Here is a 144179-nt window from a genome sequence, read left to right as displayed (position 1 = left end):
CGAACGGTTCTCCAAACTTCAGAACTTCACCTCTTCCTCCCGTGATCAGAGTGGGCGGTACAGCGGTCTGAAGAGGTATGCCGGCATATGCTTCTAAGGCTCTCTCGAAAATGAATACATTAATGGCATTTGACTCTTATCCAGATTGGATTAAACTAAGCGGGAGACAATCCTCCCCTGGAGCAATGCAGGGTTAAGGGCCTTGCTCCAGGGCCCAACGGCTGTGCGGATCTTATTGTGGCTACACCGGGAATCAAACCACCAACCTTGCGGGTCCCGGTCATTTACTTTAACCACTACGCTACAGGCCGCATACACTCTCGCCATCTGCATTATGTAGGGCCGCATGTAGCCACTCAAGTCAAAAGGCATACACTCCTGTGCCTTCACAGTGACTTGCACACATTTGCACAAATGCTCTGCTCATATACACATGCATAATTTAGATGAAAGCTTTTCTTTTATCTGAAAACATATGCTCCGATGAAGGGGTGTGTCCATACATACCCCTGATGTCCACAGGTTTTTGCGATTAATAGTTTAAAGCTAGCACTGCTTTATTAGTTATTATAAAAGCATGCTACCAGAAATATATAGTACCTATGAATCACTTCTGTAAGTTGTGGCATTTATTGTGTACTCTGCATAGGGCTCAGGAGCCTTTAATATGGGTACTGTTGTTGTATTTCCTCATTCAAGGTTACTGCCAACATATTCCACTGGGCTCGGTCATGTACTTTGCATGTGTGCATACATGTGTATATGAACACTTGTGTGCGACGCATGCACATTCACGGTCTTGCTTGTTTGATTTCTAGACAGGTAGACGTGCCCTTGTTGACCACCAAGCCAACCAAGATAATGGGACCACCCCAGGTAAACCTTTTTATACTCAGACATGCGCGTCAGGTTAGGCGTGCTCCTGCTATTGCCCTAGATCAAGGACTGTGCTTAGACATGAAGTCGGTCCCTGGGGGGGCTGCACTGTGGCTGCCCACTACTCCTAAGTAACTAGGATGGGTGGTAAAATGTAGAGGACGAATTACCCCACAGGCTTCAATAAAGTATCTTATTCTTATGTTTGGGCTTGGATAGTGAGCATCAGGCCATCGCTGCCGTACATGCAGTGCATGAAATGAATGTTGATCTATGGGCTGGGCCACTGCACAGCGTGCACGGTGCAACGTGAACACTCAACTCCGGTCCGGAGGGTGATGCCCTGCACGTTGTGTCGAGTTTTTAAGGGTGAAAGCAAACGTTCGTCTCTCCGTTCCAGCGACCCAGCTTCCGTCCCTCCAGTCCCGATGGGAAACCGCCGCACTTCCTGCGCAGACCCTTCCCAGAGCCTCCGGGACATTTCAGGAGGTTCGGATACTTCAAGAGGCCGCTGATGGTACGATGGCTGCCGCGTGACTCAAAGCCGGGGAACTGCTGTTATGGGGCGTACTGTACCGTGTTGCTTGTGCTGTGTTCACACGTCCCCTCTCCCCCGAATCAGAACAACCTGATGGCACGCCCGCACTTCCAGCAGAAGCCCATGTTCAGGAAGAGCCAGAGCATTATGTCCAAGTACCGGCACCTGCAGGTTCTGCGCCACCGTGGGCCCACGTACCACCACTGTGAGTGTGTCTGAGCTTCAGCGCGTATGCCAAACACACTCTCACCAGCTCACACACCACCACTGTGAGTGTGTCTCTGAGCTTCAGCGCGTATGCCAAACACACTCTCACCAGCTCACACACCACCACTGTGAGTGTGTCTGAGCTTCAGCGCGTATGCCAACCACACTCTCACGTGCTCACACACCACCACTGTGAGTGTGTCTGAGCTTCAGCGCGTATGCCAACCACACTCTCACCTGCTCACACACCACCACTGTGAGTGTGTCTGAGCTTCAGCGCGTATGCCAACCACACTCTCACGTGCTCACACACCACCACTGTGAGTGTGTCTGAGCTTCAGCGCGTATGCCAACCACACTCTCACCTGCTCACACACCACCACTGTGAGTGTGTCTGAGCTTCAGCGCGTATGCCAAACACACTCACCTGCTCACACACCAGCTCACACACCACCACTGTGAGTGTGTCTCTGAGCTTCAGCGCGTATGCCAAACACACTCTCACCAGCTCACACACCACCACTGTGAGTGTGTCTCTGAGCTTCAGCGCGTATGCCAAACACACTCTCACCAGCTCACACACCACCACTGTGAGTGTGTCTGACCTACAGAGCGTATGCCAACCACACTCTCACCAGCTCACACACCACCACTGTGAGTGTGTCTGAGCTTCAGTGCGTATGCCAAACACACTCTCACCAGCTCACACACCAGCTCACACACCAGCTCACACACCACCACTGTGAGTGTGTCTCTGAGCTTCAGCGCGTATGCCAACCACACCCTCACCAGCTCACACACCAGCTCACACACCACCACTGTGAGTGTGTCTGAGCTTCAGCGCGTATGCCAAACACACTCTCACCTGCTCACACACCACCACTGTGAGTGTGTCTGAGCTTCAGCGCGTATGCCAAACACACTCTCACCTGCTCACACACCACCACTGTGAGTGTGTCTGAGCTTCAGCGCGTATGCCAAACACACTCTCACCTGCTCACACACCACCACTGTGTCTCTGAGCTTCAGCGCGTATGCCAAACACACTCTCACCTGCTCACACACCACCACTGTGAGTGTGTCTCTGAGCCCCCCCGTGCTCTATCACGTCTCCAAAACACACCCTAACCAGCTCACAAACCACTCAACACTATTCAACACTTATTCATTCTAAAGTTGCCGTTGAGCAACTGGAGAACTGTGAGCGTCTGTGAGGTCGGTCAGCTGGAGTTGTTTTTGTGTTTATGTGTCTGTGCTCTCTCTCTCCTCCGTGTAGAATCGCAGAGGCAGGAGAGGACGTCTGGCATGGAGCACTCCGGGTCATCCTCTTCCATGGCACATTTTCACAAATGCGGTTTTATTTACACTTGGAGAGACTCCCCTATACTGGACAATGCACCGTGGCCATCGGCAGGCCTTACCCGGCTGCACGCAAAGCTCTGTGGAGCAAGAGAACTTGTCCTGACTTCACCATCTGTATGTAGGATATCTGTTCTGATCTGTTAGTCTAGGAAGATACTGCCTGCTTATTTGCCATTTGTTTGGATGTTAGAGGATAATGTCCTTTTTTTTATCATTTCTTTTAATTACTTCAGTATACAACGTTTTGTTCATGGAAGGCTAGGATAATCTGAATTACAGCAATGTAGCGCTTTTGTGATTTTCCATGTACAGTGGTGTGAGAATGGGGCTAACTAAAATGGTTCTTTTCTATTTATCCATCTTAACTGTGCCCTAGGTGCCAGGATGAATACTTTGTTCTAACCAAGTTATCTTGCCATGCAGGTTTGTGAAGTTTGATAAGAGTTTTTTTGCTCAGGAAAAAAAAGAAAAGGCTTTTGTACATTTGCTTCAGTAACCATGATTTCATTACAGAATCTTTAAAGCGCCTTGACATTCTGCATGTCATGTAACTTCTAGCAATTATATTTTCAAAATGTTGTGTAAAATAGTGTTACTTGTCTTTTCTGTTGCTCTCACTGCATTTCAAACATCTAAAATAATAGTAATTTGAGCTACTGTTGAGCAGAGAAAAATGCTCCCCAGGCACACAAACTGGTATATCCAAGAAAGAAGTCTTATTCTCTGCAGAAAGAGTCGGTACACAACAAGATGGACAAGCATGAACTGAAGCCTGAGAGGGGGTCCTCCCTTTCATAATCAAAACGTCCTGTAGTAAATGACGCCTAATAATATAATCCTACATCTGAGTGATATATGGTGGAAACTTAAACGTATAGTAAAATGCAACAAATCCTTTACTGGGTTATATCTAATCGTACAGCATGCACCCCACACAGGCACACACTGACCTCTTTCCTTCAACATTACATAAACAAGTTCCCAATCAAATAATTATTTGGTCTTCCAGAGTCTCATGTTTCCAGAATCCGAGACAAAGCGTCTACTCTGGCACCACCCCCCCCCACCTTACAAGATGAAGCTGGACAAGGAGATCCTTGACACCTACAATGTGCAGTTAAGAGATTGAAAGAAGAACGCACACACACGGACGGGCACGCACGGACACGTGCGACGTTCTGTCAACTTGTCACTGAGACTGTTGGCTCGGAGAGCGAGCGAGTTACGCAGAGTGGCCCTTTATTGCTGTACCTGTTTCTCAAGAGCCCTGCCTGGAGACTTGAGAAATTAGTGGGGAGGCTCAAGAATTTGGTGGTTCTACATACTTGCCTTCACCTACATTGCTGTGAAAAGCCCCATAATCCGTTGTATGGTACTTTCTTTCCAGCCATGAACTAAAGATCCTAAAATTAGTACTGGTACTACCTCACTCATCTTGTAAATGTAGAGGGAGGTCTGTTAAGTATCTACAGACCTCCCCCTGGACACGGCGACATGGCCCAGGCAGTGAGAGCAGTCGTCTGGCAGTTGGAGGGTTGCCGGTTCAATCCCCTGCCCGGGCTGTGTCGAAGTGTCCCTGAGCAAGACCCCTAACCCCCAAATGCTCCTGACGAGCTGGTTGGCACCTTGCATGGCAGCCAATCGCCATTGGTGTGTGAGTGTGTGTATGAATGGGTGAATGAGGAGCATCAATTCTGCAGTGCTTTGGATAAAGGCGCTATATAAATGCCAACCATTTACCACTTGTGCAGTGATACAATTTCTGTGATTTCGTCTCCGTACTCCAGCACATTGCGTTTGAAATGGAAATGATGAGGTTAAAATGCTGACTGCCGCCTTTCATTTGAGGGTATTGAAGGCATCTTCATTTGGGCGGCGTTTTCCGACGTTAGGTGCGTTTTTTCATACGAAAAAAGTAAGGGAAATTTAGACTGATGTGAAAATGTTTTTGTATGAGGCCCAGTGTCCTGCTGTAGAAATTATGGGCCTCACTCCATGTCCCACTGTCCCAATGAGTCGTATGTAATTTATGATCGTTACACTACATTTATGGCTGGCATTTATATAGCACCTTTATCCAAAGCGCTGTACAATTGATGCTTCTCATTCACCCATTCATACACACACACACACCAACGGCGATTGGCTGCCATGCAAGGTACCAATCAGCTCGTCAGGAGCATTTGGGGGTTAGGTGTTGTAGGGCATTTTACATAAGTGTGCCTCTCTGCAGACCCCCAAAAGGAAACGGACTGTGTTGACCATGTTGACACAGGGTCAGCAAGGTTTGATGAAAAGACAGTGCTCGTCAATACAGGACTATTGCTCCCATCATTGTGCTGCCTCTGCGCAATTCTGACACCTCAGTGGAATGCTCCCAGAACTGATGAGTTGAAATGGCAGTAATGGTGTAGTACACTGGTTGCTGAATAAAGATCGTGTAGGAATAAACCACAGGTAATGCAAGTTACCTGTGAGTCTGCATCCAGTTGTAATACAAAGGTTAACCAGGTTTGTTGGACATACAGAGATGACATCAGCAGGACCATTATTGTTACCTCCGTCTTTATTTGATGATTTGTTGTTTTTCCTGAAAACCCTGGGTATATAGAGGGAAACGTGGAATGGTTCGAGGAGACTCGCTAATACGATCTCCTGCGCACTATTTGCATATAGCCATTCATATTACAACTTGTAATTCTTGTAACACATTGTCAATCTATTTCTGCAATGCACATTGTTTAATAAATTGTATTAATTTGAACCTGCATCCTCTTGGCTCGCACCACTGCACACATAGCAGTTTACAGTCCTAACACACATAGACAACCTAGGATACCTGCACCCCGTGGTCACTCGCCTATACACCAGTACCGTCACAAGATACATACTAAGTGTATCATTGTAGGCTATACATGCCACAGGTACGTCCGCGTCTATACAAATAGATCGCAATCTTATAGAGCCACACTATTGGCGGACATTTGCAGTTCCTATTTTATCCGGGGCGGCACAGGTGAAAGCACAGGAGTGTATGCCTTTTGACTTGAGTGGCTACATGCGGCCCTACATAATGCAGATGGCGAGAGTGTATTCGGCCTGTACTGTAGTGGTTAAGGTACATGACTCGGACCCGCAAGGTTGGTGGTTCTAACCCCGGTGTAGCCACAATAAGATCCGCACAGCCGTTGGGCCCTTGAGCAAGGTCCTTAACCCTGCATTGCTCCAGGGGAGGATTGTCTCCTGCTTAGTCTAATCAACTGTACGTTGCTCTGGATAAGAGCGTCTGCCAAATGGCAATAATGTAATGTAATGTAATTACTGTTAGAGCAGAAAAGCAGTTGAACTTATCTTTTGGAGTCAGATAAATGAGAACGAAATTAAATTAACCCTGTTCCAATAGCATTGGTCAGACTACACGCGTTTCCTTCACCTCTCGGATACTTCCGCCTTTTGGTGTATTCCTACAGTGTCTTGCTCAAGAACACTTCGACACACCCAGGGTGGGATTCAAACCAACAACCCTCCGACTGCCAGACGACTGCTCTTACCACCTGAGCCATTGTCACCCACATTTCTTCCTTTAAAATAGGCCGATGCTTTAAACGGGGCTGAAATTCCAACACAGATCACCTGAAATGGATGTAAATACATTGGAATTAAAGCGGACTGCAAAATAATCTTGTATGCTCCGTTTTATTTCAAATACAATGTGCTGGAGTAGAGCCACAACAACAACAAAAATATTTGGGTCTTAGGTGCCGTCTACACTGACATCATGGAGAGTGTTGTTGATTTGTTCAACAGTTGAAAAGTGGGTTTCCTTCACAATTGAAAGTATTTTTCAGTCTTCTACTACAGTGGTTCGAAATTCTGGAATGCCACAGAGCAGGTTGTCTTCCCAACCCCAAAAATGAAATCCCAAAAATGTAACCAGTTGTACAAGTTTTTCTTAATTGGGTGTTTTTCATGTCTCTTTGTCTCTGTAGAAATGCAGGGTTCCTGCATCTGCTTCAGCACAATGGTGTACCTGTGTGGGCCTGGTGTCATGCCTCCATGCCCGGTCACTCAAACATAACCCAGTGCCCTTGAACAGGGTTATATGCATGGTGAGCTCATTATGGCAACACAACCTCCTGAAATCAGCAGGTGATGCTGCAGTCTTCCACGCCACACTGGAGAACATGACATGGCCCAGATTTCTCCCAGATTTCGAGAAGGATTTCCCCTTTATCCTCATTTGTATGGAATCCCACTCTATGTTATGCTCTTGTATTGGGGAGACCTATTTCTCATTAGTAGAAACTGGCAAACTGCTGGCAGCAGGTGAGTAGCAAGGATGTGCTCTGCATTAAGGGACTCGGCCGTCTTTAATCCAACCTGCTTGGGTGAACTGAAGCCAACTGTTTCCCATAGCCACAGTCCCAACACTCTTAAGTCTTATTAAATTAAATGAATGGCAAAGCTTAAAGCAGTCACATGGGGGTTGGTCATACCTTCTAGGTTTTTATATGCAATTTGCACGATAGGGCATTGGAGAAACACGGTGAAAGTATTAAATATGTCCGTTCTTTAGTTTTAGAGAAGTAAGCATTTTAGTGCGTCACACGAAGATAACCACTCTCCTTATCCCTCCCCTACAACTTGTGACCCATGGTTTCGCGCCGCTGGCCTCCGGGCAAGACAATGGAAGTATTTGAAAGTTAGGTTCACTTTTTAGAGTGCCTTTTAAGGATTATAAGTCTATTTCTGGTCATAGTCATTTAGCATTATCTAGCTAGCTAGTTTGTTTTCATGAGAACGTTCTAGTTGTGCTTTTATCTTCAATTGGCAAGCTAGCTAGCAAAAATTATCATTGAATAAGTCAGCGTCCTTACCTTAGCTATCAATAGTTGATATGCTGCACTAAGTTAAAAAAATCTTCGATCTAAGTGTGAAAATTCAGTCTCCCAAATGATCGCGTATCATGGAGTAACCAATGGTAACAAACAGCAATGTGTGGAAAGTGGGAGTGCGGTCTGTCAATCATAGCTAATTCACAGTTCTCATTACCACGCCCAGACAGCTTGGGCAAACTTCTATAGTGGGAAATTTAGGCTGAGAAAAATAAGTTTGAAAATGCATTTAAATGACTTAATAATAAAACAATTATGCACATTGGTTTTGTTGTTGCCTAAAGACACACTCAACCACCATGCTACCATTAAACTCACATTCGTGATCTGGCGATTGGTCTCAGCCTGTGTTTTGAGTTTGCAGACCACACAACACACCACTGTGATGGGATTAGTCCTGTTTATAGGGAATGTTTTCTAGCTTTTCATTGTATCCTCTGAATCTGTATCTTTGATAAACGTTATTCTTCCGTTAGAGATATTCAGGAACAAAGCGGTTTGGCAAATAATGAGTGCAGATTTCCTTTTTTCTACTTGATATTTTTCTTGAAATTGACGCATCAGAGAAGTAATTTTGTTGCGTGGCTTTTTCATAGAGCACACAAGCCCCTTTAAACATTATACCTTTGAAATTATACAACATTATACATTACACAACTTTATCATCTATCAAAATGGCAGACAGTGCTGATAATTTTTAGGAGCATTGTGTTCTCTTAACCAGTCGGGGGAGTTGGAAAGCTGTGTAAATATTTCTCGGCAGTTAAAGCAGTTAAAGCAGATTCCCTGATGGGAAGGATAGGAGATGCCAAGTCAAAGTGCACATGTGTTTTTTATGGGGTACTGTTTGTAAAACATTGCACATACTGTGTAACCCTGTTCAATTTATTTTGTACATTTAGCATTGCCAAGTGTTAACAAATGCACTGCAATTTTCAAATGTCACTTTAAGCATTTAGAGAGAAAATAATACAAAATCGTCGAAATCGTTTTTGAGTAATGTTATGCATTAAAGCAAGATGGAAAAAAGAAAGAAATATATATATATATATATTTCATATCATATTACGTGTAAATGTTAAATGTACATTTTAAATATACATGGAAATATTATACAAGTAATATTTAGGCATATGTACTTATGTACTTACTTATTTGCATGTATAGATACATTTAGAATTTGTTCTTGCTCAGCTTGGGCAATCTAAAATGAGCCCAACCCAGCCTGACTCCAGGCCAGATCTACAAATTCTGACCCAAATGTCAGAATTCCAGGCAGGGATCTCCGGCTATCTGGAGCTAGGCTAGCTTTAAATGAGCTGGGCTGAAAGGAATGGAATATAAAGCCACCAAGTATATGTATCTACAGTGGGCTCCCAAATTATTGGCACCCCTGACTGGCAATGCACAAAAAAATACTCAAAATCAGAGAAATACTGGACCGAAATCAAAACATTTTTATATACAAAAATAAAGATTCCATAATTATTGGCACCCCTGGTTTAGTACTTGATACATCCACCGCTGGCAAGGATAACAGAATGGAGTCTTTTCCTGTAATCCTTAACAAGGTTAAGGAACACATTTGGAGGGAGTCCTCTATGCAGATCCTTGTGAGATCCTTCAGATTCTTGGTTTGGCGCCCATCAACTACCCTCTTCAGTTCAGTTTGCGGGTTTTTGATTGGATTAGGTCCAGCGCCTGAGATGGCCATTGCAGAACATTGCTTTTGTTGTCATGAAACCATTTGTGTGTGGTTTTTGAGGTATGCTTTGGGTCATTGTCTTGCTGGAAGGCCCACTAACAGCCAGGTCTCAGCCTTGTGGTAGGGGTAAACAGTTTGTCAGCCGAAATTGCCTGATACTTGATGGAATCCATTATACCATTAACCAGTGGCCCTGGACCCCTGGAAATAAAACAGTTCAAAAACATAACTGGACCTCCACCAAATTTCACCGTGGGTATGACGCGCATCTCCTTTTATACTTCTCTGTTTCAATGTCGAACATGCTGATGCTGTATCAAAACATTCAATTTGGTTTCATCTGACCAAATAAGACCAAAATTGAATGTTTTGAAAAAGGCAAGGTGTGTCCAAACTTTTTTCGCATGCATTTGAATACAACCTTTGGGTACATTGATTTAGCTGTCCTTCCTAAAGGAGCACTGTCACACCTGTTTGTTATTTGGATTTAATGCTTAAATTCTGTGTGTTGGCCTTTTTACAATCACTGTCAGTGTAGCAGTTTCCTAATTATGGGGCAAAACTTCTAAGGGCTTCAATCTCACCCAGAAGGTAACGGGCACTGAAACTCCACCCTTGAACAACACAGAGACTGGTGTATGGATGGGCACATGACACTCCAGATAGAGATATCATGTAGCCAAACTTGGCTAGCCTGAGCGATATGGTGGACAGCTCTGACTTCACGGAGTTTGAGGACAAGCTTTTGATTTTGTGATATTTACTCACTCGCTCCTGGACCCCTTGGCTGTGGATTCTTCTTCCAATTAATCCTCCGTTTGCTGTGGAAGAAGTTGGTAAGTACTGCAGGATGTAGCAAGGTTTCAGAGTTATTATTGGCAGTGATGCAAACTCCATATTTGGTTTCTGCCTACAGCCGTTGCCCTGGATCCCATTCGCGGCAGCAGAGGCTCTCAGTAGGCATAGGTTCACAATTCCCACACTGACACAAATGTCTGTTCCCGCATCTCTGCTTTAGTTAGCTTTGGCTGCCTTGTCCTCCGCTGTCTGTCTCTCTCGCTCATGCATTTCTTCCTCTGTAAATTCCAGTTCAAAACTGTATTTCTTCATCAAAATAAAAAAGCTTGTCATCAAACTTGTGGAAGTAAGAGCTCTGCGCCATATCGCTCCAGCTAGCCAAGTTAGGTTACATGACATTTGTAGGCTAACATTACTGTATTGTGGGAGTGTCATGTGATCGCCTGGATGGGTGCACACCCATAAACCAGCCTCAAGTGATTTTAAGAAAGTCAATACACACAGAACTTAAGCATTTAATCAAAATAATCTCAACTGAAACAAGTGTGACAGTGCTCGTTAAGCAGAACATTAAGCAACAGTAGTGTCCTCATTTCAGTTAGCTCTCAGGACATGCCAGAGGTGTATGCTTTCACAGTGTCACATGTCATGTATGGCGGGTGATCACGGGTTGCGCTTATGGCTTAGTCTCTCCATGATTGGTCGTATCTTCTCAGCGCTGAACCGCTCCCACCAACAATTGGTGTGATGTCGCGTCTGAAAAGTAAGTTATGTATTGGTAAGAGGGGACCAAGCCGTACAGGCAGAATAAAGAAGAAAGCTGTGTAAACACTCGACAGATTGTGATGGAGGCAGAAAGCCAGGTGGGAGTCCCACCGTGCCCAACACTGGCACTGACAGACACTCATGTGTGGGCAGGAAGGCCTGCTTTATCAGTGTTATTATGTTCTTTCATCCAAAGAAAATTATATAAAGTCGTATTATATACAAGGGCGGCCTGTAGCATAGTGGTTAAGGTAAAAATGACTGGGACACGCAAGGTCGGTGGTTCTAATCCCGGTGTAGCCACAATAAGGTCCGCACAGCCGTTGGGCCCTTGAGCAAGGCCCTTAACCCTGCATTGCTCCAGGGGAGGATTGTCTCCTGCTTAGTCTAATCAACTGTACATCGCTCTGGATGAGAGCGTCTGCCAAATGCCAATAGTGTAATGTAATGTAAAGTAATGTAACTTGTAAGACACCATGGCTTGCTGCTGTTGCAGGCAGCATGAGAGGGGCAGGATGTTTTACGTGCCATTAAAGGGCAATCAGTGAAATAAATGTGCTTCATAGCAACCACAATCAATATAGTACATCCCTCTGGTTGTTATTGCTATTGAACACCTTTCTGGGTGCAGTTTCCTCATACGCCTGGTGGAGGTAGTATATTGTGCCACGACACATGTCTTATCTGAATATTGGAGGGGTGAGAATAAAAAAGTATTAAAAACAACTCTGAAGTGCAGTTGGGGAAATGGTACAGACATTGAGGCGGCCGTAAAATTCTCTCAGAGATATTGTGTCTTCCTGGGATGCTTCCTGCTGACAGGTGGGTAATGTTATTCATGAAAACGCCGCTGTCTGCTTGAGTGAAAAGGGCCAGAGGCCTCAAGACAACACCAAGAGACAGCATGACAATCACTCTGTCAATCAAAAACGCCAAGCTTCAACTGTTAAAGGCAACATGCTTTGAAGACCATGAAACTCATCACGCCATGCATTACCTGACGGAACAGCTATGATTGATTGTTCACACTGATATGGAAAATGTGACGGTGCACGATCACAACCAATATAATTCCACATGTTCCTTTGGCTATGCCCAAAGCCTTCAAACTCTCCTCTGATGACGTCATTCCCCTGATCAGACCAGTCATACCACCGAGTGTTGGACCTCATTCGCAATGAGGTGAGGCAGGCTAAGCCTCCATTAATGGTCATGAGGTTTTGCTCTTGTAAAGTGTTATGATAATTATGATACATCTCTTCAGCAAAGTCAATTAGTTTTAGGGTAAGTAGTTTTACAAAACTGTAGATTTCACAAATATCCCTTGATGCTCTGATAATATTTCAACTCTATCTCTGAGACAGAAACAGTGCAGAACTTCACAAACTTCACAGACTGAATCGTGCAGTAACAGATAAAAAGGCAGCCCTTTCAGCACATGTAGAATTCCTCTCACCTGACATTCACTTATATATATAATGGTTACAGTAAATCCCTTTTGTAGAAGTGGTTTCTGAGTGGACAGTAACTGTTCACTATGTACGTTGTAAATTTTTACATGTTTTTTGCACAAATGGTATCACAGTCCTGGAGGAGTCTGCGATTACAGGCCTGGAGGAAGAGGAGGGGTTGCACTTTCAGAGTCGGGAGTTTGGGGGGTGGGTGTCAAAAACCCGGGCAGACTCAGGGCTGACAAAAAGCACAGGGACGACCCAAAACGGAGTCAAACCCAGGCAGAAAAACAAAAACCAAAGGATCCCAGAAAAACAGACAAAAACAGGGGAAGCAAGAGGGCAGGAAACCAAAAAACACAGAGAAAAAAACAGAAAGAAAAACAAAACCCAAGCATAAAAACGGTGGCAAAAAAGAAAGAACCGTGAACAAGGACACAAGGGAAGACTCAAGAAACTGGTGAAGATGAGCTAGCCCCAAGAAGCTGAAATGGACAGGTATAAATACAAAACTGCTTGAACAGGCAACAAGAAACGGGTGAGAGGCAAGATAGAAAGACAGGAAGGAAATCCATATAAGGAGTGGGAGGCGGAGACACCAAATGAAGAACTGGTGGGATGAATGAGTGGGAATGCATGGGAAGACAGACAGACAGACTACGGTGGTCACAGAGGGAAAGAGGGAACGAAAACGCTAAGAACTTAGACAAAAACAAGATGCAGAAAAACACAGAACCTGTGCTTTGGCTCATCAGCTTTAATTGCCAGACGACCATGCTCATGACTGATGTTTCTTTAGTGCGACTATCGGACCATTGTGGCCGCAGTGTTCGTTAGTACTTCTGCTCTCAATTTCTTACTGGCCACTCCTTTCTGTCTCCATGCTCTGTGTTAAATTGAACCAATTTAAAAACCGCCGTTAAATTGAACGCCTCCCTGCCGCCTGTCTCACTGAAACTCTTCCCTGTGTGTCTCTTCGCAGAGACTCTGCTGTCATGCTGATTCCCTCCAGGTTACCCACGATGCTTCATTCAAGGAGCTCATGGGATAATTGGAAATAAAGAGCATGCATTTAGTTTTCTAGTGAAAATGACGTGTATATTTTAGGTATTTTAGGCATACTCCTCTCTAAAGTGACTTATGCAACTTACAAGTTATTTTATAGATACAATCCATTTATCATTTATAAAGCTGGATATTTCCTGAAATACAGGTGCAAGTCCAGCTTGCTATGCATTGTGGTACACTGCTAACTACAATGTAGTATTTCTCATATTTTCCACATAAAATGTTAACAATTCAAGCATAACAGCCAGGGCTGGATCTAGGTCTATAAGCATTATAAACCTTCAATACCGCAAACCTTCGACTTCATAGTTACTTACACTTAAAATGTTTTACAATAGCCTCTGAACTTGTCAAACATGTGCAGGGAATCTAGCCTATTGCATTATTAAATTAAATTATTTGTGGTAGACTACTTTCTTTGAAATCAGTTCTATTTTCTGATATGCAAAGATTTCTGGGGAACATGCCTGTGTCAGATTCTGACTGGAAAATGAGGCCCAAGATGATATTATTACAGGAAACTTTTAAATCAAATGACAGGCTTGTTTTTGTGCAAACTGCTAATGTGTATGATGATAATCAAATGTTTTTTTCTGGAGAAATGCACATTCAGTACATTTTCTTATTTTGTCAGGGTGATAATCTGCCAATTACAGGCAAGCAGTGGTAAGGGAATAAACAGGAGCAAGGTTTCTGGTTGTTAATTTATGTGATACTGAACTCGGGGAGGAAAAGTAGAAAAAACAATTATGGATAATAAGGAGAGTGTGGGAGAGGAGTGGGTGGGGGCTGGACTTTTTTTTGTCTCTGCTGTATGGTCACAAATAAACCTTGCCAGTGTCAGCTCCATTGGTTTCCCATCTGCGCATTCAATCAATGCATTACTGAGGCATAACATGGCCTGCACACAGGAGTCTTCTTGAATTAAATACCGTCTGAAGGCAGCATTATGTGTGATTGGGCACCAAGTAGAACCAGTCAGAAAAGGGAGGAGGTGGAGTCATTATTCAACATGCCCGCACAAAATTCCGGATTACCATCAGAGATAGCTGTGCTTAGCACCTGGATGTTCTCCACGTCATGTACGTGCAGGTTGTGACCTTGTAAGAGCAAGGTCGCCCGTGACATAGATGATGTAAGGCAGTATGTTCCTCCAAGTGACAGGGAGGTCTGACGGTAATCCGGAAATTCAAAGAATCGCGGGGCACGTTCATCACTCTTGTTTGATTTCGTTCCCTCTAAACAAGGAAACGTATCCGTCTGCATCCAACGTACCTTTTGCAATGTGAATTGCAAAGGTGTTGGTAGCACAGCAACTGAATCACATGGTGGGCAGCTGCACTGACCCTATAGCGACAGGCAACGGTACCTGTGAAGACCAGGTAGCTGCAGTGCATATATTCTTCAGCGGTACATCATTCTCGTTCGTACATCATTGGTACATCATTCGCAACAACATTCTCTGTCTTCCAGGCACCAGTGAATGACGTGCTCAAGGGGATGTTGAAGAAATTTGCGTTCGTCTTATTTGGACAATATTCTGATTTTTCTCCACCAATCTCACTGAGCACATAGGACGTGTCAGGCAAGTCCCTATGGCTCAGCTTAAGGAACAGCTGTTTGTAAAAAGGATCCTGAGAAGGTTTTGGCGGTCAGGAACTGGCCTACCCCCGAGTCGGTTAAACAAATACAGCACTTTTTAGGTTCCTGTGCCTTTGTCCTCTTCTGCCTCTTCCTCTTCTACCAACTCACATCCTTACTCCTCTTCCTCTTCCTCTTGGATGAGCAGGCACTTCACCCTGTTGGCTTGAGCAGGTTCCTCCATGATCAGAAAGTGTAGTACTGTAATTGTGTTGCACCTTTGCCCTACAGTAATTTGACAGTAATTTGTGACTGTTTAATCTCAGATATGGGAAACTTCCCTTTGTAAGTAAAATCCAAGATTCACCTGACAAGCAGCCTGTAGCATAGTGGTTAAGGTACATGACTGGGACACGCAAGGTCTTGTCCCGGTCATGTACAGTTTGACCAGAGGGAAGATCGCCCCCTCCTGGTCAACTAGCACCACGTCTAGCTGCAACTTAGTATGTGTATATCTCACAAAAATATGCAATATGCTCATCCCCTCAAAATTTGTGATTGGTTGTGACAGGGGTGCCCTTCCCTCTAGGGTGTTTCAGCGAACTTATCCCTGGTTATGGGTATGCACTTCGTTGTACGTCGCTCTGGATAAGAGCGTCTGCCAAATGCCAATAATGTAATGTAATGTTTATGGGTGCACAACAAGGGCCTTTCCGTTTCAGGATTTTGTGCCAACTTCTGGTTTGATCCCCAGTGTAGCCACAATAAGATCCGCAGAGCCGTTGGGCCCTTGAGCAAGACCCTTAACCCTGATTGTCTCCTGTTTAGTCTAATCAACTGTTCGTCGCTCTGGATAAGAGCGTCTGCCAAATGCCTGTATGATGAATATGATGACATACACAAAGTGTAGTTGCGCAGATGTGTTTGAGAGTAAAACTTTCCAAATGCGACATCTTCTACAGCAGTGGTCCCCAAACTCAGTCCTGGGGGCCCCCTGTGTATGCTTGTTTTTGTTCCAGCCACAATTGCAATCTCTGAATTTTAATAAGCAGTTAATTTGGCTTAATTAGGTGCTTCATGTTTTGAAGGATTGTGCAAGCCACATTATGTCAGAATTAGCTATACATGAAGAATGAAGAATATCATTCCCAAGTTCATATTGTGCTTTGTTGCAAACAATTACATACAAATATTTTTAATTTTTTTTGTATTTAGACAAATCAATTTAGGTTATTGTTTTATTTCATTAATAATTAACACCATACCGGTTTGGCCCGTTATAATTTTCTTTGTCTGGATTTTTAAAATTATCTTCCTGATGGTTAGTTTTAGTTTCACCAATTAGGAGCATATTAATTCAACAGGCTTTAATTTGATAATTTAACAATTTACTTACAGTCATTTGCAATACAATAAGCACAAGATCTTGCCTATTTTATTCTTCATGGCATGCATAGCTATATCTGACATAATGTGGATTACATAAGCCCTCTCAACATGAAGCACCCAATTAAGACAAATTAACTGCTTGCTAAAATTGAGATTGCAATTACAGTTCAAATGAAAACCAACATACATAGGGAGGTGGCATGGAGTTTGGAAGCACTGTTCTACAGCATCTCTGCTCTGGGGCATTGGGGTGTATTTGACCAGCAGGGAGATCACCTCCTCCTGGTCCACCTACACAATATACTCATAATAAACCCTCTAATCATCCCTTCAAAATCTGTGATTGGTTGTGACAGGGATGCACAACAAGGGCCGATCCGTTTCAGGATTTTTTTTTTTGCCAACTTCTGGTCTTAATTATTTAATTGACTCAATCAAGTCTTCTCTGACATGTTTATGAGTAAGTCTGTCCTAATAATTTTACTGTGCTCAAATACAGGCTTGAACCAGGGCAATTCAGCAAATAAAAAAGTAGCTGCACAAGTAGCCGTATGCTAGCAGTACACCCGGCTGTACATGGTGGAGTTACAGGGGGAAGCTGTATTTAGCACTTGGACCCGATAAATGCTTTTTTTCCAGCTATATTTACATCTGTTTTGATACAAACATCATGCACTTCCTTTCCAAGCTTTTATTGTTGTATGAAGTGAATCACATTTGCATTATGACTCTCAATTATGTCAGAATAAATGTTTTACTGTGCTGGAAAGCAGATGAAAACTTTGCCATTCGCTGTATTGTTCGATATAGCCAATGTCACAGTTTATGTGAAATACCAAATGAGGTCCCCGGTGAATTAGTAAGTAAATAAGCCAATAAATAAGGACTGTGAAATTATATAGTCCTCTACCATACCATCAGAATTATGAGGTTTGTAGTTATAAAGCACCACCCCTCTCCCTGAGGACCTACTCTATATTCTCCCTGTCTGATTTATTGTGGCATACCAGGATCCAATCTGGATGTCTGCAGGCATGGGGCAGTGATCTGCTTCCCATCTGCCAGGCGTATGAAGTATGGATAAGGGGGATGAGCTTCGCGTCTTAAATCAGAGGCTTGTTGGGCTCGGCTATAATGGAGTGTCCTATAACTGGATGGAATCCATCACCTCTCACCAGTGCCAGAAGCAGAGATGTGTGTTGGGGGATTGGAGGTGGGGTGGGGCCGATGTTTTGCATTTTGTTTTAATTTCTGTGAATGAACTGCCAATCTTATGAATCTCTCTGATGTCCAATTAAGTTCAAACCAGAATCACCCATCAGTACTTAATGGGATATGAATGGAATAAAAATGTGTTTGTCTATTTTTGGGAGGGAACTTGACAATTTTGACCATGACACAGTTGGGTATGACTAATGTTCTGCTTTTGTGCAAAAGTTTCAGCTTGAGTGCCCCTCTTGATTGTAATTTTTGATGTTCTGAACTGTAAGTAAACACCAGCCTGCTGAACATACTGGGGAATAGCTGAGCATGGTTTTCTTAATGAAGCAGAAAAACTAAAGAAGAAAGGAGTTCTATTCATTTTGCAAAGTAATTTCATATTTTTGTTGATTAATATCTGACAATACCACCAACGTAAAAGGTAAGGTGAACAAAGGATAATTTGAATCTAACGAGGAGTCTAAAAATGTAATCATGAAATGCAAAGTATTTGCGATCAAGTAAAATTACACATGACAAATTACGTGCGGTTCTGATATTGATGTAAATACACTCAAATTGATGCTGACAGTCTGCACTTTAACCTCATATTCATTGTTTCTTTAGCCAATCTGCTACAGTGCAGGGCCAAAAGAACAATGGATATGATGCTTTTCACTTGTTGAAGAACTTGTAAATTGTAAATTGTTTTGGATTTAAAGCATCTGCTGAATGACTAAAATGTAAATGTAAACAAAAATGGTGTCACTGTCCTAATATTTACAGACTGCAGTGCAGGGCAACTAATTGCATAAGTAATTGTATATGACCTAATTTTCCGAAAGTACAATTAAACGGCTATGTATCAGATACATAAATCAGTTCACAAGCTTTAATTAGTGGTGATACCTATTAAATAAATAGGTTTTAAATGCCAACCAAATCAATGCTACAGATATTTTTGATACTTGGATTCATGATTCAACTGAAGGCCTACCCAGGACTTTCCCAGCATCCCATGTTGATTGTACTCTTCAAGGGTTCTGATTATCTGTATGTTTACACTAGGACTCGGAACTGTACTGTCCTCTCAGGTCCTCTTAGCACTCATACTTGTGTTTGATTTGCACTTCATTGTACGTCGCTCTGGATAAGAGCGTCTGCTAAATGCCATGTAATGTAATGTATCGCTGCAGATATACTGTATGTCACTGTATGTCACAACATTGCTCCGCCAGCTCATCTGGTCCAATTGTATTCAGATTTGTTGTCAAAGATCATTAGACTTTTAAAATGATGGCAAGTATGCATACATTACCCTTGCTTCCTCTCCAATCCCAACAAAAAAATAAAAATTAGTGGATGCAAGTGGCAAAATCGACTTAACGATTCCAGTCAGCTGGCTGATAAATTTCACAAAAGGCCAAGAGGTTTTAGACTCTGTCACGCTTTGGTGGCACTTCTGTCGAACTTGTGGTTTACTGCACTCACGCCTCTCTGTCCTGCCCACTGCAGTGTGGTAATTTGATTAAGGGAGATGATATTTTTGCTGAGGTGGCCGAGATGAATACTGACCCCGTACTGGCCAGTCACAGTTCTGATGTTGGGACAAAACAGCGGTGGGGATAACATAAAATGGCTGACTTATTTCAGAATTAACCTCAGTGAGAAAAGTACTAATCTGGTGATGGCTGCCCCTGCAAATAGCCATGCAGTGAGTCTGCCCATCACAACGAGTTTTATGTGTGCTAGTTTCGTACGAGTGTGCTATGTCAGATTCAACAACTGTTCATAACTTCAGAAAACTGTCCTGCCGACAAAAAGATTTTAAATCCCACCAGTTCCAGCCCCCAAAATGCCATAATAGGCATCCCATTCGTCCAGAAAAAAAAAAAAAAAATGGCATCTAAAAATAAGAATATTATAGTTAATAATGAGTTCAGAGAGTGAAGTACTGCTTTCTGGGATCGATAAACAAATGCAAATTTTTTTTTTTTAGTGTGTAATTAAGGGACCTGAAAAAACCAAGGAAAAAATGTGTAATAGTGTTAATAGGGTATTCAGCTCACTAAATATATTTTACATGGCTGTACATTTGACACTATCAATCAGGCTCCATGGCCACCTTGAGAAAGACGCGTCCTAACATTACTATTTTGCAGTATGAGTTTAGGCCAAAGACGCATTACATTACATTACATTACATTACATTAATGGCATTTGGCAGACGCTCTTATCCAGAACGACGTACAGTTGAGTAGACTAAGCAGGAGACAATCCTCCCCTGGAGCAATGCAGGGTCAAGGGCCCAATGGCTGTGCAGATCTTATTGTGGCTATACCGGGGATCGAACCACCGACCTTGCGGGTCCCAGTCATGTACCTTTACCTCTACACTACAGGCTGCCACGCATTCCAACATTACTATTTTGCTACTATTTTAGCAGGTTGTGTTTTGCATCTGATATAATTTTGATGTCAATGGAGTGACAGAGGGACTTTTTCCAACGACTGAGGGACTTTTTTCAATGACTGAGGGACTTTTTCCATAAACCGAGGGGCTTTATCCATAGATTTAGGGATGTTTTCCTTCAACCGAGGGCCATTTTCCATACACCCATGGACGTTTTTGTAGACTGACGGATGTTTTCCGTAGACTGACGGATGTTTTCCGTAAACTGACGGATGTTTTCCGTAAACTGACGGATGTTTTCCGTTGACGGAAAGACGTTTTCCATAGATGAAGGACGTTTCCCTTAGCTGACAGACGTTTTCTGTGAACATGACGGATGATTTATATGACCTGACAAACCTTTTACTGGGATGTCGTCTGAGGTCCAGCGTACGCATGACTAACGGAGGACAGGGAAACACCCGATTGGTCAAATGAACACAAAATCAGCTTTCAATTAATATTAATACATTCAAATTATATTATAATTCAAATTCAGTAGGAGAGTCAAATACCACTGTTAAGCAGGATAACGTCAACATGGCCATGCACTGCAAAGTTTATTTTTTATAGAGAATTTATAGCCTATATGTGTGTGCATTCAAACTGAAAACAATTTGTCTAAAGCCATTAGTCTAAAACATGGGCTTGGAAAATGGCGAGCCAAGTGCACATAATTAGTACAACAGGTCGGGACCACTCCTATTTGTCTGGTACCTAAGAAAACAACATATTCTCTGAAATCGCTCACACTAGCATTTTCAGAACAAATATATTCATAAGAGTGGTCCTTGCAAGAGGGCCAATGTCAAATAAAATTAGCACGAAAATGTTATAATATTGAAGTATAAGTCTTTTCCACACGCAGTGCAAGCAGTGTCACCAGATGTCAGACCGGTCTTTGGGTGGGGGTGGGGGTGGCCCTGGCTGCGTGTGGAAATGTTTTTTTCTGTTTAATCTCCATCTGCTGGCATCTGGATACGCGGATATGCACGAGTCCACTAAGGCGACAGATGTACAGATACAGCCAGTTTGGCTATCCTGGATTCAGTCCATTAGCACCCTTTAGCCCATAATAATAAATATAGTTTGGAACACTGGCAAGCCAATGGCCTCACTGTTTATTGTAAATGAAATGTCGCCACTGTTAATAGCTATTCATGGTCGCACTCAAATAAACTCGAATTAAAACTTGACTTTTTTTTGCCTGATTTTCATATCCACTCAAGATAGGAGATAGGAGAATGCCACAAAACAGAGGAAGAGGCAGAAGAGGACGAAGGCACATCGTTGTTTCCGATTGGATGAGGGCCACCATTGTGGACGACGTAATCAACCATGGTCATACAATAGGAGAGGCTGGTTGAAGAGTGCAACCTAAACCGAAAACAAGTGCACACTTGTGCAATTTTGTGCAATTCTTCATGCTATTTCAGTTTTTCAGTATTTCATGTTTGAAGTGCATAAAGAATACATGAACTAAACTGTGATGTATTTGTGGATTTCCAAGTGATTCCAACTGCATTGTTGTGTTTTCTGTTGACTGTATTGCACTGTCACAGTATCAATAAAATTGATTCATAACAAGTAAGATTGTTGTCCATCTCTTGCAAGTGGTCGTTTACACATTACAATGCGAAATAGTGTACTGCAGAACGAAATATGTCTAAGTAGTGTCTAATTTTGACTGTCTTGATTTCAAACAATGAAAATGGCACGTTTCATTTTGATAACACTGACTAACTCATTGAAACTAGTATTTACTTTTGAAACACGAGTTAAAGATTTTGAGTGAGGTATGCGCTTTTGGAGGTGAACAATAATGTTGTGCTCTATGCATAAAATGTTTTGGCAAATGCACCGACAGAAGATTAAAAATGTTGTTGGAGATGGGTCAAAGCGATTGAAAAAAAACCCCAGCAATTTTGAAATTTTGAGTGAAGTGCGCGCTTAGGGAGGTGAACCATAATGTTTTGCTTTACGAATAAATAGTTTTGACAGATGCACCTACTGTTATGAGGACATTAAAAATGTTGCATAAAATGGGCCAAAGCGATTGAGAAAAACTGTAAAGAATTGGGACTATAATCGCCGTGGTGTGAGGTCGGCCAGTTCAGTCTCCTCTGGTGAACTATTGTATTCTCCAGCAATCTGCATAACCAAAGGAAGGGGGCGCGTCGGCTCCTCATCTCTTGCGCTGAGCTACAACCCCCAGGGTCTAACTGATTCTGAAACCAGCCATTAGGGAGAACTTCTGACCTGAAAATTCACTTTTGAGGATTCAGCCATCATTAGGCACATAGGCCTACATAGGCTCTACGCACTCTCAAAAAAGCCGAACACGGAGGCTGCTCCAAAGCAGTGACGTATTCAGCCAAATGACACATTTAGATTTTTACATAGCCTAAAATTTCTGTAATATACGTATTTGGGCGAATATAATTTTATTTCTGTACGGTTCCAACACTGGAATACGTCATTTCTGACTGCCCGTTGTGCGTACAGATTGCGTGCTTTTACTTAACATGTCTTCTTCTTCTTATTAAAAGGGAATTCAACTCCAATCCCGGGAGACACATAGAGAGAAAAATGAAAATACATTACGATATAGGCGCAGCATCAGTCGTTTTCGCTGGGCTGCGTTCTCTTGATGGAGGAGAGAGCGAGTGGAGTCAAGCTTGAGGGAGCGAACAGAGCGAGGGCGAGCGAGGGGCTGGAGCTGAGCGGGGGAATGAGGCGTGTGAGAGAGCGCGGTTGGCAAGCAGTGACAGATTGGCAACGGCACTACAGGACAAGCATGTAGCCTACAGCCGGAGGAAGGGTGTGCAGCAAGAAACAAACGCGTGTAAAAATCAATAGATAGGTTTAGTTTAGTTTGGCCTCTGAGGGAAATGTAAATGAGGTTCCAAAACAAATAAGAATAGACAAGGGGATATAAAGGAAGGAGTGAAAAACTGCCTTGAATGACAAATAATAGAGTTACCGAGGCGCACATAACAGCCAAAGACGAAGGAATGCGCAAGTTCTAGCACAGACTGATTAGGCCCGCCAAAGCGATATATTAGCGTCTCATCTCCTCTTCGGGAACAACATACCACTGAACGGTGTGAAGGATAGCCCAGCTACCAGCACCACAAGGAAAACAAAACAATTTAAAAAGAAGAAAGCTGAAGTTATAAATTATAACAGCAGGATTGGTGGCATTTGAACTGCCCATTTGCCGTTGTTACCCGGTGAAAATAACACAAACTTGCAATGGCTTTGGTAATGGAACCAGTGAGCAAATGGACCACAAGCCAAGTGGTGAACTGGATGAAAGGTAAGGATCGCAGAAATTGCGAGAACAATTGAGTTAATATATTTTGTGTCGCGAATAACACATAGCCTATTATTATAAATTGTAGAAATTGGGAACAGGTGTGTTTTTGGGATGTAGCTTATTTCGCTTTCCGTAGCCTACATCATTCAGTCTATAACGGTAATGATTCCTAATCGAGAACATATATGTATGCAGCTTGATGAAAGCGAGGTTTAGCCTACTATTACTGTATTCGCGCACAGTAAACAGTGGTTTAAGTAGCCGTAGCAAATCTAATGAATCAATTAATTTGTCAAAAATAGCGTAGCCTATACAGGAGACGTCCACGTAACACCTGAACGCATTCAATTGAATATTGAATTGAACGATTATTTCCTCCGCTGCTTTTTGCTCAGTCTAGCTGCACGGAATTGCATTGCCCTCACTCGCAGTATCTTTATACATATGCACATGTGAGCGACTATTTTTACTGACCCTGTTGTCGTTCAAAGAAGCGATCTATTAATAACGTGACCCGCGACACCGTAATTTTATTGTTTATAGCGTAAAACGTGCGATTGTTGAATATCCTCACGTGCGTTATTATGATGCAAACAGTGGAACAATAGCGCTTATGAGACAAGCTCAGGCCAATGCTAATATTTGATGGGCATCGCAACTGCGATGCCAATGGCCGTAAATCGTGTCTTGCACTCATCACGAACAAATATTGTGTCTCAATACTTGTGTGGGCTCCTTATTTTAAGAGCTATTTTACCATTGCGTGTTAAAGGATGAAGCTTTTAAATTTGGTGTCGGATTTAGCTATAGCGTGAATCAGCACTGAAGTGGGTGTTTTGTTTTTCTACTGGATGTGGTTCCAGATTTCGGATAATCCGTGTGCATATGTTCACTTTATATATTTAGATATGCTTCCTTCTCGATTAAACATTATAGCCCACGGGCAGGGGGGTGGGGGTGCAAGATGACTCAGTGTGTGGGTTAAAGCAGGAGTCAGATTCACCTGTGTGTCGAGATCCGTCTTTGGTGACATCTCCAGTGCACCTGAATTGACAAACACAGTTCTGAGAACAGATTGAAAGACAAGACACTTTATGCTTACCGATAGACAAGCACACTTTTTCGAGTACTGATGCATACACACACACACACACACGCACACACTCAAACGCACACACACACACACACACTCACATATACACAGTATGGGCTGAAACACATAGATGACCGTATGTAACATATGGTGTGAAGATGCAGGAAACAAGTGAAGTGCTACCTAAATTACAGGAGCGAGCGAATAAAGTATGTGTATGCTTGCTGTATATGTTTACATCCGTGTCTACATTTTACATGAATGGATTCTCCTCTGTTCTGTGCTATGTTGGGAGATCTATCTACACGCCTTGCTGTTGGGGTCCTGGGTGGCTTGCCTGGCAATGACCTAAATCGGCGCTGACATTCCGAGGAGAGTGAAAAAACTCTCACAGTTGCGTGCCTTGCTGTTGAGATACGGGATCATCAGAACATGCTAATGCACTGTGATGATCAGGAGACGCATTGCTTTGCTGGAGGTGATAAACTAGGCGGGCAGGAAGGTAGCAGGCCTCCGGGAGTAGGCGGGCAGTACTTCCCCTGCCCTTTTGCTTGGTGTATGTGGGTCGTTTGCGCCAACTCCATTGCACCATAGCACCTCTTAGATTTGATTTTTTCTTTGTTTTCTGTGTTGGCAGATAGTGATGCGATGTACAGTAGAACCATTTGAATTTCACTCGGTGTCATGTGGAATTCATATCTAGCGTCAACAAATATGTATCTACTTTTCTTTAGGAGATATTTGGCCCTGGGCATTTTGTAATTCTTCATGCTGTACCGAGGAGCAATTATGAGGGTCATATCTCCAAAAGTGAACATAAGTGTTGTGTCATTCTATATCTAAATGAGAGTCATCTAAGAGCACGTAAATACGTTACTACGAACATTATCTGAGAGATATGACCCATGGAACATTTTATTTGGCCATTTTTGGCACATTTAGAACTATCCGCAAACCAATGTCTGAAATTGCACCTGACTCTGCTTCAGATTTGTTGAATTTACATCCTTAATCAACTTTATGAGAAAGATTTAATTTTGGTACTCAGTGGGTATTGTTTACCTGTAAAGCCCCTATTATCTAAAATGGAGTCCAATGGCAGATACCAATATAAACACTGTGGACTATTCTATTTTTTAAACGAGGTGTTGTAATCTATTACTGCATACATCCTTGATCAATTTCAATAAAATTATCTGTTAATTGGGTCTTATTGTTTTGGTTTTACTCCAAATGCTACTTCACACATATTACAAAATAACCAATTATTCTATGGGTCATCTGACTTGGTCAGTTCAATTAACATTAAAAAAAATATATGATTAGAAATTACATTTGCAAACACATTAATTCAATAAAGGTTTGAGGTCAAAAGATGTACATTAGATGGCAGATCCGAATTTCGGCTTTTATTTCCTGGTATTTTTATCTAGATTTGTTAAACAGCTTCAACATATCCAAGGTAGAGGTGAAATATCTGACTCTGGTTTCCGGGCGGGTCTATATATGCCAAAAATGACTATTCCATGGTTCATATCTCAGCTAATATTATTAGTAATGTGTTTATCTTTACACAATGAGAAAGTTCTCCCAGATGACACTTATTTACAAATAAATTTACATTAAAAGTATTTTTACTTTTGGAGATATTACTCCTGAAATTTGGTCCCTGATGATTTTTTAGGGCCAAATATCTCCAAAACAGTAATCACTTGTGTTATCAAGAGCTTTCTTCCTTATGTTTAGTGCATACTTTTTACTTACTAGCATCTGTGGCTTCCCTGTGATTTTACTGGCTGAATCTTGACGGATTCCCTTTACCTTTGGCATTCAGATTTCCGTACCATGTGACCATATTAAAAGATAAGATACTTTCCACCAAATTCATAAACTTCCATAATGTTGACTTTATTTTCTCAGCTCCAGATTTTTTTTTACAGTGAATGTTTTTGGCTACACATATTGGTTCGAAAGCTGCAGTTGTAGATCCCACTGTAATACGGGTGCAGGGAATCCTGAGGGAGATATTTGCCTGGCCAAATTGGCCAATACCAATACCTCTTTGCTGTACATTCTTTGAGTGTTCCCTGGAGCACAGTGGCCTCAATTAATTGTGAAATGGAAGAAGTTTGGAACCACCGAACGGCCAAACTGAGTAACCGGGCAAGAAGGACCTTGGTCAAGGAGGTGAGATGGGAGAACCTGCCTGAAGGATGACGATCTCAGCAGCACTCCCATCAATTAGGCCTTTATGGTAGATGGAAGCCACTCTCGAGTTTGGAGTTTGGCAAATGGCATTTAAAGGACTCTGAGAGTATGAGGATTCTCTGGTCTGATGAGACAAAAACTTTCTGAAATTGAACTTTACCATTGTTTTGGAATTTGCTGAATGATAAATTATAATAATAAGTAATATAGCTTCATATGATTAGTATTACCGTTGGAGCATGCATTTTCACTTAATTCATGGCATCAGCTGTACGTCAAATATGTTGTGTATGTTGAAGCATAATATTATCCTATGTTATCAGTCATTATCTTACCTTATGCACTATCCAAGTTCATGAGAAGCTATCATGGGCTGACACTGATGACACCCCCTCTCCATCGTTGGCTCTATTTGACACATTAGTATGACCACGAAGAACACAGAACAAAATACGCACAATGATCTGTGGCATTGTGCCTGTCGTCTGTTCTGTGGGAAACTGTCACCGTGCATTTCCGGCGCGACCACGTTAGCGTGATCCGCTAGCGTTTCCCCATGACTGGTTTTGTGGAACAACAAAACGGCAGTGAGATCTGGAGCCCTCTAGTGCAGCATGCAGCCGGTGACGTACACTGTGCAAAGGTGAGCTTCGAGTTCACTGACAGTGCACGGGGGAACAAACCAGGAAGTGAGATTATTTGTTGGTATTTGTCCAGGTACGTTCTTAACATGTGATGAAGTTGCGGAACTGTCCTCCGTATAACACCCACATGTCCGACTGTAAGCACTAACAAACACTGCAGTGCTTAGCTTCATCTAATGTGGTTCTGCCAGAAAAGGCATCTTCTCATTGTCATTACCGTGGTGGTTTCTTTCTACAGTAATCTCTGATTATCTTTTCAATAATCAAAATAATAAATAAAAAAATCACGGAAAAAGCTGGTGTACACTACATGACCAGGTCTTCTACAGAGTAGTGTAGCCGTGAAACAGTAGTCTTTGTGACCCCTTCTATGTGGCTCTCAATAATTGAAGACATTTTAATTTTAAACGTCTGTGGACAATTCGTGCCTCATTCTGAGATGCTGAGCGTTACCAAAAAAAGGAGAAGAAGAAGAAGAAGAAGCAGTAATGACGTACTCGGCCGAGCGATGAGCTGCTCCCCTGGTGATACTACACGCCGTGTGTCAGTCCGTGTCAGTGAAGTGTGAGAGAATCGCTGAAGCCCTTGCAGCCACACTCATTCACCCCCCCCACAAACCTGAGTGCCCACTGTAGCCAGCGCAGTAATGACAGAGAGGAAGAGGAGCAGAATGGTCTCTCTCTCTCTCCCTCTCTATCTCTCTCCCTCTCTCCTCTCTCTGTGCCTCTCTCTCCCTCCCTCTTTCTCCCTCCCCCTCTCTCTTTCTCTATGTGTGTGTCTCTCTCCCTCTCTCTCCCCCTCTCTCCTCTCTCTCTGTGCCTCTCTCTCCCTCCCTCTCTCTCCGTCTCTCTTTCTCTATGTGTCTCTCTCTCCTTCCCTCTCTCTCTCTCTCTCCCTCCCTCTCTCTCTCTCTCATTCTCTCGCTCTCTCTCTCTCTCTCTCTCTCTCTCTCTCCCCCTCTGGGGGGTTTTCAGCAACAATGTGGGCACATACATACTCACGCAGTCTGCCCTGTTTCTTTGTGTGTAGCATCAGTCATATGCTGCTCTGGGTTTTCTGCACTGGCGTGTGTATGTGTGTTTGATCCTGTTCTCCTCTACACTGTGTTTAAAGGAAGGATTTAAACAAACACAATCTCCCACAAAGAGGATTTAATCCTGACGATCTAAAGTGTTCATTTAGATATATCTGTAGTGTTCTCACGAAATGCACTTGAGTTGAGTTGAACATGTGGATTTACCCGATTCAAACTTGCACTCAATGACCATTTTATTAGGTAGACCTGTACACCAGCTGGTTAATGCAAATATTTAATCTGCCAATCATGTGACTGGAAAGAAATGCATAAAAGCACGCAGCCATGGTCAAGAGGTTCAGCTGTTTTTCAGACCAAATGTCAGAATGTGGAAGAAATAACTGTGGTTGGTTTGAGCATCTCAGAAACTGCTGATCTCCTGGGATTTTCAACAGTTTCTAGAATTTGCAGAGAAAACAAAAAACTGCCAGTGAGCAGCCGTTCTGCACGCAAAAACATGTCGTTAATGAGAGAGTTCAGAGGAGAAGGGCCAGACTGGTCTAAGCTGACAGGAAGGTGACAGTAACTCAAATAACCACGCATTACAACAGTGGTGTGCAGAAGAGCATCTCTGAGCTCACAACGCGTCAAACCTCTAAGTTGATAGGCTAAAGCAGCAGAAGAAAAAAGTCTAATAAACATCTATTAACGTGACCACTGAGTGTATATTCAAAACATTAAATCTTATTTGTGAAAGCAGGCATTGTTCCCCTCGACCGGCATCTCTAAAGCAATGCACGTGTGTGCCATGAAAGTGTCCATGTTCAATATACGGTATATACTAAATGGAAGGGGCCGAGGGGCATGAAAATGGATAAAAGACAGAAGGAGAGTGACATGATAGAGATACATAAAGGAGAGATCGGAGAAATGAATGGACGAAGAGGGGAACGAGTTTCCCCGCGGGAGGGCGCAGCTTCTGATTGGCTCCTGTGCCCCTGCTCACATTGTTCTGAGTGAGCGTTAAACGCTACCTCCTCTTCAAGGGCTCGGAGCTAATGGAAGTGGAAATTTATTCCCCCCAAAGCATCTTGTCATGCCTTGAATCTGGTTGATTTAAGAGGTCTTATTAAAATTCCTGGAGTTTTTCCCTCCACAGAAAAAGGACTACGTGGAGGGGCCAGTGGCCAGAGGAGGGAGGGTTGGGTGGGGGCGTTTTCTGGGACTGCCCAAGGTGTGGAAATGCACTGCAGTGCCCAGTTGCTATTTTAATGAAGGACTATTACCTGCACACCATGCAGTTTTTGTGAACTGCTCCACTGTTATGTGTGTTAGGGATATTCTTTTCAAAGTTTACAGGTTCACGATATTCTCACTACATCCAGTGACACTATTGCATGCTTTGCTTTGTATTTGCTGCGCTATTTCTAGATTTTTGTTGAATACATTTCATCCATATCTTAAGTTTATTCAAGCCTGCTCTCTCCATAGCCTACCTTCACATTTCTTCTCTCTTTCTCTCTCTCTCTCTCTCCCTCTCTCCCTCTCTCTCTCTCTCTCTCTGTCTCTCTCTCTCTCTCTCTCTCTCTCTTCCAATCTTTATGCTCCAATGGAGTTCGTGAAAGGGAAAAGGTTTAGGTTTCGGAAAAATAACGGTTGGGCTTGGAGTGACATCATGAGAAAATCCTCTTTTCCATCACCGTTCTCTGAAAGCACAGAGCCCAACGCCACGTAAACATCGCCTGCGAACGCACAGCTCCCTACAGCCTTCTCAAACCGATACTATGTTTAGATCGCATTGGAGAAAGAAAGAAAAAAAACGGCTGTCGTGTCATGTTACAGGGAGAAACAGAGTGTAGGCGGCTGTCTCGATATCAGCCCCCGTGGAGGCGCCACACGCAAGAGGCGAGGAGGGCCGGCTCCTCCCGCCTGTTCTGGGGTTCGATCGGTGAACAGAGAGCCTCGGTCGCGGTTAGCTGACTTACGTCTTTTCCCAGAATGCCCGGGTCACAGGCTCGATCTCATCCACGCCGTGCATAGTGCCAGCTCGCCCGTCCGTCTGTCTGGCGTAAGTCCAGTGCCGCGTGTACGGGGAGTTCATTCTTTTGTGTCGGGGTTACTGTTGGTGGGTGATCGGTCGCCTATGAAATTGTAAATTGAATTTCGGATGTATTAATTCAGCGTGCATCCGTTTCCTCAGAGGCATTCGTTGTGAATTCCACAGAGATTTACACAGTTTACATTCTACACGTACAATATAGATTTTTATACAGCCGGATATTTTTTGCGGAAGCTATTTAGGTTAAGTAACTTGCTAAAGGGTACAAAGCGTTACGCCCCCCCCCCCACTCTCGTTCTGAGAACACGAGCTTTGTTACGGTACGCGACGGGTCACCGGGAGGGTGTGTTTGCTGTGTCCCAATCACAGGCCTCAACCCGGAGGGGTTCAGGTGACAGAGCGGGAGGTACGTGACCTCTGAGACTGTGACCTGTGGAGGGAGCACATTGCTGCCTGGGCCGTTAGCGTGCGTGTGCCTTTGCGCTCCTGGCCATGCCACTTGTCACTTGTCACACGTCACGTGTAGTATGTGTGTGTGTGAATTTAATCCCTGACCTCGGCCCCCCGCACGTAATCGCGCTCGGTCACACGCCACGCCGGATCTCAGTGACGGTCGCCGCGATGGCTCGTCAGCAGCTCGCACGAGCGCAAAGCGCAGTTATCCGACAGGGTCGCGTCAGAGCCGGCGCTGATTCTGCGGGCAGAACTCTCGGGAGGCAATTGAGTTTTTGTTTCTGATCACATACTGCTCAGACTAATAAAATAGATACTCTCCGCTGCCCCGGGTCAAATGTAAGGATTAAATGTGGGAGCTGAGACTCATTACGGAGGCAATGCCTACCCAAGCTGCACATTGCTTTCACATTTATCAAGCAGAAGTCTATTATATAATGCAGTAAGATGTGGCTAACCTAATGATATGGGGTCTGGATGCTGATTTTCTGCTGAGGCTTCAGCTTCTATGACTTGGACTGTGAGAGAAAGTGACGGGGGCGTACGAAAACACAGTTTACAGTGTTCTGTGCTGTCTGACACACATGCACGCACCGTCACGTGCACACACGCGCATAGAATCAGGCCTATAATCGTGCATTGGTGTTTGGGAGTGCTTGCTGCCCAGGTCATCTAGCGAGGTGGTTCCCTTTTTGGGGTGAACATATTCGGGCTTGCCTGTCGCCGGGGTGCTCCTAAGATGCTCGCCCATCGACACACATCCTGAGAAATCCCAGTGGAATATGGCAACAGGTGCCACCGTCCAGTATTGGTGCAAATGTCCAGAGGTATTCCACATATGAAATGCTCCTCCATAGACTGGCTGCATGTGTCACATGCTCCAGATGCCACTGCAGCCCTGCATATCCCTTTTGCTCTTTGGTCAGTGCTGCAGTATGTACTATAGGAGATGAGTATACGCAATCAACAACCCCAGTGAGCCTATGGATGAAATCAGAATGTTTGTAAACAGAGGTCGCTAAGATACTTCTGTGTGGCCACTCAGCCGCGGATCGAACCATACTTCAAAATAGACTGAACCAGTGCTGTGTAGAAACAGTTAGCTAGATAACTGTGCCGAAATCGTGTTGTGTTTTGGACTATAATGCCAAATGTAATCAGGCACACAGTGGATTGGGTTTTTTTCTGATTCTTAAAATGGAGGATAACCCAGATCCGTTTACAGGGTGGTCTCAATTTTGACAGGTGCTTTGACAGCTGACGCAGAGACGCCCAACATAAGTTTCAAAGTGTCAGAACCATGGGGGGGGAGGAACAAAAAATAACTTCTGATTGTGTTGCTCATATTCTTCACAAACGTTTTTAAGAGATAAGATAAGAGAGATAAGTATACAGTATACATATACAGAAACACTGGGATGATAACTTAATAAACATGAAATGCCTAAATGTTGAATCCGACTTTGGCTGTTGTGAAACATTGGTAGCATTGGTAACGTTACGGTTATACAGTTTCCAATAACACTAGCTAGCTAGGTTGCACTTGTTATTCATGTCGATGATGTTTTATTGGCATTGGCATGTTGGCTAACTAATGTTAGCTACAACGTTAGGGGGGTGCTGACAGCTAGCATTACATTAGCTAGCTAGACCACATCATATAAATCATATAAATAAAACAATTTTGTTCACTTTTCACTAATTATTGTTATATTCCTACATTGACTTGGTTAAATGGCACAGAAAACACTGCCTCCTACTCATATTCCTCAACGGCATTAGAGCCCTTATACACCCGGAAGTAGTTCTTTGTTGTTGTGATGTCACAATGATTTAATCTGTACATATCCCACAATGCATATCAGCTGGAGCAGGTGTATACATATGCAAGACAGCAACTGCCCAGGGTCTCCTGCTAATGTGTGATGCAGGAATGGTTACTGTGCAAGTTAGAATGAGACTACATAATGCAGATAAAAACAGTTGTGTGTGTAGTTTTGAGATAATGGTGATTGAGATGGTGACCATTTCTTCCCCAAAATGAAAAACAGGTGTTGTTTTTCTCTCTACATAATCACCTCATCACCACAATTAGCTTGCCAAATGATGTATTTTAAAAGCATTTATTTCTGAGTCGTCGTAATTAATGACAGTTGTCGATCTAATCCAGGCTGCAGAATTTACCTTTTTTTTTTGAAGTACAGCATTAAAGACCAATTTTACATTTTAACATGTCTCCAAAAGTAAAGTGAGGTCTTTAGTCAAAGGACATGACAGTGGGGATTCTTATTAATATATATATATATATATATATATTTTTTTTTTCACAAACTAAATATCTGTTGTGTGAATCTGTACATCAGCTGAAACACCAAGAGCCTGTGATTCTCAACCCCTTTCTCTCCCTCTTCCTCCTCCTCCTCTTTCCCTCCCTCCCTCCCTGACCCTCCTGCGACTCGCATCATCCCTCCGGTCTTCGCACTCTTTCCTTTCTTCCTCCGTTTCTCTGCGAGCTCGGCCCTGCCTCCGAGTGGGCTCTCTGTCCGGCGAAAATTCCTGTAGAAATGTTTCAATATGCTGCCCGTGGGAGGAAGCGGTGTGAGTCAGCCGCGCGGCGCGTCGTGCCGCCAGGCAGCAGGTCCGCAGCACAGGCGAAACTCGAGCGCAGACACAGACACAGACACAGACACAGACACACAGACCCAATGCAGCATCGCCATAAAAACTTAACAGCCCAAATCAGAGACGCGACTGATCAGATGCAGTCCAGCGAAGATGGACTGGACACACCGTCCGTCACAGACATGTAGCGCATTAGAGACGCGAGGAGAACGTTACTGTAACCTGTTCTGAAAATTGGTTTAGTTATTTAAAATATCTTCGATGTACAGCCTTTCTGATAATTGTACTGTAAGTTGTACTCACAGTGCTGTTCTGGTCTTTTTGTATGAAACATGGTAGGTGTTGGGGCGGCCTGTAGCGTAGTGGTTAAGGTACATGACTGGTACAAGGAGGTCGGCGGTTTGATCCCCGGTGTGGCCACAATAAGATCCGCACAGCCGTTGGGCCCTTGAGCAAGGCCCTTAACTCTGCATTGCTCCAGGGGAGGATTATCTCCTGCTTAGTCTAATCAACTGTAAGTCGCTTCGGGAAAAAAATGACAAGTAATGTAATAATGTAATAATGTATCTGCCTGGGTGTGGAGTCCCAAAAGGAGTCCCTGTGACTCAATGGGAGTCTGGAGGCGAAACATTTGTGTTTGGGAGTGTTTGCTGCCCAGGTCTTTTAGCTAGCTGGTTCCCTTTTGGGGGGATGAACGTATTTACATTACATTACATTACTGGCATTTGGCAGACGCTCTTATCCAGAGCGATGTACAGTTGATTAGACTAAGCAGGAGACAATCCACCCCTGGAGCAATGCAGGGTTAAGGGCCTTGCTCAAGGGCCCAACGGCTGTGCGGATTTTATTGTGGCTACACCAGGATTAGAACCACCGACCTTGCGGGTCCCAGTCATTTACCTTAAACACTATGCTACAGGCCTGCCCCTGGGCTCACCTGTTTCTCTTGAGCACATAGGTGGCTTTACTGTCCAAGAGAGACCGTGGAAGAGAGAGAGAGCGAGAGAGAGAACTGGGAGTGAGAAAAGCCTGCTGCGGGGTTGTGAATACGTCTCGCGGATGTGCCTCACGGCCGAGGCGCCGTGTGTTGGCGGTGAGAGGAACGCGCCGGCAGGGAAAAGCCACGCCGCAGGAGGAGAGAGGACCGGAGCGCCGGCAGGAAAGGCCGGGAGAACGCGGAGGAAGAGCGTGGGCGCGTTGGGCAGGTCGATCGCATCGATCATTAACAGAGTCGTCTCTACGATGTATTAATCAAGTCACTCACTGCGGTGGTATCGCTGTTATCTAACGCTGCTCGCCGCTCCTCCGGTGTAAATGTCACGGACTCACAGGGCCAGAGCGGTACTCGGTGCTGACTTCCTCTTTCGGGTACCGTGACCCCTCCGGGTGAACTGACACTGGTGTGGAGTCGTTTACAGGGCCAGGGGCCAGATGTACCGACAGTGGTGTGGAACAGTTTGAATGGCCACATGAGCAGGTATTTGGAGGCAGAGGGGATTCCTGGGTGAGGAATCGGGTATACTGAACAGGCTGTATGTTTCCTCTGAATCATTGTCTGGGGTCGCATGCACACATACTGCTGTTGTTTATTGTCCTAGGCCAAGTGCACACATACTGGTGTGGGATATGTAATGAAAACAGGTTGCGATCAATTATGAGTTAAAAGGAAAGTTACCGCTCACCGCCTCTGTCAATGGTTAGTCAGCCTTTATCTTAAAGAATAAACCATAACATATCTTAAAAGTTAACATTCACACTAATAAATCATGCTGTGATTCATCTGATTTCAATTAATGGAGCATTTTGGAGTCAACTCCCAACTCCTGCTAGGACAACAGTATATCGCCATCTAAGGGAACGCAATGGTTTATTCCCATGCTTTTGTAAGTTATGGCCACGGCATTCTGAGCTTGTAGCCACGCGTTACTAAGTTGTGGCCACAGCGTACTGATCTCATTCCCGTACGTTACTAAGTTGTGGCCACAGCGTGCTGATCTCATTCCTGTACGTTACTAAGTTGTGGCTACAGCGTGCTGATCTCATTCCCGTACGTTACTAAGTTGTGGCCACAGCGTGCTGATCTCATTCCCGTACGTTACTAAGTTGTGGCCACAGCGTGCTGATCTCATTCCCGTACGTTACTAAGTTGTGGCCACAGCGTGCTGATCTCATTCCCGTACGTTACTAAGTTGTGGCCACAGCATGCTGATCTCATTCCCGTACGTTACTAAGTTGTGGCCAAAGCGTGCTGATCTCATTCCTGTACGTTACTAAGTTGTGGCCACAGCGTGCTGATCTCATTCCTGTACGTTACTAAGTTGTGGCCACAGCGTGCTGATCTCATTCCTGTACATTACTAAGTTGTGGCCACAGCGTGCTGATCTCATTCCTGTACGTTACTAAGTTGTGGCCACAGCGTGCTGATCTCATTCCCGTACGTTACTAAGTTGTGGCCACAGCGTGCTGATCTCATTCCTGTACGTTACTAAGTTGTGGCCACAGCATGCTGATCTCATTCCTGTACATTACTAAGTTGTGGCCACAGCGTGCTGATCTCATTCCTGTACGTTACTAAGTTGTGGCTACAGCGTGCTGATCTCATTCCCGTACGTTACTAAGTTGTGGCCACAGCGTGCTGATCTCATTCCTGTACGTTACTAAGTTGTGGCCACAGCGTGCTGATCTCATTCCTGTACGTTACTAAGTTGTGGCCACAGCGTGCTGATCTCATTCCCGTACGTTACTAAGTTGTGGCCACAGCGTGCTGATCTCATTCCCGTACGTTACTAAGTTGTGGCCACAGCGTGCTGATCTCATTCCCGTACGTTACTAAGTTGTGGCCACAGCGTGCTGATCTCATTCCCGTACGTTACTAAGTTGTGGCCACAGCGTGCTGATCTCATTCCTGTACGTTACTAAGTTGTGGCCACAGCGTGCTGATCTCATTCCCGTACGTTACTAAGTCGGCTCCTTCAGCAGCTCTGTCAGGCCAGTGTGATTCGCAGCTTTAGCTGTAGCCTCCGACACCTCCTGTTGTTGATTGTGCTGCAGGCTGTGGTGGGCTTGCTGCTGTCGCGATTTCCGCATCTGGGCTAGCTGCTGAGCCGTCTACGCTAGCGGATAAGTTTCCGTCTTCGGAGACTCGTCTATCCCGAGTCTTGGCACCGAAACGTCACACCACGACACACCCCTGAGACGATAGACGAGCTGGAGACAGGGATATATCGAAAGTCCAGATCGCACCGGCGTTGTGTTACATTTTCACAGGATCGGGGAGGAGCGAGAGAGCAAGAGAGCATGTAGCACATAGCTTGTAAACAAACCGTCTTCTCCCTCACTGGATTGGGGTAAAAATGTGGGGCATAGTGCGGTGTAGTGGTTAAGGTACATGACGGGGACCCGCAAGGTCGGTGGTTCGATCCCCGGTGTGGCCACAATAAGATCTGCACAGCCCTTGAGCAAGGCCCTTAACTCTGCATTGCTCCAGGGGAGGACTGTCTTCCTGCTTAGTCTAATCAACTGTCCGTCAGCCAACATTCCAATAATGTAATGTAATGTAATGTGCACACATACTGGTCTTGGATATAGTATTGGGTCATGTGCACACATACTGTTGTAGAATATAGCCTTGGGTCAGATGCACAGATGTTGCTATTGAACAGTTCCCCGGGTCAGAGCCCAGGCTGACTTCTGTGAAGAGGGGTGTGAGGTTGAGAGGATCAGAATTAGGGGGTGGAGTCAGAGGGAGACTGGGACCTGCGATCTGGGAGAGTGTCTGGATTAAACGGGAGGCAGCCAAGGGTGGAGGATTAACTGGGTCGACCGGGGGGCTTTCACAACCATTTTGCCTCAAGGAGTCACCATGTGGAAGCGCAGCTCTGAAGCCACGCACACACGCTCACACGCACGTGCACCCGCACACACACACACACACACACACACGCACACACACACATGCACACACACACACACACATGCACACACACACACACGCACACACACACACACACACACACACGCACACACACACATGCACACACACACACACGCACACACACACATGCACACACACACACACGCGCTCACACGCACGTGCACCCGCACACACACACACACCCGCACACACACACACACACGCACACACACACACACGCACACACACACATGCACACACACACACACGCACACGCGCTCACACGCACGTGCACCCGCACACACACACACACACACACACGCACACACACACACATGCACACACACACACACGCACACACACACACACACACACACACACGCACACACACACATGCACACACACACACACGCACACACACACACACGCACACACACACATGCACACACACACACACGCACACGCGCTCACACGCACGTGCACCCGCACACGCACACGCACACACACACACACACGCACACACATGCACACATGCACACACACACACACACACACACACAGACACACATGCACATACACACACACACGCACACACACACACGCACGCACACAGACACACATGCACACATGCACCCGCACACGCACACACACACACGCACGCACACAGACACACATGCACACATGCACACACACACACACGCATACAGACACACATGCACATACACACACACACGCACACACACACACGCACGCACACAGACACACATGCACACATGCACACACACACACACACACACACGCACACAGACACACATGCACATACACACACACACGCACACACACACACGCACGCACACAGACACACATGCACACATGCACCCGCACACGCACACACACACACGCACGCACACAGACACACGCACACAGACACACATGCACATACACACACACACGCACACACACACACGCACGCACATACACACACACGCACACACATGCACACACACACACACACCCGCACACACACCCTGAAACACATAGACAAATGTATACACACAAATGCGCACAATGGTGCTGATTTTAAAGATGAATAGTGTTTATCTGGAGAGGGGAGCTGATTGAGAGAGAAAGCCCCACTCCTCCTTCTCACCCACCCAGTTCGGAGATCGTAATCCCTCTTTTATACTTCTGTGTTGGGGGTCCGGTTCGGGGCTGCAGGGGCACAATGCCTATTCCGGGAAGCTGCAGTGTGGGAATTCATGCCTCTTACACAGGTATGCGCTGGTTGCTCAGCTCATCCCCTCTGCATAAAGGGGAGGGCTGTCCCGGCTATCATTTTGCTCAGGAGCAAATGCTTAATTCCAGTGAATTTGTAGGGCATTCCCAAGATATCCTGGCAATATCCCAGGGGCACTAAGTCTGGGGCTTTTTAAAGGCTGGATTTATAACAGCAGGACTAAGTGGTGGTTTGTAATTGGAAAAAGCTCCACTGCATTGCATTATGACAATACTCTGCGTGGAGGGCTTATACACACATCTGCATGACACCAGTCAGGTATTATGCTTGATTTGTGTAACGGTCAATGAAAATGTTTATTGGCTCATTAATAGCTCTTATTTTTTCCTCCTGCCTGGTTCTGTATGACAGGATGTAAGAACTACCCTGGCTATGTGCTTGGACAGGCAAGGTCGGCAGTTCGAATCCCAGTATAGCCACACTAAGATCCGCACAGCCGTTGGGCCCTTGAGCAAGGCACTTAACCCTGCATTGCTCCAGGGGAGGATTGTCTCCTGATTAGTCTAATCAACTGTACGTCGCTCTGGATAAGAGCGTCTGCCAGATGCCATTAATGTAATGTAAATCGTAGTAGCCCTGATTGTGGTGAATTTGTGTCACTGTAGCCAGATTCACTAGCAATTCTAGGAGTCACACCCGATTAGATCCAACCAGACCCACCGCTAGTGACTGCAACGTCTATAACACCATCTCACATTGGGTCTGGATGGGGCAAATATACACACACAGACACACATCAGCGCACACACACGTGCAAAGGCACATGCACACACAATCCTGCAAGCAAATGCACCAGCACATAATAAAAACAGTCACCTGCTCACATACAAACACGCAAAGCATACACTGACACACACATTTTGATACCTTTCTTTACCTTTATTTAACATTCTGTATACTCCCCTTGTCCGAAGGGTCGGAAATGACCCGCCTTCACGAAACCCCTAAGATAAAGCAGCATAATTGAATTTCCATTTTTCAAATCTGTTTTGCATGAAGAAACAAAATCACAAAATTTTAACCCTTAACACAACACAAGGGTTAAGTACAACAATGGCAGCGTTCAGTGCGACACCGAATGATCAGCAGAGGAGAGACATGCTAGTTTCCCCTGTGAATGTAGACGGGTCCCTGTACCCAGGACACTTGTGACCTGGTCAGCAGTAATGTTCTCTGAAACTGTAACAGTCTGAGTGTCAGCTCGTATCCACTCCAGAGTAACGCCTGTCCAAACACAGCAGTCGTTTAGGTCAGGCCAATGTGGCCAGACCTCAGAGTCAGCAAGTACATTTTGCCGTTGGGTTTCCTCCTGAAGCACAGAAAACCTGGGCTCGACTCGCTGGCTAGAGGAACCTTTTCGACACTTCCTACTCGAGCGAGTATAGGGCAGCCTGTAGTGTAGTGGTTAAGGTACATGACTGGGACCTGCAAGGTCGGTGGTTCGATCCCTAGTGTAGCCACAATAAGATCCACACAGCCGTTGGGCCCTTGAGCAAGGCCCTTAACCCTGCATTGCTCCAGGGGAGGATTGTCTCCTGCTTAGTCTAATCAATTGCACGTCACTCTGGGTAAGAGCGTCTGCCAAATGCCATTAATATAAAAATAACAAAGCTCTGGCAACTCTCTGACTGTTTGGTCATCAGACACACACACACACACACACACACACACACACCAATTGGCCCAAATGAAGGTGAGTGTCTCAGTATCCTGAAACTGTCAGAATGCTGAGGACTTCCCGGAGGACCATGGTGGCAGTGCCATCTGTGGGGCCTTTCAGCACCTCTCCACGGACCACGTATTCCGCGGGGCTGGGTCCACGACACAGCGGCCTTTCAGATGAGCGAGTACCCTGGCAGGGGCCCCCCCCCGTTCCCTGGAGCACATTTCAGAGACAGGGTCCTTTCTCACTCCGGGGCTGTTATTGACATTTTCTGGAGCGCTGTGTGCAGCATAATAAAGCTTTCAGCCTGCCTGTCAGCCCGTCCGTACCACAGCCATATTTCTCTGACTCATTGGCGCGGACATCTCTGTTTATGAACAGAAACCGGAGAGAGGGAAGACTCTTCCTCCTGTCACGCGGCTCTGTTTGACCACCATTTCCTTCTCAGTTTCCCTCAATGGCTATTGCACATATACGGCCTGCCTGATGGCGGTTCTCCTGCTGAAAGGCCAAGGAATGCTATTTTTTTGGGGAGGTTTGTAGACCGCTAATCATGAAGCTGATCTTAGCGTTTTAAGTGTTCAAAATGTGCAGATCCATCATTGTGGAGAAGGAGGGGCTAGCATCATCCAGGCATTCAAATTCTCTTCTCTGACAGTGTGTGTATGTGTGTGTGTGTGTGTGTGAGAGAGAGAGAGAGCACACAGGGTAAAAAAAATCTGACAGTGATGCATTATAGAGATAGAAGCGCTGTACATCTCTCCCTTGGGACACAGAGTACTATTGCCACCATGACTCACCCTTTGCAGCCTAATTAACAACCAATTAATACTCTTATCATCACAGAGTACTCTGTTTGTTTACTGTCCCCCGGGAAGTGTTTCTGCGCTCCGTAATCCTCTCTGCTTATGCTTCATTGTGTTCTGTTGTGCTGACTGTCCCCTCTGGACATTCATGGTGTGTGTGTGTGTGTGTGTGTGCGTGTGTGCGTGTGCATGTGCATGAGCATACTCATCCTCGCCTCCACAACATCGGATTCGCCGATTTCCCCCGCCCCATTTTTAAATGGATAGTTTCGCATTGATTAGTGAGATTCACAAGATTGTCACGCAGATGAAGCTATCCTCGAGTTCCTCCGACCCTGTTCCCTCTATCTCCTTTAAAATCACGTCTGACAGTCCGTCTTTACCGTCTGCCGTTTTCCCAAATGACTTTTTGAAACTGCCATTGTAAAGCCGCTGCTTAAAAAGGCTGCAAAAACTCCTCAGCGACTATTGGCCTATTTCAAATTAGCCTTTTTTAAGCAAAGCTTTGGAAAATGTTTGGAAGAGGTTTTATAGCTAACCACAGCGCTGAGACAGCTTTTTAAGGTTGTAAATGACCTAGGATCAGTCTCATCGTAACCATGTGCTTGTACCAGAGGTGGCTGGTGGCCATTTGCCTGGGTGGGGCGTCATACACACGTGTGTGCGCACGCACACGCAGGCACAAAACTGCTCACCTCAAACCTCTATAATTGCAAAGGAAAGACAAAGCAATGTCATTTTTCAACAACAATCTCAACCTTGGTGGCTTAATATAGATAATAGAACAATGAAAAAAAGAAAATAGTAAACATGTTTACTACCGATTAGCCTACTTGACGCTGCACTGTTTGGAACAGCGTCAGATAATTTGGTGTTGGGAACACAGTCAGTCTACGTTTGCTCTTCACCAACAAGCTTCTGTTTACAACCTAGCCCCTGTTCTGAACTGGTCCGTCCCCTAAAACTTCCCCCCTGCAACCTCTCCATCCATCCATCCATTATCTGAACCCGCTTATCCGCTTAACAGGGTCGCAGGGGGCTGGAGCCTATCCCAGCATACATTGGGCGAAAGGCAGGAATACACCCTGGACAGGTCGCCAGTCCATCGCAGGGCACACGCACCATTCACTCACACACTCATACCTATGGGCAATTTAGACTCTCCAATCAGCCTAACCTGCATGTCTTTGGACTGTGGGAGGAAACCGGAGTTCCCGGAGGAAACCCACGCAGACACGGGGAGAACATGCAAACTCCGCACAGAAAGGCCCCGGCCGACGGGGATTCGAACCCAGGACCTCCTTGCTGTGAGGCGGCAGTGCTACCCACTGCACCATCCGTGCCGCCCCCCTGCAACCTCTCCAGACACAAAATGACCCACCCACATCACTCATAGCATTCATCCCCTACAGTGGCATCTCCCTCATAAATCCCGCACTAACACAATACATAGCTCATAGAGCTAGCTGGTGATCCAATTACAATTTGGGAAATGATACATTAGCTAATTAAATTTAGCACACAGCCAAGAAATCACGTAGCAATTTCTTATTTCAACTGTTTGTTTGCTGGAGAAAACAACAAAAAAAAACTTTTGGACTGAACTGTACATACAAGTACAGTTACGCCTTGTGCCAGTCTTGGATGTCTTCAGATTTTGCTCTGCAGCATTTGGAGTCATTCATATTGTTTCTGAATTTCTCCTCCTGTTTTACTGGATTACCGTGTTGTAGGTAGGAGGATTAGGGGTAGGACACTGTATGGGTGGGAATAGAAGACGGTGGAGGGGGACTGAGGGATCAGCTGCCTTTCGTCAGAGATTCTGTGTGTGTTTTTAAGCGTTGGTCTCCTGGGAGCTGAGATGGAGGAACGGAGCAGAACATTGAGATAGAGCCGCAATCAAACATGATAAATGCATAGAAAGTACAGATTATGTCTCACCCACGGTAAAAAATACTTTGCCCAAACTTCCCAACTGTGCCTGAAGCACAACAGTTAGATGAAAGATGTAGTCCAGGTTTGACGGCGAATATGCAGCTACATTCTTATAATATAGTCTTATAGTCTATAGTCTTATTACTTATGTTACTACCCTATGTTACGAGCATTATTTTTCTGTTGTTTTTGATATTGCTTTTATCCTTCCATTTTCTTTTTCAAGTGCAGCCTAGGAGCATTGAAAAAGAACTATTTCGATATACTGTATATCATGCTGCTAATGCATTTTACATTTTACATAATTTCGTATTGTGAATGACGGCAGGAAAGAGAATTGGACGTAGAAGGCAGACACGCGAGCTGGTCGGGGTAGTCTCCCAGTGAACAGGTGTAGCTCAGGTTCCATTAGCATGATGATTGCAGGATTTATATCGGCCCTGTGGTAACAAGCACGCTGGGATCTCTCTGGCTCACCTCTTCCTCTCCCTTGCCTTCCAAAGGGAATGGGTGCATTGCCATGACTACGGTAGGCACTGCAAATAGCTCCACAATTCTCCGCGAGTGCCAAGCCAGGTCAGCGGGTGTGTGTGTTTCTGTGACAACTGCCACTGTCTGGCTTCGAGGGTGTGTGTGTGTGTTCTCCTAGACGTGCAGCCCCAAGGCCTGTTGGGCAAGACAATGGCTGAGACAATGACTGATGGTATTTACACAGCTGTGTGCCGAAGCTGTTTCTGCACCACTGCCTGCCTAGAGACGGCCCTCTCTCACGTGCACACTCATCCTCCCTCTCTCTCTCTCCCTCTCCCTTTCTCTCTCTCTCTCTCTGTCTCAGTGTGTGGCTCTCGCTGCCTGTCTGTGTCCCTCTCCCCCTTTCTCTTTCTGCTGTGCCCTGCCCTTTTCCCTTTTTGCTTCTTGAGTTAGTGTGTATTCCCGTGGATCTGTCTTGCCTCAGTAATCAGCACTGCCAGGTTTATTAATCTCCGAAATCTTGCTATAAATCTGGCAGAGACTCATGCATGTTCACGCACACCCCCGCACACTCGCGCACGCACGCACGCACGCGCACATGCGCACACACACACACACACACACACACACAAACACTCCATGCATGCATGTGTCTGGTTGCATGCACATCTGGCCACATGCACACGCACTTAAGCACACAGTTCTAGTTCATAGAGAATAGAGGAGCTGTCCTTGGTGCTGTAGGTTTTAAAACGAGGACAAGGAGTCTTTTACATTCTCTGGCTCTGTCAGGTTCTATGTTTTTCTGTATCTTGTTTTTGTCTAAGTTCTTAGCGTTTTCGTTCCTTCGTGACCACCGTAGTCTGTCTGTCTTCCCATGCATTTCCACTCATTCATCCCACCTGTTCTTCATTTCGTGTCTCCGCCTCCCACTCCTTATATGGATTTCCTTCCTGTCTTTATGTCTTGCCTCTCACCTGTTTCTCGTTGTCTGTTTAATCAGTTTTGTATTCATACCTGTCCTTTTCAGTTTCTCGTTGTGAGGTTGTCTTGCCTGGTTTTTCATTCTGTGTTTTTGGGTGCTTGCCTTTTTGCTTCCCCTGTTTTTGTCTGTTTTTGGGCTCACTGGTTTTTGGGATCTTTTGCTTTTTAGTTTTTCTGCCTGGGCTTGACTCCATGTTCGGTCGTCCCTGTGCTGTGATTGGTTCCCCTGCTCGGGGTCCTGACAGACTCCTGAGCTAATTTGGCTTTCTCTTTTATTATATATTATACCATGACTGTTTGCAGTAATAGGTCACACTTTAAGCTAGTAGGTTGCATCTAAGGATAATTACTGCGTATGTGCCATATCTAATTATATTTCTGGAGAAAAGATGTGTGCATGTATTTTGGTTTTTGGTTAGTATATTAATATTGGGCGGCACGGATGGTGCAGTGGGTAGCACTGCCGCCTCACAGCAAGGAGGTCCTGGGTTCGCCTCTCTGTGCGGAGTTTGCATGTTCTCCCCGTGTCTGCGTGGGTTTCCTCCGGGTACTCCGGTTTCCTCCCACAGTCCAAAGGCATGCAGGTTAGGCTGATTGGAGAGTCTAAATTGCCCGTAGGTATGAGTGTGTGAGTGTGTGATTGAATGGTGTATGTGCCCTGTGATGGTCTGGCGACCTGTCCAGGGTGTATTCCTGCCTTTCGCCCAATGTATGCTGGGATAGGCTCCAGCCCCCCGTGACCCTGTTCAGGATAAGCGGGTTAAGATAATGGATGGATGGATGGATGGATAGATGGATAGATGGATGGATGGATGGATGGATGGATATTAATATTGCACCTCTCATATAGTGATGTCGCATATTTACTTGCTGATGTGGAAACATTGTTATCCAGCTCTTGACAATAATCAAATTAATGTACTCCTTAATCAATTAGATTATTCATCAAATTATATAATCAAGTTAATGTTCCTCCTATATTGTGGACTGTTCTGATGAGTGCATCTGCTGAGTTAATATAATGCCATGCACAGCGATGAAAGGTTTTGTGTAACGATGGCTCACTGATCTCTAATGAGCTGATCATTTACAGCAACTGTTTTTCTTGATTGGTCTTAGAATTATGCCTGTTGCATGTCTTCAGTTTACTTAATAATAAAGTAACTTATTAAAGTAACAGGTAGCTTTGTGGCCTATTCATAATTCTAGTTTAGGCGCTATTCAGTCTATCGATGGCAGTGGAGTGTCATAACATTGTAATCAGTATGAGCGAAAGGCCTGTCCAACTGTCTGCCACCTTCAGGGAGAATGAGGGTGGTACAGCGTTTCCAAGATATATATATATATATTCTTTTTAAAGTGTGTTTTTATTAAATGTGTGTAAATGTGTTTATTTGTATGGTTTTGATCAAAGATAGTGTTTGATCAAAGATCATATTCTCAAATTAAGACTGGATGTTGGTAAAGGAAGTGTTTTGGGGTCCATGACAATGCCCTCCACTTTTGTCGCAGCTTAAAGGTCATTTCTGACTTCTATCAGTCAAGAGAGGAATAGCAGCAACAAACACCTTCAAACCACAACACTGTTTATCCCTCCCCCTTCTCTGTAAATGTGCTGACGCTGAAACGCCGTTGGCTGTGGCAATTGGAACCAATTTTCAACCAATGAACTTGAATTATTGTACCGTTATACAATATTTTGGTACAGATGATAGGAAGGGATTTACAATGGTCTTGTAACAATGTTTTAACACGATAATCTTACGTATTGTACCTTTAAAGAATTGTGTTGGTCCACAGCTTAATATCGTGAAAACCAGACATTAAATAAGGCAGAGGCAGGGATGAAGTACGTTTGGTGTTGATATTAACCTAAATACCATCAGCAAAGCAGAGAAAATGCAAATCCATGGCAGCGAATAAATACAGGTAATAACCCGGGAGGGGGTCAAGTGCAGATTGAGGAGGAATATCTTGAATATCAGCGCAGTGGTTAGGGTACATGACTGGGACCTGCAAGGTTGGTGGTTCGATCCCTGGTGTAGCCACAATAAGATCCGCGCAGCTGTTGGGGCCCTTAACCCTGCATTGCTCCGGGGGAGAATTGTCTCCTGCTTAGCCTAAATCAACTAAGTCGCTGTGGATAAAAAGCTTGAGCCAAATGCCATGTAATATAATGTAGTGTTTGCTCTGAGAATAGAAGATCTGAATTTTGAAGAAACTGGGAGGACGGGGATTAACCATGGAAGATGGGGGTTGGACATTGTCTGTACAACATGGAACAATAATGATTTTTTTTGTGATTTAGGCTTAAGTCTTATTTATTAATTAAGTATTAAGCTGGAAATTCACAATGCTTTCCTTCTTTGAAATCAGGGATTTTTATTTTTGGACAAAATATTCCTTCCAACGCAAATACAATGAATTTTTTGCTCTGGGATACTAAACTGGCAATCTGGCTCCCTGGGATGGGTAGGGAACATAATTCTGGGTAGGAGATCAGCTGAATTAGTAGGCATTCTTATGGGGGCTGCCTCTGCAACCTAGTGTTGAGCATGTTTGCTGCACATTTATTTACAGTGTGGGAGTATTTTCTAAATCATGGAGCGCTAGGGCTGTGATGTGTGTGGCTGAGAGTGAGGTCTATAAAATACGTTTCCCTGATGGGAGACAGGGTTGTCACTGAGGGGTTGTGATAGTAAACGGTTGGCATTTATATAGTGCCTTTTATCCAAAGCGCTGTACAATTGATGCTTCTCATTCACCCATTCATACACACACTCACACACCATCGGTGATTGGCTGCTATGCAAGGGGTTGACACCCTGCAAGGCAGCATTTAGGGGTTAGGTGTCTTTCTCAGGGACACTTTGACACACCGAGGGCAGAATTGAGCCAGCAACCCTCCGACTGCCAGACCACTGCTCTTACCTCCTGAGCCATGTCGTCCCATGTCATTGGCTCAGGAGGTAAGAGCAATATCATGGGGTGACATTGGCTCAGGAGGTAAGAGCAGTCGTCTGGCAGTCATTGTGTGTGGTTGTGTGCGGACGTATCTGTATTTTTTAATCGAAACGGATTGTCTTTTTCGATGCCTCAGTGTGAAGTCGCTCTCTCTCCGTGCCTCAGGGCTGGATGACTGTCTCCAGCAGTACATCGGGAACTTTGAGCGGGAGAAGGTGGGCGGAGACCAGCTGCTGCGCATCACCCATCAGGAGCTGGAGGATTTGGGCGTGTCCCGCATCGGACACCAGGAGCTGATCCTGGAGGCGGTCGACCTGCTGTGCGCTCTGGTGGGTCCCCGTCACCATCACGCCCGCCTGGGGAGGGGAGCCGGCGTCCCCCCCCGGACAGTCTGTGGAGCAGGATGGTGTCTGTGTGTCTGATACGTGAGGCGTGTAGGTGTGTAGGGAGCTGGTCGGGGTCTGGGTCTGCAGGAAGTGGGTTTCTGCCTGGGGTTTCTGGGAAGACGGTTTAGCTGAGTGGACATTATGAGGACCGTCTTCTTCTGCACGTTCTGTGTAAATGACTGTTGAGTTTTAAGAACTCTTTGTGACTGTGCTTTGGTTCTTATGCATGTTCTCTGTGGCCTTTCTGCTGTATGAATGTAATAATTAAACTCCTTCCTGTTCCACAACTTGTTGAATTTAGGAAAAATGGGGCCTTTAAGGGAAATGGCAGTATAAGAACAAGCTCAATCACTGAAGGGGTGCCACTGTGAATCACATGTGGGCTGAAAAGATTTATGAATTAAAATGATCAGATCCATATCATAAGCAAAGTGATTCATATTAAGAGCTTACACTATTCTATTTATTATAATGATTTTTATAGCACTGCTTACAAAATATGCTTAACGCCAGGCTGACTCTACGGCTCTTTTTAAACAACCAATCCGTGGATAGCAGATTGGGAATACGACTGGCACGGTTTTTGACTCTGACAGCAGATGGCACTCTGCGAAATCTGGACACTTTATTTACCTGTGCTGTTCACCAGCCTGTGCCCAGATGATGCGAGATGGGAGGATAACGCCAACTTAATTTGGAAGCTTCGTGCAGTTTTAGTCTCTGGCTCCTCTTCGGGCGCTGATAGTCTTGTCTGTTCCGCGTGTCGTGCAGAACTATGGCTTGGAGACGGAGAACCTGAAGACGCTGTCCCACAGGCTCAACGCCTCCGCCAAGAACCTGCAGAACTTCATCACGGGACGCCGGCGCAGTGGCCATTACGAGGGCCGGACCTCGCGCAAGCTGCCCAATGACTTCCTCACGTCTGTGGTGGACCTCATCGGCGCAGCCAAAAGCCTTCTGGCGTGGCTGGATAGGTTAGGCTTGCAAAGTGCTGCTCTCAAAACCTTTATGATTTTATACACACTTCAACACCTCAAATCCTCTTGCTTACGCCTCCAACATTTTTTTTTTTTTTCTGACATCACCTTTGCATTTCACGTTACCAATGGGGAACTAAATATTAGTCACACACTACTGACAATGCATCACTCTTCTAGATTGCGCTCATGATCAATTACCGACAACTCAACTCCCGGTGGGCGACGCTCTTTAAATGCTACTGGGCAGATAACCTTGTTCATATGACTAATAGCCTAGTAACGGAGTCACCCTGGGCTGTGTGGGAAATTAATGTTTTATTTGTGTAGTTTGTTTGTAGAGTTTATCAGAAACAATTATAGGTGGATCAGCTCAAATGGAAACTGGCACGGCTGTCGCAGATAACAGAACCCCAGGTGGTGCGAGCTCTCCTCTGTAATGAAACCAGGAGCTCTGCTGAGCACTCAGCCGTATTGGGTTTGTGACTCAGTCTTTTAATCCCGTAAGCTGGTGGTGTGGAATCCATGCCTTGAAATCTGCTGCTGACAGGAGTGCCGGCATTTGTGTGATAACAAGGACATCTGTTGTGTCATTAACAAGCACCGCTTCCATGTGAAACAGAGATGGGAACTTGTATGTGGAATTTCTAGTGCAGTTCTTATTGATACATCTCTGCCCCAAATAATCAGGGCCTCGTTTCATGAAAGAGATTTATGAGGACTTTCGCTCTCGGATTGCAGTTACTTGTCAAAACACGTTTTATGAAAATGCCTCACTCGCAAATCGCAAATAAAAGTGTGACAACCGCAGGCACCTCGCGCATCTGAATCGTTCCTCATAAATATGGTGTTTCCTTTGATTTTTATGGGGATGGAGGCACACTTTTCGTTTACTACGGAGATAACGAGTAGCATTATTAAGTCAAAGATTGCCATGGCATGAAATATTACATTTATGTGGCCTTTTCTACAGAGATCTGTGGTCAAAAACGTTAACGTGAGACCCTACCAGTCTTGCTTTATGTGTTTTACTGGCAGCGTGTGTTGCCAAAACCAATGAACTGCAGGCTACCCAATCAGATACCGACTATGTGGTAGACTACGTCCTTTGGTCTTGTAAATTGGATTGGCCATCTATCTGCTGGAACCCACACACAACACTGTATATACTGTATTTTACACTATATATGGTGATACCTTGGTGGAGAAATGTTAGTGTTATGGCTGATCTGATTCTTTTGAGGCTTTCAGCAAACGCAAACATTTCACTTAAAACAGTTTTTTGTGATTTATTTCCTTAGTTTTTACACCGGGAGGTTAAATTAATACTTGATAGGTCATTGTAAATATGCATTAAAAATAAAACTCTTGGCTGAGAACTTATATTAAAGAATCTATTCGGAAAAGGTAGGTAGATCGTCTAATGTTTGTTTATAACTTTTGATTAGCATTATGTCTCCCCATGTTAAGTCTATGGACAATCATTCTCAATAGTTCAAATTTTGAGGTCTAATTCAACTGTAATAAAATATACGGTGGTGAAATAAAAGCACGTATATTTCTGAATTACAGACAGAATGAGTGGTCTTGTGTCTCGACCCGTTAGATTTAAATTGAGTTACGAGTTATTGAGTTTTGCTTGTGCAAAAAAGAAAAAAGCAAGACAAATTCAAGATAAGAATATGAAAATGTTCTCACATGTGGCTCATTCCATCCTAAAGTGATACGCTGTAGATATAAAAAAAAAAAAAAAAAACATGATCTAAGTTTTCTTCCGGAAAGCAAACTGTAAAGTGCACGAAGTATAGTACCTGGGATTCGCTTCAGAAAAAGTGTACTTAAGGCACACTTTCATAAACTTCTTTTTTGTGAGGGCTGACAGCTCTGTGTTTCCTGGCAACCAGCAGCGTTCTCGGGCGTGTAGCGCAGCCCCTGCATCCTGATGAATCCGGAAAGTGACGACGGCCACACACGGTGTGAATACTGATTTCATTCAGCCTCCGGAGCGCCAACGCACAGGCGTCAAACGAAGCCTTTATTGACTGCGCGGTCTCCAAAAAGTCCTCGGTCGGCTCATGAGCAGCGCGTTCCCATCTGACCCCCCGCCGGCTGACCGTGGAGGAACGTGGAGGAACACGCTTCTGTGTGTAGAAAACGGCGTCGCTCCGTAAACATACGAGTTCTGTGTGACTCCAGCGTTAGATTCTGCGGTTAAATACCCAGACGGCACACGCGACAGCTAGATTTGGAGCAACTGTTCTCTGTGATTTGTGTCACTGCTTTGTCTCAGGTGACTACTGACGGATGGCTTCTAGGTGGCAGTGGGCTATAATAATATATTTTTTTATGTATTATAATATGACACTGTTCAAAATAAAGGTACAGAATCCTTCACATGACAAAATAAAAATGCGCAATAGAAAAGAAGATGGAGAAAAAATATTAAGAAATAATTACATTAATAAAACAGGATGATGAATGATATTCACATTGTGAGCTCCATAATGTATGGGACAAATCTTGATGTGGCTCTGTCAGCCACAGTTTTAGATTTGCAATAAAAGAAAATATGGTTAAAGTGAACATTCTCAGCTCTTATTTAAGGGTAATTTTTATATATTTCGGTTTCACTGTGTAGAAATTCCAGCACTTTTTAGACTTGGCTCCCATTTTAGGGCACCATAATATTTGGGACGGATAAAATATTATGTAAATTTAATTTAGTATTTTGTTGCATATTCTATGTATGCAAGGGCTGTTTCTGACCCGTAGACAGGTGCTAGAGATTTTTGCTGGTGACTGTATGCAACCATCTTCAGTTCCTGCTTGATTTGGGGTCCAGTTTTCTCTTAAGCATATGAAACGCATGTTATAATAATAATTTGTTATTTAGTTGACATTTTTATCCAAAGTGACTTACAGTTGACTAGACTAAGCTGGGGACAGCAATGCAATGCAGTGCAGTTTCTCAAGGGGCCCAACAGCTGTGTGGGTCTACACCGGGCTTCTGTACACCTCAGAATTCATTCTGCTGCTGCTGTCAGTTCTTACATCACCACCGAACACAAGTGAGCCATGAATGCCCGAACCCTAACACCTCCACCACCACGTTTCACAGATGCAGGAGGTGCTTTGGATCTTGGGCAGCTATTTTTGGCATCCACACTTTGCTCTTGCCATCACTCTAACACCAGTAAATCTTGATCTCATCTGTCCACAAGACCTTTTAGACAGAGGCTGTGTGGTAGTGCTGTAACTCAGGAAGAGTCAGTGTGGTGCCGCAGACAGAGGCAGCGTGTCAGTGCAGTACCACAGACAGGCAGTGTGTCAGTGCTGTAATCAGTGTGGTGCCGCAGACAGAGGCAGTGTGTCAGTGCAGTACCACAGACAGGCAGTGTGTCAGTGCTGTAATCAGACAGGGGCAGTGTGTCAGTGCTGTAATCAGACAGGGGCAGTGTGTCAGTGTTGTAATCAGACAGGGGCAGTGTGTCAGTGCTGTAATCAGACAGGGGCAGTGTGTCAGTGCTGTAATCAGACAGGGGCAGTGTGTCAGTGTTGTAATCAGACAGGCAGTGTGTCAGTGCTGTAATCAGACAGGGGCAGTGTGTCAGTGTTGTAATCAGACAGGGGCAGTGTGTCAGTGCTGTAATCAGACAGGGGCAGTGTGTCAGTGTTGTAATCAGTGTGGTACCGCAGACAGAGGCAGTGTGTCAGTGCTGTAATCAGTGTGGTACTGCAGACAGAGGCAGTGTGTCAGTGCTGTAATCAGTGTGGTACTGCAGACAGAGGCAGCGTGTCAGTGCTGTGCCTCAGAGGCAGTGTGTCAGTGCCGTACCTCAGGGGCAGTGTGTCAGTGCTGTAATCAGTGTGGTACTGCAGACAGAGGCAGTGTGTCAGTGCTGTAATCAGTGTGGTACTGCAGACAGAGGCAGCGTGTCAGTGCTGTGCCTCAGAGGCAGTGTGTCAGTGCTGTAATCAGACAGAGGCGGTGTGTCAGTGCTGTAATCAGACAGAGGCGGTGTGTCAGTGCTGTAATCAGAGGCAGTGTGTCAGTGCTGTAATCAGACAGAGGCAGTGTGTCAGTGCCGTACCTCAGGGGCAGTGTGTCAGTGCCGTACCTCAGGGGCAGTGTGTCAGTGCTGTAATCAGAGGCAGTGTGTCAGTGCTGTAATCAGAGGCAGTGTGTCAGTGCTGTAATCAGACAGAGGCAGTGTGTCAGTGCCGTACCTCAGGGGCAGTGTGTCAGTGCCGTACCTCAGGGGCAGTGTGTCAGTGCTGTAATCAGAGGCAGTGTGTCAGTGCTGTAATCAGAGGCAGTGTGTCAGTGCTGTAATCAGAGGCAGTGTGTCAGTGCTGTAATCAGAGGCAGTGTGTCAGTGCTGTGCCTCAGAGGCAGTGTGTCAGTGCCGTACCTCAGGGGCAGTGTGTCAGTGCTGTAATCAGGGGCAGTGTGTCAGTGCCGTACCTCAGGGGCAGTGTGTCAGTGCTGTACCACAGACAGGCAGGGTGTCAGTTCTATACCTCAGACAGGCAGGGTGTCAGTTCTATACCTCAGACAGGCAGGGTGTCAGTTCTATACCTCAGACAGGGGCAGTGTGTCAGTGCTGTACCACAGACAGGCAGGGTGTCAGTTCTATACCCCAGACAGGGGCAGTGTCTGATGTTCTGATATTCAATGACGACAGGTTCTGCCATGCACATTTTGAGCAGTCGCTCTCTACATAGCGATAACCATTCAGAAATAGGCTATAATCAGCCATATGTTTTCATATCTGAGATCTCTCTCTGTCATCCTGCTATACATACAGATATACAGTACTCACCACACATAGTTATACATGCATATACACACAAAATCTGTAAGCATGCAGAATGGAGATTATACATCCTTTTATCTGTGCTTATATTAGGGAGTGGAAGTGATATTTATATTTCGAAGGCGCAAATCATAATACTAATATTCACTCTTTCTCCTGGACCTCTAAACTTCTTCCAACTTGGTTTTCACCCACTTGCTCCTACTAACAGACTTCTGCTCAATAAGGAACTGAAACATTATCACTGTAACAAGTCCATTTTACCTGCTGCCTCCCTCAGACACAGCAGCTGATTGCAGGAACAACCGCTGGTCTGCCGGAAACACGTCAAACACCAGAATTATATCTGGGACGGGAGGTATCACAGGGTGCAAAGGTTGGTTAGAGTAGAGGCTAGGCTTTTGGAAAACCAGTCATTGGTTTGCATGTAGAGAAGGCGCAAGAGTTGGTGGGTGAGCATCAAGTTTTATTGCAAAGGGAAGTTTAAAACAATGGATACAGGACATTTTCCTATGAAAAAAGCTTGTGATATTTAGAAGGAGTTGAGTTACTGTGACATAATTCCCAGTGCACTGCAATAAATACTTCTCATATTTTCTCACTGCACCTGAAGATTCTGGTGATTAATTTTTCCGTGACAAGGGGTGTGAAGATAAAATATACACAAACTGACTGGCTATCACTATGTTATATCTGTAAAGGGGGTGGGTAATTTTGTGGAATTTGAATCGTATCTGCATTATGCTTGACTTACTGTATATGTGATGATTCAGTCTGCTTCATAATTAGATTTTGTTGGCTCTTTCCAGCGTGAAGAAATTACACGCATACGATAAAGGAGGGCGTAACGGTTAATGCAGCTGTCAATAAGCAGTGGTTCTGAAGCATATTTGAGTGCCAACTTTTGAGAAAGTGGATGGAAGTGAGCTATGACACATTCGTAATTCATAATTAAGCTAGCTTTCTTTATTAAATAATTTCTTGCCAGGCATCACTGCTAAATTAATTCATGACAGTGTCAAGACTTCCGGTTGGGGTCATAGACATTGCTGTTGAAACAGCATAACCTACACTTTACTGTACAAACACATACTTTTTCATAACTAGTCCATTATATTGTACTCGCGAGACGCATGGCTGAGACTGCAGCATCGGGGTTAAGAATTTACTAACAAATGATTCCAGGTGCTACTTCTTTTTCAGATCTCCCTTTGCTGCAGTGACAGACTACTCTGGGACCAGGAACAATGTAATCCAGCTGTGTCTGGAGCTCACAACCATTGTACAGCAGGTACGCCGTCCCCCTCTCACACCTGTACGGGTAAAAACACACTCTTGACCATTATACAGCACGTCCGTACAATAAATATATATATTCAGATATTCCGAGATTAATTTTTCTCTCTGCTACCTCTGTCTGCTATTGTGCCTCGTCCTCTCACAAACTCCTCAGTTTCCTCGGCGGTTACGAAATGCAGCTTTTATTCAGGCACAGTTGGGAGGGCGCTAGGATCAATACTTCCTCAGCCGAGCCTGAGTTCCCTGTTCTGTTAATGCCGTGTCCCTGTGTGCTTCTGAGCAAAGAGTTTTAACCTCTCTTTCTAATGTCACTGCGAGGCCAAGACATCCGGACAGGAAACAACAGCTGGGCATTTGCAGGCCTCCAGTACACTTGGGCCAGAGTCTAGTCACTGTCACACGGTATACACAGACGAGCGGCTAGCACTACTGGGGAGACGTATATCTCACTGACAGCAGCTGTTAATCTGTAAGCATCTGGTGGGAAGTTAAGAGCCAGTTTTGCCACGGCTAATTTGAGCCAATCGCACCCCAGTGGATTGTGGCCTATTGTGTACTGCTGGGCCAGACTTCCCGGCCATAGTCCACTAATGACGAGTCCCAGCGCATCAGGGCTCAATCAGACAAGTCCCAGCTTATCAGGGCTCAATCAGACAAGTCCTAGCGCATCAGGGCTCAATCAGACAAGTCCCAGCGCATCAGGGCTCAATCAGACAAGTCCCAGCGCATCAGGGCTCAATCAGACAAGTCCCAGCGCATCAGGGTTCAATCAGACAAGTCCCAGCGTATCAGGGCTCAATCAGACAAGTACCAGCGCATCAGGGCTCAATCAGACAAGTCCCAGCGCATCAGGGCTCAATCAGACAAGTCCCAGCGTATCAGGGCTCAATCAGACAAGTACCAGCGCATCAGGGCTCAATCAGACAAGTCCCAGCGCATCAGGGCTCAATCAGACAAGTCCCAGCGCATCAGGGCTCAATCAGACAAGTACCAGCGCATCAGGGCTCAATCAGACAAGTCCCAGCGCATCAGGGCTCAATCAGACAAGACCCAGCGCATCAGGACTCAATCAGACAAGACCCAGCGCATCAGGGCTCAATCAGACAAGTCCCAGCGCATCAGGGCTCAATCAGACAAGTCCCAGCGCATCAGGGCTCAATCAGACAAGTCCCAGCGCATCAGGGCTCAATCAGACAAGTCCCAGCGTATCAGGGCTCAATCAGACAAGTACCAGCGCATCAGGGCTCAATCAGACAAGTCCCAGCGCATCAGGGCTCAATCAGACAAGTCCCAGCGCATCAGGGCTCAATCAGACAAGTCCCAGCGCATCAGGGCTCAATCAGGAAATGCCAAGGCAATGGGACTGAGCCTGAGAGGCTTATGGCCTCGCTGTGTTTTCAATGTGTTTCTGTGCGTTTCTGTGCGTTTCTGTGTGTTTCTGTGCGTTTCAGTGCGTTTCTGTGCGTTTCTGTGCGTTTCAGTGTGTTTCTGTGCGTTTCAGTGCGTTTCAGTGTGTTTCAGTGTGTTTCTGTGCGTTTCTGTGCGTTTCTGTGCCTGGATCCACATGTTAATGCTGTGTCACGTTTCTCTCTGGGAACTGAGAGTCTGAGAGAGCAGTTGAAGGTGGGCAGGACACGGAGAACCTGCTTCGGGGTCTAACGATCTTTGGAGGGCGGGGATGAGAATCGCCGGAAAGCACCCTCCCCCTCTCCTCCTCTTGTTCGGCGCTGTGGGTATTTTAATCGCGTGGAGGAACAGCACGGCATTGTGGGTGGCAGTGAATGTTATTAGAGAAGTAACTCCCAGTGCCGGTTCTTCACTGTAAGGAGTGGGAGGAGGCAGAAAGAAAGTTATGCCGGAACAGTCATTTGGTTGGTGACACCGAGGCCAGGGGCTCTAGAGTGATCCGTGTTCTCTGTGCCCACTCCCAGCTGTCGAGTGGTAGGACGCACTGGGCTGCGTGTGTCTATCTTTCGGTTTTTAATTCTGTATTTTTAGTTCACTCTCTGGGGTTTCTTTCCCTCAGTGTGCAGTCTCTGTGAGTCGTGTGGGCTTCGGTGGCGTCGGCCTGCAGGTGTGCGTTTTTCTCTGTGTGGTCCGGCAGATTTGGGGCGTGGCGTGGTTTTGTCACTGGAATTAAAAGGATGCATTTGAATTTACAAGATCTCATTTTGAACCGGGGGTTGACCCAACTGAGATACAGGATTAGGAGGGCTGTGCTATTTGTTCTATCTGTGATTATTCAGATCCCTGAATTTATCACAGTATCCTTAAGCACTGATCCTCTGATGAGCATCGAACTAAAAAACACACAGGAAGAATCAGGGCAGCGTGAACTGAACCTGGATGAGGTGTTCATTCTGAACTGTTGGTGGCCAGGCAGAAGGTAGAACAGCGCTCATTCATAATTTATTGTTGTGGCCAGCGCTTTATTTTGCCTCTTTACAGTGCAGCGCTGGACAGCATCGGGAGTTTGTATTCAGGGCAGTGCTCCGGGCAGGACTGGGGTTTGGGTCGGGAAAGTAGTTCTGTCAAGGGTTTGACTTGAGCTCAGAAACAAGGTCACACCCGAAGGAATCTGATGGGTTGTAACCATGGCGACAGAGCCTCACTGGTGGGGTGACTGCTGAGGTGTGGATTCTCTTTACGCAAAAAGGAGGTGTGAAACATTATTTTCAACATTATTTATATTTTAATAGCATATATAGCTTTCAAAAATGTATATACGGTATAAATGTGCATGTACACTCACTGAGCACTTTATTAGGAAGTACTTATTCATGCGATTATCTAATCAGCCAATTGTGTGGCAGCAGTGCAATGCATAAAACCATGCAGATATGGGTCAGGAACAGTTCATGTTCGCATCAACCAACAGAATGGGGAAAAAATGTGATCTCAGTGATATCGACCGTGATATCACATGATTGTTGGTGCCAGACGGGCGAGTATTTCTGTAACTGCTGATCTCCTGAGATTTTCGCACACAACAGTCTCTAAGAGTTTGCAGAGAATGGTGTGAAAAACAAAAAACATCCAGTGAGCAGCAGTTCTGTGGGCAGAAATGCGAGGTCAGAGGAGAAGGGCCAGACTAGTCGAAGCTGACAGGAAGGGGACCGTTACACAAATAACCACACATCACAACAGTGGTGTGCAGAAGAGCGTCTTGGTACACACAACACGTTAAACCTCTGAGTGGATAGGCTACAGCAGCAGAAGACTTAATAAGTCTAAAAATATAAGTCTAATAAATACCGAATAAAGTGCTCAGTGAGTGTAAATGTAATCATTAAAATTATAATTTATTGAAGAAGGTGGTTGTAAAGCTAATGCTGATATAGGTTTTCAATAATTTTAGAACACTTGTCTGTCTCTGGACCACTCAGAGCCTGGAACTTTTCGATGCATAATTTAAAGTGAAGCTTATCCTCAGCTCTGCTAATATCCTCAAATCTTTTTGCCTACTAACCTTGAAATTTAGTTCATCTTTTTCCAGGCGCATAAAGACATCCACATGTATGAGTTCACTAATACCCGCCCTTTGCCCTCACTAATGCCAGGCTGGCGTGCTTAGTTCAGGTAGATCTCCGAGATTGTTTTTGCCATGCGGACCTGCGTCCGGCTCACGAGCTTTGCTGATGTTGACGCGCGTGGCAGCAGGACTTCAGTGAAGCAGGCACGCTGCAGGGAAGCTGTATCGCTTCCATCAGCAGCAGGGGGAAAGTGCACTCTCCCATCGCTGATTGCAGCAGATGACCAGAGGCAGAGTGTGTGTCTTTTTTTCCCCCCAAAAAAAAGAAAGAAATGCCGGTCTTGGACAGCAGACGGGGTTTGGGTGTCTGTTTTAAAGGTACAATTTTTGTGTTCAGATACTGTTACAAAACCATTGTAAGTCTCTTCCTATCATTGAAAAAGGCTAACTGACATGTTGACTCACCCCCTACCTGTGTTTAGAGTCCTTAAATTCGTTAAGGTTTCAAAAATATGCAGTTGACGGGCCGGCACTCTACCAAAACATTGTATCGCTGTACAATAATTCAAGCTCATTGGTTGAAAATTGGTTCTAATTGCCACAGCCAATGGAATTTCAACTCCAGCACGTTCACAGGGAAGGGGTGGGATAAACAGTGTTGTGGTTTGAGCGTATTTGTTGCTGCAATGCCTCCCCTGACCGTTAAAAGTCTGAAATCACCGATTGTACCTTTAATGTGGGTGAATGCCCACATCCTCTGTGTCTCTGTCAGCTCAGCTAAAGCAGGTCTATGGTGGGCAATTATGGAAATTGTTCTCCACATACCTGCAATATGGGAACTAATTAGTCAGTGGGTTAAAGAAAGTGCTTTCAAGGCAAAGATGACTAAGCATGATCTTGTTATTTCGCAGGATTGCACGGTGTACGAAACAGAGAACAAGATTTTGCATGTGGTAAGTTAACTCCTCCGGCTTGCCTGATCTCGCCGTAAACCTTCGTGACAATGAAACTGAGCTGATCTGATCTGCCTACGTGAACAAAATGAGTACACTTCTCATCTAAGGTTACACGGACACAAAATAATTCAATTGACATACAGGACATCTGCTTCCCACTGCAAGTTTTTCTATGATGGTCTTGGCAATCCGCTTGGCAAACAGTTATTGTGTCGATTCTATTTTAACCTGGGCTCTGTTGGCTTATTTATACTGTTGTTAATTGAGCTGTGATGAGGAGTGTGGGTCAGATTTAGCTGCGGTGTGAATATTCTCCATTTTTATGCTATCGCCATATCCCTGATGTGATTTTGGGGCTGATGTGAAATTGTGAAAATTGTGAAAATCAATATCAATATCAATATCCATATCCTGTCATAGTCTCAGGGATTAAAAAATACTAAGAAACGATGTGCAAGCCCGGACCTTTCACTCAACTTCAAAATATCTCTTCAGCTCCGAGTATTTTTCTGTGGGAGATGTCACAGCTGAGAAACGTTTACAAAAATAAATTCAGAATTCATAGAGAGAGTGAGAGGGAAGCAGGGACATGGATATGATTGCTGAGTGAGAGCAATACCAGAATAGGGCTTTTTTTTGTGTGGGAAGATGTTGGAAGAGGACTGTTTTTTTACAGGGTGAAGGTTTTAGTTCAGTGGAATGGGTTTGCTTTGTAGCGCTGGAGTCTACTTCACCGAGGAGCACTGGCACCATGTCAGCCTCTCTTCAGCTCCGAGGCACAGTTGGAATCCTCTGGGGATGTTTTGTTTCCCTGTTACATAGCTTGTTGTCACTGCCTCTCAAAAGAATTAATTAAAAGCCATCGTCGTTAAGCTGACGTACAACAACGTCAACTTCGTAGTTCGTCGCTCTGGATAAGAGCGTCTGCTAAATGCTTTATAACGTAATGTAACGTAATGATAAGTAAAACAATTCTACTTCATATTCTGTGCTTTCAGCAGCCTTTGAACTTTCATAGTGCTCCTTTCCTCCTTGCCTTCTAACCTATTCGTAACTATATGTGGTGGCTTTACTGTTTTACTGTTGAGAGATTAAAATGAACAGGAGAGTGTTTTTTTTTCTCTGAGGTCCGTGTGAGGCGTGAACTCGGTCACACTGGCGTCTGACTCCGCCCGTCAGCGAGAAAAGCGCAGGGTAAATCTGGACTGACGTGGAGAGGAGAAATCAAGGGAGCAGGGTCGAGCGTCAGACAGCGGTAGTTCGGCGTGCGCGCCGGAGTTACGTTCGCCGTATAATCAGGCGTAAACGAGAACAGGAGCCGTGCATGTGGAAGCGAACGCCCGACATCCTGGGCTGCTGAAGAACAAAGAGATCGAACCAGCCGTTCGACTGTACCGCGCGCGACCGCCCCCGTAAAGTGTCGGCCCGATTTTCACGGCTGTTGTCAGCGCGTTGTATGTGGGAGATGCAGTATGTGTGTGTGTGCGTGTGTGTGTGTGTGTGATGCACGTAGCTGTAAGGCACTATTAATAAATAACATGCCTTGTATTTTTTTTTTCTAGTTTGTGCGTGCATGAGAAGTGAATTCTTCGGCGTGTAACGGCGGTGTGTTTTGCGTGTTTCTCTGTGTGCAGTGTAAAACGCTGTCTGGAGTGTGCGACCACATCATCTCCCTGTCCTCCGACCCCCTCGTGTCCCAGGCCGCCCACCTGGAAGTGGTCCAGTTGACCAACATCAACCCCACCGACGGACTGGTGAGATCTGCACCGCGCCGCACCAGCTTCGTCACAACGCATACCACGCAAATACGCCTTTCAGTTTTCAATTGAAATTTGAGTTTGCTTTGCCAAAGTATGGACGTATATTTCAGTGCTGTGCAAAATCAGAAGCACAAAATAATAACGACAATTGTTGCAGAAAAGGCAAGCACAGCTCTTTGTATGAATATATGGCTTGTATTGTTCCCCCGATGCTGCTGATTGTAGCTATATTTATTCTTTTTAAGTAATGTCAGCGTTTTGGATTGTTTACATTTTTTTCATTTTATTTTGTTTAAAAGGTAATGGTTATTATAAGGCCATGCGGGCTGGGCATTTTCAGGATGCATGACATTGGATGAGAAATAAAAATCAATCAAGAAATACAGTGCATTTTGAATAAAAACTTGAGCGATCAATGTAAAATCATGTAAAGTGAAGTAACATAAATGATAATATTACATTTGAGATCTGAACTGAGTGCGGGGATTTTTTTTCGTGTTACTCATTGTCCCTCCTACACAACGTGGGTTGTGTGTACTGATCCGCTGGCTCTTTCCGAGGAGAGTGGCCCTGTTTTATCTACATCTGACGTGACAGGCAATCTGAGCTCTGCTTTGTGTTCTTTTTGTGCAATTTGTGATAAAGTGCTGTTCTGTCTCAGCTTCTTGTTGATGGCATTATGGACACAGTCTGGTTTTTCCTGTTTTGGCCAGTCTCCATTTCCAGTTTGTGTTCACCAAATCTACTTGATCGATGTTTGAAGTCCTTGCTTAATACTTTTCGCTGCTCGGAAGTAATCTGGCAAGTGGCAAGTGGGGCCGGGGGGGGGGGGGACAGTAGCAATTAAAACAGTGTTATTGAGTAATGGCCAATTCATTTTGTTGTGATGTTCTGTTCCCTTCAATATGCTGGGATGGTGATTCTCTGAGGATCGTTAGTGTTAGCGTGGATTAGTATACCTACTACCTACTGTAAGCTGCATTAGCTAGCTGAGAAACTTTTTTTTGGCTTAGCAGCTGTTTGTTTTTACTATTTTCCCTCTTTGGACATTAATTGAGCAGTGATAATTGTTTATTTCTACCCTGCGTTCCACTATTGTGAGTTCTTCTCTGCAGTTGTGGGATTGTTTTCACATCTCTGAATGTATGGTTCCTATAAAACAAATTCTCAAATCTGCAAACAAATTTGCAAATGTTACACAGTGGGTGAATTTAACTGCCATTAATTAACACCTTTCTTGTGCTGATTTTTGCCTGATTTCAATCTTATCAACCCAATTTTAGGTGTTTAGATGGTTCCCTTCGATACAACTACAAACTTTTCATGCTCTTTTCAATGCCAAGTTAAAGTTTCTGTTGAGATATTTCTAGACTCAGATATGTTTAGTGTTTGCTGGGTTGGAAAGTTTCATTTGAAAGTGTGAATTTAAGTCTGGCACGTTGTGATATGGTAGGCATTATCTGCCTACTTTTTATTTTCTCTTTATGTACACTGTGAGGGCCCAGGGCTTCACTATTTCTCAAACAGAGCTTGGATTTCTATTATATGTCACTAAGTTTGTTTATCTTGTTTTTCATTAAGAGTTAACAGGATACGATTCCAACATCATGGCAGTGTCACACACACACGCCTACTGTTGCTCACCTGTGTCTGCAAGCGTGTGCTCATTTGAGTCTGTTTATTTGCAAGCCATTCCTCAAAAATGTATCTTTTACCTGCAGGGCATGTACATCAAGTCAACTTATGATGGGTTGCATGTCATCACTGGGACCACAGAAGGAGTGAGAATCTTTCAGCTTTACAATATAAAATTATAAAAATGTTAATTGAATTGATATGAATATTATAATGTGTGGGAACTTTTGTTTTTTTTGCTTCTGCTACATACTGCTGGAGTGCTTAGTATTTTATAGAGCTCTCTATTTCTCTCACCCTTCTCTTTCTTTTGCATGTTCAGTCCCCAGCTGACCGCTGTAAGAAGATTCATGCGGGGGATGAGGTCATCCAGGTCAACCACCAAACGGTGGTATGCATCAGTCATTAATCCCACTCAGTGCCTTGGCATATGGCATTTGAATTCCGTTTCATCACCTTCTGAGCTATCACCACTGTATAAAATGAGGTGTGAGAGATGTGTCATCAAGTGTCCCTACTGAACTCGAGTTCTCAACATGCAAATGTTCGAGTCGGAAAACCAACATTCACTGAAGGTCATTTCTCATAAAATGGCGCAGCCAAAATGAAACAATAATTGAGGAATCACTGCCAAATCAAGCTTTATGCATATTAATTTTCATGTGGGTGGGCCAGTTCTGTGCTATTAGGTCAGGGTGTAATTCTGGGAAATTGTGGGAACAGTAAGCATGCCCTATTAGCCGACTGTTGATTGGCGTACTGAAATATGTAGTTGCAATGTTTCTAGTAGTGACCCATTTACATTATGTGACAAAGCTGTTGTTTTTTTTTTTTTTACCTTGTACGACTGGCATTTGTCAAACAATCAGAAAATGTTCTACCTGTGTGCTGTGATTTTTGTGCATTTCAAATATGACTCATTGCCTACAGGAGAAGTCTGCTATAGTACCTCCAGCTAAGAATGGGTTGCTATAGAATTTTTGTTCCAAATCTCTCTGTGAAAAGGTCAGAATTTGAATGGTTCTGATTCACACAGCTTTCCTATTAGCCCATCTGTTCACACGACAAATCGATGGCCGTTTGAATGCTGATGGGAACTCGCACATGGACAAAGCCGTATGGCTTTGCAGGCATGTCGGGAGGAGGGTTGTGCCAATCAAGACTCTGCAGCTGTAGGCCTTCGTGTGCAAGGACATAATGTAAAGGGAATTCTACTGTTCCCATTATTGATTAGCCATAGAAAGCTCCCAGCAGGCCATGGTAAGACATGTGTGGGGAGCGTTTCAGCACCAGCTCTGTTCATTTGGGTTTTATAGAAAGGCAGGCCTTTTCCGTGGGTGAACCAGGGGAATTGTGGACGGCATTGTGTGCAACGGGTGAATGGTTAATGTGCTGATGTGAGTGACCATGTAGTTTTGATTTGATTACCTTTATTGGTGCTAAAGGAGTGGCTTGTGCTAAGAAGATTAACATTATGATATAAAAAAAAAAACAACTGATTTTGATCATGGTGACTTTCAAACATGCAAGTGAGATTGAGCAGCAGTGTTAACGCTGTGGCTATAAATGTGTATTTTCCTCTAACATGCACATTTTACAACCATTGAATAGAGCAGACTATGAAAACACTGTACCACTCTGTACAAGATTGCTATTTCTGACCAGTATGGCCTTCTGTACAGAAAAACAATTTATGCAGCCTCTGTTTTTTTTTTTTTCACTTCCATTGTCATATTAAATGTCAGGATGAATAATTTATATGAAGTCAACAAGATTGGGCTCCTGTTCTCCTGCGTTATATGCCTCTGCTGCACATGGAGCATGTGCACACCTGTCTTATCCATCGTACATTTCGTGCATGGCTGTGTTTGTGTGTTTCTCCGTGCGTGTGTTTGTGTGCGTTGACCCCGTGTTTGTTGGTTGGTTATTGTAGGTGGGATGGCAGTTGAAAAACTTGGTAAACTCTCTGCGCGGAGACCCCAGTGGTGTGATGTTAACTGTGAAAAAACGACCCCAGAGTACATTAACATCTGCACCAGCGTTACTAAAGAACATGAGATGGAAGCCCCTTGCCCTGCAGGTATGAAACCATTTTCTTTGCAACCACACTGGGGCGCTGTTGGCTCTGGGCACTCTATTCAAGCCTTCCTTCCCCCCTAACTTATCGTCAGATACTGCACTGCCGGCTGAACTGACGCTCAAATCTAGTCGAGACTAACAGACTAATAAATCAGTTGGGCCGCCGTCTTCTTTCGCCCGCCTGCCTGCGCTCATTTGAGTTCCGTGAACATATCCCGAAGCAAATGTCAGGCAGCCGGCTTTCCTCGATTAATGTTACACCGTCCTGAATATTAGCTGATGAGGTGAACCGGTAGAGGAAGAATGAAGCTCTGAGCATGTTATGGAACTCGATGAAAGTGGGCGCATTGATTTCTGCGGTGAATCGGGACAGTGTGAAAAGATACGATCGCTTGAAAAGCGATCGCCATTGGGCGTCATAGCACACCAACACGAGCCTGGAGCGGGTTAAAAACAGTCACCTCTCTCATCTCTCACGTGCTTCATTTGTTTGATCTCGGCACCAACTTACACACGTAACTCAGTCCCATTTCCTTTTGTTAAAATGAACCTTTCTCTAGCCAGAGCTCCCGGTTAACCTATCACGATTCAGTTTTCACTGCATGGTTTGTGGAATATAGAGGGAAGAGCACAGCGAGCTGTTGCCCTGGCAACATCCTTAAGGGGTGTAATGTTGCTGGAGCGGAGGTTGCACTAATACAGTTCAGTGTGTGTTGGGTGTACCACTGGCACAGATGGGGGGGGAAGGCAACATATCAATGCTATAGCACAGATCGCAAGGGTTGTGAATGAATGAATGAATGAATGAATGAATGAATGAATACAGTATGAATACAAAGCTATGAATATCGCACAGTATTCAGTCGTACTGCGGCAGTTACTGTTAGTGGGGGGGTGTGCTGTAACGCCACGTATTTTACCAGCACAGTCAAGGCACCTCTCCCTCCTGTGAGCAGCGCTGTTATGGCATAAATAGACGCGTGGATACACGCCCCTGAATACACACTGAGAGTGATTAGTGAGGCAGCAGGAGCAGTGGCACGGGGACTGTCCCTGTCTGTGAGCTGGGGGCAGTCTGGAGAGAAAAGGGACATTGAGTGATGGCTTAGGATAGCTTTATACCTCCCATAGCCACACTCAAGAGTACTGACACAACCCCTCTCCCATGCACGCTCCCATACCCACACACACATACGCACGCACACACACACACACACACACACACACACACACACAGGTTATTGGTTGTGCATGGCTGCCTCTGTCACAGCAGTGATATGGGTGTAATGGGATCTTGTGTTTCTCTCGTGTTTCACAATGGGGAAAGCTGTCAGAAAATGCTTTGCAGCATTACGTCCGGGGCTCGAAGGCTTGTTAGAGCATGTTCGAGGCTGATTTTTCAGCGATACCGACTGGAGTAATTGCGCTCCTGAGCAAAGATGGATCCAATGCTGATAAATAAATAAAACATTACGAGCAACTTCTTGGTTTTTCTTGAAGATAAAAAGAACAGCAGTACTGGTTGAGGCAAAAATAAGAGGCAAAAACAAGTGTGGTATTTTGTAAAAACCTGTCCAGTTGGTACATACTGTAACTGTTAATTATGACATTTTAGGTATGCCCTTAAAATCTCACATTCAAGATGGTATACTGTATATCTGGGAACTACTGACTGCAGTCCTGCAGGGTAGCACACAATTGGCTGTCGGATCGCCTGGGGGGAGGGACTTGAGTAGTTTGGCTGTCCTTCTCTGTTTTGCATTTGAACAGCCTTCTCGTGCGCAAGCTACGCATGTGTGTCCTCCTCTGGATCTGCTTCTGCCGGATAATGTGTTTGGGAACAGAATGTGAGCTTGTCTGTGCTCTCTCACGGTGACAAATGAGGGGCGGCCTGTAGCGTAGTGGTTAAGGTAAAGGACTGGGACACGCAAGGTCGGTGGTTCTAATCCCGGTGTAGCCACAGCAAGATCTGTACAGCCGTTGGGCCCTTGAGCAAGGCCCTTAACCCTGCATTGCTCCAGGGGAGGATTGTCTCCTGCTTAGTCTAATCAACTGTATGTCGCTCTGGATAAGGGCGTCTGCCAAATGCCATTAATGTAATGTAATGTAATGTAATGTAAACGAGGTTGCAGAGGTGAATATTGGATAGTTCAAATCATGTCAAATGAAACGGTAGCCAATGAATGATGTGTGATGCATAGCATGTACAGTTGTATATATCTGTAGTGTATGTCAGTGTCTAAATCATCCATGTATGTTTATTTCTTACTGCTTTCAATCATATTATTTTCATACCCCCAAGTCATGGAGAAAGCAGAGATGCAGTAGTGTGCAAAAATGTGTGTGCACCCCTAGTCAGAAATCCTTTTACATAATATCTAAGTATTACATTCAAAGCCTTTTATTAATATCTTAAGTGAACAGAAGCAAACCTGACCTCTAAATGGTACGATGTTAAACATGACGCATTTCTTCAAGATTACTTTTTAGTTTCCTTTTTTTACAGTTTCAAAATAAAAAATAAAAAAGGAAAAAGGCCTCTCTTCAACTTCAATGTCTGGACTGACCATTGAACAATTTTTTGATATTTGGTGGAATCCATTCTTCCTTCCACTCGCACTATTTCCTGTGCCCCACAACCCCACAGCATAATGGATCCACCGCCAAGCATCACAGTTTCTCAAAGCGCACCTTCTTTGGCGGTGGCCGAAAAGTTCAATTTTGGTTTTGTCAGTCCAAAGCTCTTTTGCATACTTCATACTTTTGCAGTGATGTATGGGTTCTTCAGATAATTTCTCACCAGGTCTCAGGCCATTCCATCTGAAATCTTTCTTGGTCTTCCAGACCTTGCCTTGACTATTCGATTTATCTTTCATTTTCTAATAATGTTTCTGACTGTGGAAATAGGTTGTTTCAAACATTGAGAGAGTTTTTGTCGCCTTCTCTGTCTTGGTGGAAATTAACCATCTTCATTCTGAAATCCTTGGACAACTGTTTAGAAGAACCCATGGTCATTTACACCAGACAGAACATTGCAGATAGTCAGATACTTTAGAAGGCATGGAGTTACTTCAGAATTAAAAGTTCAGCCCTGGTATTATATTCACCTGACTCATTGAAGCCATAACCTGGTAAAATCACCTGGGTCTGGGCCTTAGTAATCATCTTTTTAAAAAGTTACAAAAAAATAATCCAAAAGGGTTCCCAAACTTTTGCACAGATTCCCTTTCCTTTGTTATGATTTATAAATGGTAAGAAATGTAAATAAAAAGCAATAAAGCTTGCTTTAAAATTTGCAGAAAGATCTCATGTGTAACTCCATACCATTTAGCGTTCAGGTTTGCTTTCGATCACAAACAGATGAATTGTAACAGACATTTAGACCGGGGGGGTTCCCAAATTTTTGCACCCCACTGTAACAATCTTTTGATTCTTAGACCAGCAGTCTCCACCTCCCTTCGCAATGGGTGTTTTCTGTAGTTTGGTCTTTGACCTGGGCAGAAGTTGTTTCTTTCTCATGAGCAGTGTTTGATTGTCACCAGCTGTAAAAGTTTCACCCGGACAGAAGCCTGACATTTGTGTTCCAGCCTTTCCGCTTTGTAATTGGCTGTTTCTGTCTGCACTCACAGCCAATCGTCCCACAGAGCCCCACCAGTAGCGTGGCCACGCCCTCCAGCACGTTCAGCACTCCGTCCCGGCAGGAAAACTCCGCCCTACAGGATCTTTTCATTCCTCCCCCACCTGCAGAGCCCTACACCCCCAGGTGCACCGTCAAAACGGCCCTTATGCTGTCCTGCTTCTGTCGGGACGACAGTGTAACGCGGCGCCTGTTCATTATCTGTCTTCTTACCTATTTCACTTTTTAACCTGTGCTCTGTGCAACTGTGGTTAGAAAGAGGGTGTCTGTGTTTACCTGTACAACTGGGTATATACAGCGGGCTCCAGAATTTTTGGTATCCTTAATAAAACCTGTGAAAAAAGGCTGCATATTAGGGCTGGGCTATATGGCCTAAAATGTATATCACAATATATTCTACATTTTGGATGTAACAATATACTTTATTGGAGGTACAAAGCTTTTTTTTGTCGTCATAATTTCAACAGAAGATGCTTTAAGAGGAATACAAGGCTCAGGGCTAACGTGTTACCTTCAGTTAAGCGGATTTGCTCAGTACAGTTATCCAGCAAATTAATCCTGCTTTGTAGGGGTGGGATGAAATATTGTGAAACAATATATCACAATACGAATACATGACAGTATTGATTTTGGAGCTTAGAAATGTATTGCGAATTGACAAATTCAGTATTCACAAATACGCATAACCACATATTTCAAAATTAGGAGGACAGAACAAGGATGTGAGCAAATGCATAGGCGTTCATATGACTCATAACCTAAGGCCGTTTTCCAGTTGTTGAGAACAAAGGATTTCAGAAGCTAATTAACACTTCGGAGCGCCACATTTCAGCGGTGAAGTAGTTCCAGCCCTTCACTGAGACAAAACAAAACGTGACTCAGAGGTTGAATGCTGCCAATTACATCTCGCTATCGACCGACGGCTGGACCTCCTGAGCCGCCCCAGTCATGGGGCGTGGCGCGTGACATTGGCTCCGGAGGTAAGAGCAGTCGTCTGGCAGTCAGACATGTTTTGGGCGGCCTGTAGTGTAGTGGTTAATGTGCGTGACTGGGACCCGCAAGGTCGGCGGTTCGTAGCCACAGTAAGATCCGCACAACCCCACATTGCTCCAGGGGAGGATCGTCTCCTGCTTTGTCTAATCAACTGTACGTCGCTCTGGATAAGAGCGTCTGCCAAATGCCGATAATGTAATGTGTATTTTATGCAGCCTTTTCATTAAGGGCGCCAATAATTCTGGAGCCCAATGTACATGCTTATGTACGCATCTCCAGCATACTGGACATGTTCTTCTTTCTTTATACATAGCCAAGCATTTACAAGACACAGTTTGAAACAGTAGACTCAGCTTTTTACCTAGAGGACGTAATCTGAGATCTGGGTCTAAAAGTTTGTGTCTGGGGTGTCTCGGTGGCGCAGCCGGTTCGAATCCGACCGTCCGACATTTGTCGCATGTCTTCCCCTCTCTCTTGCTCCCATTCTTCCTGTCTCTCTATACTATATACTGTCCAATTAAGCTGAAAGAGGTCTAAAAAATATCCTTAAAAAAGTTTGTGTCTGTCCTTGGCCCATTGATTGGATTATGACACCCGGATGTCTCCTATAATTTGGCTGCTGTTTGATAGTGGAGGAGTTGTTTTCTGGAGGGTTGGGAACCCCCTTACACGATATTGTTACACAGGACCCAGGATACCTGTGTATCTACCTGTGTAATGTGGGGCTGAATGTATAGTATAAACACTCAGTGAGCACTTTATTAGGTATTTATTAGACTTATTTTTTATTAGACTTCTGCTGCTGTAGCTTATCCATGTAGCTTAACATGTTGTGTGTTCAGACATGTGCTTCTGCATACCACTGTTGTAATGTGTGGTTATTTGCGTTACTGTCACCTTCCTGTCAGCTCAATCAGTCTGGCCCTTCTCCTCAGACCTCTCTCATTAACAATGCATTTTTTGTCCACAGAACTGCTGCTCACTGGATGTTTTTTGTTTTGTGCACCATTCTCTGCAAACTCTAGAGACTGTTGTGTGTGAAAATCCCAGGAGATCAGCAGTTTCTGAGATACTCAAACCACCCTGTCTGGCAGCAACAATCATTCCACAGTCAAAGTCACTTGGATCACATTTTTTCCCCATTCTGACATTTGGTTTGAACAACCTCTGCATGCTTTTATTCATTTAGTTGCTGCCCTGTGATTGGCTGATTAAATATTTGCATTAACAAGTACTACCTAATAAATTGCTCACTGAGTGTATATCCAATATGTATACTGTGCATTTGAGTGTCTGGCTGGTTATTTGTGCTATGCAATTCCTGTGCGTATACTTGTGTACACAGAGGGTGTATGTTTCCTTTTGCAGTAGGTTATGAGTTTATCTGCATACGACATGACCTTTTTGTCCGGGTATCCGTGATGGAACATGAGACCTCTCTGGTGCAGGGATGAGAAGGGGAACCTGCCTGGGGATGACATGGTGCATCACCACACCGGCGTTCCCGTGGCAAAGGGCTCTGAATCTCCCAACTCCTTCCTGGACCAGGAGTACAGAAAGCAGTTCACCCTGATCGACGAGGACACGGTGCTCTACTGCTACGAGTACGACAAGAACCAGAGTTCACCTCAGGGACAGAGGGACGGCAATCCCACATATGGTACAGCCCATTTCTGTGTGTGTGTGTGTGTGTGTGTGTGTGTGTGTGTTTACTGTGTGCATGTGCATGTATGCATTTCTGTGTGTGTTTACTGTGTACATGCGCATGTGTGCATTTCTGTGTGTGTTTACTCTGTGCATGCGCATGTGTGCATTTGTGTGTGTGTGTGTGTGTGTGTGTGTGTCTGCCTGTCCGTGTGGTTATTATCATAAACAAATAATCACAAAAGAAGATGCATATGTTCATGTATTAACCACAGTATGCATTAAATATACACACGTGGTCACGTGTTCTGTGTGCAGGCTGAGCGAGTGTGTGTGTGTGTGTGTGTGTCACTGAGCCATATTTTTAGTGAGTGTGTGTGTGTGTGTGTGTGTGTGTGTCACTGAGCCATATTTTTAGTGAGTGTGTGTGTGTGTGTGTCACTGAGCCATATTTTTAGCAGGTGTGTTGTGTGTGTGTGTGTGTGTGTGTGTGTGTGTGTGTGTGTGTGTGGTGTGTGTGTGTCACTGAGCCATATTTTTAGCAAGTGTGTGGGTGTGTGTGTGTGTGTGAGTGTGTGTGTGTGTGTGTGGGTGTGTGTGTGTGTGTGTGTGTGTGTCACTGAGCAATATTTTTAGCAGGTGTGTGGGTGTGTGTGTGAGTGTGTGTGTGTGTGTTGTGTGTGTGTGAGTGTGTGTGTGTGTGTGTGTGTGTCACTGAGCCATATTTTTAGCAGGTGTGTGGGTGTGTGTGTGAGTGTGTGTGTGTGTGTGTGTTGTGTGTGTGTGAGTGTGTGTGTGTGTGTGTGTGTGTGTGTGTGTGTGTCACTGAGCCATATTTTTAGCAGGTGTGTGGGTGTGTTTCTCACTCAGGCAGACTAAGGCCCATCTCTATGCCTGTGGAGTACAAATGGGTGGGAGACTATGAGGATCCTGCCAAGCTGAGGAGAGAAAGCAGGAGAGGTGAGTGTGATGGGGATGGGGGGGGGGGGAGAAGAGAGGGATTAAAGCAGGGTGAGGGAGAGGAAAATGATCATCTGCACTTTCTTGTCCTCTAATTATCTCCCGCGGTGGTGTAATTTGGTTCGTGACATCACATGTTGCTGTTGGCTGAGCTCAGAGGGAAGATACGTTATGGCCTATAAACCCGATCCTGTAAACCTCTCCCTTTCCCATGTAAACCCATCCTTTTTCCTGTTAAGCTCTTTCCTTTGTCTATTAACTCTTTTCTCAGAGTGTGTCTCTCTCCGTCTATTATTTAGCTGCAGAGACACCCTCTGGCACAGACCTGAAAATCTTTACCTCTATCTGGTCTTTGCCTCTGTCTACCTCTTGACATCCTGGATGGAACCAAACGGCAATTAGCTTGCTCTCTATAATCCTAGCCGGTCTCCCAGCGTGCGCCATCAAGCCCCTCCAGCTGGTCCAGAATGCTGCAGCCCGCTTGATCACCAGTCAGCCCAGGTCGGCTCATGTCACCCCGCTTCTCATTGGCCTCCACTGGCTTCCTATTGCCGCACGCATCCGATTCAAGGCCCTAGTGTTGGCATTTCAGGCTGCTAAGGGGACTGCCCCACATTACATACAATCCCTGATCACTCCCTACTCCCCAGCTAGACCACTCCGGTCTGCCAGCTCTGGTCGCCTTACGATTCCCTCTCTACGGGCACCTGGCGGTCGAGCTGCACGTTCACGCCTGTTTTCCGTTCTGGTTCCTCAGTGGTGGAATGACTTGCCTACCACTGTCAGGACAGCAGAATCCCTCCCCCTATTTCGACGCAGACTCAAAACACACCTCTTCAAACTCTACCTTAGTCCCCCCTCCTGATTTACCCCGCCCCCCCCCTTCTGATACCCCTATCCCTGTCTAACCCCCCCCCCCCCCCAAAAAAAAAATAAAAAATAAAAAATAAAATATTGCACTTATATGACGACTATATGTTTAGAACAGCAGTCCAGGTGTATTTTTCTAGTTCTGGATGTGATGCTTTGACTTGTGGTAGAACCTATGCACTTGTAAATCGCTTTGGATTAAAAGCGTCTGCCAAATGAATAAAATGTAAATGTAAAATATTTCTGTCAGGTTTCTCTTTCTACGCAAGAAAAGGTGCTAGGCTAGTCATGGTATCAGTTTGATGATTTTATGGTCGTAATAGTGTTGTTAGGAACATGAATACTTTTAGATACACTTTACTCTTAACATTACATGAAAACATGCCATTTTCAGTATAATCCACATTAATAATTCATGAAATTATATTTTTATAAATTGCAATAATTACATACTAAATTGAAGTATTCCTGTATATAATGCGGTCTTGCATGGTGTTCAATTATGGTTCTGACTGTTTCACGACTAACACTACAACAAGTGGCAACAATCATTGACACATTTAAGTAGTGTACAGTGTAACATGTTAGCAAACAGGGCGGAAAAGATGAAAATGCTAAATCCATCCATCCATCCATTATCCTAACCAGGGTCGCAGGGGGGCTGGAGCCTATCCCAGCATACATTGGGCGAAAGGCAGGAATACACCCTGGACAGGTCGCCAGTCCATCGCAGGGCACACACACCATTCACTCACACACTCATACCTACAGGCAATTTAGACTCTCCAATCAGCCTATCCTGCATGTCTTTGGACTGTGGGAGGAAACTGGAATACCCGGAGGAAACTCACGCAAACACAGGGAGAACATGCAAACTCCGCACTGAGAGGCCCCGGCCGATGGGGATTCGAACCCAGGACCTCCTTGCTGTGAGGCGGCAGTGCTACCCACTGCACCATCCGTGCCGCCAAAATGCGAAATCCCCAAATTAATTTAATTCTGTGGTTGAAGCCTTTTCGGTTCCTATCAATCGAAGCGTTGGCTTAATCATTGGCTTAATACCGCTGGGTGAAGGCTGGATATCAAATTTAATTTGGCTTTGTTTAGAAGAGTCATTCTGCAGCAAGTTTCTCACATTGATTGGACTGTCACTCTAACAGGGTGTAACTATTATAGTCATTTTATATCTCTGCACACAGTGGAATCATCCTCCGGACTCCCAGAGTTCCTATAGATGGTATGGCTGCCTGTAGGTCTCTCAGGTCTTTGGTAATCACTGACAGCCGTGACTGCTCCTCCTCCTCGTCTGCCAAATGACGTGTAATGTAATGTAATGTAAAAGCCATCAGGACACTTCACCTTCATCGCCCTTCTCTCAAACCCTCACTCTCCATCTCTCTCCCTCTCTCTCCCTCTCTCTCCATCTCTCTCCCTCTCTCTCCATCTCTCTCCCTCTCTGATGTATGAGAGTGCCGCTCGTGGGTAGAAGTGCTCTGATCAACGTGTCTTCGCATACCGTATCTGGACTGGGATCAGCAGGCAGGTCTTCTGGCTGTTACGGTTTTACCGAGCGGAAAAGAAAGCATTTGAGTAGTGCAGTCATGGCCCTCAGTTGGCTGATTTTGAACCCCCCCAGAGAGATGAGGGAGAGGTCCTGTGTGCCCTGCCATGGCATTTAAAACGTAGAGCTCCTCTCTGCACACTCACTAAGTACTGTCTGGTCATATACTCCGAGAGCAATCTGCCTAGGGGATGGATTAGGGAGCCGTGGTGGCGCAACAGGCTAAGACGCAGCAGACTTGCGGTTGCAGTTCGCTGCAGTTGCACACCGGGGACCGGGGTGCTCTTCAAATAATGCTATAATCCATGTCTCTGCTATGTGTTGCCACAAAGATATACAACTTTATTTAAGAGTATTGCAAACAAGGTGGAAGTGGCCTTTTTAAGTGCTTGGGGTTAAGGAGTTACATTTGAATGTTCATGTTACCAAATACTTAAAAAAACAACTGCCGGGTTACCCCTCTAACTTTTCCCTTCTAACTACCCTGCTCTTTCTTTCTCATCCACTTTCTTTATCTCCTTCTCACTTTTTTCACTCTCGCTATAAATACTGAAATATTCGGAGGTGATTATCTAAGAGTCTGAATGCACACTGTTGTAATGGAGCGATTCTCCAAGCCTCTCACATCTCGGTGTGAAGAAGGAAGCGTGAACAGCAGGCGTTCTTATTTATTTACCCTCGCAGACGTTCTGATATTCTCTGTGGCGTCCTGGAGGACGGTTTGCTTAATTAGGACAGGCTCTACAGGGAGCCTTTTCTTTTTATCTCCTTAAATTAATATAAGTGGGCCTCAGCCATATACCGTATGTATATTGCCGATACACTTATGTGGTGGCCATATTAGATAATTATCCCATCTTACATAGTCCTGCTTCTGCATTAAAATCCAAATAGAGCAGGGGTCTCCAACCCTGGTCCCGGAGAGCTACTGGGTCTGCTGGTTTTTGTTTTCACCTTAAAAGCAGCACCTGTTGAGACCCAGGTAACCAGGTGAGGTGAGTTAATTAATTAAATTAGAGCAGTTGATTATAGTTAATTGCAGGGTAAGAACGAAAACCAGCAGACCCAGTAGCTCTCCAGGACCAGGGTTGGAGACCACTGAAATAGAGAGATCTCCCTGTGGAGAGTGTGCCTCCTAAGGAGTGTTTCCTAAGCTGCATGTTACATGTGAGGAGGATGGTAAGTATATATAAAGTATAGATAAATGTAACATACCGGGTGGTTAGTACATCTGGGCTCACCTTTTCTCAATAGTCTACATGTCCTCTGATGAGGTTATGTCCCTTTAATGGAAGCATTTCTGTGAGGGTATTATGTCCTGTCATGAGCATTTCACTGGGGCATTAGGAAAGGTAGAGCAGGCACAGGGACACGCTGTCTTCATGATGTCACCTGACTTTATTCATTTCAATGCACAGAAATGATTATTATTACTTGTGTGCGGAGTAAATGCAGTCATGCTGTTAAAGGCACAGGGCTCTATAGGGACCTATCCATCACCTTTCGACCCACATTTCTCAGTTCATCATAATGCTGTATATATCACAACAAAAACCCTAAAAAAACATTTACAATGCACAGCAGATTGAAAGATTGAAACTGAAACAGTTTCCCTAACCTTGGCAGGGTTAGCTGATCGCCGTACAATAAACCGCCTCGGACGCCTTGGAACCACGGACACGATTAGAGAGATGAGACGTCTTCCTCTGCCCGCCAGGGGGTGTGGTGTGGACGGTGTATCTAACACTAACTCGAATTGAATTAGAGGAGGGTACAATTGGCTACTAAATTGGGAAAAAAAGGGAAAAATCTGAAATAAATTTAAGAAAAAATAAAACCCGATGGTGCCCTTCAAACAATGCAAAACAAATGCAAAAAAAACATTTACAATGCACAGCAGATTGAAAGATTGAAACTGAAACATTTCATTTCTCTCAAGGTCGGCGGTGCTGTGCGCTCATTCCTGGCCGTTCCCTGTGATGACAGTAGTGTGCTGTGATCCTGTACGTGCCTGTAGGCCCTGCACTGGCACCGTGTGCTGTGTTTGGGGGTAACCGCGGCGCCTGTCTCCTCCCCGTCAGAGAACTCCCTCCTGCGGTACGTGAGCGTGGACAAGGCTCCGGCCGAGGAGCACTTAACGGGGCGCAGCAGCAAGCGGTCCAGGAGGAAGGGGGACCGGGGCGCCAGCCCCAGCCAGTACACCCAGCTCCCCTCCTTACAGATGGAGATGCTGAGACAGGAGTCCATGTCCACCCCCAGCTCCGAGTCCAGCTCCCTCTACCACGTGAGTGTCCAGTCCAGATCGCACAGCGCCTCCGTTGCACTGCCTGCCTCAAGGGCCACTCCACTGTGGAATCACTGATTGCACAGCCGTCGGGCCCTCGAGCAAGGCCCTTAACCCTGCATTGCTCCAGGGGAGGATTGTCTCCTGCTTAGCCTAATCAACTGTACGTCCCTCTGGATGAAGTGTCGGCCAGGTCATGTATGTAAATGAGAGAGCTGGGTTGGGGATTTAGCCAGAGCACCAGGGAACCCCCCTACTCTTTGGAATAAGAGTTATGGGAATTTTTACGGTTTAACTTCTCCTCTGTATCCAATACTGCCCCTCCAACACAACTTAGAGCAGCAACATCGTTTTCCCATCCAAGCACAAGTACTAATGGCATCATGAATGATTCCAATAAGTTATCACTAAACAGAAGCCATGTTTGTTAGACGATGATCAAATGAAACGTACTGTAAGAGTGAATCATGGCTGATCTGTGGGATGGTGACATTCTCCTGTAAATTTTTTTTTTAGGGTAGCGAGCAGAAGATTATTATGTGTACATGTGTGCGCACGTGTGTATGTGTACGTGCGTGATTCAGAGAAGACGCGAGGTCTTTCTGTGAGCCGAAACTGCTGAAGGGGCTGCCGCAAGCTTGGGTTTCGTCAACCGCTCTGATTGCAAACACACACACCCGATCTGGGACGCGTTATCCCGCCATCTGGAAGAAAGCGACGCCGAAGCTGGCACTTATCTTCCGCTCTTCCTCCTTCCATCTCTCCGCTCCTGCAGAGCCGAGGCTCGGTGTGCCATCGCTTCCCCGCCGCAGAAACAGATCAGTGGTTTACTTCACTGCTCAGCGGGCTCTGCCTGGCCTGCCAAACGGGGCTCTATATATAGGCAGCCCGAGAGAGAGTCAACTGTGCATGTCCAAGCCAGTGTAGAGACCTGGCTGATGGCGACTTTTACAGGGTCATCTGTCTTGCTGATTTCCACAGTGTGCAGTCAGCCTTTCATGCCAGGGGCTTTTAAATCTGAAATACTAAAGATCTCCGACAGGATGTTGTATACTACGCCACAACGGTCACTAGATCACACCTTGCAGGCTGAAGAAGAAAACAGTGTCTCACAGATATAAATATTTTTTACATAATGTACACACGCACATACACATGCATATATAGCAAGGTCAGTTCCATTATTTTTGCTACACAATGAATCCATCACCGAGAGACAGGTGCGAATACTTCGCTGAAACTAAGCAAGTAATCAGTGATAGAATAGGGAGGCGGAGTTACAGAACAGAATTGAAACTGGAGATGCGTTAGTAAGTTAGTTAAGTGATTTATATTACAAATACCCAAAACTAGTGAATGTTAGTTTGTTAGTTTGACAAACATATTAGTGTGTTAGTATAATTAGTACTGTACAACTTCTATGTTAGTTGGGATTAGTATATTAGTGCTATGTACAAACATGAAATGGAGAGAAAGCAGGAAGTAAGGAATGCAAGATTGGAAGGAAGGTTGAACCCTACCGTAAACACCCGAATAATGGGGCACGCAGACAGGGGAGTGACTGGGCTAGTAAACATTCAGACTCAGACATCACAGGGGAAGACGAGTGCAAAGACGAATGAATATAAACAGAACTCCAGACAGGAAATATGAAAAATTTTAAATTTCAAGAATAATGATAATAAACAATGATAAACTAACAGACAGAACACAGGGACATAACAAATGTAGCTCATGATGGTAGCAGCAGGATGAATTTAGAAGTCTACAAAAACAGTCTGCCAATTTACGGGGAAATGCATCCAAAGTAATTTGCTTGTGGTTGAGGAACATCATGCAGCAAGACAATGACCCAAAACATACTGCCAACACAACAAAGGACAGGTAAAAAAATGGAAGGTTTTAGACTTGCCGTGTCGATCACCTGACTTTAACCTGATTAAGCATGCATTTCACCTCCTGAACAGGAGATTGAAGATAAGATAAGATATACTTTATTGAACCCTGTGGGTTAATTTGAAGGGAAAACCCCTTCTTTTGGCATTCTTTTCTAATTTAATACAAACGTTTTTTATTACTAATTATATTATCAGCTTAATAATTTGAGTGAAAACCCCTGAGATTTTCAATGTGGCCTCAGACTTTTGGACCCCGCGGTATACTCTGTACACAGATGTCCTCATTTGCTGCTGCAGTAATGCTTTCAAATATTTTGGCTGAATGGCTATGTTATGCATTTAAGTCTTTCAGAATTATTGCACTCGCAGTTGTTGTATTGAGGTGCAAGGTTATTTCTTGAAAAAAGAATAATAGCACTCACTCAAAAGCCTTGAAATACGATTCTTTATTCATGCACTGATATATTTCCCTGCACTTACTCTGAAACCCATCTGAGTGTGAAAATAGAATTATATCCATAGGCTCTCTCAAGTGTGTTGTTACTTTTCCTTTTAAAGTTTATGTGGTCATACAGGGGGCTTTCAGTAATGGAGTTTTAAATAATTTACAACAATGGGAGTGTATTTAATTACGAACAGTGAATCAAAGCCCCGTGGTGCCAATACATCTTCAGTGTCTAATAAAACCATTCCTTTTGAAGAAAACATCATCGCACATTGATGGTTCTTATTCAGCAAATTCAGCTTCACAATCAATTAACTGTTTTAAGGGGATCTCTAATACGGTATGTGTCTGATATAATGCAGCGTGAATTGCTTATTGGAAGTGTTTATCATTTGATGTGGCATATTACCTGACGTGGCTCAATGAAGAAACGCCATACCCGCACCCCACTGTAAACACAGAGCAAAGGAGGAAAACTCTCTACTGTAAATACAGAGCAAAGGAGGAAAACTCTCTACTGTAAATACAGAGCAAAGGAGGAAAACTCTCTACTGACTCTAGTCACTCACCTTTCACAAACCTTTATCGACTCAAACTGGTACCACACTAACCACCAATCAACTCTCAAACTCTCTCAAACTATTGAGAGAGACCAGGTCCCACTTTACCTTGACTCCTTGGGGAGATATGTGCTGTCTAAGCCTCAGAATTTCATGCTGTTGAGGAATTATCAGTGAGTGGGGGCGACATTGGCCCAGGAGGTAAGAGCAGTCGTCTGGAAGTCGGAGGTTTGCCGGTTGAATCCCGCTCTGTATCAAAGTGTCCCTGAGCAAGACACCTAGCTCCCAATTGCTCCAGATGAGCTAGTCGGTGCCTTGCATGGCAGCCAGTCGGCACTCGTGAGTGTGTGTGTGTGTTTGTGTGTGTGTGTGTGAGAATGGGTGAAAGATCACTTTGGATAAAGGTGCTATATAAATGCCAACCATTTACCAAATATCCTGAGGACACTGATGTTTTCTGTTACAGACGTTTCATCGGTCTTCACTGCTGTCAAGGTCCAAGAAGAACAAAGGTGAGAACCACATTGTTTTATGTCAGTCAGTAAATGGTAAACGTGTTTTTATTGTCGATCTGTGCTTCAGTGTCAGTCAGTGTTGCAGTGTCATCCCATCGCAGCATTTCTCTTGGTGGTTCAAAGGTCCCTTACCTCAAAACAAACTATGAGTGTGGATCCCTCTCTATAGACATGTCATAAACTTAGTCAAGTTGCTATGCTTGCAGTCAGCTGACAGCATGTGTAGACATAGACCACTGTATTATTCACTTACATTTCAGGCATTTAGAAGGTGCTCTCATCCATAGTAATTTAACACTGATGACAGTCTTTTTACTAATAGCTAATATACAGTGGCTTCAGAAAGTATTCAGACCCCTTAACTTGCACACTGTATTGTGTTGTAGATTACATTTTTAATGGATAAAATTGGATTCAAACATTTTTGACCTACACTCAATAGCTCACAAAACATGTTTTTAGAAATTATTGCAAATGTATTAAAAAAAAAAAACTGAAATCTCTCATTTACATAAGTATTCAGACCCTTTGTTGTTGCACTCCAAATTGTGGTCAGGTGCATCCTGTTTGCTTTAATTATCCTTGAGATGTGTCTAGAACCAGATTGGAGTCCACCTGTGGCAAATCTAAAAGATTTTACATAGTTTAGAAAGGCACACACCTGTGTATATATAAGGTCCCACAATTCACGCTGCTTGTCAAGATAAAAACCAACCATGAAGTCCAAGGAACTCTCTGTAGACCCCCACAATAACATTGTGGTGAGGCATAGATCAGGGTCATTTCTAAAGCTTTGAGTGTCCTCAGGATCACAGTGGCCTCAATAATTGTGAAATGTTTGGAACTATCAGGACCCTTCTGGCCATACTGAGTACCCAGGGAAGGGACATGACTAAGAACCCAACGGTCACTCTGACAGAGTTTCAGAAGCCCTTTGCAGAGATGGGAGAACCTGCCTGAAGGACAACCACCTCGGCAGCGCTCCATCAATTAGGCCTTTATGGTGGAGTGGCTAGATGGAAGCCACACTTGAGTAAAAGGCATGTAGCGGCCCAAACGGCACTGACCTGAAGCATGCAGCCAAGGCGACGCTGGAGTGGCTTCGGGATGAGTCTCTGACCGTCCTTGACTTAAACTCGTAGAGCATCCACGGAGAGACCTGAAGACGGCAGTTCAAAGGCGCTGCGCATTCCAATCTGAGCTTGAGAGGATCTGCCAGGAGGAACCAAACAAAGGAGGGGAAAACGGAAAGTGTCGCATTCGTGATAGTCTGAAAATCCCCTGCTACTTACACCCCCCCCCCATCCCCCCCCCCTTCAGCTCTGCGATCTTACCTGGGGATCTTACCTGGGGATCTTACCTGGGGATCCACAAAGGCAAGCGTGGCCCCTACACATCCGTACGAAACATAAATCAGCCGTTATTGTCCAGTTCTTTTGCCCGTAGTTCGTCCTCCTCTATACTCACCGGATCTAGGGTACGCTGGTCTTTGTTTTGTATGACCTCGACACCCATATCCTGCCTGCTCCAGGGCCCTTGGCCTCCATCAGCAAGCGTCGGATCTCCTGCAAGGACCTGGGGCACGGGGACTGCGAGGGCTGGCTCTGGAAGAAGAGGGACGCGAGGAGCTACTTCTCCCAGAAGTGGAAGAAGTACTGGTTCGTCCTGAAGGACGCCTGCCTGTACTGGTATATGAATGAAGAGGTGAGCGCGTTCACATTTCCTTCACTTTGCTTTTTTACAGTCACTCACTAACAACAGGCAAACTGGCTCGGAATGCGCTCTGTCATGGGAATCTGTGTTCAGAAGACCCTGTTAGCTCACGATGTTCCGAACACCTATTCCCGATGTTCTCCGAGCAGCAACCGGAAGCACAGCTGCTGCAGTTTTGCACTCTGTTATGCAGGCAAATCTCTATTAAATCTTTATCCCGTTAATCTTAACATTAATTAAAAAACTGATGCTGTCTATATGAAACAATGTGTGTACGTGCGTGAACTATTTTACAAGGAACACTTTTGGCTGAGCCGTATAAGCCTGCCTGGTTTGTAGTCTCTTGTTAGCAACAGCTCCCCACCACACTCACAGGGGAGCACCATTACCATGTCACTGTATGCTGAAATGGATCGTGTATGTGACTTGCACCAAGTTTTTATGAAAACGGAATGAATTATAAATTACACACACACACAAAGAACCAAAGCTGATCTGGAAGCAATTTCCCATTTATTCATCATGAAAGTTGCACTGTTCGGAACATGGTGAGCTGACTTCGTGTTCACGGTGAGTCTACATTACTTGACGTAATCTCAGCATTTTAGGTTCTCCACATTTACTTGCGCATGACTCTACCCTTTAAAAGTAAAATGCCAACTTTAGATTTTTGTTTCATATGCCTACTTCTTCAGCTTTTAACTTTTCAGATTTGCCTCTTTTTCTTTGCCCAGCTTTAGTTTTTTCTGATGTCAGACGACATTACTCAAAGTACTTTAAGTAGACTATGCAGTGAATGTTTGCTAGCTTACAATGTGATCTGCAAGGAGATAACTGAAAACTACGGCTTGCATAAAAGGGCAATGAAAAGCACACAAGGATGGCACACAAATAGGCTTACATTTATTACATACCTACTACATGAACACGTGTCTGTTTTACTGTAAGCAAGCCTGTGATTGATGAAAACATGGTTGAGACATCCTGGGGAGGCCCAGGGCTGCAGCCCATGTTGCCCATTGGGTTTAACACTAACCAAAAAACTGTTTTATTCCGAATAAGGAATTGTACTGCATTATTGAAAGTTAATGTTGTAATGAGTAGGGTTGCATGATTTCGACAAAAAAACCAAACAATAATCACAATTATTTTCATTGATACTGTGATTAAATGTGATTCATATAATTACAATTAAATACATATTTTGATTGCTGCTCTTCTCCGTACATATTTTGATATTTAGAACGGTTCATTGTGTTATGTTTGAAAGCATTTTCATTTTACAGATTATTATTATTTTTTTTACATATGACTTTTGCAGAATAGGACTGTACATAAATAGTTTTAATGTCTGCCATAGTTGTCACACAATAAATTAGCCTGGACCATTGGCTACATAACAAAGCTTTTCAGCATTACACAACAGCCTGGTTGAATACTCAATTCTGAGAATTATTCAGAGTGGTATATGCAGATCTCACCAGTTTGGGCATGCAATGGGTTTGGCATGGGGTTGCTGGGCTTTTATTTGACAGGAAATACCTCTTGAGGATTGTGAAGAGGAATTTTCAATTTGCTGCAAGACTGAGATGCTACAAGGACTGGACGTTTTGTTGTTCTGTGTTGATATGCAGCTTCTCTGTCTGTGTTTGTGAGTGGGGAAAGAGAAAGGGTGTCTGAGTGACAGATGAGAGTGAAGTGAAGGTATTTGTATGCTCCTCTCCACAGGATGAGAAGGCTGAGGGCTTTGTCAGTCTCCCAGAGTTCAACATTGATCGCGCCAGCGAGTGTCGCAAGAAGTAGTGAGTACACACAGGAGCACAAATAGAGTCAGGGGCACTCGGGGGAATACTGGACAGCTTAGACAGGGCCATCCCACCTGCCACATCCCACTTACGTAATTACCCCAGCATTCAGCCTCCATTCTGCATGAGTTGTGTGTGGTCCTGCTGTGTGCACTGCCGTACGTGTGTGTGTGTGAGTGTGTGTGTGTGTGTGTGTGTGTGTGTGTGCGCGTGCATGCGTACATGTGGATGTGCGTGTGGTGTGTGTGTGCGAGCATGCATGCGTACATGTGGATGTGTGTGTGTGTGTGTGTGTGTGTGCATGCATGGATACATGTTGGTGTGTGTGTGGATGTGTGTGTGTGCGTGTGCATGCATGCGTACATGTGGATGTGTGTGTGTGTGTGTGTATGTGTGTGTGCGTGTGTGCATGCATGCGTACATGTGGGTGTGTGTGTATGTGTGTGTGTGTGCGTGTGCATGCATGCGTACATGTGGATGTGTGTGTGTGTGTGTGTATGTGTGTGTGTGTGTGTGTGCATGCATGCGTACATGTGGATGTGCGTGTGTGTGTGTGTATGTGTGTGCGTGTGCATGCATGGGTACATGTGGGTGTGTGTGTGTGTGTGTGTGTGTGTGCATGCATGCATGCGTACATGTGGATGTGTGTGTGTGTGTGTGTGCATGCATGCGTACATGTGGATGTGTATGTGTGTGTGTATGTGTGTGCGTGTGCATGCATGGGTACATGTGGGTGTGTGTGTGTGTGTGTGTGCATGCATGCGTACATGTGGATGTGTGTGTGTGTGTGTGTGTGTGTGCATGCATGCGTACATGTGTGTGTGTGTATGTGGTGTGTGTGTGTGTGTGTCTGTGTGGTGTGTGTGTGTGAGTGTGTGTGTGTGTGAGTGTGTGTGTGTGTGAGTGTGTGTGTGTGTGTGTGTGTGAGTGTGTGTGTGTGTGTGTGCGTGCGCACATTCACGAGTGCGTATCTTTGTGTTCCTAATTTTTTCTATATTTTCTATATTTTCTATGTATTTCAGTGCTTTCAAGGCCTGCCATCCCAAGATCAAGAGTTTTTATTTTGCGGCAGACAGCATGGATGACATGGACAGGTGAGATTCAGGCTGGAACGGACACACAGGAATGGGCGGCACAGACACGGCAGAGCTTAGAGGGCAGAGCCACACTAGATTGCCGTCTGGAATAAAATATAGCAGCGCAGGTTTTCGTTTGAACCTCATTGACCTTCTTGCCTTTCCCCTAATGACTGAATTCAGAGCTATTGAAAGCCCTTATTGTCATGCAGCGCCGTTCCATTTCCCACCAGAAATGTGTTCATTACTCAAGTGTGCGATTACCATGTTAATGAGGCCTCTGTGCAATGCAGAGTAAAGTGTACGAGCCGCTGCTCCTGAGCAGAACGTGCTGCGCTATTTACAGTGGATACATGAGGACTCAACAGCAACGTGCGTTTTGTTAAGATGCAGTGTTTATTACCTTGCTTATGTTAAAGGAAGTAGGCACATTAGAGATGGCACTAATTCGATACATATTGAAAATAGGCAGTTGAAGGGCCTACAGTACTAATTAAATGAAAGTCTACATATAACCTCCTTAGATTAGGCCCTGTTTAGATGAGAACGGTTTCTCAAAAACAGAAATGTTTTTCCCTTGCTTTTCCAAACGAAATCTGCGTTCATACGACGACGTTGTGATAAAGATTCCCCTTTGTGCAAAAACATTTCAAAAGCTGTATTATGCATGCCAGGCCAGTGGGTGGTGGTGTAGCTTTGCAACTCAACATTACAGAAGAACACCACACGCCTGCTGTCTTCTACTGGTGTTTAGACTGATTCGCGCATGCATATTAGGGTCTGGGTCGTCACACTTTTACATCATCACGCACCTCGTCCCACTGTTATCACAAGAATTGCGTTTTACAGAAATGTCATTTTCAGGACAATAAGAGCAACCCAGAGAACATAAATATCTCAGTTTTGGCAACTCACTGCCCCGCAGTATGGGGAGGTTTTTATTGAACATAAAGTCAGCTGATTAACTTACAATATCTGAAAGTATTATTTGCATTCTGGAATTTAATGAACTGGTGCGGCACCAGTGGGGCCACATTTATGATATTTAGGATATTGCCTCCAAATGTCACAATGAAAACACATATGAATTTCCCCACAATTCATTACTGCAGAATTGGGGGTGATTACGTCGTAGACGGTAATACCTCTGTAAAACAGTTATAGCGTGTTAAATGCTTTGTGCAACCTGGCCAAAAAGACAGTGTACCATTTTCATTATGGTGTTACTTTGGGACAAACCGAATATTCATTAATTCATTCATTATCCTAACCCGCTTATCCTGAACAGGGTCGCAGGGGGCTGGAGCCTATCCCAGCATACATTGGGTGAAAGGCAGGAATACACCCTGGACAGGTCGCCAGTCCATCGCAGGGCACACACACCATTCACTCACACACTCATACCCACGGCCAATTTAGACTCTCCAATCAGCCTAACCTGCATGTCTTTGGACTGTGGGAGGAAACCGGAGTACCCGGAGGAAACCCACACAGACACGGGGAGAACATACAAACTCCACACAGAGAGGCCCCGGCCGACCGGGATTCAAACCCAGGACCTCCTTGCTGTGAGGCGGCAGCGCTACCCACTGCACCATCCGTGCCGCCACACAAACCAAATATGTTTTTCCAAATGCAATCTGGGGTATATTTTTAAGCATTTAGTCACCAAGTCAAGTTATGAATATTGAAAGGACATCATGGATGCTTCCCTCGTCCCTGCCTCTTTTCCGCCTTCACTTCCTGTTTCCTGTTTCCTGTTTCCTGTTTGGCTGCAGGTGGCTGAGTCGGCTCAGCATGGCAGCGGGGGGCTACATGGAGAGGGAGGTGATCAGGCAGGATCAAGGTGGGTGCAGAGGAAGAGGTTAAATCCCCCCCGGCGGGTGAAGGCTGGCTTTGCGCTGCCTAAACGGCGGTGCCTCTCTCTCTCTCTCTCACCCTGCAGACTACTGGAGTGAGAGTGAGCAGGAGGACAATGAGACGCCCTCTACGCCCAAACAGGACAGTCCCCCGCCCCCCTACGGCACTTACCCCCACACCAGCCTAGTGAGTCTCCGTCTGTGTGCGTGTAGGCAGCTCAATGTAGTAATGGGCGTAATGTTAAACTGAGGTTATTCTTTAAAGAAGCACGATCAGTTTACTTGAGACCCTTGCTCAACATGGTTTGTCTTGCTATTATGAGCAGTGTCAGGGAAGTTACTTTTTACATTCAATTAACAGTGATAAGTTACATTCCATATTACTTTCTATCCGAAGTAATGCTTTACATTACTTTGTGTTACTTTTGTGTTACCTTTATAAAATGACCTTAAATTAAGCACCAAGTGACGAGGTATATGAGGCTAAATGGAATAGAGAAAATTTTCACAATAACTTTGCCATTCCATACATCAAAAACATAACTTTTCTGCCTTAGGCTTGATTTATACTGTTAAGATACATGTTGATTGAGAAAATTGTTCTGTATGACGACACATTCACTGATGCCCTTGCTCCTCTAGCTTAATGTTAGTGTGTACCTTCTTCAAATGTTTTTTTTTTTTAAATGTTAGATGTAGACAGTTCCTTATTGTGTGGCTAGAGATGGCATTTTACAACAATGGTCTTGCCATTGATGAAATGAAAGTAATGTGTTTATTTCCACGTGTAGAACAACCTTTTATCGGCTATTTTCTCTGATTTGATAACAGAAAATAATTATTTTGTGGTGTTACTTTTCCTGGCTTACACTGGGTAGAGCACATAAATTGGTTAGATAAAATAGAAAAAAATTAGTGTAGAAATGAGTTTGATGACAGTAAGGCCTGCTCATCTGTGTGGGTTGGAGGGGGAGGGGGGAATAAAAGGTGGCTATCATAAGCATGCTTCATCCACTCTCACATAATAAGCGAATAAGGAATCCCAGCCCACTTGTACTTGTGTATTGTCTTCATATCTGGATGCTGGCTCGGCGGAATCTGTTGTCACACAAGTAAGGGCGACCTGTAGCGTAGTGGTTAAGGTACATTACGTGGTTTGATCCCCGGTGTAGCCACAATAAGATCTGCACAGCAGTTGGGCCCTTAACCCTGCATTGCTCCAGGGGAGGATTGTCTCCTGCTTAGTCTAATCAACTGTAAGTCGCTCTGGATAAGAGCATCTGCCAAATGACATTCATGTAATGTAATGTAAAGCTGGTCCGTGACCAAACTTTCACCCTAATGTCAGCTGCGTATCTCTACTGAACCTTCACTTGTTAAGTAGAGCTTATGTGTGAGGAAAAACAGGAAATGGTTGAAAAGAGAAAAATAAAAAAACGACAAGGGATAATCCTACTTGACTGCCCCTTCTCACGTCAGAGTGAGATGAGTGCTTTAATTTGCCCTGTCTCATCCTCTTATCTCCCAGCTCTCCCAGACTAACCCCCCCTTTTCTTTCTCACGTTCTCACTCTCTCTTTCTCCTCCTGTCGACCGTACGGAGAGAGCGTTGCAGAGAGTGACAGAGGGGAGGGGAGACCTTGACGATCATTTTCTTTTGGAAGAATGCAAAAAAGAAAAGGTTCAGAAGGGCAAAATAATCCACTGTAGCTCCAGTGGTCCATGTTCCGCATGGGCGCGAAAAAGGCGTTTGTGAAGCGCTGGGCTGGGTGAGATGTGAGCTCTCGCTCTTCGATGAACGGGTTTACTCATTCAGCGATGGCGGGACGCGCGTTGAGCGAGCGGCGTGTCGTTCAGCATTCGGCACCCGTCATTCAGCAATACGGCTTATCGCCCGGGCAACTTCACACCCCAGACTGGCCCAGGATCCCACGCTAGGGAGGGAGGTTCTGGAGCCCAGGCGTAGTCAACAAGACAAAGCAAAGTTTGAAAATGTTCTGTTTTCAAAATGCGGGTGTGTCTTCAAAGTCTCCCGGTTAGAACAGGCCCATTACCTCAGGCCTACAGAGATCGTTTTGCTTCTGAGAAGGCCTGGTTAAAAACATGGCGGCTTGCTCTTCTTCCCTCAGCAGGGTAGAACGTGCGGTAAGCCTCACGGCACCCAGTTATGCCTGAATGTTAGGACGAGAAAGGGGATGAGTTGAAACACACCCCCACATCCCCACCAGTAAATTAAGTATTGATCGCTCACATAGTCTGCTTACATGCGCAGTGTGACTCGACCAGCACGCATTACATTACATTACATTATTGGTATTTGGCAGACGCTCTTATCTAGAGCGACGTACAGTTAATTAGACTAAGCAGACAATCCTCCCCTGGAGCAATGTAGGGTCAAGAGCCGGCTGTGCGGATCTTATTGTGGCCACACCGGGATTAGAACCACCGACCTTGCGGGTCCCAGTCATGTACCTTAACCACTACGCAACAGGCCGCCCCGCGTCGGTCGTTGACCAGGTTACCTGGCAGGCTGAGTGAGTAACTCCCCCCCCCCGCGTGTCACAGATGACCGAGGGCAGCCCTTACCTGGAGCCCAAACACGGCCGCCTGCCCTCCGTGGAGACGGCCCACTCCCCGCGGGAGGAGTTCCACCCCCAGGCCCTGCCGGACAGCTGCGGAGGCTCCCCCGCCCGCAGCTCCACCAGCCAGCGGCGCTCCTGGCAGGACCTGATCGAGACGCCGCTCACCAGCTCGGGCCTGCACTTCCTGCAGACGCTGCCGGCGGAGGACCCCCCTCCGCAGGGGCCCGGCGGGGGCCTGTCCCCGGAGCCCCGCCGCCAGTCCACCCTCCCCGCCCAGCGCAGCCTGCTGCGCGACCACTACGGCCCCCTCCCGCCGCCCGACGGCCAGAGGGTGCGGGAGCTGTGGGGCGCCGGGGAGAAGCCCCGGAGCTTCACCCTGCCGCGAGACGGGGATCTCTACGCCCTGCTCACGCCTTCGGCCGGCACCTCCGCCTGCAAGGACCCGCACGGGTACCAGGCCGGGCTGAGCCGAGACAGAGGTGAGACGTCGTCGTCGGAGGCGACCGGCTTCGCTCGACTGTCTTAACGTCCGTCTGTGCACCGTGGAGTCTGAGCCGAGCTAGCGTGACCTAGAGCTACCGCTGGCTGTGCTGATACAGAGCGCTTTGTCTCACCTGAAGCCATATCTGCGGTGCTTCTCATCACTTTGAAAGCCTCCTCACTTTCAGGCCTCTGCCCGGATTGAGATGGCTGTCTGTGAATGCCGGACTTCATTCGGATTATTTATCTCAAAAAATGAAAACAAATCCTGATTAAATAATGTACATTGTGCAGCGCACGCAGACATTTTAAACTGCACGCTTACAGTGCAGTCTGTGAACAGAGGTGCAGTTTCTGTCCTTTTGGCTCAGTTCTCCAGCACATTGGATTTGAAATCAAACGATGAGTATGAGGTTAACCTGCAGACACTCACCTTGAAATGAAGGGTATTTACATCCATATCAGGTGATCAGTGAAGGAATTACATCCCTTTTTATACATATTCCCCCCATTTTAGGGGACCAAAAATAATTGCCCGTTCACAGGCGGCTTCTCAGCTGTATCGTTGTACCAAGATTCAGCTTTGAGGATATGAAATACTGTCTTTCCTGATACGTTAGACCAGTCTTAATTAATATATTTCAGATTACGGTAACAAAATCTAAACATATGACGTTCTGAAACACTTTCAGCACAGTAGTTATCTCTGCTTAGACGCTCATGGCTGATCTGGAGCTTTAAATGAAAGTGTAATGTAAAAATGATTGACTTCTGTAGGCAATATGGAGGAGGGGAACTAACTGATAATGAAAAACGATAGAGCTGTTCATCCTGCTCCCCGGCTGATACCTTATTAAATCCTTTGCCTTGAGGAATATTTCCCCTTGTTTACAACACAATTTGGTTGATTGTATGTTTTGTAATGTGAGTGAATTCAATGGTTTGTGGCTTTGTGCATATTTTTAGTCAGTCATCCTTCTCAGTAAGAGGTATACAACTGTGGAACGCATTACCATCTGAAATAAAAAAATTGACAGAGCTCAAGGTTTTTAACACGCATGCAAAACAATGGCTGAAACTGAAGCAAGTTTGTGAACACTGATTTTATGTATTATTAACATTTTTATTTTTTGTCTTTGCCCTTATTTTAGTGTTTGTCCCTGTTTTAGTCTTTTATCTGAACTGCTTTTAATGTTTTGGTATTATTTTAAGTTAATACCTTCTGTACTTCCTGTTTTAAGTTTTAAAAGCCTGGCCCGGGACAGGGGTTGCAAATTAGCCATGGCTAGAAACCCGTATGCATGGCATCTACTTTGTATATTATATATAAAGCAATGTTGTATGCATTTGTCCCTGTTAATAATAAACAAATTAAGAAGAATTAAGATTAAGAATTAAGTGAGAAGCGTAGAGGTGAAGAATCGTCCAAAAAAAAAAACCCTTTCTCACCCCTCCTCTCTGGCGCCCCCCTCAGGTGAGCAGGAGGACCGGCAGCATGCAGACTCTCTGCAGGACCTGTACAGGGCCCTGGAGCGGGCGAACCTGTCCCCCATGGGCGAGCGCAGGCTGTCCACCAAACTGGAGTACAAGCGCTCCTTTGTCCGACGCTGTAACAATCAACAGCTCAACGATAAGCTTCACCGCCTGCAAATCCTTCAGAGTTCGCTGAAGGTCTGTCTGTTCGCTTCGTCTTACTCTCTGTAACCGGTGGGCCCCTGCCAATAAAACCGAAACTTCTCCAGCTGTAGGCCTCCCTAGTCCCCGCAGCGGGTTGAAAAGCTTAGCAGGGATGGCTTTTCTAAATTGTGTCTTTTTTGTTCACCTTACATGTAAACATGAGTATATTCATTTGTGTGTGTGTGTGTGTGTAGAAGACGCTGGAGTTGCAGAGTGGTGGGGACCGTTTTAGTTGAGTTCTTTGCAGTTTGTCACACCCCATTTGGGTATGACTTCAGCTGAAGACTCCCACCATGTGGCCAAACACGATTATCGCAGTGCAGTGATTAAAAAAGCCTCGATTCTCTGTTGTTTTGTTCGTGCAGGTGTACGTCTCACAGTTTTCTAATGCGTTAATGCTTGTATAGGTATGCATCTTGACATGTTCACGATCTTCTCCTTTCAGCAGGATGTACAGCTGCCTGATACGGAGCCCCCATCCAGATACTGAAACAAGCTGGTTGCATGGCCCCCCAAGCGAGCTATCGTGCTACGGGCCTTCCTTTCTGCCCCACAACGCACCTTGACGGAACAGCATTGAGAGACAGTGATATTGTGAGGCAGCCTCTGCCCCTCTGTCCAACACAGTTTGTGAAGAAGAAGAAGGAGATATACAATACCACTTTGTGGTAACTTTTCCTCTGCATTCGACCCATCCTAGTTACTTAGGAGCAGTGGGGCAGCCACAGTGCAGCACCCGGCGAGCAAAGTGGGTTTTAAAGGCCTCGCTCGAGGGCCCGACAACTGTACGGATCTTATCACGGCTACACCGGGGCTTGAACCACCAAACTTCCGGGTCCCAGTCTTGTACCTTAGCCACCATGCTACAGGCTGCCCCCAATATTATGTGTGTGTGTGTGTGTGTGTGTGTGTGTGTATGTGCGCGTGTGTGTGTGCTTGCGTGTTTGTGTGCACGCGTGTGTGTGTGTGTGTGAGTCATACGTCACACATTCCCGTGCCCCGCGGGTCTCTCAGCCTCCTGACTGAAACGTTTTCTTTTTCCCATTTGGTCCTGTATCTCACAACACGAAAAATGTTGCAGTTAGTGCTGATACTAACCTACATATTTGCCCAGCTACACGGAGGCCACCTCTAGTGTGGGGGACAGAATACCTCCCTCTGTGGAGGGCCACTATGACATTCGAACAGGAAAGTCACATCCCATCTTTAAATTAAATTCTCAAATTTGACAGTGCCTTCATATGAAACACAAATCAAACCATTGCTTTTCTTTTTAAATACAGAAGTTATAGATTTTCTAAATCTGATTCTTGATCTTGATCATATCTAAAACAAAAATCATATTTTGAACCATTGATAAACCCTCCCATGAGATGGAAACCTCAGATAATTGTCCCCATGTCAGATGTTCAGATCACTGCCGTCTTGCAAAATAAGTCTAAAATCTTCTACCTTGCTCAAGCAGTAAGAAGCCCCAGAGTGTTCCCATTCCTCGACAGGTGTAAATGCGTCTGCCAAATGACTAAAATGTAAATGTAAATGTAAATGGTTCAGAGACCCTGATGTGCGTCCTGCTCCCTGCTCCTGCTGGTCCTGTAGAGCAGGACGCAGGGTGTCCCATTTTTTTTGGCTTAGTTTTGGTTAAATGAAAAAAAAAAAAAAAACGGGTCCAGCCACTCTCCAGGACCCAGGTTGCAGGCACGTGAGCTTAACAGAATAACGCTTTACTCCAGATTCCCAGTCGTGAACAAGCTGTTCTTTTTCAAGGGCAGTACTCCCAACAGGGAACGTCAGGCTCCGACCTGCTACAGACATCGCTGCTATGTTTGACAGTGCTTCGCACACAACATTCTTCAGTAATCCAGACATCATAACAGTTATTATTGTATATTGTCCTATTACAAGCTTTCGGGAGTCTCTCTAATATAGGGGTGGGCATGGAGGGCCGTATCAGTTTCATGACCGCTTCTGTTCTTTATTTAATCAGCCACTCAAAATGAATGTTGATAAATTCTTTATAAACCCATGAGTCAATGTTTTACTGTGCTCTAATCAATGAGTAAACTGGCATTGTTGTATATAATTAGCTAACTGAGCCAGGGTAATTGGTGAAAGCAAAAACCTGCATGTTCTCCTAGCCCTCCAGGAATGGCATTGCCCGCCCCTGCTGTACTTGGTGATCTGTAATTGTTTTAAAAACATAAGGTATACCCAAAGCCTTCATTACCTTTGTAAAGGGAGATGCCCTCATTGAAACGCATCTCTACAGGAAAAACAGATCAAATGGATAATTTCTGCGGTCTCGCCATCTTTCATTCCGTTCCAGTCTTCAGTATTCTGAGGAGTGTAGAATCAAAACTTAACTCTTTGGAATCAAACAAAGAATGACTCGACACACCTTTGGACAATTTCTGACAACATGTGTTTAGTCATTTTTTTCGTAATATAATATTTATATGGAAAGGTAAAAGTTTTCCATTTTGTTTGCTCTGTGCAATGTGTCCGTACGTGAGGGAACCCGCGTTGAGTCCTCAGTGTTGCTCCTCTCCATCTGGCTCTCGTGAAAATGTGCGCTGTTCTCTCCTAAATTCGGTGTTCTTCCTTGCACGTACAGAGATGGATATCAGTTGGCAATAATAAACCTAGATATATCAAGCTGTTAAAACATATATTAAACTAAAAAAGGGTCTATTTTTGTATGTGAGATATTTATCTGAATGCTTCGGAGTCATTTTGTATTTCTAAGGCTTGTGAGCCTCAGTCAGATGTCTCTGACCAGGCTTTTTCTCGTCTTGGTTTTGTGCAAATTATTTGACTTTGTATAAAATATTTGAACATGTTGTTCCCTCTCTGTAAAAAAAAAAATGTGAATTTGAAGTGCTTTCAAGCTCATGTCTCAGTGTCAAAAATCTGGTTTTATGAATAAATTGTTCAATGCTTAGATTCTTCAAAGTGCAGTAAAGACTTGATCAGACTACCTAACACTTCTGAATTGAAAGAGAGGCACACACACAAGGGATATAAGTGCTGGGTTCTGTAAACCACAGCATGCTTACACACAGAAACAAGCACACACCGCTACAGTACTGTGCAAAAGTCTTAGGCACCTGTATAACATTCTGTACAGATTCTTTCAAAAAGAACTCAGTGACAGTAAATAAACGTACTATACATTTGACATTACATTTGAGTATTTGGCAGAATAGTTAAAAACTGAATCAAATCCATATTTTTTGTGACCACCCTTCGGCCTTAAAACTGCATCACTTGTCTGAGATAGCCAACGCTGTCCTGCAGTTCTAAAAGACAGCAGGGAGGTTGTTCCAAGCATGTTGGAGAACTTCCTACAGTTCTTCTGCAGACTTTGGTTGGCTCCTTGCTCCTGATCTCAGACAGCCTTGATCAAGTTGTTGTGTAAAAAGTAGTAATATGTTACTTTTTTAAAAATGAAATACAAAAATGTCTCTGTAAAATTAAATATTTTGGAAAATGAATATTTGGAAATCTCAAATGTGTTCTTTCATACTAACACACACACACAAAAATAAACATATATATAATAAAGCCTTAGACTTCTGCACAGTACTGTACATGGGGATACCACAGGCAAAACTTTGTCACTTGTTTCCCAGAGGGACACGAATGACATTGAGGCCATACCCACAGGACGACACACACATGCACATATGATTAGATCTGGGAATTTGAGAAAAGGTAAGATAACCATATTCCCACCTATTACAGTGACTGCCACCCTTCCAGCATGAACAAGATCCTAATGATCTGTGTTCTGAACCCTGCTCCTAGGGTGGTGTGTTAACTAAGATCAACCACTAATAGATTGAGTAAGTACTGAATAACAGTAAACCAGTGGCCCTCCAGAATAAGGGTTAATAATCCCTGATTTAAAGTTAGTTATTGTACCAGAATCAGTGCACACTATGTCGCCTAACTCAGTAATGAATTAATATGGTTATTGTATTTTCCTACAGTGTCATATTTTATAATAATAATAATACATCTTAAGGCATTACCTCTTCTCACTAATTGGTTATATCGAAATGTTGAGGAGGGCCTTATATTGCACAACACTTTATGTTACAGCAGTCCTGTTTTTATGTGTTTTCTATTGGCTGAGACAGTTTTGGAAGGATATGAAGCATATTTTCTGATGACCTGCTACTATTACAATGGCTGTAATTTGTAGGTCCTGGACTTAAAACAGAAATACACTAGAAGTAATGATAAATATATGCATTTTATATTGTGCCAATAATTATTTCCTTCAGTTCAGTTGTCTCATGTTCAAAAGGATTTTGTTTCAACCCAAAATCTGAACAAATGGCATAATAATAATAGTAAAAATATTATAACCACTAACGGTAAAAGGCTGCGTTGCTCCAAGGGAGGACTGTCTCGTGCTTAGTCTAATTAACTGTATGTCGCTTTGGAGATGAGTGGCAAATGGCATTACTGTAATAACCAGGTGCATCCTTTTGGTCCAAGAGTATTTTTTGTTCGACATGAGGCAAGAAATCAGGGGGGAAAATCATTTTGATTCTAAGCCACATGGTTCATGGAGTTATGGGCCAAAACATATAAGTGTTTGTTATAGCGCCACCATCAGGCCAAACCGTATAATTGTCAGTACCTGAGTAGTGAGTGATATTTGCAAAACACTTCCAAATTTGGTAGCTCTATGCCTTCCGGTTTCCAGATACTTTTATGGCAGAAGAATAATGAATAATCATAATCTGAACAAGACCAATAGGCTCCCAGCACTTCATGCTTTGACTTCAAGTAATAATCAGGTAAAAGACACAAGTACAACCTTTGGTGGTATTATATCATGAACAGGCTGCTTTAAAGTAACTTGAGGGGTATTGCCTTGCTTTCATTTTAAACTGGAAGGCTTATCAATCTTTAACATAACATTTCACCTTTCAACAAATCATACAGAAATACCACCATTATGTCATTGTGCATCGGATCAAAATGGAGACTAACAATAAAATAAACAAAAAATATTAATGAGAAAAAGAAAACCTTAAATACACATTTAGTGTGCTCAAGGCAGAGCAACAGGCCATGGACTGGATGCAATATTGCGTACTGTTTTTATGTAAACGGCCATTATTTATTTTATAGTCGTTAAACATGTCTGATAATAATAGTTATCGAGAAATGAAGTGATACAGCTGATACAGATATTCTTGATTAGCATTTTTTTATTTTTTATTTGGTGCCCAGTTCTGGTTCGTGTATAACGAAAATCCCATACATAGCATACAATTTTTAAACCAGTGTGATCAATTGATAGATCCAGCATTAAAGTTTATATTGTACAGTGTACCTTGCTATGATCTCATTCATATAGGTCTACTGTATGTGTAGAAGCGGATAGATACGCTGCAATATCTATGTATATGGATCACTTGGATTCTCACTGTGGGAATAAATGTTGTAATGTTATATTCCATTACTGTGATTATTGTCCGTATGGGAGTAACGGGCGCTACTGCTGAAGCACAGTTGCATTTAGGCTGTTCTTCTTGAATTCCAATCCAGTCAGTAGACCAATCTTCATGCTTTAAAAAACCCCCCAAAAAAACACCTTTTTTGTTGACTGTCATCCCCTGAGACTGGGGACTATGCTGAGTTAATTGACCAGGGGCGGTACCGTCATCTCACTTCAGGATGTTATGCCATAGACCAGAAATACAGGTCTGTTCCCTGGTACCTACAACAAAAATTCCTAAACTGCTCTCCCATTCTTGTAATCTTCTCACACCTGTTTGTGCTCCCACATCCATTGAAATTGGGCGGGGAGGCCTATGGATCCAGCTCCGTTAGTTTGTTTGTTCCTTCGTTCGTCAGACTAGTATTACGTGTATGCCCCAAGCGGGCAACAAAACTACCTGCAGGCTACAGCTCACCTTTCCTTTTCAATACTGAGTCTGTGTTACTTACCGGTAAGTCATTTACTTAATGTTCAAAAGTACGATAGGTAATTTCGGACTTCTAACGGTCAAGAGAGGAGTAACAGCAACAAACGCCTTCAAACCACCACACTGTTTAACCCTCCCCCTTCTCTGTAAACGCGCTGACGTTGGAACGGCATTGGCTGTGGCAATTAGAACCAATTTTCAACCAATGAGCTTGAATTATTGTGCAGCTGTTAGATGTTTCGGTACAGAGTGCCAGCCCGTCTACTCCATATTTTGAAACACAAATTTAAGGACTATAAACACAGGCAGAGTCAACATGTCAGTGAGCCTTTTTCAATAATAGGAAGGTACTTACAACTGGTTATATCAAAACACAAATCTTACCTATTGTACCTTTTAAATATAATTTATTTAGTTTAGCCATCATGAAATGGCTGAGCTATGCGCTTGTCGAGAGGAGACGTGGGCTAACTAGCTAGACTGCTTACAGCGTTTGGCTTTATCTTTATATTGAAGTCAGTGCTTACGAAGCTAACTAGCTAACAACTGAGCTACAACTTGTATTCATTAGATAACTACCAACATAGTTATATCATTTATATACCATTTTCATACATAGTCCGACCAGTTTTAGGGGACCAAAGGTAATTGGACCAATTGGCTGCTCAAATGTTTCTTGGACAGGTGTGTTAAGTTTCATCATTAGTTCATGCATAAAGAGCAAAACATCTAGGATTGATTCTTGGGAGTCCCACCTGCATTTGGAGTCTGTTGTTGTCTCCCTACGTGATCAATAAAGTCAATGCCAGTAAAGCAGGCCATCCTTTGGCTGAAAAATCTGAATAAATTGATCTGAGACATGGGTCAAAATCAACTCTCAGGCACATTGTTAAGAAGCAAAAATGCACTGGTGAGCTGGGGCAACCTGCTAGTCCACAGAAGTCCGGTGCCGAAAAAAACCCATTGTAACTTTTAAATAGGTCAAGAACACTCCAGGATGTAGGTCTAGATGTGTCAGGAAAAATAGTTCACTGCATTCGCTGAGTAAATTGGCTTAAGGCAGTGCCACTTGCATACATTGTAAGCTACTATGGCTAGAACCGTATGCTAAATGAAGGTTAATGACACTTAAATTACTTGGTACATTACATTATTGGCATTTGGCAGACGCTCTTATCCAGAGCGACGTACAACAAAGTGCATACCCATAACCAGGGATAAGTTCGCTGAAAGACCCTAGAGGGAAGTACAATTTCAACTGCTACCTGTACAACAAAGATAAGGACGAGGGCCTTAATTTTTATTTTATTTTTATTTTTTATTTTTTGAGAACAAAGAAACAAACAAACAGAGCAAAAGTGACCAAAGTTAACTATAGGTAGGTAGATGTTCCTTTTTTAGCTGACTTTTTGTCCCAGGAGTGTTGTGCATTACTTCAACTTGGTTGACTGTTTATCCGTTAAAGGCTTAGCTTAACTGTTCTTATTATCAACATCAGGTGTCAAGTAATGGTCACCCACCCCCACCCAATTAAATCAGGTTGGGGGGGACAACATTTTTACTATTTGCTTGTTTTTGTATATCCAATTCCCACCCCAATTTGGAATGTCCAACTGTCCGCAACCACAGCCGCGTGCGTTGATGCCGCAAACCCCAACGGCTGATTCTGGAGATCGTAGACATCCACAGCTCTCTTCCGAAACGTGTGGTGTCACCAGCTGCTTCTTTACACATCACGGATCACAGTCTAAGCTTGTGAGTGGAGCCGGTGGAAGTACTATCCAGTGACACAATCAGCAGTTGAGACACAGTCAGTACAAGGCCATTGTAAATCCCTTCCTATAATTGAAAAAGGCTCAATGACATGCTGACTCACCCTCTGCCTGTGTTTATAGTCCTAAAATTCGGTTTTTAAAATATACGGTTGACGGCCCGACACTCTGTACCAAAACATTGTATAACTGTACAGTAATTCAAGCTCATTGCTTGAAAATTGGTTTTCAACCAATTGCCCCAGCCAACGGCATTTCAACGTCAGCACGTTTACAGAAAAGGGGGAAGGATAAACAGTGTTGTGGTTTGAAGGTGTTTGTTGCTGCTATTCCTCCCTTGACTGTGAGAAGTCCAAAATTACCTATTGTACCTTTAACAAGCTTGTGATCTGTCATGTATGGCTGCATTTCATTATATAAACAGCAGCTGACAAATGTTCTTGTCTTGTATAATTTTATTGTGGTGTAATTTATGAGTGAATCATTCATGGTCTATATATGGCTAATTCGCTGATTGATCCAGGGTAACTGGTGACAGCAAAATCCTGCATACACACTGACCCAGCCAGGACTGTTGCCTATCACTGAGCTAGTTAGTCTTTTCATAGTTATAGATCATAAATGTAGTTGACTTGGGATTTAGTACGATAGAAAAGACGTCAAGGAGTGATACCGTCAGGTGATTGAGTTGGATCATCTGTCCACTCTTATCTGCATAAGGGCAGCACTTGAGTCCTGTTTGGTTTATTTTGGCCAGAATACCTCTTCTGGTCCTTAAATATAACAATTCAATGCAATGTGCTGGCATTATAATTGATTAAATTGATACGAAGATAGCAATTATCCGATTCAGAACACTGGCAGATGGTTTGCTTTCCCCCTCCGCCTACATGACCAAGACCGAATCTGGCGACCGTACATGGTGACGCATCGTACCCCCACTTTTAACCACATAGTGGTTGTTAAATTTCAACTGTTTGCTGGAGTACAGAGCGAAAACTTAGGGATTGCGCTGTTCTTTTGTTCCCCTCTTACCCGCTGGTCTGAGCATGTTGTTCGAACTACTTCTCATATTAATCAGGCTGAATTTTTCTATGCCGAGTATATTAGCAATGCAACTTGTCCGGGCAGAATCTGCACCGGTTCTGGGTGCCTTCGGGGCAGTGATTTTACGTAATTACACAACCATCGAACTTCACGCACCTACAAGGCTCTCCATAGACAATGAATGCAATGCGTTGCATGCCGGATTTGGTGTGAGAGCACCTTCAGCAGCACTTTCAGGTCCACCGCCCTCTTTCTGTGCCCCCAAACTCCAACCCCTCCCACCTACTCCGGCTGCTGCACGAGTCGTATTTCCGGTTTTCCGCAAACTGAAGCGGCTTCACACGGGTAGTGCGCACCAGGCATGGCAGACGGCTTCACCTCATCATGGCCGTACGACACTACACTCTCGACTTCAGCCTCTCTGCGCCAGGTATGATGTTTTACTCGTACTCGTGCAAGAGGAAGCGCGGGCATGCAACCATGGTTTTTTTTTTTTAGCATGAAGCTAATGCTACTTAGCCAACTCTATTTTGTGTTGTAGCCAGTGTGTGCTTCTAGTAACATCTATGTGTCGCTCCAAGGAAGGCAGGATAGTATTCATGTACTTCCTTTTGTCTCAGTAATTACCTTTCATAAGTGGTCCAGTAATCGGCGAGAATTTGACCTTCCATTACTCGCTAACCTCGAAGAGGCTTGTCCCCTTGTCATAGCTGGCTGCAGCATGCGTCTGATTTCCGGCTAGCTAGCTACCCGCTATATCGGTCTAGCTAACTTCATGATTATTGTACGGTAGCCTTGTTGAATTGCCTAAATATTGCAGCCAGTGCAAGCTAATGAATATCGTTTTTGCATGACTGTTACTGTCCGGTTAGGGTTTTACATTTACCTAGTTCCTGGCTAATGGATTAGCCATATCGGCTCATAAGTCAACTGATTTATAACCGCTTGTCTTGCTTACTAGTCAATAGTTATTTTTAGCAATGCACTAGCTAGTTTGGTAACTCATAACTACAATAGCGAAGGGAGCTATTTTGCTTGCAAATTATGTCACTAACAGTTACTGTTGTTTTGGGGATTAGCTAGCCAGCTTGCCTTGCACGTTTTGGTGAATCTATTGTTTAGTATGAAGCGATATTTGGCAACATTTTACATAATGCTTTCTCAAACATAATCTAACCGTTTCCTACTTTTCACTCCATTCGCATTCTTGTGCGTGACGGCAAGCTGTGTGAACACAATCAATGCATAATTGTTTTAGTTAATATTTAGACGTTATAAAGCAGAGTATTGTGAATGTGCTGTTGAGCATTGTAAATATGTCGTTTTTGTATTCTGGTGAAATGCATTTGTTGAAAACCTCAAATGAAATTGATTTGCCTTCACGTTAACATCAGCCTGCTCTCCATCAAGGTGTATCAACACAGATCTCTGACCATTGCTACAGCCACGTGTAATGTCTACTGTACACCAGACAACGTGCTCACCGCTGGGCAGATTGTTTACCATTCAAACCTCAAACAATTCATAGTCTTAGAGCATATTGGCAATTTAGCATAGTTGAGTTGGAGGCAATACTTATTTTGCACTTAAAGCATGCTTCATTTCCAAAATACCCATTTGTACTGTATATCATTCTTTCAATATAGACTGTCCGCGTGTGTTGGTACATAGCATACAATTTTTAAACCAGTGTGATCAATTGATAGATCCAGCATTAAAGTTTATATTGTACAGTGTACCTTGCTATGATCTCATTCATATAGGTCTACTGTATGTGTAGAAGCGGATAGATACGCTGCAATATCTATGTATATGGATCACTTGGATTCTCACTGTGGGAATAAATGTTGTAATGTTATATTCCATTACTGTGATTATTGTCAGTATGGGAGTAACGGGCGCTACTGCTGAAGCACAGTTGCATTTAGGCTGTTCTTCTTGAATTCCAATCCAGTCAGTAGACCAATCTTCATGCTTTAAAAAAACCCCCAAAAAAAACACCTTTTTTGTTGACTGTCATCCCCTGAGACTGGGGACTATGCTTAATTGAGTTAATTGACCAGGGGCGGTACCGTCATCTCACTTCAGGATGTTATGCCATAGACCAGAAATACAGGTCTGTTCCCTGGTACCTACAACAAAAATTCCTAAACTGCTCTCCCATTCTTGTAATCTTCTCACACCTGTTTGTGCTCCCACATCCAGTGAAATTGGGCGGGGAGGCCTATGGATCCAGATCCGTTAGTTTGTTTGTTCCTTCGTTCGTCAGACTAGTATTACGTGTATGCCCCAAGCGGGCAACAAAGCTACCTGCAGGCTACAGCTCACCTTTCCTTTTCAATACTGAGTCTGTGTTACTTACCGGTAAGTCATTTACTTAATGTTCAAAAGTACGATAGGTAATTTCGGACTTCTAACGGTCAAGAGAGGAGTAACAGCAACAAACGCCTTCAAACCACCACACTGTTTAACCCTCCCCCTTCTCTGTAAACGCGCTGACGTTGGAACGGCATTGGCTGTGGCAATTAGAACCAATTTTCAACCAATGAGCTTGAATTATTGTGCAGCTGTTAGATGTTTCGGTACAGAGTGCCAGCCCGTCTACTCCATATTTTGAAACACGAATTTAAGGACTATAAACACAGGCAGAGTCAACATGTCAGTAAGCCTTTTTCAATAATAGGAAGGTACTTACAACTGGTTATATCAAAACACAAATCTTACCTGTTGTACCTTTTAAATATAATTTATTTAGTTTAGCCATCATGAAATGGCTGAGCTATGCGCTTGTCGAGAGGAGACATGGGCTAACTAGCTAGACTGCTTACAGCGTTTGGCTTTATCTTTATATTGAAGTCAGTGCTTATGAAGCTAACTAGCTAACAACTGAGCTACAACTTGTATTCATTAGATAACTACCAACATAGTTATATCATTTATATACCATTTTTATACATAGTCTGACCAGTTTTAGGGGACCAAAGGTAATTGGACCAATTGGCTGCTCAAATGTTTCTTGGACAGGTGTGTTAAGTTTCATCATTAGTTCATGCATAAAGAGCAAAACATCTAGGATTGATTCTTGGGAGTCCCATCTGCATTTGGAGTCTGTTGTTGTCTCCCTACGTGATCAATAAAGTCAATGCCAGTAAAGCAGGCCATCCTTTGGCTGAAAAATCTGAATAAATTGATCTGAGACATGGGTCAAAATCAACTCTCAGGCACATTGTTAAGAAGCAAAAATGCACTGGTGAGCTGGGGCAACCTGCTAGTCCACAGAAGTCCGGTGCCGAAAAAAACCCATTGTAACTTTTAAATAGGTCAAGAACACTCCAGGATGTAGGTCTAGATGTGTCAGGAAAAATAGTTCACTGCATTCGCTGAGTAAATTGGCTTAAGGCAGTGCCACTTGCATACATTGTAAGCTACTATGGCTAGAACCGTATGCTAAATGAAGGTTAATGACACTTAAATTACTTGGTAGGTAGACGTTCCTTTTTTAGCTGACTTTTTGTCCCAGGAGTGTTGTGCACTACTTCAACTTGGTTGACTGTTTATCCGTTAAAAGCTTAGCTTAACTGTTCTTATTATCAACATCAGGTGTCAAGTAATGGTCACCCACCCCCACCCAATTAAATCAGGTTGGGGGGGACAACATTTTTACTATTTGCTTGTTTAAAATATTCTGAAGTTGTAGGCTTTATCCAGTCATACCTCTTCCATTTGAACACTACACATTGAAGAGTTGGTATAATGACAGAAAACTCTACTTGGTACTTATTCAGAAAAGGGGTACGCTTTCTGCGCCCCTTAATGCTGCTGATTCCATAATTCCTTAATCCAAGTGGCTTGTGCTTGTATGGAAGTTCATCAAGCCAAATGGTGGAATTTGAAGTCGGTCATACCATAATGAATTTATGGCTCAACAAATATGACTTTGAGAATCTCCTGCACGTTGTACTTCTGTATTTGTTCTGTAATTGTAACCTCTAGTAATGTTCACTGAGCCTTTGAACAGTTATGCTCTGGTATACTATGCTGGTAACTTTCCCTGCTCCCACATCAAGTTCGCTCTGGGTAGCCGTAAGGTCAATGTGTCATTGACTGATTGAAAGAACATTGTTCTCAAGTCCTATAGGATGTTATGAAGAATGACAGTTGAACTTGGTATCAATTTGGTTAATTGTATAATTTTCTAAATTCATGAAACTTTCATTTGATTTGATACATTGACTCTATCCCTAAGTCGTATATTGTATAAAATTTGATGCACTTTTTTTAGTCTGCCATTTGGACCGTCGATTGCATAAACGCATTCTCCATCGCAGGTGTCAAACTCCAGTCCTGGAGCCTGGGCCTCAGTGTCTGCTGGTATTTGGGGTTCTTATCAGAACCTATGGTTCGTTCAAGTCTTTGATTGGCTAATTGACTTAGTTGTCAGCTGATTGAAAGGAAACCGCAAAAACCCGCAGGCACTGCGGCCCCCTGGGGAATTGAGTTTGACATCCCTGTTCTACATTGTCACCTTACCAGAGTGGCAGAGCTGTATTGGAAGCTTGACGCTGGGCTGTGCTTTTCATGTCCCATATATTAATGTTTCCATACTAATGTGTTCACTGGATTCTTCTTTCTTTCTTTCCCCCCCCGCCTATCTCTCTTACCCTCCTTCTCTTCTCTCACTCCCTCTGTAGCTGACTGTTCCACGACTGTTCGTGGACTGCAGTCAATTTTTCAGGAACAAGAAATGACAGAAGCCATTCACAACACAGAAGGCCATGGCTACTTGGCAACCTTCATTGGCAAGAATGGCAGGTATGTCGGCTCCGTCCTGGTCATTGCCATCGTCAGTGTTTAATCTAGTGTAGCATAACTTTTTGCCTTGTCATGTCAGTAATAACGTTACAAAATGTTGAAGTTAGTCAAGATGACTAACGTTATCTGTTTAGCTAACGTTGTGTTTTTATTAATCAATAACATTGACATTAGTTATCTTATAGTAACCATTTCAGTCCCAAGCATAACTACCATAGAGTTCCAAGAGTGGTAATTGGCATTCTCAATCTTTTACTCTTTCAACCAATAAGAATGACTGCTATACCATTGTTTTGAGCCCCTATTAAAACCTCTGTCTTAGAGAATTTAAGCGTGAAGCAAAAGTGGTGCTTTTCTCCTGGCACTCTCCTGGTGTCACATGTCCGGCAGTACGGCGCTGGATTGCCCGGTTAAGTGTTTCCTCGACCCAACAATGGCACCGGCTGAGCCACTGGGCCCGCTTGGTGGCCCGCCATTGTACCGGACTTTGTCCGATCTGATTTAAGGGATTTAGGGTTTACTTCCTGTTTTCAGCACATGCAGCTGTGCAGGCCTTTGTCCGCGTCTAAGCCGGGATGAATCACTGCCGCACACCACTGGCCCTTTTACAGAGTAAACACCTTGCTTTGAACGTGGCCTGCAGTCGATACGGTTTTGCGCCCGAGCCCGATGGGTGTCGATCCACCTGCCCCCGGACAGTCCGATGTGTTTGGCGGAAGGAGACTGCTTTCATACCTCCTCAGGTTAATTTTAGATATTGAGACCTCCCAAGACACAAGCACATCTGGAATGACCCCATGTAGTACCTTTTTTGAGAGAGAGAGAGAGAGAGAGAGAGAGAGAGAGAGAGAGAGAGAGAGAGAGAGAGAGAGAGAGAGAGAGAGAGAGAGAGAGAGAGAGAGAGAGAGAGAGAGAGAGAGACAGACAGACAGACAGACAGACAGACAGACAGACAGACAGACAGACAGACAGACAGACAGACAGACAGACAGACAGACAGACAGACAGACAGACAGACAGACAGACAGACAGACAGACAGACAGACAGACAGACAGACAGACAGACAGACAGACAGACAGACAGACAGACAGACAGACAGACAGACGCGCGAATGAGTCTGGCTGCATGGGCTTCAGGAGAGAATCCTTCTCCTCCAAGGACCCAAATTCTAACACACAAGCCTGTTCCTACGGCCATCTTAAACCAGGCCAGAACTAGCCCCCCTAAGAGGACAATGTGCTTATTAGTTCATTTGACCTTATATTGTTGAAAGCAGGGCTAAGCACCATTATATTATTATGAAAAGATTCATGGATTTAGTCTCTTTTTAATGATGCTAGACATGAAGGTAATTCTGCTTAGTTTATTGAATACCTTATTTTTTTATTTCTTTTTTTTTTTTTTTTTTTACTTCTGCTTCCAACAACAGAGGTCATATTTGTCGACAAATAATTGTTAAAGCTGGCTAGTCACAATCTCCATCTATATATTCCATATTACAAAATCAAATCACACAATCGCATTGGTCTCTGCTTGAATCTGGAACTGCTTTTAACAGTAGTGTAGATTTCAACTGTCCAGTTTCAAAATTCATTATCTATATAGCCTAGGCATTCAATGAATGATTTCAATTGAATATAACAGATTGCATTCAAACTTCAGTGACACGCTATGCAGGAGGTTCAGGCCTATAGATTGCAGGCCTAGATTAGGGTATCAGTGTGGTTTTAATGTCAGAGAACATTGCTGTAAATCCTGCCCCATCTAATTACCCCGGACCCCTCTCTAAGGCCATAATCTAAACGCCACATATCTTACTGAAACAAAATATGAGGTGAAAATACCTCCAAGCAAACTTAACACACCTTGCAGCTGGACCTCATGGCTTTATCTAAGCCAGTGTCATTTAAATTGATTGTTTTTCACTTTGTGGATATTTATTTGGTTGCTAATGTCAGATAGTCAGATAGTCCGCAACTCAATAATTTATTTAAGTGGCTCAGTGACCTGGAATGTTTTACTTGGCATACTGATCTATGTAAATACAGGGTTTGCCATTTTTCAGACTGTGTCTGACAGTCTGTCGATCCCCAGCCTCCTCGGTGGTAGATGGCTTTGAACAGGGTACCAGACACGCACCTGTCCTCGAAGCGGAAACTCTGTATCATGTCCTGGGCTACATTGTGCTGGACCGCCTTTTAAAATCATCTAAAATCAACTAGCCTACTCCATTGGCATTATGTATAAATAATGACAATCTGGACAGCCTTATTGCTTTCCATCTCTGCAAGTCATCTGCATTTGGATAGTTTTGCTTGGTGACTACTGGGATCCATTACAAAAAAGGCAACATCAACCGTTTCTTTTCATGGCTCATCCAGATACTTTTAGTCAGTCTTTAGCTAATGTTAAAGGAATAGTTTGCATTTTTCAGACCCATGTACGCTGAGTCTCATCACAAATTATGTCATAAAATAAGCCCTCGTGGGGAAACCCTGTAAATATGATACATAATTTTATTACTGCATTATAATTCATAATGGATGACATAACATCATCTTTGACCGTGTTTGGCATAGGTCTCGTGCATTTGTCCACCCCCTACCTAACCAGTCCTCTGTTTGTGTTTAGGTTTGTTGTTCTACGGATCCACAAGCATGGCCTGGTGACACTTGACCTGCAGTGCTATGAAGCGGACAACCTCATGCAAGTAGATCATGTAGGTGTTTGTGGGCGCCCATACCATTACAGACGATTTTATCCAAAGCGACGTACAAAACAAGCGTATGAAGGTCATGCAACAAGCAACCAAATATGTCAGATAGGGTACAATTCATATATGATTGGTTGTCAGGCCATGAACATATGTCCAGTACACAAGGTAGATAGGCCAAGTCTGTAACTACCATACCAAGACAACAATTCAAAAGTCCTATTGTATAAAAATACAAGAGGCTAAAGATAGTCCGGTGAAAAACAAGTGACAATAGATTAGGGGACTCCCACAGAGGAGTTAAGCTTGAAGGGATGAGTCTTCACACAGCGATGGAAAATTGGCAGCGAGTGAGCAGTTGTTATGGGGATGGGGGGGGCGAGTCCACCTCTGGGGAGCCGAGGTGCAGAAGCTCTGCAGTCGTGACAAGCGAGAGCCGTTCACACGGCGGGCAGGATGAGCAAGTCGCCCTGTGGCAGCAGGGCGGAGTGGTGGAGCCGGTGTGTAGGGCTGAATGTGGTCCTGTAGGTATGGAGGGGCCGTCTTGTTGGCTGCGGCGTAGGCCAGAGTCAGAACTTGAGTCAGAATGTGGTCCTAGCAGGTCACTGGTAAAGCCACGATGCTGTGGGTTCCAGCGTTGTGAAGGGGGGGTCAGTGCAGCTGTGGGGTGTGGGGTGTGGGGTTTGGGGGTAGGTGACATCACCGGATGACTGTGAATACAGACCCTGCAGGGCAACGTACACCCACCAATCTTGTGCAACCATGCTCTTTTTCCTCTTTCTTTCAGCTGATGAATGCACTGGAAAAGAAGTTGAAAACTCTTCTGCACAGGAATATCAGGAAGATTAAAAGGTCAGAACCGGACTTCCACGACTGAAGTTGCTTTTGCTACCCAGCCCCACTGAGATTAATCTAATGCTCAGGCCTGGTTGCAAGGGGTGCCTGCTTCAGCGGTCTCTACAGAGTGCATATTTCTGTGGATGCTTGCAGATGTGGAAAAGTCCAGGGGTCAGAAAAAAAAAAACAACAACTTGTGCCCTAATTTTCAAGACACTCTTCAGGTTCCGCTTGCTTTCGCGTCTGATTCGGTGTGCCCCTCGTTCCACAGGCTGCCGGCTCTGCAGCGGGGGGCCAAGGTGGACCGGTACTGGCCCACCGCCGACGGCAGGCTGGTGGAGTACGACATCGACGAGGTGGTTTACGAGGAGGACTCCGTCTACCAGAACATCAAGATCCTGCACTCCGCTCAGTTCGGGAACATCCTGATCCTCAATGGTGACGTCAGTGAGTGCCCTCTCCCGCCTCTTTCACAAAAGCACAGCACAGCACGGTACAGTACAGTACGTGTCATTTTGGCAGACGCTCTTGATCCAGAGCGACGTACAGTCGATTAGACTAAGCCTAAGCCTTAAGACTTAAGTGCCGGAAAAGATGATCAATAACAATACTACGGCGAGGTTTGCAAAAACGTAGCAGCTAATAGACTACATATATTATCCGATGTTATTAGTAGGCAGAATAGCCAACACTATACGCACGCACGCACGCACGCACGCACGCACGCACACACACGTGTAAGCTTATGTATGCATGTATGCATGTATGCATGTATGCATGTATGTATGTATGTATGTATGTGTGTTCATGGTATTGACCTTAAGATGCACGTGAGGAATGTGTGGAATCCTCAAACATGAACGCAGAGTTTTGAGCTGTTTGGACATGTGCCTGGTGTCTTCTCTCCACAGACCTAGCGGAGAGCGACCTGGCCTACACGCAGGCTATCATGGGGGGCGGGAAAGAACAGTATGCTGGGAAGGAGGTGCTAATCCTCGGGGGAGGTGATGGGGGCATCCTCTGTGAGGCCGTCAAGTTTAAACCAAAGATGATCACCATGGTGGAAATATCCTTTCAGTGATCCCTGGCACCCCCACTGTGACAGCGAGCCAGTATTATGAACTATTAATCACAAAAAATGTTTTAAGTGAAATGTGCATTTGCTCGAAAGCCCCTAAAGACAGAAAATGAAATTGATCAGCCCAAATGCTTACATCAACCTGCTCTCCATCAAGGTATCAGCACAGATCTGACAACGGTTACAGCCATGTGAACTCAGTGAGCACTTTATTAGGTTCTGCTGCTGTAGCCTATCCACTTAGGGGTTTAATGCATTGTGTGTTCTGAGATGCTCTTCTGCATACCACTGTTGTAATGTGTGGTTATTTGTGTTGTGCATGAGAATCCCAGGTGATCAGCTGTTTACCTGTTTAGCTGATACCACCCTGTCTGGCACCAACAATCATTTCACGGTCAAAGTCACTTAGATCAAATTTCTTTCCCCCATTCTGATGGTTGATGTGAACATTAACTGAAGCTCCTGACCCACATCTGCATGACTGTATGCATTGCCCTGCTGCCACACATTTGGCTGATTAGATAATCGCATGAATAAGTCGGTGTACAAGTTTTCCTAATAAAGTGCTCAGTGAGTGTATATCTACCATACGTCAAACAACACGTACTCACCACTGGGCAGATTGTTTAAGATTCAATCCACTCAGAGAATTAATTATCTTAGAGTAGTGCACTGGAAAGTGTATTGCCAATTTGGCATATTAAGGTTCGAGGCAATATACTTATTCTGTAGTTTTCTGAAGCATGCTTTATTTCCAGCATGCCCTTGTGTTCTATTTGGGACCACATTTCCTGTATTACTCTTTCAACATAGCTTGTCCACAAACTATGTGGGTAGGTAGCCTACAATTTTTAAGTGTGTGATTAAAGTGTATGATTAGTGTGATTAAAGTATATTGGGAATAGAGTGTATATTGCTATGATCTCATTCATATAGGCGTATGGTATGTCTTTCTGGATAAAAGTGTAGACGTAGATACATAGCCTACAGTATGTACGTATAGGGGTCTACACATAATTATTGATAATTGTCCAAAAGTAATTGACCAATACCTTTGAATTTATGATTGGTCTTGTGTTGGATTTAAATTGAGTTATTTGCGCAAAAAAAAAAAGTGTTACTTACTTTACTTTATTGTCACTGTACAAGTGCAACGAAACGTCGTTTGGAGCAAACCTGTAGATGCCCAATTAAATATAACTTAGGCATTTTCAATGGAAGAGCCAACCAACGCAAACGTCTAGTGGCGCTCACTGTATGTAGCACAGGACTTTCTGGCCTGTCCCCTGTGGTATGCTGATCCTTGACTGAGCCTCCACATTGACCAGCTGGTGATTGACGGGTGTCGGAAGCACATGAGGAAGACTTGCGGAAATGTCCTGGACAATCTGAAGGGAGACTGCTACGAGGTGCGGCTCTTTGGGAGGACTGGGAGGAGGAGAACGATGGATTTGACCTGCTCTTGTGACCACCGCTGGTCCTCCCCGTTCACTCTCACCGTGTCCCTTTCCGTGTTCTCCCCACCTCTGTCTTTTATCTTTTTGACCCCTCTCCGGCTCCCAGGTGTTGGTAGAGGACTGCGTTCCCGTGTTGAAGAAGTTCGCCGAAGAGGGGAAGACGTTTGATTACGTCATCAACGACCTCACTGCTGTCCCCATCTCCACCGCACCAGAGGAAGGTAGCCTGTGGTTCTCTCCTCCTGTGGTTCTCTCCTCCTGCACACATAAGGCCAAATTAAGTGTGATTTTATTTAAAGACTGCAAAGCACTTATGAATCATGGTGACGTTGGCTCAGGCAGTAAGAGCGGTCTTCGTCTGGCAGTCGGAGGGTTGTCGGGTCGAGATTTACAGGGGGAGTATTCTGTATGAAAATTTGCAACTTATTCATAATATTGCTGTAAGTTAAATACATAACTAAATAAACAAATACTTAAATTAAAAAAATTGAAAACTATAATATAACGGTGTATTGTAGTATGTTTTAATATAACTCACTGGCCTCCAATTAGTTATTCTTCCTGTATCTGTTCACTTAAAACAAAATATGCTTTATACAGCAGTGGTGTCTGTCTTATAACACTGTAGACAAGACAGACTACCTGGAATAATGGAAGGCGTGCTTGTTAACTCATGTGAGGCTCATCCCTTCTCCTGTCAGACTCCACGTGGGAATTCCTGCGTCTGATTCTGGACCTGTCAATCAAAGTTCTGCGACCGTCTGGGAAGTACTTCACGCAGGTGAGTCTGATGAACCGGGCGGATCGCGTGTGACCTGCGGGGCTCTACACGCGTGTGATGTGCACACGTGTGTGTGTGTGATGTGCATTTAACAAAATCTGAAACCATTTTACAGTACCCCTCAAAGGGTCAGTTGGTATGGGGGGGGGAAATAAACAAAAGAGAATAAAATAAATACATTTAAAAAATGTATTTACTTGATGTGATATCTACTCTAATAATACCATACAGTTTAGGAGACGATACAAAAGTTAGGAAGTTCATTGGAATGTATGCGTTAATTGATTTATTGTAAACGATGCATTCGTTTAAAATTAAAACTTTAATTAATAAATTGTGTTTTTTTTAAGTATGCTCAAATTCACTTCCATGGTGTATTTTTTCTTACAGGTGTGTTTTTTTTTTATTGACCCCCCTAATGTTTGACAATGACTATCATTTTTTTTAATTTATTTTTTTTAAAGGCACTTATGTATGTATGGTAGTGTTTGTCATTTGTCAATTGCCGTGTGCTCTTGTCATCTCCAGGGAAACTGTGCAAACCTGACTGAGGCGTTGAGTCAGTATGAGGACCTCCTGGAGAAGCTCAGCTCCCCTGTAGATTTCTCAAAGGAGGTTGTGTGTGTTCCATCGTACCTGGAGTTGTATCCTTCTCGACGTGCTGCCCGGTCCACATATTTGTGTGAACGCCTCCGATGTGTGTTTTTTTTGCCCTCAACAGCACCCTGAGGGCAGACGCCCGTGTTTTGTTCGAGGTTACCTTTGACGTGAACTTATACCCTCTAAACTGAGAGTTGCTCCAATGGGCCTATTTCAGTAAAGATTGCCTTTCCCCAAACCCCCCCCCCCTGGACTGAGTTGAAAAATGTAATTTGTTTTTGTAAAAAAAAAAAAAAATACATATATATATATATATATTTAAGTGAAACAAAGAGGGGGGGAAAAGGAACGAGTGAGCCTTGAACCCTGGTCTCCTGCATAAGAGACGGTTGCTCTAACCAGCAAACATGCAGCGGCACGATTCACAATGCAAGATGACCCTTTTTGATAAGGTGGCCTGCCCTCGGGGTGCTGTATGAACGCATGGCTGACCTGTGAGCGCTCCAGGAGCGTGGCCAGGTGCTCAGTTTGGCTGGGGATGGACTTTCGACATTCAAAGCATACCTGACAGGTCAGAGCTGATGACATGATTGCCTGTGTGGCAGTTGTAAAAATGTCCCTCTTTTTTCTTTCTTTTTTTTCTTTTCTTTTTTCCTCCTGGTAACCGCATTCCACCTGCCTTTGCATTTGCAGTGTGTCAGAGTGGGGGGGAAAGATAATGTGTCTTTCTCAGAAATGGGTTTGCTCGTTATCATACCAAACCGTGTGCCGTTTCGCATTCGAATCGGCTGCTAATTCAGGCCCTGGAGGGGATTTAACCGTGTGATCAATTCGCTTTTATTTGATCAATTGCTTTACTGAGTGAGAACAAAAAGTGCATTCCGTGCGGCTCTGTAATTCGATAGTGTTGTGTTCATCTCTTTTTTTTTTCCCCCCTTAACTTACCCTCAGATGGGTTTTCTACACGATCTGGAAGAAGTGAAATCCTGTCTCTCAAACCCTGCCTCCTACCTGCGCGACGGCAGTGAAGAAAATTTGAGCTGATTTTCCACAGCGCAGGGGAGAAACAGTGCTGTTTTTACTGTCCCTTTTGTTTTGAACCTGCAGACTTAAAAAAAAAAAAAAAAAAAAAAAAAAGAAAAAAAAAACATTTACTGTTAATACTTTGTGATGGAAGTTTAAAAAACAGAATGTATTTTGTTTGCGAGTTTGGTTTGGGCGATGTTTTTGAGTGCCTCCTGGGGGCACTGGCTGGCAGCGCGGAGTGAAAGCTGCTTGATACACTGATGGAGAGTGACTCTGCATTTTGCACGGAGCAGGCTCTGCCAAACTCCTGCTTCTGTGGCTTTCCTTAATAGTTCCCATTTAGATTAACGCACCCATAGGACCAGTTTCGATTACCTTTTTTTCCATTTGAATACGGTTTATTGTTTTTTTTTTGTTTTTTTTTGGTAGTTTTAATTGTTCTTTTTTTCTTCTGTGACTTCTTTCTTCTGTAACTTTGGCTTGAATGTGATTTTGATTCACGATGCTTCCTGAGGATGGATCGGCAGCGGTGATGCATTCTGGGATATCCACGGATTCAGGACCTGCACTGACCCCGCCCACTGCAGTTCATGTGCGTTTCATGTGGTTTAAAAGGGAAATGGGTCCTTTTGCCTTTAGTTTTGTGCTTGTTTCATTTTTTTTTTGCCGAACTGTGAAGACTTTTATATAATCAAGTGTCTCCCTAGTGTTCCCTGCTGGTCTTCCACAGTTTTTTCTCCTTTTTTGAGTTTTAGTGCATTTCTGTGAAAATTGTTTGATGCACATGCTGAAAATTCAAGGTTTTACTGTATGTAGCATGCACATACATACATATATGCACATTTTCCCTAATGAGGTGATTTGTTGAAGTTTATTTATTAAATTTTACCAAATGCCTGGTCTGTGGGATGATGTGGAGGCTTTCTGTACTTGTTTCTGGAGTTCTTTCACCAGTTGATACAAAGGTTGTGTGTGAATGTGCTGCTTATCCGTTACGTCCATGTTCCTGAAGTGGCAATAAGGACAATGTCTTACAGCTTGGTGGGTCCACGTCTCCCTCTAAAACATGTTGATTCGTCTGGTTAAGTTTATCAGAATTCAGATCTGCGTGTGTCGTTCACTTCCTGTACGCCTCCACCACGTGCAGCACAGTCAGCCTCGTGTTCTGTACATGGGCTGTTTGTTTCTTCTGCAGTGCATTTTTTTACAGTTCTGTTTTCTGGGGCATATGGAAGGTAATTTCAGCTCAACCACCGCAGATAGGAAGAGACTTATGTACACCTTTTCTGAGACATGTACATTACATTACATTATTGGCATTTGGCAGACACTCTTATCCAGAGCGATGTACAGTTTATTAGACTAAGCAGGAGACAATCCTCCCCTGGAGCAAATGCAGGGTTAAGGGCCTTGCTCAAGGGCCCAACGGCTGTGCGGATCTTATTGTGGCTACACCGGGAATCGAACCGCTGACCTTGTGGGTCCCGGTCATTTACCTTAACTACTACGCTACAGGCCGCTCCAGGAACACTCTGCTTCTTTGCATGGTATAATTTGAGAGCTGGCAAGCTCTGAGGCCAAGGCAGTAGTACAGGTCAGGTTTTGGGAGTATTATTTCTCCCAAGTAACATGGGCACTCCATGGAATTATGTCTCTTTCTACTCCCCAAGTATTTATTTTCTCTTATTAGCAGAGGTTTTTTGATTAATGGAAAGGCTATAGAATGTGCCGAATCTTCTCTTGGCCTGCTTTGAGAGTTCAGGGCATAGCTCTGGCTCTTGTTTGCCATTTGTTCTTTACATCATTGTTCAGAGCAACAAGTAATGTCTGCCCTTGAAACGTGAAATGCTGTTTGCCACCACTTTTATCTTGTTAGACAGGAGCGACTGAACAGTAAACAGGGCCTTCGGGGAGGAAGCTTCACAATCGAGTTTAGAAGCTTTTTACGATAATGGCCCTGAAAGACAGCGGCTCTGTCGTAGCATGGTCGATATTTCCTGTCAGGGGAAGACAGGCCTGCGCTTTATGGAGCATTTCAGGGCAAAGTGGGCCCATTTTAGACAGGAGTAAGACCTGCGACCAGAACCCGGTGTTCTTCTGTTCACCAGTTCACGTGCTGCGATGATACAGTACACACAGCAGTGCATTCAGTACGCACTGCAGTGCATTTTCTGGTTTCGTTTCTTTATAGAGAAAGCCCTGGGGGTCAGTGTGATGCACGTGACCATAAACAAAGTAATTTATGAGCAAGGGATCATCCGGTTAGAAGTAGAGCTAGAAATAGTTATTTATCGTCTCATTTTGGCAGAAATACTACACTGTGTTCTGTCCTGTAATGAAGAGGTTCTTGCATTTCCAAAATTACAATTCTTATTTCCGACCAAGGAGCGGAGCTTGTGTGTGAAATGTGTGGCATGGTGTTAAGTATTTTGATGAAGAGGGAGGGGGTGTGGTGTGGAGTTTTGGTGTGGTGTAGTTTTAATTCCTCTTGCCTCATATTCACGATGTGGAAAAGCAATTTGAGCTGCTGTCCTCTTATTCCATATATGCTTAAGAATGTTTACTAGCCGTTATACTGTTAAACATTTAACTGCCCTAACATGCTTTTCTCTTGTCAAATTATGATGCATGTTACTTTTTAAACGGGCATTTGCAGTGATACAAATCTCACATGTTGCTACTACTTTGTAGTTGGAATCTTACTTTTTCCAAAGAAGGGTTTTTAATGGCAGAGCAAAAAATGCAGACGTTAACAATGATAGCCACAGGCTACCAACTATGCATAGTTATATTAATAAGGCGATGTGTTTCAGCTGAGTTTTAAATGACATCAGTGATTCACAGTATTGAGCTGTAACCAAGCTTCTTGCAGTTGTATGCCCTTTACTACTGAACAGCATGCATGCGGTCTGCTCTACCAATTTAAATAGCCTGTATTATGCTTCCGTACGTTCCGTTCCGTTGATTTGACTAAGCAGGAGACAGTCCTTCCCTGGAGCAATGCAAGTTTATGGGCCTTGCTCAAGGGCCCAACGGCTGTGCAGATCTTATTGTGGCTACACCGGGGATCGAACTGCTGACCTTGCGGGTCCCAGTCATGTACCTTAACCACTACGCTAAAGGCCGCCCTATATGTTTGCTCTGCGGTAGGAACAGAAGTGCTACAGGTTGGAAATTTTACAAAAAGTAAAAACTACACCAGTGCTTGGAACGGTCATACCATGCACGGGCCAGCAGGTGTCTCACTAGGCAGTGTCAAAATGCTGCAGTATCCTTTAGCCTCAAATTCATGGTTTCATTTCAAGTCCTAATGTGCTGGAGTAGGCTGTACAGTGGCATCCACCCTTGATAAATATGCACAAAAAAAAGCTAAACAACAAAAAAAATTTTTAAGTAATTTTAAGTAAGTAAGAAATGTATTTCCCCAAAAAACTGGTTTCACAATTTTTGGCATCCTTCACTTAGTACCTGCAAACGCCCCCCGGAAAAGACCATTCCTCCATTCCTCCAGAATCATTGATATCCTTGGGTTTGCGCTTATGGTCCCCACTCCCCAGTTCAGAACACTGATGGGATTTAAGTCTGGAGACTTTGGCCATTCTAGAACATGGATATTGTTTTACAAAACCATTTAGGTGTGGATTTTGATGTATGTTTGGGGTCATTGTCCGGCTGGACAATCTACCAACGCCCAAGTCTCAACTTACTAGCAGAGACAACTAGATTTTCTGCTAAAATTGTCAACATTGTCATTCTTGACCGTACGTGGGAACAACGTGCACTTGTGTTCTCTTCCTTGCTAGTTGGAAACTATTTGCACATGTTTTGCATTTCTTTTCTTATTTTCCCTACCAATGCTACAGTCACTGGTATGTTTAACCGTTTATGTATTTTTCGTACCCATTATCCAAACTTGTGACTGTCAGTTATATCCGTCTCTTCTGAATTGAGTTATTTGGCTTTGCCCATGCTTACAGACGACAGACACATTGCATGCTTTTTACCTCATTTGTATACTAATTTTTATAATAGTGACACTTGTGAAATGATGAAATGGCACAATATAGTTCCTTTAAATGAAGTAAATGAAACTAAACTAAATTAGGTAAAATATAATTGACAATTTATTGATTTTCTGTACAATAATTGTTAGCCGTGCCAATAATTTTGACACCCGTGTTTTTCAGAAAAAATGAGATTTCTGAATGACAAACAGGAGAGGAAATGTTTGAACATAGCATATGCTGTATATTATTATCTGTGCTGTTCATTATATACAGCCTTTGTTCTTCATTTTTAGTAAGGGTGCCAATAATTCTGGAGCCCACTGTATTTCAAATTGCAAGTCGACTATAATTGGAAATGTAACTTTTCTCAGTTACAGTGGGGTGCAAAAGGCACCCCTGGTTTAAATGTCTGTTATGATGAATCTGTATGTGATCGAAAGCAAACCTGAACTCTAAATGGTAGTTCAACATCAGACCTTTCTGCAAATTTTAAAGGAAGATTTCCTTGTGCAAAAGTTTGGGAACCCTTTTGGATTTGGATTCTTTGTTACTTTTTTTAAAAGATTATTTTAAATGCAGTCCAGTGGTTATGTGTAGCTGGGTAAGTTCTCTTTTATCACATATTTATAAAGGTCCAGGCCTTTTACATTTTTTGAGAATTAAAAATGTATGTCATTTTCCTTCTGATTATGCAACCTGGGAACCATTGTACCTGCATTATCCTCAAGGTATAACTGTCATTGCACTACTAATTGCTGTAATAAGTTGGTGGCAGTCAATGGAATGCAACTAATTATACAATTAAGGACCAAATGAAGAGCTTGTTTGTGCATGGGTGCAAGTAATTTCATGATAAATTGATATGGTTATGGTACTACAATGTGGGCTCAGGAAGTATTGTCTTGACCTTTAAGACACTACATGTCAATAATAAAGACAAGGAAAGACTCATGACCCTGCTCACAATGTGTTCAGAGAGAAACGGCTCTCAATATATGACATAGAGGCCACACTGTCACAATAAAAGTCACAAATAGAGGGTGAGTGGAATTCATCTAGATAGCAAGCACATGACATTTCATGGAGACAGGAGTCCATAATGGGAATACAGGTTTTTGGAGTTACCATTGAAATGTAGATGGATATTTTTCATTCCCATGAATGAAAATGTTTTTTTTTTTTTTTTCCTCTACCAATCTGAATAAATTTGGATGTGCATATAAAATTGGCTTTTATATATTGAGGTGCAGTCATTTTTCCCTATTCATGTTATCCACTTTTCTTCGTATTTTTCCTCAGCTGCTGAAATGTCACTAAATGCCATTGTACGCTTCAGAAGGATGAGCCACTGAAAGTGTGATTAATTTGCCATGAAACCTTTGCCTGCCGTTGAAGGTGTGTCGAGAGTAATCAATCAATGTCCATCAGAAAGCTTTCTGTCAAATTCAGAGCTGTTGAGAGGCTCTAATATATACTCTGTCTATATTAGTAGGAACATTTTGAATGCAAATTTGTCAAACTGTCTAGTGGAATCATCTGACCATCTGACTACGGAAATTACGATACTGTAGATGTTTGATATACAATTCAGGTAGAGGTGACAGGTGGCATTTCTAAAATGTATTTTGGATGTGCACGTATGTATGTTCAATGTATACATATCGCTATACATTTTGGTGAAGATTCTTAGAGGGTTTTTTTTTTTTCCAGTGGAAGGAGAACGCCAGGCTTTAAATTCCTCTTTTCCATTTCTCGGTACAGAGAACTGCACGCTTTGTGCTATGAAATATCTGCCTGCTAGTGGCCGGTATGCGCACATCTTCTATATATTGAACATTTGTCTCAGCGGAATACAAACGGGACCAAAATTTCTAGTGACACGTATACACACAGGTATGTGGTTTTTGGATCTTGTTAGCTCTCTATTATCCAGAACATGTTTTCTGTTGCAGTTCTACTGACCTCTACTGTGAGCAACACACACACACGCACACACAAGGTATACCAGTCCCAAAGGAATTCGCCGGAGAAAACAAAGCAGACCTTATGAAACTACCAGGTAACTAAATACTTTTTTTGTGCATGTATGACTATACCTCTGGAAATTGGACTGTGTACAGTGGCATGAAAAAGTATTTGCCTCCTTACTGATTTGCTCCATTCTTGCATATTTGGCAAATTTGCCACACTGCATGGTCTCAGATTTTCGAGAAACTGTAGTATCAGATGAAGGGAACCTGAGTAAACAAAACACTTTTTAAAATGATTGAATTACATTTATCAAACACCCATATAACCCCTGAGAAAAAGTCATTGCTTTGTGATACCTGGTTGCACTACCTTTAGCAATAATAATTGCAACTAAATACTTTCAATTTCTTTTTAACCCTTGTGTTGTCTTAAGGGTCAAAAATGACCAGCCACTAAGTTTAACAGCAGAGAAAACCCCCCTAAATGATCTTTCTTCTAATTGAAATTTGATGACAAAGTTTGTGATGAGTGACAGGTTCTTCATGCAAAATAGAATTCAATGAAACAGCTTTATTTTAGGGGTTTAGTGAAGGCGGGTCATTTTTGACCCTCAGGACAAGGGGAGTATACAGAATGTTTAGACTACACAAAGGCTAATGTGATATCAGTCAAATCATAACTCTGCAGAGAAGATCAAATTATAGGAAGTATTTGTTCCCCATAAAGGAGAAATGCGCTTGTTTACAGGGGTGATATGGGTGTTAACTTTCATCATTAAATTAATGAAATAATTAATTTAAATGTGTTTTGTGTTTACCCGGGTTCCCTTTGTCTAATATTACATTTTGTCTAAAGTACTGAAACCATTCAATATGACAAATATGCGATAATAGAGGAAATCAGGAAGGGGGCAAAGACTTTTTCATGGCGCTGTATATATTTGAAAGGGTAAAAGCTGGGTGGCACGGATGGTGCAGTGGGTAGCACTGCTGCCTCACAGCAAGGAGGTCCTGGGTTCGAATCCTCGTCGGCCAGGGCCTCTCTGTGTGGAGTTTTCATGTTCTCCCTGTGTCTGCGTGGGTTTCCTCCGGGTACTCCGGTTTCCTCCCACAGTCCAAAGACATGCAGGTTAGGCTGATTGGAGAGTCTAAATTGCCCGTAGGTGTGAATGGTGTGTGTGCCCTGCGATGGACTGGCGACCTGTCCCAGGTGTATTCCTGCCTTTCGCCCAATGTATGCTGGGATAGGCTCCAGCCCCCCTGCGACCCTGTTCAGGATAAGCGGGTTAGGATAATGGATGGATGGATGGAGGGGGAAGAGCTGGGAAGAGCACAGAGCGAGCGTTCAGTTCAGTCTTCCATTTGTACCCTTTTCACTCGTTCATTGAGTGCTGCGGAAGCAGTGCTGTTTATCAATGTTTCACGAGACTGAAATAGCCTGTTTCTCATCCTGCTCGTGGAGAATGTTGAGTGGAATAGTATGTGAGTAAACAATTGATAAACTTCGGCCCAGGTGAGCAGCAAAGCCCTAGAGTCGGGGGTCCTGGAGCTTAGGCAGGAGATTCTTCCACCCAAGCACTTTTCAGTCCCATTAAAGCCTGTCTGCCGAATGTGCCTCATGCATATTTTACCCCAAAAACAAAAATAACCCACAGAATGCGCAGCAAAGGGAAATCAGTGACAGTGAAATGTGACAGAACATTTTGCTCTATTTGGGCTCTTATCGTGGTACGACAATCTAAACATCACGGATACCACACAGTACATGGGAGATGCTGTAACCCTGATCTGTTTTGATTATGACAAAGAAGTAAGAGGACCTCACATATGCACTCAAATGATTGTATAATTTATTGTACTGAACTTTAAGAAATGATTTGAAATTAATACTATGAAAAAGAGCTCTCTTATGAGTGTTCTGTGAATAGAGACTGGGTCTAACCAAAATCAGTTTTCATTTCTTTTTTATTATTTATGAATGCAATATTCACACATTCCCTTTCTACTGTATGTCACCCTGAGTGAGAGGGGGAAATGAGAGCTCTTTTAATGAAACCAATAATACATTATATACAGCTTTAGACAATCTGGATATTAAATATGTCAATATAATACATTGCATTGCATTAATGGCATTTGGCAGGCGCTCTTATCCAGAGCGACGTACAGTTGATTAGACTAAGCAGGAGACAATCCTCCCCTGGAGCAATGCAGGGTTAAGGGTCTTTCTCAAGGGCCCAATGGCTGTGCGGATCTTATTGTGGCTACACCGGGGATTGAACCAACAACCTCCAGTCATGTACCTTAACCACTACGCTACAGGCAGCCCGTTATAATACTACAATAGCCTATGTATATGCTCCTAACTTTCCACATAAAGTGCAGTCTCTCTTTGGACAGTGATACAATTTATGTTGTTTTGGCTCTGTACTCCAGCACATTGGATTTGAAATTAAATTATGAGGTTAAAACTTAAAATAAGAGGAAGAACATTTTGGTAAACCTATTGTTTGGCATATGTCGCTGCTATTTCCTATTTCTTGGTCTCATAATGGCATCCTTGACTTTCATTGTCTCAAAGCTGGCCCAGATGTTGACAAATGCCAAAAACATACACCAAAGGTGCAATCAAAAGCCCAGAATCAGGACTAGATACTGACAGCTCTCTTATACCTGTACTAAGGAAGCAATTGCACCTTACTGATCAGAAACACCTGTGAAGCAATTTGTTCCAGATATTATGGCACCCTGAAATGGGGGACTATGTACAGTATAAAATGAGCTATCATTTTTCACACACATCACCCAATATGGATGGAAATTCCCTTAAATTAAAGCTGACAGTTTACACTTTAACCTGTGTTAAATATTCATTATTTCATTTAAAACCGCAATGTGCTATAGAGCACAGAGCCAAAACAACACATAAAAATGTCACCGTCCAAATACTTACGGACTGCACTGTATATTGGTCTGAGTGTGGGTTTTTTTACATTACATTGCATACATTGTGGCAGTATGTGTCACATGTATTTAATGCCAATAAAACTGAATTGGATTGAACTGGATTTAAGAGCTACTATACAGAAAGCAGAGACTGTCAAAGCCCGGGTCCCGTGCTCTGCTGAGCCCAGTAACTGAAACTGAACTTAATTACCTCGCCGCTTGATCTTGTTTCAGACTGATTTGGACATTTAAATTTCTGTTTTTCAGCAGGAATGAAAGGAAACGCGCAAAAACCAGAACATATTTAATTCATATTTGTTGCGGAGGCTGTTTTCATGTAGAAACGCTGAGAGGCTGGACTGAACTAGGCTCTTCAATTACGAGGTAAATTCGGATTCAAGAGCTCATAAAGACAACCCCTCTTGGCCCGGAGCTCCAGCCCAAGACCAGCTGTGCAAGACCAGCTGTGCACATCCCTCCTGCCACTGCTGATTCAGCTGTGGCACCAAGCCTGTCCCCTTGCCTGACAGCGCCACCCCTCTGCTTTTATTCATCTGTTTGTATTTAAAACCATTCTTTCAACAAACCGGTATCAACCAGCGGCAGATGGGTTCCCCTACTGAGTCAGGTTCCGCTCAAGGTTTTTTTTCCTGTTAGCCAGAGAGTTTTTCCTTGCCGCTGTTGCCCTTGGCATACTCTTGGGGATCGGTTTCTTTGTAAAGCTGCTTTGTGACAAAGGCTCTTTTTTAAAAGTGCTATACAAATAAAAATTGATTGATTGATTGATTGATTGATTGATTGATTGATTGATTGACAGGAGATTTGTTGGACCTTCCTCACCGGTCTGCGAAAGAAAGAAATGAAAAGTGTGATAATGAACGGCCACAGCCAAAAACTGAATTTGACCTGATATCCCCAACGGTAAAATTGCATTTTCTGTGATCTTACCACCTTCATGATCTGACAGGAAGGACTTCCACCTTCACAATTCTCATTTTATGCATATTTATTGTTCTTTTTTTGCAGGTATAATGTTTGTAATGCAAACAAGGGCAGTTACAGCATAAAGCAGCATCTGCATATTGATATACCTATTTATTTTGCTAAAGATAATCTGTCTGTAATGATCAAAAACTTTATGATGTATTCTCTTTTTGTTATTAATTTCCCCTTATTCACCTATTGTACTGGTCTATTGGCAGCATCTGAAATGGATGGTGCAAAAGCAAACAGACTGCCAATCATTTTACAGGTTTCTGGGTAGAAACATGAGGGTTGTTGGCTGTGCAGATTCCCAAAAACGGTTGTTTAGCTTCCCTCAAGAGCACGTTTAGAGGAGGTGCTGGGGCAGTTGGAAATACACAGATTCGGGCAACATGATGGACTGAGGGGTCCCCTGCTCGTCTGTGTCAGTACGGTCTATCAGAATTAATCCACGTCGTGCTCACAGAGCTCAGGGTTGGTGGCATCAGAAGGGTCTGGGTGGTCAGGCTGTTGAATATGACTTGCCGCCAAAGCATCTCTACATGACTGTGCACTTGATGGGAAATGAAACAGCCCGTGAGACCCTCAGTCATAGCCTCTAACAGTAGCAATAGCGCTTTCTGCTTGTTGTTTTAGATGTCCATGTTGTAATTTTAGATGGCTATCCCTTCCACATGACTGACATCCCTTTTTCCACTTATAGCTGGTTCCTCCAGGGAGGAGGGCTACCCACCTCGTGAAAAAAAGAATTCAGGGCTGAATTCCAATGAAGGGGTGAGAATATGGCACTCTTCCTCTACCTATTCCATACAGTATGTTCAAGACGTTGGCACAGTATCTTCCAAGTTTAGCATTAGCTCTGAGTTTTCTGTCCGTACCGTTTTAAGTTGAGTAGCCCTTAACCCTGCATTGCTCCAGGGGAGGATTGTCTCCTGCTTAGTCTAATCAACTGTATGTCGCTCTGGATAAGAGCGTCTGCCAAATGCCATTAATGTAAAGTAATGAAACATACAAAATGTAAACTGACACAGGAGGAGCTCTGTCCATACTATAGACCCCTGAAGCCTGGTGCCTATGACGGGATAATCAGACCAAGTTTGCGCCCGATTCTCTCCTCCTGGCAATCGAGCCGAGATTATCATTTAGCCTGTAGCCTAGTGGCTAAGGCGCTTGACTGGGACCCGGGTGGTCGGTGGCACTGTGAAATCTGTCATCATGTGTGGGGGTCTCCCACGTTTTGATTATCAGTCCTGTATTGTGCATCAGGCTTAAAGGTACAATAGGTAAGATTTTTGCGTTAAAACATTGTTACGAGACCGTTCTAAATCCCTTCCTATCATTGAAAAAGGCTCACAGACACCCTCTGCCTGTGTTTATAGTCCTTACAGTTGGGTTTCAAAATATACAGCTGACAGCCCCAACACTCTGTACCAAAACATTGTATAACTGTACAATAATTCAAGCTCATTGGTTGAAAATTGGTTCTAATTCCCACAGCCAATGGCGTTTCAATGTCAGCATTCACAGAGAAGGGGGAGGGATAAATATTGTTGTGGTTTGAAGGTGTTTGTTGGTGCTATTCCTCTCTTGACCGTTAGAAGTCCAAAATGACCTATTGTACCTTTAAGTCACATGCAGCATACAGCTTTCTCAAGGTCACGAGAAGGGAATGGGGTCATGTCGAATTCAAATTAAAATGTTTTTTAAATTCAAATTACTGGCATGAAATAAAAATGGCATGTAGTTATTACCAAGGCATACACATAAATAATAAAATGATAATATTAAAAAAATTATTTTAAACTAATAATAATGATTATACAATAACATAAACAGAAACTGTCATACACCAATAAATATGTACATGTATATATGTTAATTCATACAATAGCTCTGGTATATTTCCTTTCATGTGCCTTTTTTGTCCAAACTGTGACACAGTTGAGGATATTGAGTCATATTCCATGTTTTATCAGTGTGTCCTATTCCAAGGAGGGACGAGAGTTCTGCTCACTAATTGACTTCAAGCCTGTCAGATGGCCTGATAAGACCAGAACAATTTAGAATATAACAATGTATGGCATGCAAGCATATCTCTCTCTCTCTCTCTCTCTCTCTCTCTCTCTCTCTCTCTCTCTCTCTCTCTCTCTCTCTCTCTCTCTCTCTCACAAGCATGCTCACTTGCGACAGGAATTGTATTTGTATTTAATTAAAGAAAATATATTCCAAATAAGACATAGAGTGACTAAGTGAGAGAGAGAGAGAGAGGGGGGGGCTAAGTGGTGGCACAGATCCCCTTAGTGCTATTTCTGTCTCTTACACAGGCTCTCTGACTTATGGGCTTAGAGGAGAATAGGAAAGATCTGCCAATCCAAGTAGACAGTATTTTACCCTCTGGCCAAATATCTGTCCAGCCAGACTTCCTGTTCTGCTCCTCCACATCCCCCACCCCTTATTCTAGGAAGCCTCTAGTCAATACCCAACTGATTGGAAAGCTAGGGCTCATCACACAGCTGCCCCCCGGGTACAACGCGGGGTGGACAAAAGGTCAAGCAGAAGCCTGTTATATAAACTGCGCGGCAGCCGTCCGAACATGGTGCTCCCATGTCAGACGTCCTTCACACGGGGTCTTGGCCAGAGGCCAACACAATGCACTCGGAACTCAGTGTTCCCAAATAACAAAATGTACCTCTATTGCTATTGCTACTGCTATTTTTACATATGTATGCACACTCTGGTGCCACACAGGGAAATTGGGGTGCCCTCCAGCTGGCTGCAGCACCGTTACATTACATTAATGGCATTTGGCAGACGCTTTTATCCAAAGCAACGTACAGTTGATTAGACTAAGCAGGTGACAATCCTCCCCTGGAGCAATGCAGGGTTAAAGGGCCTTGCTCAAGGGCCCAACGGCTGTGCGGATCTTATTGGGGCCACACCGGGATTTTAACCACCGACCTTGCGGGTCCCAGTCATGTACCTTGGCTGATACATGTCCCAAGACATCAGATGTGTGCCAGTAGGGTTTGGCGGCCAAACCCAAACTCTGCCATCTTATGAACGGATTACAAGTTATATCAGTGGTCACCATAGCTACCTCATCGGGAATCCGTTTTAATAAGATGGTTTGAAAATTGCCCACATGCATACAGTACATATAGCCTTGTATACCATAAGTGGGAATCCCTATTTTTTTTAATGCTGGTTTGTGCACCAAATTGTACTACCAGGTGATGGTAGGAACATGGAAGGATTGCCAGTGCAGTAATGGCAAATGAGCAGATCATTGCTGTGTGAGTATGGGTGAGAAAACAACGGGCCCAGAGATGGTGAGAAGCTTCAAGATAAATACCCTGGTGTTATATAGGAATAATGCTGGCGTTTCCCCCAAGAGAGAGTGCTCCGTTTTGTGTGGAAGTGGGGTTAACAGCAGTATCATTTTGAAGATCCTGTGCTTAGACACATTCAAGACGTGCACTGAACGCACACACCATCATGTACTTAGTTCTTCATCTCCATGGGAACAGCTGTTCTGTGTGTCAGGTTCTGGGGAGAAGGAAGTGAACCCTGCCTGCATATTTAGCCCTGGGTTACCGTGGAAACAATTTAGAGAGCTATTTTCCTGCCAATGAGAAAATGATACTGGCCCACAAATGGGCAAGGCTTAGATATGACCACACCCCCTCTCACTGGGGAGAGATATAGCAGTGTTAATGTAGATACTTTATCCCAGGCATGCATTAATCATCCCACGTTGAGTCCCTGGGAATATACTATATGATTCTTCATAAATCCTGTCTAATATTTAAAATAGCCTACTGCAGCAGAGGCTGGTGCACATCTCAGCCATGTATTCCTGAAATTCCTACAGTATACAGATGATTTTTACCAATAAGAATGAATATGCCAATGTGTAATATGAACTGTATGTGAAAAACAGACAAAAAAATTGTATTCATTTTCTATATTAATCTAAACCACTGCCAAACTGTTAATGAATGGAAAAGGGATCCAAATGTCCAACATGTATCTGACAACAATTCCAATAATTCCTACATAAGACAATTTCCACTTGAAATTCATTTTTAAGTAAGCTTACTCTACAACACTTACTGCATTTCCAAGGGGACTTGCATGGCTTATATATTATTTATTTATACAGCTGGATGCTAAATAAAGCTGTTCTGTTACCTTTCTCAGTACCTCTCCAGGGCTTCAAACTTGCAACACTGTTCTTAAAACCTATTTCCCCAACATCTCCTGAATCTTTTTTTATGTCAGTTTAGGAGTGACTGTGCTGTACGAGAACATTGTTATGCTCTCACCCCCCAGTCTCGACATCCTGTATCATCAGGGGAGGGGTTGGGGGATAATTTATTTAGCAAAAATAAAACTTGAGTTAAATGATATGTGCAACAAATTGCGTTGTCCTTTCCTTTTTATTTGTGTGTTGTTTTTTTTTGTTGACATTTTCTTTTCACTGGTGGCGAATTGGTCTTTTTGACATTTTCGTTCTACTGATGCCGAATTATTTCGAGGTGATTACCCACATCTAAAACCTTGAATTGTCTGGAGAGGCATCCTGAAATAAAAATAAAAATGACATCAAAGTGACTAGAGAAATCGCAATGTCGCTGTGAATGTTTTTGTGTCCGCTTTGTGCAACTATTCATACACTGCATTTACCACAGTTTCGCACGTCATTTGTGTTGGCTACAGTGAAACACAATATTATGCAACTAATTAATTTAGAACAATGGACGCTGATAAAAAATGCCTTTTGGGAACGCTATAATATTACGTAAACTGCCCATTTAAATCACGAATGCTGTCAGGTAAAAGTGCAGGTAAAGGTGTAACACTTTCCTTTGTCTTCATCGCAATTTTACCGAATGGAACACGATAATTATAAGATGACGTTGGCAGCGCAATCCACCATCATGAGTCAGGGAATATTACTAGTGCAGAGATAATATTGGCAGACGCAACTCTCTGACTATAGCGCTGAAACTGTGCGGAAACATTGAATCCTAAAAAAGAACCTGGCGGCCACCGGCACCCCCATGACATTGTTTCAGTTGTTAGAGATAGGTTGCAAACTTCGTCCTGTTGCCTGGGTAAAAGTAGAGATAGATAATAATGAAAGAAATAATTTGAACTTTGAGCTCTAAAATAGACTCAGAATCTTTAAGTCATCACCACTTGGCAGCCAGCAGCCAATACGAGACAACCAAGTGGGAAATGTGCTAGTGACCACACGGATATGTGTCCATGTGCATTATTGGTTTCATTTTGATTATACACGCTGAGACCTTAATTATTTGCTTTGTTAAAAATAAATGTCAAGTATTCTTTCAAGTGGGAACAGCTATCCACACAATTCACCTCACCTCATTACAGTGAGCACCATAATTCTATGGACAGTGACACATTTTTATTTTATTTTGGTTCTGTACCCTAGCACATTAAGTTTGAATGGATACAATGAGATACAATCCGGTAACTTTAAATTTGAGGGAATTTTCATCCATATCGGATGAATGGTTTAGAGATTTTTGTACATGGTCCCCCTATTTTAAGGCATTACAAGTATCTGTTGAATTTGCTTCACAGATATGTTTTGTTAGGCAGGTGTATTCATTTGTGCTGTTAGTGAATACAGAAGCGAACTGTTGATGTCGAGACCTTGCAGTTGCCTTTGGAGATTGTTGTTTGGGTGTGACAACATGAGGAAGACAGCAGTGTCGATGCAAATTAAACTGGCCAACATATGGCTTAGAAATTAAAATCAATCAAATCAGGAACATCGCAAAATCCCTGGGCATGCCCAATCAACAGTTTGGTTCATCATTAACAAGAAAAAAAAACTATTGGTGAACTCAAGTACTGTATGACAGAAGACCCGGTTGACCAGGGAAGACCAGGGAAGACTGAAGTGGATGACGGGAGAATACTCTTTATGGTGGAAAAAAAAAAAACCTCCTGACAACAGCCCAACGGAACACTCTCCTGGATGCAGGTGTAGCCTAGATGCGTCAAAGTCTACCATACGTAGACGACTACACCAGCAGGACTACAGACCATGAGATGCAAACCACCGATAAGCCTGAAGAACAGAAAGCCGAGAGTACAGTTTGCTAAAAAAAAAAGCGCCTAAAAGAGCCCCAAGAGTTCTGGAACAAAGTGTTCTGGACAGATGAGACAAAGATAAACATGTGGAGTAAAGGAGAGAGTGTGGAGTTAAAAAAGGAAATGCCTGTGAGACAAAGCATCCCCCCTCATCCGTGAAACATGGTGGAGGGGGTGTTATGGCTCTTGGGCCTGTATGGCTGCCAGTGGAACAGGCCCACTTGTCTTCATCAATGATGTGACTGCAGACCGAAGTAGGATACATATTTCTGTATAATTGATCTGCTCAGATGAAACTTATTGGACGGCACTTGCACTCATGCAACGTGACCCGGAACATACTGCTTGAGTAATGAAGGGGTGGAAAAATCCTTGACTGGGTCATTGGATCTGAATGCAACTGAACATGCAGTTTACATGCTGAAGAGGAGACTGAAGGAACTGAAGACGGCAGCACTACAGGCCTGGCAGAGCATCACCAGGGAAGATACCCAGCATCAGGTGATGTCTATGCATCGCAGACCTCAAGCAGTCATTGCATGCAAATGATATGCGACCAAATATAAAAAATGATTAACTTTAGGCTACTTTAGGGGACTAAGCGGTTCATCCGATATGGATGAAAATACCCTCAAATTAATACTTAAATTGCAAACTCAAAGTGCTAGAGTACATGTATCACTGTCCAATTAATGATGGTGCTCACTGTATATAGCTAATGTGTGTGGTTTTTTTTTTTTTTTTTTTTTGGTAAAGCGAAACTTTCCACGTGTGCATAAACCCCACAATACTGCAAGTAAGAAGACAATTAACCTTCACGTACAGAGATGAATACAATAATACAGTAAGAAATGTAGGCTGTATTGTTCTGTCAATCCATCCACACCGCCTGCGAGTGTGCAAGACAGCGCACCAAAGACAGCGAGGGTGGAAAGAGCATTCAAGATTTTGTCCTCCTTTTGATGCAACACGCTGTTGGAGGCAAAAAAACAGCCTTTCTGCAAGACCGGTGATTCAGCAATTGGCTTGCCTAACGGCACCGGCGACGATGGAAGGATTATATCGACAAGAACATAAAAATTCACAAAAATGCGCATTCCCATCGCTGACCAGAAGTAAGGCGGGGTACAACGGCGTATCACAAACATTATTTCGCGCGATCTATTTTCGCACAAAGCGTTCTGGTTAAATACTTCATTTGAAAGCAGCGCGTACCGTATGAAGACCAAGACAAAGAGATTTCCAGTCACTTTCAAATAATCGCTTGATGTGTGCCGGGGACAGAAGGTAGCCGAGATGCGTCGCAAACCATGCCATAGCCTGCTAACAAACACGCAGAGGGACAGCCGGATAATCACACCAGTAAAAAGAACGCACCTGTGTGGGCTGGCTTGTGACTGAGTTGCTCTGAATTTTGCTCAGGTGTTAAATACTCAGTCAACTTCGGCGTTAAGTGGACGACGACATCTTCTCAATATGTGCAATACAACTAAAAACAGATTAAATGTGTGAAGTTGTACGCTATTCATGCATTCGTCCATATCAATGGGGTGACGCTGGTGGAAAACCGCAATTGATGCGCCAAGGCAGTGCATTACTGAGGTATTATTTTGTTATTTTCTGGAACTACTGAGATTGACGGAGCGAATTGATTGCATACGTCATATAATTTACAGCAAACAGGTTTCATTATATAGCAATGGGAAAACAAGGATGTGCTGATGAAGCTGTCTTACGTGTGCGTTCATTGAGATGTGAAAGGATTAGATATGACACAGCGATAAATATGCAGCGACGTGACTGCTCGTATGTCAACATCTGTAAACTTCAGTATGAGGGTCGTATCGATGTTTTAGCTTATAAATAGTGTGTTGTAGTCTAACGTATTCAGCTGTTTTTTTTGACATAATTGCTATTTGTAGCCTATAACTGATTGCATATTCGGCAAATATATCCGACTCAAATCAGTCGTGACACTTTTCTGCATTTCTTCAACGTAGCCTATAGCCTATATGTAACACTCGCATTTGTAACAATGCTTCTGTGCGCCTCTTACAATAGCCCGCGAGTGTACGTATCTGCTTGTATCCCCGCGTTCTTTTTACAGTACATCATGTAATAATGTTAGCAACAGAAACGCTATTACTTTGTTGCGAAGATTATGCGTATGTTTTGGGGGCGTGGGTAGTGTATAAAGGCTACAATTACGTATATAACATCCGATAGTAATTTTGGTAGCTGTATAGCTGTAGCTGTATTTTTGATTGGCTATCCAGAATCGCCTATTTCATTTTGATGATGTGCATGGGAATAAGCATGCTGCCAGTATTCAAAACGTGGCGGCGCCTGACCACGGAAACTTGAGTGGAACTGATTTTACTCAAGGCACCGCCTAGCCCTGCGTGTTACATTCTGTTATCGGGTTTCCCTATGATAGAGCCCCCCCATGGTGGTGTCTCGGCGGTGGGAGAGGCTCGGATCCCGCAGGCCTTTCCTCTCCCTCCCGCTCTGGCTGCAGTCTAGGATGTTGCGCCAGGTTTTGCGCGAAGGGCTAAGGACGTCTTTCTACAAACTCGGCCACTTTGTAGCCAACCACCCGGTGTTCTTCTTATCTGCCCCGGTGCTCGTCTCCGTCCTGCTGGGAGCCAGCTTCAGCCGCTACCGCGTCGAGGAAAACATGGAGCACCTACTGGCCCCCAAACACAGTCTGGCTAAAATAGAGGGCAAACTGGTGGACAGCTTGTTCCCAGTCAACAGATCCAAACACACTCTTTACTCGGATCTCCAGACTCCAGGGAGATACGGCAGGGTGATTGTCACCACAGGCCGGGGGAACGTATTGGACCAGCATCATGTGGACCAAATTCTGGAGGTACGAATCACGACTTAATGGACGGGTGAGCAATTGAGTGTGCGAGAGATACGTAGAGGTGTGTGTGTGTGTGGGGTAGTCAGGTAAAGCCTAACCACCACTCTCAACTGCCATCATTAAAGATCTCACAAAGATTGACACGGAAATTGTATAGCCATTAGTTGCAGAGCTACAGGTGGAGTGTTCCAGTTATGGTTTTAAAATGTGTCTTTAAAAATGTAATGTAATTAACCACTGACAAAAAACACACTTGAAAATATCGGGAAATAAGGAACTTGAAAATAGAGAGAGATTATTAGCAAGAATAAATACAATACAAATAAGATCCTTATGCGATCAAATTCCTCAATTTATTTAACAGATTTCTGTACTAAAACTAGCAACAATTGCATTTTAAGTGCAGACTGATTATCTACGACTGTGGAAATGCAGGCACATTTTACAAAGGATGTTAGTTTTAGTTTGGGAATGAAAAGAGCTCTTGTAATGTCCATTCAGTTCCGGAAATTGTTGAATTGAAATGGAATGGTACTGGTAATGGTAATGGAAGCAGAACTGTACCTTCATCAAACTACACACGTCATGGAACATGATGCACACCACACCAAAACCTTTTTTTAATGAACGAACAGTATCCAATGCTTGTGTTTGTGTTGTACATCCACAAAATTATAATTGAAGATTTTTCAGTGAATTGGTTGAATTTTTATATTTATTATTTTATTAATGAACTATGTATTGCCATGGCACGGATGGTGCAGTGGGTAACACTGCCGCCTCACTGCAAGGAGGTCCAGGGTTCGAATCCCCGTCGGCCGGGGCCTCTGTGTGGAGTTTTCATGTTCTCCCTGTGTTTGCGTGGGTTTCCTCCGGGTACTCCGGTTTCCTCCCACAGTCCAAAGACATGCAGGTTAGGCTGATTGGAGAGTCTAAATTGCCCGTAGGTATGAGTGTGTGAGTGAATGGTGTGTGTGCCCTGTGATGGACTGGCGACCTGTCCAGGGTGTATTCCTGCCTTTCGCCCAATGTATGCTGGGATAGGCTCCAGCCCCCCTGTGACCCTGTTCAGGATAAGCAGGTTAAGATAATGGATGGATGGATGTATTGCCATTTTAGGAATCATCACTAAACTGTGACATTAAATGCTCTTATAATGAAGCAGTCCAGCCCCTCGTCCTCCTCTCCCACACCCCCCCCCCCCCACTTAACCTTTTTCCTCTCATGAATAAATTATTCTAAATTGTTAATAAATAACAGCTAATAAATGCTAAAATCTGATTTCATTTTGGATATTATCGCTGTCCTTAAGTGGTGGCTGTTGGGCCCTTAACCCCCCACATTGTTCCAGGGTGGATTAGCTGCTTAGTCTAATCAACTGCAAGTCACTTTGTATAAAAGCATCTAACTATAATGTCATGTAAATGTAATGTACAAATGAACTAGGTCTATATTAATGACATCTTGTTGGTCTTGGTATGCCTTGTAAGATATACCGTAGTACAGCATAGTTAAATCAGTACATAGTTTTTGCTGTACTTTACTTTACTAAAGTAACAGTTATTCAATATTGCAAGCAGTTGTGTAACCTGTGGTATGGCTAATGAATTAAATAGGTAACTGGAGGGTGCTTGCAATTCCTGCACTCCCTGGATCCTCCACCGGAGGGCGCTAGCACATTTGTTAATGCAGCTTTTATACAGCTACTGCCAGGATGGCGAGACCTTTACCCCTGCCATCCTGTTATGAAACTGGAAACATAAAAAGAGCACATATGCCTTTTTGGGGAACAGAAAAGGGATCTTTGTCCCGTGGGCAGCAAAAGCAGAGTGTAATGTCCCAGGGGTGAATGGGTTATGGTCCGAAAATATTCTGGCTAGCCTGAAAAATAGAAACTCTGAGACTGGAAGCCCTGCAGACCTAGGAGAACATTTTTACCCATTACCCTGCACGCATTACATCAGCTCACATACAGACCTGTCTGCCTCACTAACCTTCAAATCTCCTTCTGAAACCGGATACGGTTGTCAAGGGACAACTTGATGTCTCTTGTCTCAGCAAAAAAAAAAGAACAAAACATGACACAGTGTTTGAGTAAGACCACCAAGTTGTCTCCGATCTTCTCACATGTACTTTTTTTCTTCTGTCAGCAAGCAGCTTTTTATCGAAATACATCAAACAATTACTCTGATTAATGCGACCGGAATCCTCTATGTTCATGAATTAATTACCATTGCACTGACAGTAATTGACGGAGATGCAAGGCAAGCAACAACTGCATGTTAAATACAGACTTATTTACAACTGTGGACATGCAGACACATTTTACGAAGGATGTTAGTTTTAGTTTGGGAATTAAATAAGCTCTTGTAATGTCCATTCAGTTCCAGAAATTGTTGAATTGAAATGGAACCACAGCTACACCTTCATGAAACTGCACACATCGTGAACGTCAAGTGCACACCGTACCAAAAGCCTTTTTTAGTGAATGAACAGCATCCGATGCGTGTGTTTGTGTTATACATCCACGAAATTATAATTGAGGATTTTTCGGTGAATTGAGTTGAGTTGACTGAATCAAAATGGTATGTTGTCTTTGCTCACTGTTGCTCACTTCAAGGCAGTCTGGGGAAGAAAAAAAACATAGTCTAGCTCCCCATTGCATTGCAACTGACATACCGGTGGAGGTAAAGGGCATTTTCAACAGGGGTAAGGATTTTTCTACATCTGAAGGCAGATACCTACCAGATGAGTCACCTTTCCGATTTTCTCAGCGTGCCAAGTATGTGTAAAATGTGCATAATTAAGACTTATTGCGTAAGGTTCTTATTTTCACAGAGGAAAGATGGATTAATGTGGAGGGAGAGATCTGAAAGGAGATGATAGATGGATTTGTTGAGAGAAGTGAGAAAGAGAAGAGAAGTATAGATTATCTACATCATTTTACACGCACATGCAAATTCTTTTTAGTCAAGTTTGAGCACCAAAACATTTGAAGGAAAGACCTTGTCTTCTGCCCCTAACCACCTCACAAAGGTTAGCTCTTATATAGAAGAGGGGCGATTGGATTTTAAAGACATTGGCTCAAGCGGTCAGAGCAGTCGTCTGGCGGTCGTAGGGTTGCCGGTTCGATCCCGCCCCCGGGTGTGTCGAAGTGTCCCTGAGCAAGAAACGCCCTGATGAGCTGGTCGGTGCCGTGCGCGGCAGCCAATCGCCGTTGGCGTGCGAGTGTGCGTATGAACGGCGTGAATGGGAAACATCAAATTGTCCAGCGCTTTGGCTAAAATGCCGACCGTGTCCCATTTTCCCCGTTTGTGACGGCCCGGCGTTTCTGTGTCCGCAGCTCCACAGCGCCGTCACCGCCATGCAGGTGCACGTGCTGGGGTTCAACTACACGTTCGCCCACCTCTGCCTGCTGGACGACAACAGCAGCTGCATCGTGGACGACATCCTGCACGTCCTGGAGGGGCTGCGGACGGCGTGGGCCTACAACCGCTCGGCCCCGCCGCTGCGCTACCCCATCACCACGCTGCAGGACGGCCGCGAGGCCTACATCGGCCACCAGCTGGGCGGCGTGCAGCCGGCGGGCCGCAAGGCGGTCCGCTCCGCCCGGGCCCTGCAGCTCACCTACCACCTGCAGGCGGCCAACCCCCTGAACGACATGGTGGCCACCGGCTGGGAGGCGCAGTTCTGCCGCGCCCTGGAGCTCTACCAGGAGAGCCACCCCGAGATCACCCTCTACCCCTTCACCTCGTCCTCGCCCCAGCGCGACTTCCAGAAGACCACCAAGGTGTCGGAGTGCCCCCTGCTGGTCAGCCTGTGCGTGTGCGCGTCGCTGGCGGTGCTGTGCTGCTCCATGCGGGACTGCGTGCGGACCAAGCCCTGGCTGGGCCTCCTGGCGCTGGTCAGCGTGGGCCTGGCCACGCTCACCTCCGCCGGCATCATCAACCTGGCCGGCGGCAATTACAACTCCACCTTCCTGGGAATCCCCTTCATCATGCTGGGTGAGGCTCTCGGACCTTTTTATCATAACCGCGTGTCCGTTCAGTCGTTTCGTCGAACGCGCTTACGGTAGGTGAGAAAAGGTTTCCAGTCTTTTTTTTCCGCTTCATCCATTAATCCTTTTCCAGTTGAGTTATATCCCACCTGAGCTCCACCCCCTGTTCTGAGCAACAGTAGTTGACCGTATGGACAGGGAGACAGTGAACAGGTAAGAAGGCAGGGAAGAAGAACAAGGGCAATGTACATTTAAATAAAAATATAGCAGAAATCCATCCTTCATAGATACATAGATACATCTTAGATACTAAAGTGATGGTCTTACATTAAAGTGATGGTCTTATATTAAAGCAATGGTCTTATATTAAAGTGGTCGTCCAGACGTGCATTTTAAACCTCATTTTGTCTCCTGTCCTTCAGTCAAAACCACACATTCAATACATTCCTGTTACAATTGACAGAGAAGATAAAACATGATCTTTGGAGCCTTATTCTAATTTCACTGTGTATTTTTGCATCACGATTTTGGATCACAAAAGTGATTGTCCTGTGGTACTTCTGACCCCCCATGGAGGGGTCCCTTCATGTCCTGGGCGTGGGCGCAGATGAAGTGAGTGTGGGTATTTTAGCTTCAAAGACGGGCTGAATTCATTCAGAGTGATAGTGCTGGAAGGGCCCGGAAAGGTTCTTATGCCTTTAGAGATGCTCCTGAACTCATATCCCTCACTGCAGGGATACAGAGACATAGCTTAAGTGGGATTCTAATAAGAACGATTCTAATAAAAATGTGCTGTAGTAATTACAGTACAACGGCCATCCACCTGTATAATGGCTCTTATCGCCACATGCCAGAAGCCATTCGTTTAAGAATCAATTTCCTCACAGGCACATTCATCCGTAAAAACGGGTTTGCATGCTAGTGTGGGGCCCGGGGAGGCCGGGGGCAGGGTGAACCGATGCTGTTCTAACACTGTTCCTGTCAGCCCGTAGGATTCAAGTTGTGTTCTGCTGTGATCCCGCTGCAGCTCTGCAATTTCAATCGCCTCAGTGTGTGGAGCGGTGTGCTGAAATTCTTCTACCGTTGTCATGACATTTTGGATCTTTATTTGTTTTTTTTTGTTTGTTTGTTTTTGTGTGTTTGTGTGCCGCCTAATTTGTTAATTAATCTATAAAATGTTTTCCCGACATTGTAAAAAAAAGATCTGTGCTCATTGAGTAAGAGTAAGTGTAATATGAGTGAAATACTTAAAGTGCATATCAAAAGCTAAAAGATATTTGCTCTTTACTAGGTCACGGGTTGCTGGGGACCTTTGAGATGCTGTCGTCATGGCGACGGACCCGGGAGGACCAGCACGTGAAGGAGCGCGTGGCGGCCGTGTTCTCGGACTGCATGCTCCCGTTCACCGCCAGCACCGCCCTGTACCTGGTCACGTTCGGCATCGGCGCCAGCCCCTTCACCAACATCGAGGCCGTGCGCCTCTTCTGCCAGAACACCTGCATCTCCGTGCTCTTCAACTACCTCTACATCCTCACCTTCTACGGCTCCAACCTGGTCTTCACCGGGTACATGGAGAACAACTACCAGCACAGCCTCTTCTGCAAGAAGGTGCCCAAGCCCGAGCTCCTGCTCCAGAAGCCGGCCTGGTACCGCTTCCTCATGTACACGCAGTTCAACGAGGAGGCCTCCGAGCTGGGCGACCTGCGGGCGTACGAGAGCCACCTGCTGGTGGCCTTCATGAAGCGCTACTACTGCGAGTGGATAACCAACACCTACGTCAAGCCCTTCGTCATCCTCTTCTACCTGATCTACGTCTCCTTCGCGCTCATGGGCTACCTGCAGGTGAGCGAGGGCTCGGACCTGAGCGCCGTGGTGGCCACGGAGACCAGCACCATCGCCTACACGCGGGCCCAGCAGAAGTACTTCAGCAGCTACAGCCCCGTGATCGGCTTCTACATCTACGAGTCCATCGAGTACTGGAACGCCAGCGTGCAGGAGGACCTGCTGGAGTACACCAAGGGCTTCGAGCGGATCTCCTGGTTCGAGAGCTACCTGGGCTACCTGCGCGGCCTCAACGTCAGCGCCGGCCTGGCCAGGCGCGACTTCACCGAGCGGCTGCGCGCCGGCTTCCTCAAGCAGCCGCAGTTCCTGCACTTCGCCGACGACATCATCTTCGGCCGGCTGGCCGACAGCGAGGTGGACGTGGTGGCGTCGCGCATGTTCCTGGTGGCCAAGACCACGGAGAACAAGCGCGAGGAGATGCGCGCCCTGCTGGACACGCTGCGCAAGCTGTCGCTCACCTCCCGCATCAAGTTCATCATCTTCAACCCCTCCTTCGTCTACATGGACCGCTACGCGTCCTCGGTGGGCGCGCCGCTCAAGAACTCCTGCATCGCCGCCCTGTTCCTGCTCTTCTTCTCCGCCTTCCTGGTGGCCGACTCGCTGGTCAACGTGTGGCTGACCGTGACGGCGGCGTCGGTGGAGTTCGGCGTGATCGGGTTCATGACGCTGTGGCGGGTGGAGATGGACTGCGTGTCGGTGCTGTGCCTGATCCACAGCCTCAACTACGCCGTGGACTCGTGCGGCCCGCTGCTGGCCACCTTCGCCCTGGGCCGCGAGTGCACGCGCACGCGCTGGGTGAAGGTGGCCCTGGAGCGGCACGGCGTGCCCGTCCTGCAGAGCTGCCTCTGCCACGGCGCGGCCCTGCTGCCCCTGGCCGCCGTGCCCTCCAACCTCACCGGCACCCTGTTCCGCTGCCTCTTCCTCTCCGCCGTCGTCACCCTCTTCCACTGCCTGGCCGTGCTGCCCGTCCTGCTCACCTTCCTGCCGCCCTCCAAGAAGAAGAGGAAAGGGAAGAAGGGGGCGGAGAGCCGGGGCGAGATCGAGTGCGTGGAGATGGGGGACAGCACTCGCGTCGTCGACCAGATCACCACGGTCTGAGGGAGCGCTCGCCGGACGTCGCGGGGGGGGGGGGAAACCGGGTCGCCGCGCGGGAGTCTGCGGCTCGCGGGGGGGCGCGGAGGCCGGTCGCGAGTAGAATACGTATTCCGGGTCACGAGATGATGTGCATGGGGGAAAAAATTAGCATGAGAGAGAACGGGCTTGCCGCGTGAGCCAGGGAAAGTCCCGCGTCCGCAGACGCGCGGGCGGCGGTGTGCGGTCGACGGTTGTCTCCGGTTACGCGTGGTCTGGATGTGTGAAAGGTTATAGTTCAGTTCTCATGTGAAACCATTCCGAGAGAGAATGCAACATTTTGTACGTCGCTTCGGATAAAGGCATCCGCTAAATACAATGTAATGTAATGTAATCTGATTTACTCTTCTCCCTTATGGTAGGACGGCTAAGAGGAGTTTACTCCTGGGTCAGTCAGACAGACTGTTACAAAAGAATGTGTGGGTGATGGTGGCATCAAACAGTTTTTCTTCTCTTATCTGCAGGAATCAGAGACAGTGAAGATAATCTATGTTTTCATCAGGTTTATTCACTGCCAGTTTTATCGCCTCCCACTGCTGTAAGAATAGCTTTTGTTTCTGGCAACTTCCCCAAGTATTCAATCTTTTTTTGTTTTGTGTTTCAGCTGTATGTGTCGTGCATGATTCATTTAACATTCAAAACTGTGCAAGAATATGACAATAGCCATTTTACACAGCCTCTGCGACTTCTCATCTCTCCATTCGATATGTTTCTGTCCCCTCACCCATCCACGCATCCCTCGTTCTCTCCCTCCCTTCACACACATGCAGGGCCAGTTTGTGACATTCCTAAGCCGAGACAACATTTCCTCTGTGTGTATCATTAAATGCAGTAAGTTCACATGCATTGGGCCTCTCTTGGACAATGTTCCTGGTTGTCCCCTTGTGGCCCTACACAGACGTGCGCATGCACGCACACACACGTACACGCGCACACACACACACACACAATTGTTACTGTGACAACTTCCTTCCTCTTCAGAATCTTTTTAGTACTTTCTGTGGGGAAAAATCTAAAAGTTGTGACTGAGAACATCATATAAAATTACATATTTTATTAACTGAATGTAATGTGATTCTTATGCAGCATTGTAAGTAACAGTTTTTTTTGTTTTATGGAATATTTATTGATCAACATGAAATCTAGAAAAGGTAACTGTCAGTCAGTAAACTAATTATTTCATATATTTGTTATGTTTTGATATAAGCATGTGATGTTGCCCCTCTCCAATGTACGACCGATGAGCAGGCATGTGACTTACTTCTTGCTACTCAATTTGTCATATCTCCATATGATCCTTATAATTATACCAAAGCTGTCCTGCACATAACCATTTAAATCCTAATTTATTTATGAAATGCTAACGCCGAAACACTAATATATACACAGATTAATCCTGCCTCCAGTACTGCAGTTCACTGCTGTACACCCTTGTTTCTGTTAACATAAAAGAACAAATTTGGTATGAATTCACATTCCACAAAAGTCCTTTTTGAAAAGCCTGCTAGCTTTGCTATAGTTTTGGAAACTTTGGCTTTCTTCGATGCTAATGCACATGAATGACTTGTCAATATGATGGCAATGAACACAGTGTTACTTTTGAAACTGAACTGAGTGTTAAAATATACAAGGTATGCAATGCCCCCTAGTGGTTGGTGATCAGTTCTAAATGTTCATCTCTATAAGCTGACTTTTCTTATCTCACATTGAATATTTTGTGCCCTCGACCAACTGTCTGTCTCCTCTTATGATAAATATCTCTCCTCCTCATCAATTCTCCACCTGTTGCTCTATTTCTCAATATCTACCTCTTCAATATCTCTCGTTCTCTCTCTCTCTCTCTCTCTCTCTCTCTCTCTCTCCCCTCTCTGTGCTGGAGGTTGGGAGCGCTGATGCTCTCTCATTCTCTCATTCTCTCTCTCTCTCTCTCTCTCTCTCTCACTCTCTCTCTCTCTCTCTCTCCCCCATCCCTCCCTCCCTCTGGTGGATAACACATATGCATATTATGACTGGACAGACAGGAAGTGTGGCAGATATGCTCCAGGGATGTGGCCTGTTTGCTGTGTCATGGTTCATGTTTGAAAAGTACTGTATATGCTTACCTCAGAGGTGAGCAATGTTATGATGTACGTGTGACAGACAGGAGAGCGAGAGCACCAACACTTCTTTTCAGGAAGCTCTCTGCTGTGGAGGTGGGGGTGAGGACAGAACATACAGCAATGGCTTCGGGTGTTTTTTTCATTTCAGGCCGGAGACAATTCATTTGATTTTCCATAAAGCTAAAAATACACTCTGAATATTCACCAAATTGTTCAAGCAGGATTGCTCACTAGCATTGAAATGCTGGTAATTAAACCTGTTGGCAAAACCCTGTAACCAATGTCTGCAAGAGCAGTGCTTCACATATCACAACATTATCTGGAAAACAAATGCATTTGTATATTTCTTTTCACACAAATAGAATTAAAATGTAATATTTTTCTAAGCACTTTATATAACTTTCAATGCTATACACATCAATAAAACATATCCATGTAAAAGCAATCGATTTCATTTGAATTTATTCAGGTTTATTTTATATGTCCACATCATATGACCATAAACTGAAATTAAATGCCATTGGTTCATATAGTTTAATATGGTGTCAATGGGTCTAACGCTGTCTCACACTTCCTGTATTCCCGTTTATTGAAGCACTGTTGCCACAATACCACATAATACAAGATACACATGACCACAGCTCATCCTAAATGTTCTGTATATGTACTAGTCTCTTTACTTGTAAGGCTCTCATGTCATGTGACTTAAGCCTGTCACTGGTGTCGATAGAGCCAATAACAGTGACTGGCGTTTTTAGAGCAAGGCTTTAGTATTATATTGAGAATACTGAATCCACGGACCTGGTTTGGAACAGCTACTGTATATGTTATGTACATTGGTCTCAGGTACGAGTGAAGGTTCACTGCAAGCTCAGTGTTGAACACAACCCGGCTGTGAGTATGTTGGAATGGGTAATTTAACTGTGACTGGGTGTTCCCACATGCCACAATCTAGGATATTAATCTACAGATACTACTCGGATATCAGATACATCTTGTTTCTGTGTGACGGCAGCACTTTACAATAATGGTACATGGATTTGCATTGAATAATGTAGTTGTTAATTGCAGTACCTATGTTAATATGTACAACTCTGTTAATCTACTGTATTTGTACATCATGAATTCATGTTAACAACTCAATTAATTCCAATTCATTTTGGAATAAATAACGGTTAATGCCTTTGTTAATAGTTAATTAACAGTTAAACTAATTATAAGTTGATCCTATTGTTTGCAAATATGTACATTTTCATGTAACAAATACATTAGTTGTTAACAACATTAATGAAAAGTTAATGTCATGCTTATTTGTACAGTATTACTTTATGTTAACAAATATATTAGTTAATGCCAATTCACGTAACCTTATTGTAAAGTGTCGACTGTGCGTGTGATGATATTACCATAATAAAAAGCTTCAACATGTTCTGTTTTAAAGCATTTTGATCTGTTTATCATTACCATGGGAACAATGTGTCACATGCGATTTATGAGATGCTCTCAAATGCATTGCATGACATTCTGGGTTGCACCATCTGACCCCACCTACCCTCTCCAGTTCCCATATACACTCCATGTTTTAAACGGACAGGTATGACGTTACAGGAACACTTGAGTTCCTGTTCACATGTGGTCACGTGACCTCTGGGACAGAGAGGCAGCTGAAGGACCCAGAGGAACCCCGGTGAAGAGGTGTGCACAGAGAAAGACGCGATATCGAAACGCCACTCCTCTCCCTCACTTCCTTTTACTCCTCTTCCTCTTTGCTTCCTCGATGGCTGTCCACCTCTCATGGGCTGGCTGTAGCATGGCGGTTAAGGTAAATGACTGGGACCCGCAAGGTCGGTGGTTCGATCCCTGGTGTAGCCACCATAAGATCCGCACAGCCGTTGGGCCCTTGAGCAAGGCCCTTCACCCTGCATTGCTCCAGGGGAGGATTGTCTCCTGCTTAGTCTAATCAACTGTATGTCGCTCTGGATAAGAGTGTCTGCCAAATGCCAATAATGTAATAATGTAATGTCACCCTCTGAAAGCTCAATGAGAATCACATGCATATGTGCTGCCTGCCATTTTTGCATTTGTGAGACTGTGTTTGTGTGTATATGTATGTGTGTGCACACGTGTTTGTGTGTGCCCGTGCATGTGTATGTGCACGTGTGTGTTTTACAGGAAAATGTGTTACTGCCGATCAAGAAATGTGCTGGTAGCTGGCTGAACTGTATGAAATGAATGCGAAATGCAATATACGTGCGGTAAAACGCCTGCAGTACCTCTTTCCATCAGCCTGTAGGGGAAGCACTCTGTTCCTCACTATTTCACTTCCTTTTATTTGTAGAGTGCCGTTTCCCCCCCTCTCGGATACTCTCCTGCCCATCCTTCAACCCCTCAGTCCTCTCTGCCTCCACCCTGCCGTCTGTCTGTCTGTCACCGTCTCCGTCCATGTGAAAAGTCAGTGCCCC

General features: G+C 44.3%; 4 protein-coding genes across 10 annotated transcripts in view; all 4 read left to right on the top strand.

Moving 5' to 3' along the window:
- The window catches only part of LOC133132977 (serine/arginine repetitive matrix protein 1-like), a 10788-nt gene extending 7218 nt beyond the window's left edge, over positions 1-3570 (top strand). For all 3 annotated transcript variants that reach the window (XM_061248835.1, XM_061248833.1, XM_061248834.1), the window contains exons 6-10: positions 1-75; positions 819-876; positions 1277-1393; positions 1499-1619; positions 2898-3570. The exon at positions 1-75 is cut by the window's left edge and continues 37 nt beyond it. In XM_061248835.1, coding sequence (XP_061104819.1) covers positions 1-75; positions 819-876; positions 1277-1393; positions 1499-1619; positions 2898-2899 — 373 coding nt within the window. In that variant the 3' untranslated portion in view covers positions 2900-3570. The remainder of the gene's footprint in view (positions 76-818; positions 877-1276; positions 1394-1498; positions 1620-2897) is intronic.
- Positions 3571-23028: 19458 nt separating this feature from the next.
- On the top strand, positions 23029-94612 carry LOC133133110 (connector enhancer of kinase suppressor of ras 2-like). Of its 5 annotated transcripts, none has more exons than XM_061249111.1 (22): positions 23029-23605; positions 47898-48061; positions 48890-49092; positions 55116-55203; positions 59595-59636; positions 61274-61393; positions 63121-63180; positions 63357-63425; positions 64968-65114; positions 68743-68876; positions 71192-71403; positions 72258-72347; positions 76860-77062; positions 80432-80477; positions 82012-82184; positions 83922-83995; positions 85021-85092; positions 86853-86920; positions 87020-87120; positions 89498-89993; positions 91469-91665; positions 92117-94612. In XM_061249111.1, the coding sequence occupies exons 1-22, from the start codon at positions 23542-23544 to the stop codon at positions 92159-92161; spliced, it is 2868 nt and encodes a 955-aa protein (XP_061105095.1). In that variant the 5' UTR covers positions 23029-23541; the 3' UTR covers positions 92162-94612. The 5 variants fall into 5 exon arrangements, with proteins under 5 accessions (XP_061105095.1, XP_061105094.1, XP_061105093.1 ...); XM_061249110.1 differs by having other exon boundaries at positions 55098-55203; positions 92120-94612; XM_061249109.1 differs by having other exon boundaries at positions 55098-55203.
- Positions 94613-100712: 6100 nt separating this feature from the next.
- sms (spermine synthase) lies at positions 100713-114645 on the top strand. The gene is made up of 11 exons (XM_061247306.1): positions 100713-100868; positions 105130-105250; positions 107883-107970; positions 108752-108816; positions 109073-109248; positions 109713-109869; positions 111201-111288; positions 111443-111557; positions 112038-112117; positions 112646-112761; positions 113669-114645. The coding sequence occupies exons 1-11, from the start codon at positions 100823-100825 to the stop codon at positions 113697-113699; spliced, it is 1083 nt and encodes a 360-aa protein (XP_061103290.1). The 5' UTR covers positions 100713-100822; the 3' UTR covers positions 113700-114645.
- A 17212-nt stretch (positions 114646-131857) lies between these two features.
- On the top strand, positions 131858-140286 carry LOC133133087 (patched domain-containing protein 1-like). Its single transcript, XM_061249070.1, has 3 exons — positions 131858-132651; positions 135992-136652; positions 137937-140286. The coding sequence occupies exons 1-3, from the start codon at positions 132226-132228 to the stop codon at positions 139583-139585; spliced, it is 2736 nt and encodes a 911-aa protein (XP_061105054.1). The 5' UTR covers positions 131858-132225; the 3' UTR covers positions 139586-140286.
- Positions 140287-144179: the final 3893 nt, after the last annotated feature.

The sequence above is a fragment of the Conger conger genome, chromosome 7, assembly GCF_963514075.1.
Source record: "Conger conger chromosome 7, fConCon1.1, whole genome shotgun sequence".
In the NCBI taxonomy this organism is placed as follows: domain Eukaryota; kingdom Metazoa; phylum Chordata; class Actinopteri; order Anguilliformes; family Congridae; genus Conger; species Conger conger.
Note: the sequence above shows the minus strand (reverse complement) of the source record. Positions and strands in the feature narration are given on the sequence as shown.

Bases quoted from the DNA above. Each gene is read 5' to 3' on its own strand.
- LOC133133087 (XM_061249070.1), top strand. From the start codon at position 132,226: ATGGTGGTGTCTCGGCGGTGGGAGAGGCTCGGATCCCGCAGGCCTTTC. The intron at 132,652-135,991 runs GTACGAATCACG...CTGTGTCCGCAG, and splicing joins ATGTGGACCAAATTCTGGAG to CTCCACAGCGCCGTCACCGC. The intron at 136,653-137,936 runs GTGAGGCTCTCG...GCTCTTTACTAG, and splicing joins AATCCCCTTCATCATGCTGG to GTCACGGGTTGCTGGGGACC.
- LOC133133110 (XM_061249109.1), top strand. From the start codon at position 23,542: ATGGCTTTGGTAATGGAACCAGTGAGCAAATGGACCACAAGCCAAGTG. The intron at 72,348-76,859 runs GTGAGTGTGATG...CCTCCCCGTCAG, and splicing joins GAGGAGAGAAAGCAGGAGAG to AGAACTCCCTCCTGCGGTAC. The intron at 86,921-87,019 runs GTGGGTGCAGAG...CTCACCCTGCAG, and splicing joins GGTGATCAGGCAGGATCAAG to ACTACTGGAGTGAGAGTGAG.
- sms (XM_061247306.1), top strand. From the start codon at position 100,823: ATGGCCGTACGACACTACACTCTCGACTTCAGCCTCTCTGCGCCAG. The intron at 111,289-111,442 runs GTGCGGCTCTTT...TCCGGCTCCCAG, and splicing joins TGAAGGGAGACTGCTACGAG to GTGTTGGTAGAGGACTGCGT. The intron at 112,118-112,645 runs GTGAGTCTGATG...TGTCATCTCCAG, and splicing joins CTGGGAAGTACTTCACGCAG to GGAAACTGTGCAAACCTGAC.